Source organism: Callospermophilus lateralis, chromosome 2 (genome assembly GCF_048772815.1).
Source record: "Callospermophilus lateralis isolate mCalLat2 chromosome 2, mCalLat2.hap1, whole genome shotgun sequence".
Classification (NCBI taxonomy): Eukaryota; Metazoa; Chordata; class Mammalia; order Rodentia; family Sciuridae; genus Callospermophilus; species Callospermophilus lateralis.
In genome coordinates this window covers 2,046,542-2,166,316 of record NC_135306.1, presented here as the reverse complement: position 1 = coordinate 2,166,316, position 119,775 = coordinate 2,046,542, and the positions used below count along the sequence as shown (strand labels likewise).

The window sequence follows — 119,775 nt, the reverse complement described above, 5'->3', positions numbered from 1 at the left end:
TGGGTCCCACTGCCCTATGTGGCCATGTTCAGGCATTGCTGGAGGGACTGGGGTGCATCGGGTGGGGAGGAGTTCGTGTCTGGACCCTGGAGCGGGAGAGTCCTGCATAGCCCTGCTGGTGCTGAACAGTCGGCGTGATCTCGTGGCCTCCTGACTTCGGCATGGCTCTGAGGCACAGCCCTCATAAAGGGCAACCAGGGGGTGCTCTCTGCCATCTGCTATTCTGAGCTATCCCCAGGAGGGCAAAGAAAGAGGAGGGTCTTGGAGGCTGAGCCAGGGGTGTGCAGCCCCAAGGCTGTGGGGGCCCTTGCTGGCAGATCTGGCAGGTGGGGGTACCTACTGCCAGTAACTGAAAGACACCAGTTCCTATTTTTACACTGAGTTTTTCCAGCCATGGCGTTTGGGAACACTGTGACAGTGTGTCTCTATGGACCATTTTACATTTCAAAGCAAAGTCTTGTTTCTAAACACCCAACCTGAGAAGCACAATTAGCCCTGGGCTGCTGGCTGCTGTCAGGGTCTCCAGGGAATCCTCGAGCAGAGATCTGGGCAGCCCCCGCCCCTGCTGCTAGACCTCACTGCTTACATGGATGCACTCTGTAGGCAGCATGTCACCAGGTAGCCTGCCCCAGGCTCCAGGCTCTGGGTCTGGGTCTGGAGAACACCTGGGGCTAGTTACAAGGGTCAGAAATGTCTGCTGTGGTCCCCACCCCCAACTTTACAGGCAAGCCTGTCCCCCAGCCTGGCCAGCATGCCCTTACATAATGCTGGGTTGGGACAGATGGGAAGTTTGGCTGGTAGAAGCCCCAGTGTCCTGGAGGCTTCCTGGTGAGCTGTCCATCAGCCTCACCCCTATATCCCAAAATGCCTCTGGAGTGACCCTGAGCACCCCAGTCTTGTGGGGTGGACACAGCTCATCTGAGACCAATAGCTGTTGGGGACCCCGTCCACTGGGGGCCAGAGCTGAGCCCAGTGGGGCTGTGTGCACCTCACTGTGTCCATTTTGTGTAAAAATACTGCAGAGGTTGAGATAAAAGGGAAGGGCCTAGGCACAGCTCGCCCCCAGCATCAGGACAGATGGCTCCCCAGAGGTGGGCAGGCAGCTCAGGGACTACAGAAAACTGCGTGGGAGGCCTGGCTGGCAGGGTGCCACACACTTGGGGCTCAGCCTCCCCACCCTGCACACTGGCCCACCAGGGGCCTGCCTGCTCAGAAAGTGCCTGGGTGAGGTGCTGACAAGGACAGAGGGATGCAGGTGGGCAGGGAGGGACAGTGCAGACTCAGGAGCAGGGAAGTCTTGGGGCTTGATGGAGGGCAGGTGGTTGACGTTGGCTAGGTGGCCAGAGCTCAGCCCTGCTGTACTAGATTGTCAGCAGGTCCTGGGGTGCTGCAGTGGACAGCAAGGGATCTGAGCCCACCTCCATGTATACTCAGTGTCCCCAGCCCCTATCCTGCTGCCATGGCCCAGCTTCCTGCTGTCACCTATTTGGCTGCTGGGCCAAGGGGTGGGAGAGCCACCTTGGCTTCTACTACGTGGGGCTGCAGCTCCTTGTGCTGCAAAGAGAGGGTACCTGGGACTCATCCTGTGACAAACATCTCACAGCAGGAAGGAGGGCTGTCACTCTGGGTCTAGCTCCATTCAAGGAGATGGGCAATCCATGAACCTCTGCTAGCCACTGAGGACACTGGGCCCTTGACCAGGGCTGCTCCACCCTGCCCAGGTTGGTTCAGAGGCTGCTGTGGACCCAGCACTGGGGTCAGGAGGGTCTGTGTACCGTGAGATGCTCCTAGACCAATAAAAGCTGCCTGCACACCCAGAACTTCCTGCACTCTGTCTCGACCTCCATCTCTGTCTCCAGGCCTGGGGACATGTGGGTACGTCTCTGGTTGTCCTGGGTCCATTTGCCAACACCCCTGGCTTGTGTAGTCCTGGCACCAAGGAGGTCAGTCCTACTCCTCCGTCCTCACTGACCACCGGTACTCCAGGGTCCTAACCCTGATGAACCCCTCAGAAGACACCCATTCTGCTAAGTGGGGGATCCAGTCTGACCATCAGCAGCTGCCGCTGCCCAGAATAAGCTAGAATTTAAAGGCTTTGCAGCATAAAATTTGAAACAAAATTATGGAGAGGACCTTTATTTTCCTTATTTCTGGTTGACCTAGCAGGAAACTTGGCTCAGATGAGTGCTGCCACCTGGGGGTGGGTGACGGGAATGGCAGGGCCGAGGGGGGCAGGAGCGCTGCAGACCCAGGTGGGCCTGTTGAGGAAAGGATGCGCACCGTGGGAGGCTTGGCCGAGCTGGAGAGCAAAGGAGGGCAAGGCAGGGACCACAAACAAGGACAAGCAACAGAAAATGGGTGAATGGCCACTGGTCCGGTGACACCAATTAGCCAGTGAACGTGCACAGTGTCCCAGTGATAGACCACAGTGGACAGAAAGCAAACCCCAAAGCTAACGGGCTGGGGTACCCTTGCCCAGCCCCACTCAGTTTGTCCCAGCCTCTCACGCCAGGCAGGCATGACAAAGAGCAGTGGGCACAGGCCTCAAGAGCCTCCAGACCACCTCTGCCTGACGCTGTGCCCTCACCTTAGCCCTGCCCTGGCCCTTCCCATGACCTCAGGGGCTTTTCTCCTGTCTAAAAGCACCAAGTGCGGTCAGGGTTTTTAGACGTGCCCTTGGAGCAGCGGATGGTCATGTCTTCCAGGAAGAGTTTTAGCATCTTTTGAAAAACCTGACTAACTGATGCCTTCTGATGAACTGGCCAGGCCCCAGCTGGCCCGGGGCAACAGCTGGACGGAGGCTGCAGCCTGAGGCCCAGGGGGAGCCACTCACCTTGCTCTAAGGGGCCTGGAGCCCTGAGGGAAGGGAATGGGGCACCGGCCAGCTCCTATGGGTCCCAGGCCTCAGAGGCAGCCTGAACTTGAAACCTCAGATGGGTCGGTGCTGGGCACACCTACCCCCATGCCCTGCGACTCTATAGGAACCTTGGGGCTCTAGGGTCTTGGGGGCCCTGGCACACCCTGGGGCAGGGACTTCAACCTTCAGTCACCAGCTCTGCCTGCAGCAAAGCTCCCGAACATGCTGCCACTGCTCAGGAGCTGGGGCTTCCATGGCTGAGTCTGGAGCCACCCTGCCCAGCCCAGGCAGGCAACCACCCTCCTGCTGCCTCTCGGGTGGCAAGGTGCTTCCCGGGGTTTGAGCTGCACCCCCACCCTCCACACTTCAACATCTCTGACAGCAGAACTCCAGGACCCGCAGGGTGGCAGTGTGACTGGCAGCAGCTCCTCGGACTCAAGGCTGGAAGATGTGGGCTGGGGGCTGTGACACCCCCAGGCAAGCTTTGTGCTGTGAAGTGCCAGCTGAGCACTTGGCACAGGGACAGGCCAGGTGCAGCCTGAGGGAGGGAAGGGCGCAGGCTTTGGCTTCCAGAGTCATCTTCCTAAGTGAACACACAGATTCACCCTGAGCCCTCACTCATGTTTCCCAGGTGCTCGCACCAGATAGGCCCCTGGAGGTGCGCCTCGTCCTGGTGTGCCTCTCTAGGGCAGGACAGCAGATTACCAGTGTGCATTGCCTGGTCAGCAGCCAGGTCCACATCCCCAGACCTGCCGACGGGCGGCATCCACGATGGTCTCCCAGGGAGCCCGAGCATACACCTGCAGGGGCCCAGACAGCATGGTTACCACAGCTAAGGTGCTCAGGTCACATATCGTCTTGTCACCAGGCAAATACCTTCCTTAACCCTGAGAAACAGTCCTTTCTCCTCACTGTGGACCTGCCCCAGACTTGACGCCCAGCCAGCCAGCCAGCCACAGGGACAGTGGGACCAGGCTGTTGCTGTGAACCCAGGAGATCCAGTTCCCCAGAGGGGCCAAGTGTGGCCCTGACAGACTTGCACCTGCAGCACTCTGTCTGGTCCACTTCTGACCCCAATGGAATCGAGCCCATGTAGGACTAGAAGACAGAACTTGTCCCTGGGAGAGGCCCAGTCCCTGTCCTAGAAGTCACGAACCACCTACTACTGGACAGATCTGCCCCTCTGCCCCCTACTCTATGTTTCTGTTTGGTTTTTGTACTGAGGATTGAACCCAGAGGTGCTCTACCACCAAGTGACATCCCCAGCCCATTTTTTAAAATTTGAGACAAGGTCTGGCTAAGTTACCAGGCTGGCTTCACATTTGCAATCCTCCTGCCTTAGGCTCTGGAGCAGCTGGGATTATAGGCTGTGCTGCTGTGCCCAACCTGTGGCTTCTGAGAGAAGCAGCCAGCTCTAGCTCAGCCACCTTCACTAGGGAAAAGGCGGTCCCACGGGGAAGGGTGGGGTGAGTTCCACGCTCTCGGGCAGTGTGGCTTACTACTGCCTGTTCTGCTCCAGAGGCAATCCAGACTTTCACGGCAGAAACCCTCTACCTCCCCCTTTGCAGATTATGGCCTGCACCTGCGGCGGGGAGTTAAGACCCTCCACTGTGTGACATCTCTCTGCTATTACCCCAGCACACACGACTTTGGCAAAATACCCCCTTCTCAACTGAGGAGACACTTTGGAAAATTCAACCTGCTCTTTCTAAAGGACAGAAGAGCCTGAGATGTTCACAAAGGTCCCTGTTTACAGAGACTGTCCCTCTTCCAGGTGGCAGAGCAATTAGGACACTGTTTCTACAACCCAAACCTGCCTTCCCAGGTCATGATCCTGGGAGGCACAGGAGGGACCTACTGCTTATGCACTAAGGTCCTTCAGGGAGCCCGAGTCTTATCAGGGTGGCTTCTGCCCTCTGAAGTCCCCAATAATGCCACAGCACTGGGAGGCAGAGTGTGGAGACCCCTCAAACAGCTCTGCCTGATGCCAACACTCCACCTGTCCTGCAGCCATCTTCTCAGCCAGGGCAGGGCTCCTCCGAGTCCTGGAGAAGGCAGGCAAGGCCAGCGTAGAGTCACCCTGTGCTTCCCGGCCAGCGGCACGACCACATTATCTGTCTTCACAGGGTAGATAAAAGCCAGCCTGTGAAGGGCACCCAGCAGAATTGAACAGAAAGCTGTGTTTCAGTAAATACTTTCCCTCAATTCCCTCAAGCTAGCACTTCAGGGAATGAAAGTCGGATCTTGAAGGACTTTTTGTACTCTTCCCCTTCTCAAAGCCACCTGAGTGCAGAACTCAGGTTGGGCCTGAAATTTGTTGAGGCTGCATGGCAGCAACACACTCAGAAATGGCTCAGAGGACACAAGGAAGATGGTCTGTCTGTGGCACACACACATGCACACACATGTGCACATGTCCTCACACACACACACCCTCACATGCGCATACACCTCTGTATATACACCTATGCACACACCCCATGCCCACACACACACCCCTACATGTGCCTGCACACCCTCGCACCCTCGCCCAGGCATTTCCATGTGGTCTGTGGACAATGGGCCTCATCGAGCTCCTTCTGTCTAGACTCCAGCCTCTCTGTCCCCAGGCTTCTGTCACTACCAAGTGCCAGCACGCCATTAGGCTGCAGGCTGAAACACGGACACACTCTTGGTGACCTGCACGTGGAACTGAGGTACCGCAGGCACTCAGGAAGCACAGGCCTGACAGGAGCCCCGCTGGGGCTAACTCAAGGGGCGCATCACCTCCCTGCCAGAAAGGCCTGGCATCACCCACTGGGCATGCCTTGGGCCTGAAGCTCCCCCAACAACGCAGAGGCTGCGTACCAAGGACCCGTACCCCCCCACACCCCAAGCAACGAGGCCTGACCCCTGGCATCCAGAGACGTCAGACACGGCAGCGGGGCCGTCCTGCAGACAGGACGCTCCGTGCATGGTGGAGCACCTCCAGGAAGCCAGTTCACCCAGGAGCTCCGCAGGAGGCCAGGGGAAGCCAATGCCCACCCTGCACTGGGACGGGGTTGGGGCGGGGGTGCATACGGCTCACTCTTCATGACATTCCAGGGCTCTTTCCAATACAAAGAGCAACATGAACCAAGGGGACAGTGGGGAACAGAGCACACGTGCAGAAGCATGTTGACAGACGTCCAGACTTTAATCTCGGCACGGGCTGCAGTCACTCCACAGCAGTGCAGGGCCCGGCACGATATTTACACAGTCGGAGCAGGCCATGTTCTTCTTCAAAGGATGAGGAAACTGAAGGAGGCCTGGGCTTCCCTCTCTTGTCCCGTACCATGTCAACCTCCTTTCTCTGCACACGGCTCCGTCACCTTTCTACCTAACACTGTGTGACAGTTATACCTGTCTCTAACTTCTTCTATTATCGTCAATTTTTTTCTGCAGTTCAAGATAGATTCAAGTAACACTCCCAAGAAAATATGTGCAAAACTAACGTAAGTGGCTCCAGGATCTTCCGGCAGCTGGTCCGTCACACAGGTGTCTCTGCCGCGTGGCACAAGCCGTGGCTGGGGCTGGGATGCACCTGCTCCCCAGGAACGTCTGCTCTGGAAAAGCATCAGCCGCCACTGGGACCCATGTGGAAAGAACCCAAAGCCACTCCACTTTACTTGAGTTCTGGAATAACTGCAAATAACCACATAATTGCTTTTAAATAGGCAACAAGACAAAGTCACCACCCTCACCTGCCTGTACACCCTGCAGAGCATGCTACTCCTCAAGCCAGAGCGCGACGGCAGGTACAGACGTCACACCACCACAAAGAAAGTCTCGGCCCTGTGCAGCATCTCAGGAGAGACCCGCTCAGAGGGACAGATGCGCTAACTGTACCAAAATCTGCTTTTATTAAGTGAACAGACCACCAGCCCCTACCCAGCGTCACCGGCACAGCCCCTGCTGGCCCAGCACCACCTCACAGCAGGCCAACACCAGCCAGCAGTACCCGGCCATCCGCACGGCCGCCTGTCGCAGTCGCCATCTCCACGCCTGTAAAGGGTGCCGCAGAGACTGACTGCTGCTTTCAGTGCCTTTAGTGGACTGGGAACCTCGGTAAGCTTCTCTGAGCAGCAAGGAACAAGGACTTGTTCAGACATCTCAGGACTGGATGTAGAGGTTGGCAGTAGAACAATCAATAAATAGACAACTTCTCAAATAAAGACTCCACACGAGCTCCTCTCAGGAAGACATTCACACACCTAACTGCAGAGCACGCCTGCGCTGGCCAACTGGAGGGCAGCAGGCGGCATGTGGAGGGGCAAGCGAGGGGGACGCACACTGGAGACCTCGCCGCACGACGTCCCCATCTGAGGGCCGTGTTGGTCAGCAGGGACCATAGCAGCTGCCACTGAAAACAGGGCACGTACGCCCCCCTCTGGCCCTCCCAGCATACCCTGTGCGTGCAAGGAGGTGAGAGAGGGCTTCCTGTTGTAGTCTAAACACCTCTGAAAAAAGATCAGTGTCTCTGCACGCTTCGTACCCCAGTAGACGGAACAGTAACTACGGATCCCGTCGGCATGTCCTCAGACCCCGGGCTTCACTGGGGTCACTTACGAGTCTGGTTCTTCTTTGGCACTGCGGGCCGCTTGGGCTGCCACAAGTGGTTATGGATGGTGAGTGCGTCCACGCTGACGGACATGGTCTTGGCTGGGATCAGGTTGAACTGTTTGCGGTCCGAGCTATATTTGTATAGCTTGTCGATCATCTTCTTGGTGATGCTCCTGGGCCCCGTGCCGGTGAGCTTGCAGATCTCCTCAGTGTCGGGGTAGTAGCAGTACAGTGCCCTGAACTGGCAGCCAGCGTCACGGAACAGAATGATATAGTGGTTGGCGTCACACTTCTCCAGCTCCTGCCGTGAGAGGAAAGGAGAGGCACTGAGCACAGCTGGCTGCAGTGCCAGGCCCAGGCAGCCCTCAGCCCTGTGAGGGCAGCCCAGCCAGGCCACACCCGGGGCCAGGCTGCCTGTGTGGAGTCATGCTTGTCCACCCAGTGGAGACCCCACTGAGGAAGTCCAGATGAGCAAGGAGAAGGGCTCCCAGGACGGAGGGATGACCAGCCCAGATGACCTTGGCCAGAGGGAAACGCCCTCCAAACCCAGTGTGTCACCTTGCACGGATGATGGCTGGGTGAGAGGTAGGGGGCGTGCAGGGCACACTCGCTGCTGGGAGGAACAGCATGGCACAGCCACTGTGGAAGAGGCCACCCTTGGACAGTGCTCCACCCCGTCACACACAGAGGAACAAGAACAGGCCCACGTAGAAAGCCATGTGCAAACGTCCACACGCACTGTCCACCAGAGCAGAGGCAGAAGCCACATAAACGTGCAACGCCGACGGACAAACGTGGTCCCCCCACAGATGCAGTGTTTCTCAGTCATGGAAAGAAATACTGTTCTGAATAGCCCACAACACCGGCACACCTCAAACCCACACGCTGCTGGACACAGGGACTCGGGAGGCCAAGGCAGGAGGGCAGCAAGGTCAAGGCCAGCCTGGGCAACTTAGTGAGGCCTGGTCTCAAAATGAAAAACAAAAAGGGATGGGGATGTGGCTCAGTGGCAGAGCACTTGCCTGGCACGCTTGAGGCCCTGGGTTCGATTCTCAGTACTGTAAAAAATAACTAAATAAGAATGAACTACCACCTCAAAGTGTGCAAGGGGAAAGTAGCTAGACCCAAAGTTTTCCAGAACAGGCAAACTGTGAGATAGGGCACCAGTCGGCGGCTGTGCTGGCTTATGAGTAAAAACTACTGGATCATACTCCACTGCAATGGGCAAGAGCCTGGCCTTGAGCAAGCCTCTACCACCAGGCCACACCTGTGCCCTGTTTAAACATTCCTCATTTTGAGACAGAATCTCGCTACAATGCCAGGACTGACCTCAAACTTGCAATCCTCCTGCCTTGGCCTCCCGAGCTGCTGAGGTCACAGGTGTGGTCACTGCACCCAGTGGAGGACACACTTTAAAAGGTGGATTACACACCCTGTGCACACCAACTGCATCTCAGTGAAGCTGTGACTGAGGAAAAGATCCCAAGGCAAACGCAACAGACTGCAGGGGCCTGCTAGGTGCTTATTATGGCCTTCTGAGTTCAGACAAGCGGTCAGGGCTTGACAACCTTTGAAACAGGACCTCTTCCTGCTGAGCCACGAGCATGCCTACTGTTCAGCAGCTCCCAAGGCGTGGCCCAGGGCCCCTGAGCCCTCCTGGCAGCTCTCTGGCACACCTCTGCTCATTGGCTCCTGTGTGTTACAGTGGTGGCTGCCCAACGCCACATGACATGTGCGGGTGCAACAGCTCGAGAGAAAGGAGCTGAGATTCCTGCTCTGCATACACGTGAAGGTGTGAAGCAACGCTTCACTGACTTGTTATTATGTCTACCTATTTTGCTTTAGGAAAGGTATTTTCTAAATCTATGGGGTCTCAGCATATAACATGTTTACTAAATAAATTCACAAACGTTCTTAGAATGTTCTTGGAAAAAGCGAAATCTAAATCTATGTACAATAACTGATTTCAACTGCACAATCTCAGAGTTTCAACAGGAACAGAGTTGGATGCCAAAAGGCAGGCCGGGAGGGGGACTGTGGCCCTGTGCAGGGCAGCGAGACCCCGCAGCAGCCCTCAGCGGCTCCTGACACTGGCTGGAGGGGGCTTCCAACCTTAAGCTGCAGGTCTTCATGCTGGCCCTGCCTCCCTTCTGGAGTCTGAGGCTCTGTTGTGATCGAGGCAGAGGGGGCGCCTTATGTCCAGCCTGGACAGAAGCTCTCTGCCCTGCCGGACACACAACCCTCAGGCACTACACCTGTGCTTCAAGGAGGTGAGTGTCCCACATGCCCTGGGCAGGCAGGCCTGGCACACCAGCTGTACTTGGAGGTTGGGACCCTGTCCGTGTCTTCCGCCACCCCAGGCTGCGACGGGAGCTGAGGCACCAGTACCCTGCTGGAGCATCTCTGAATTTGGAGTGCCTCTTTTGCATGGAAACAGGCTCAGGGAGAAATGCCTCGGTCACAGGCCACTTGTCTCTACTCTCACGAGAAAGGCTTGAAGGGGCAGGGGGTGGCATGCACCAGCCCAGATGATCTGCTATTAAGGAAGGAGCCTCCCTCCTGGGCTCACCAACCCACACCCCCTTGCGCTACTGAAGCGCCCAGTTCTGAGGGTGGGCGGGCAGCTTGCAAAGGCTTCTTTCAGAAGCCCTTGTTCCACAAGGTCAGTGACCAACAACCGTCAAATGCGCCTGAGGTGCGGGGCAGGGGTTCTTGGTACCCGCATCTTCCTGGAATTCCACTCCCGCCATCTGAGGAGCCAGGCAGAGCTCACCCTGACTTCAGGAGTCTGTTCCCAAACACCTACTGGGCACACAGCTGGATGCAGGGAGGCCTTCCAGTCAGCCCAGTCAAGGCAGCACCCACCTTCCTGGGCCCCAGGCTCTCAGCCAAGACCTAGGGCCCCTCTCTCAACCACCAGGCACTGCGGCTGACCCGGGGACTCCCAGCACCCAACCCTGAGGCAGCCTGCTTCTTATTTTTCCCCAAGTCCTTATCAGTTTCTGACCTACAGCCCTCAAGCCACCTGGGGCTGCCCTGGCTTCGTCAATCAGCCTGGTGAGGACCAGGCACAGCCACTTGCTCACACATGGCCTGTGACAGTCTTTGTTGCAGAATAGGCAGTGTGGCCAGAGTCACCACAGGACCCCTCCTCAGGCAGCACCTCACTTGATGCACCTGTCTCACAGGCCACTGCTCAGGGTGCAGCCTGAGCCAAGAACACACTGGGCAGGGCCGGCCCATCCTAGCACACCTCCCTCTTCCTCCACCCCAACGGAAAGCTCCCCACTGCGAAGCACCAGCCACATCCTAACTAGACCTCTACTTCCACTTGGGAAGGCCACCATCATCTCCTATGAGATGATGGAAGCCATACTCAGGAGGCTGAGGCAGAAGGATCACAAATTTGAGGCCAGCCTCAGTAACTCAGTGAAACTCTCAGCAACTTAGACCCCGTCTCAAAATAAAAAAGGATGAGAGGAGTAGCACAAGTCAAGTGGTAGAGTATCCTTGGGCTCAATACCTAGAACCAAAAAAAAAAATAATAAAAGAACCAAAGCCAGACCCACTCTAGCTGCAGACTCTAGGAGGTGTGTCAACATGGCAACAGCGACCAGCACTTTACCGGAACCAACTCTCTAGTTCTCAGGGTCCCGACCACAACCTGGGCTCACAAAGCTACATGCCCGCCCTCCCTGGCTGCCCCATAACCCACAAATAGCTCACAGCCACCGTGCGGCTGGCGTTTACCTCCAATATGGAGTTTTTGTGAGGCTCGTTCACCTTCCCGGCCAGACAGCAGTGGGAGATGGCATTGTGGATGATGGGCTTGTTGGACTTGCTACTGGGCTCCTTGAAGAGCTTGGGACCTAAGAAACCAGACCAAGATTTGCAAAATTGAAGTTCTGAGACACAAACACATGGAAAAGAGCAGCAGCATCGTGGACATGCACGCATTCCAGAAAACGGGCAGTGAGTACTGCTTCAAATCGATTTGAGAAGTCCCATTTGTGAGTTTGAAATGGTAGATGAAAGGTTAAAATGATTAATACCTATCCACTTTCTAACTTTGGGTTCGTTACTATAAAAACGATAAGCTCAGGAGGTAATTTTGAAGGCCTAAGGCCCCAGGTGCCAGGCTGTGTGGTACCTGCCCTGAGCACCACTCTGAAGGCGGCTGGAGCCAGCACTATGCCACTGCAGGGCAGGCCACGGGAGCTGGGCCAGGGGCTTCCCTAGTCCACAGGGCACTTCAAAGACACCGAGAGCCACACAGCTGTTACTCAGTAACAGGAAAACACCCTCAGACACAGGAAGACTGGTATTCTATAGAATGCCAAGCCAAAGCATGTGGCTGCATGCACAGTGACCTCAAGTACTGTGACCATCACCTGTGTACTCGGCCACTGAGGCCAGGGAGGAAGCTGCCGACGCCGTCTCCCAGTCCCGGTCTGTGCTCCTGCTTGGGTTACGGCTCAGAATGGGCAAGGCTTCCAAGGACTCCACTCTGCAAACAGAAAAGCACACAGGGTGAGGCCAGCAGAGCTTCGGCCTCCCTCCTCCCACCCACACTCAGCACATGGCCACTGCACCTGTCAGCCTGGGGCCCATCAGAGGAACCCTCCACAAAGCCAGGAGACACAGCAGGCACACACATGAACACAGGAACACCACAGGTCACCCCTGTGGCTCACGGGACCCAGGCTGCCCTGCCAGGCATGGAGGGGGCGCCAGGAGAGGAGGGAGGGCCCTGGCTCTACAGGAAGCAGCACCACATGGGGGGGAGCGAGGGAGGCTCCAAGGCTGGGCAGACACGTTCAACGATGTCTAGGTGGGCCCCATGTTGCCTGGACAATCCCTCTAATCACAAACGGGAGATGTTAACAGCCAGTGGGAAAACAGCTGACACCACCTTAACGATCCAAGTAAACTGACGGGATCAGGACCCGCCCGGCCTGCTGCTGGAGGAAGGCCTCACACGAGCTGTTCCACCCCAGAGTGGGCGCTCGTGACCCATCTGCCACAGGAAGCAGATGGGAGCATAACTGCTCAGAGTCTCAGAACATCATGGCCAGAAAAGGTGAAGGAACTGTCCCAGGTTAAAGGACACTGAAGTGCGATGGCATCGGCACAGAGGCAGACTGGGCCCACTGATGACAACTGGATGCGGCCCGTGGGTCAGGTAAGTGCTGGCTTGACAACTACATGTGGCAGAAAGACACTCGGTCCTGGAAACCAGTCAAGCTTGCTGAGACACAGGGTGCCGCCCTGGCTCACTCCTGGAAGACTGGAGAACGTGGACACACACGTGGGCTGGGGACAAGGCAGGCCAACGCTGAGTCACAGAGCAGACAGCTGTGCCAGGCAGGCGTGGCTCCTCCACCACAGCCACCCTGCTGTAAACTTGGAATTCTACCAGATCAAAGCGACAAAGCCACTCTCACCCATTTTCCACCCAGAAGCTCCACTCTCCCAGCTCCTTACCGCTGGGAAGGTGTGCCTCCTGAGTGAATGCTCTCGGGCTCCGTGGTCGCTGCAGAGGCCAAGGATAGGCTGGAGCCAGAATGAGTCTGGCTCAGGTTATCCGCTGCAGAGACGAAGCACAGGGCAATGTGCAGGAGCGACCGACTGTGGGGAAGGCCCAGCCACCCGACAGGCTGGGGATGCCTGGCTGCCTCCACACTGCTGGAGGCTCCCAGCACCCTGCCTGGCTTAAGTGCTCCACGCCAAGCACAGCTGCAGGTGGCAGATGGCAGGGGCTACTTACGGGTGGAGGAGCACTTGGTCCCAGAGTCACTGCAAGACTCTTCCCGGTGCACAGACTTTGGGCGCGGCTTTTTCGGCTTCGACCTGGGTTTGCCGAGCCCTTGCTCCTCTAGGATCTGCTGCTGCTTCCTCCGCAAGTACTCCTGCTTAATGAGCTCTCGCCGTGCCTTCTCCTCCTCCTTCCGGATGCGGTCCTCCTCAGCTTTACGCCTGAGAGCCAAGGTAGTCCCCCACAGCACTGAGTGACAGGGGTCCCAAACCACGCCCCTCCTGGACCTGCCTCCCACACAGGGGACCCAGGCTTGTGGCTGGGCATCTCTAGGGCCCCTGGAGCTGAGAAAGCCAGTTTCCACGGGGGCACAGTGGTCAAAAGGTGAGCCCTGGACCAAGCCTCTGGTATGAAACCGCAGCCCCACCAGAGCGCTGGGCCACGGGCAACTTATTTGCTGCACCACATGCTAGCGGCCTCGACATTAAAATGGGATGAGCACACAGCTATGGGGCTGTGATATGACTGAAGACCCTCACAGACCTGCAGCAGGGCCAGTGCCTTGAGCAGGGACAGCATGGAGAGCAGCGAGGCAGCTGCAGGGCACTACTAAGACTGGGGCTTGCCAGCCTTGATCATCCCTGTGGCTCACGGGACCCAGGTTGCCCTGCCAGGCACAGAGGGGGCACCAGGAGAGGAGGTTACCGGGCTTCATCCCGCTTGAGCTCCACCTCTGCCTCCAGCTGCTGTTTCCGCACGCGAGCCTCCTCGGCCTTGCGCTGCTGTTTCAAGAGGAAGGCTGCCCGCTTCTTGGCAAGTTCATCTTCTGCTTTCTGTTCGTCCTGCACAGGCGTCGTCTGGTGGTCAGTGACAGTACAGGAAACACCCGGAACTGCCTGGCCCAGGCGCACCTCAACACATAGTTTTTTATTTTATACCGGAGATTTAACCTGGAGGTGCTCTACCATTGAGCCACATCCCAAGGCCCCCACATCCTGCAGCATTTGTTGTTTTTTTTTTTAAATTTTGAGACAGGTTTTCACTAACTTACTTAGGGTCTCAATGAATTGCCGAGACTGGCCTTGAACCTGCAATCCTCCTGTCTTAGCCTCCCGAGCCCCTGGGATTACAGGCGTGAGCCACACCTGGCAACCCAGCAGATTTTAATACACACTTAGAAAATTTTAACGCTACCCTAAAACTTTTACTTTTGAACTAAGAAATAAATGTCCTTTATAGATTCCTGACACAACTAAAAAAAAAAAAAAATGCTGTTCAACAGGGATTCACAATTGGCCACCTTTCCAAATGCCTTGCACAGCTAGCCTTGAACACTATTAGTAAATTTCCAAACTGAGCTAACACCCAAATTAACTGTGTTTTCATTTTAAAAGCACAAACACCAAATAAAGTGTGTGTCTGGTGCTGCCCGAGGACTGCACTGTCTGGTCTCAGGAAAAGTAGCCCCAGCGTGTCTCTCCTCGCCCCTGGGAAGATGCTGCAGAGCAGACGGAGGTAATGGGCATGCTGCAGAGCCTCTCTGCTGCCCAGGTGCTGCCCAGCCAGGGTGGGCAATCCCGCCTGCAGCTGCCAACCATTTCTCCAACTGTTAAAAACAGCTGAAAAAAACACACTTTGTGATACACGAGAGTCAAACCAGGTTCACAGAAAGTCTCTGCATGCAGCCCTGCTCATCTGCGTCTCCGTGGCTGTTTCCAGAGCCATGAGCCCACAGAGCCCACCACGCTCCCCCCAGGGCTCTTGATGCACCTGCCTGAAGCCTTTATTCTTGCAACACAGCACAAGGGCCACCAACTCACCTTAAAGAAGAAGCCAAGCCCAGGCTTCTGGTCACTGTCGCTGAGGAGGTCCACAGAGCCCGTGTGGCCAGCCCCCTCTCCATCCTCATCGGGGGCCTGTAGGTGGGACAGGTCCACCTCAATGAGGCTGGCCTTGCTCCTCAGTGGCTCTTCCCCAGTAACGTGGTCGCTCCCTGCGGGGTCGGAGGAGCGCAGCCCTGCCTCTTTCCCACTCGTGTCCACGGCTTCTGTGAAGTTCATCTGTTCTGACAGAACATTTGCCTCTTTGCAGGAGGACAGAGCCAATGTCCGCTGGTTGCTTTCATCATGAAGCCTATAACTGTCCAAGAGACACTTCTCAGGAGGGTTGCTGCCGGGGGCTGCAGCACTGTCCACGCCCGGGTCAGGAGGTGTCCGTGGGTGATCACCAGAGGGGAAAGGTCGCAGATGTGGGAGGGTCTCCACGCTGGGTGTTGGGGTCTTGCTCCGAGAAGAGCCCTGCTGCCTATCCTTTGGAACCTTCAGCTCAGCTGGTCTTCCTGAACGGGAGCTCCGGCTCTGGCCCAGACGGGGGGGTTTGCGGTGACCAGACACCCCAGTCGGAGAAAGCGGCTCAACGAAGTGGATTGAGGTCTTTACTTTTTGGTCCTGAGAGTTATTTTTAGGGCCTGGCGTTGGTACCGTGGGGGACTTCATGAGGAGCTGCTCCTGTTGCTGGGAGATCTTCAGAATGGCCTGCTGCAGCGTGCTGATGGTCTCGTTCAGCTTCTCAATGGAAAGGTCGCATTCGCTCAGATCTCCCACCTCGCCAATGCCATCCTCCAGGAGAGCAGCAGAAAGCGCTCTGCCCTTCTCCCCGTCATGCACAGCCGTCAGGTCTTTGGGCTTATGAAGCTGGACAAAAGCCAGGCTTTCTCTGTCTATGTCCTGAGACTCACTAAGATCTTCCCTCTGCTCTTCCTTGGCGAGGAAGTCTTCTGACTTAGAAATGCCACTGTCAAAGTCCTCGCCATTGTGCTGAGCGTACTCCTTTGCAAAATGCTCTGGCCTCAGTGGCTGAGGGGCACCATCAGCCTTCCCCTTCTTCACCACGTGCAGGAAGGCGGCCTTGCCCAGCTTCAGGCGCTGCCGTGCAGACAGGGCCTCCATCCTCTTCTTCTGGGTCTCTATGGCCCTGCGCTTCTCCTCCAGCTGCATGTGCAGCTGCACCAGCTCAGACGCCAGGAGGCTGGCAGGGTCCCGGCTATGCCTGCCTGGGCTCTGCTCTCTCTTCTGCCTCCACGTCGTCAGAGGGGCTGGGCAGCTTTCCGATGCGTCCGGTGTGGTCTTCTGGGAGCTGCTGGTACTGGACTTGGTTTCACAGCTGTTGAGTCTCTGGAGCTTCCTCTCAGCAAAGCTGGTCATCTTCACGCTTCCACTGGCCATGGACACGCTGCTGAGCTGAGAGGCAGTGCTCAGACATGGGCTCGAGCGGCCACTAGCATCATCTTTGTCCTCATGCTCCTTCACCTTCATGTCCTCCTGCAACTTGGCTGACTCCTCTTCTCCGGCGTACCTAGCAATCACCACGGCAGGGTCCTCACCAATGAAATCCTGTTCCACTTCCTCTAGGTCTCCCACGTCAGAGTCAGAATCTGGCCTCAGGACAGCCCAGGGCTCCTCATCGGGGGTGCCAGGGCTTCTTGGGCCAACACATAACCTCCCCTCTGTGTCTCCATCAGCCCTGCCTAGGTGAAGAAAAAAGCCATCGGCAGACTGTCCCTGAGACAACGGATCCAATCCGCCAATGGCCAGAGGGCCCCCATGCACTTCTGTAGCTTCTGCAGACCGCAGTCCCCGCTCTGCAGGGTCAGTGCTAGCAGCAAGCTCTGAGCACGGAATTGGGGTGAAAGTGCTATTCAAGTCACGACGGCCAGTCGCCTTCTTCCGGGCAGCAGGTTGAGGGCCCTCAATGGGCCTCCTGGGCACAATGCTCCGAGGTCTCCCTTCCCCTCGCTCATCCTCCTTGGTGGTGGTCTGCTTCTCTTTTGCCGGCCTCAGCACTGCTGGCAGCAGGGGCTCCAAGAAAAAGCTGTCAGGCTTATTCTCTAGGGCATCCACCTGCCTCTGGGGAGACCTGGCACCTGCTATTAGGCCTGGGGCCCGCGGCGAGGCCCTGGGGCCTTGCGGGTCCACACAGTGGGGAGACACATCTGTCCTGATGATGGCCACCAGCTCCTCATCCTCATCCTCAATACTAACATTGCTCAGGAGGCTCCTCCCATTGGTCTTCCCAGCTGTGGGGCAGGGCTGGTTCTGTGGGGTCAGATGAACAATGCTGGATGCCAAGCTGTCCTTGCTGATAGAGCGCGCCAAGCTGATGCTGTCACCAGAGCCAAGGTCCACATCACAGCTCGTAGCATGGTGTAGAGCAAAGGGTGTTGGCTGGGACACTGGCCTGAAACGCAGAGGAGAAGCCCATTGGACATGCCACCACATACCCCCGAGACCATGTGACAGTCTGGGGCAGAACTCTAGTTATGAAAAGAATATAAACCTCAAGTATAGGGCACCTAAGTAAACTCCTCCCTGGAGAAAAGAGAACCAGAAACAACTGTAGCTTAGTGATTCTGAAACCTTTTTGTCCCAGACCCCTTTAATAATCATTAAAAATTACTGAGGACTCCTAAGAGCTTTTATTATACTTGTCAATATCACTCTGTTCATCATAGTATAAATTAAAACTCCAGGATGCTCCAAATGCTGATGAGCAGTCACTACTGTGACTATGACAAGCCTATCACAAGCCTATGACATGCAAACTCCCTGTTATCAGTGACATGATTTGATCCTATGAGCCTTTATGCCGGCTGGCAGGACCCTCACACCTGACTGTCGTGGCACCACGTGTTACATGGCCACCGGGAACATCCATATGCACCCCATGAGAGAACAAGACAAAAAGGGCGGTCAGCACCTGGCACCACTATGGAGATGACTGGGTCTGTGAGCTCTCTGCAAGAGTCCTGGAGGCCCTTCAGGGGCCTGGAAGCATTTGGAGAACTGCAGCTTCAGTCCCATGAACACCCCAAATAGAAATGTATCATTTCAAAGTGATTCACCTGGCTTTTTTTTCTGGCCACGCTACTGCCGTACCTCGTGGCTGGCCATCGACTCGGGTTAAAGAGTTAGATCGATGTCGCTGGTCTGCAGTTCGGAGGAAACAAGCAAGTTCAGCATCAGTGACTAACTGTGCACCAGTGGAAGTTCTTTCAATCAGCTGCCACTTCTCCAGGAAATGACGCCTAACTCACAGGCCAGAGCTGCTCAAGCAAGCAGACCATCAGAACAGTGCCACTTTCAACAGTCCCAATGATGAGTCATGTATGACTGAGGAGCAACCAGCCCAAAGCACAGACAAAGACAACACTGGGTGACTGTCAACAGCTCCTACTTAGGCGCGGCACACCAATTCAGTGGGTGCCACATGGGATTTATTAGATTATTGGCACTGTAACTATAGGATAATAAATTCTAAGACATATCAATATAAATTAAAACTTGTTCTGCCAACATTGACTAAAATCACTACACCAGAATTAGATGATTCAGTTTCGAGGAACATTATTTTACTCAACAGTAGCAAGAAGAGGTGGCGAAGGGGCTGTGGAGGGGACTGTGCTCTCACCAGGGCTGTCCTCTGCCTGTACTGCTTTCTGCTGCTTCTGCCTCAGTGGCAATAAAGGATGGGAGGGGCTAAAGGCAGAAGTTCCTTTCCCACTAAATGGAAAAAGAATTTGAGAAAAAAAAAAAAAAAATCACTAGTTAATCAAACTTCAAGTTCCAAATCAAATGCACATAAAAGAACAAACCATTATGAATTCATGTTAAGGAGTGAACAACTTAAAAGTTCTCTGGCAAAAATTTAATTTCTATGAAATTGAACCAAGAAAGAATACCAAGAACTTCAAACTTGAGATAAAAATCCACAGCTGCAAACAGGGATGTGGTACTTCTGGTTACAGTGTGTAACACAGCCAGTTCCCAAGCCCCCAGCAACACTCAAGCACACGGCCAGGTAATCTTTTAAGACAAGGAAAAAAGAGAAAAAGCAATTGCCTGAAAAAGATGACTTTCAAAACTACACATTCTTGGTTCAGTGAAAGACCATGAAGATGACCGCACCATATCCAACTAACTCAGGTGGCTCTGAGTGACCTGAACGGGATCCCACACCCAGAGAAGCAGGGGTGCTGTACAGTCCTGGTGGCTGAGGACATGAGAGCCATGTCCACCAAGAGCTCCAGAGCTGCCCGCAGCACTTCCACTTCTGCCCTACAGTCCAGAAAGGCGAGGGGCAGCGAGAGGTGAGTGTACAGCTGTGCTGTGAGGTGTGCCTCTGAAGAGCCCCGTAGGTGCAGGGAGGGCACTGGTCAGTGGGCACGGCTCCCAGCAGTTGGAACAGGGCAGCTACTCTGGCTATTTCACTCTCAGGAGAACTTGGACAAGGGAGAAGTGACAAAGGTAAGAGCAAATTGAGTCCCCTGGCCACAGCTAAGAAGCCTACAGACACAAAGGCAGGGGTCATCCAGGGTCAGAATAGAGAAACACAAGAGAAACACAAAATGGGGGCGGGTGGTGGTAGAGAGGCAGGAGAGAGCAAGAGGGAGGGAGAGAAAGACAGCGGGAGGGGGTGGGAGAGAGTTAGGGAGCAGTGTGGCTGCCAGCAGAATGGCTGGGGGTGCAGGGGTCCCTGAGGAGCTGGGCAGGCAGGGGAACACCTGCCCAGGGCTGCTCACAGCTCCTATGGCTATTAGCCGCCAGCCCAGTTGCAAAGAGAAACAGTTATTAGAGTGTGCTGCAGGAGAGATCCCAATGAGCGAAAACCTCAGGGTGCACAGGGAGGTAGAAAGTAGGCCCACAGCGTGCACCCATGACACCCAGCACCCATGAAGTCTGTGTGCACACACACACACTGCTGATGTGGGACTGGAACGTGGAGAGGCGCATGGAGAAAGGACACCGGTGCCTCAGCACAGATGTCAGCCAGAGCGCTCCACCTCTGCTCCAGGAGTCCGTCCCAGGCCTCACAGCCCCACACAGAACACAGCAAACCCCGCCCTGAAGAGCACCAGGGAACTGCCTCGGCCTCCAAGGACTCCTTCCTTCTAACTCAACTCTGCAGCCCAAGACAACAGAGGTCTTCATGCCACACAGCCCCACAGAATCACTCAGCAACAAGCTCTGGTCAAAAATCACTCTAAGTACTGCTGTACTCTTAAAGCCTAGCTCAATCTCCACGTTTAAAAACTACCTTCTGGGCTGGGGTGTAGCTGAGTGGTAGAGCGGGTATAGCTGAGTGGTACAGCGCTTGCTCAGCCTGAGGGAGGCCCTGGATTCCATCCCAGCACCACAGAGTAATAGTAACAGCAATAACAGACAATGACAGGTGCGTCAACATGCTCACACGCCAGGCACAGACTCCCTCATCCTGCCCTGCAGCTGCCAATCTGCCCCAGATCCACTCAGTCCAGTCAGGTGCTGATGACCAAAAACACTTGAAACAGCTCTGTTTACTGTCTCACCAGAGCCAAGTTAATTGCTTGCTGAAATTAAAGAAGCAAACTGATATTCTTCCTGGGTAGGTCTATCTCTGAGAAAACAATTCACAGTACTTGAGATGCAAAGAGGATTTCATTCTTTATATATTCTACACACACACACACACACACACACACACACACACACATCCTATCAGACTCTGCAACAAATCAAATTTAAACTGTCATTTAATTCTTCTACTCTTCAGACCATACTAAACTATATGATTTACTGTGGACAGAGCTGGAGAAACACCTATGCTGTGGACAGCACCAGAACTGGAAGCACGGGCTTGAAAGAACTAGGCACCAGGGCCGGCAAGAGGCTGGCACCATTGCTGGCCTCTGGCCAGAGGATCAGGGCAGGAGCACAGGCTGCCACAGCTACTCTTCTGTGCTTTATGTACGACCTATTGAAAAGATAACTTTAATTAAAACTTCGGGCGACGATGAAAAGGGAAACAAGATAGTGAATTAATTCTGGAAAGCACAGAGTGACTTACAGACACTCAGCTTCTTCGGGATGGAGGTGGTACCTATGCCCGCCTTCGGCTGGTGGCTGAGTAGGTGGCGGCAGGTCAGCGGGGCTCAGTGCAGCAGGGCTGCCCAGGAAGCTGCGCTTGGTTGCATTGGAGATGGGGACAGGAGGCCGGCTACTTTTCTGCTGCAATGCCGTTTTAGCTGCAAAAATAGCCATTTTTCAGAAATATTCATATTATTCATGGTTACTTAGAACATAGCAAGAAGCACAGAAAACTACCTGCAGTTTTTTGTTGTTGTTCTTTTTAGATACACATGACAGTTGAGTATATTTTGACATATTATATGTTCAGGGAGAATAGCTTACTCTAAGTAGGAGCTGGCCAACCCGTCTGCCCTTCACAGGGTTCTGGGTAGGCTGCTCATGCCTGGGCATGATGGTGCAGGTGGTCACTCACCATCTTTCAGCTCCTGAACATCCCTGGGCTGGACGAAGTCTGGCTTGACATTCTCAAACCACCAGAAAAGCTCAGCAATGAAGACCATGAGGTTTGGCTGAAGGGAAGAGAGGCACACCGTGAGCCCTCATGAGCCCTGTGAGCACTGTGAGCACGGGCGCTCACGGCCTTGAGACGGAGAGGGGCCACCTCACCTTGAGCACCAGGGGCGCGTAGAGCATGTCTTCCAGGGTGAGGTAGAAGCACTTGCTCAGGTGCTGGTTGGAGAACTCCCTCAGCAGCCGGATGTTGTACAGGCTGTCGGCCAGCGACGGCACCTCCTTCAGACAAATGTCTAGCAGACACAGAGAGGCAGTGTTAGCGCTCTGCCCCGAGGGGGTGCGCACAGGTGTGACTCTGAACAAAACCACCTTGTGAGTAAGCTTTACACACGACAATAGACACAGGAGGAAAATGCTCAAGGAAAAGCGATGAGATGGCCAACCCTACGCATCCCACAGAAACCCCGAGATTCCAAGGGTGGTCTTCCACTGCGCTCTCCCCTTTGAGTTTTTGAGTTTGCAAAAGAGCCTTGCTGCATGTGGCTAGAGAATGGCAGTTTCCTTTGGCAATGGAAACCCTGTGCACACGCTCATGTCCAGGTGGCAAGGCGTGGGCAGGGAAAAGCAGAAAATCCAAACTATTAGAGAAGGTCAGAGTCCCCAGACCAGAAGATTGCACAGCATACGTCTCTTCCATGAAACAGAGATCTTTGCTGTCACACTCAGGGGAGGCCAATGCAGGATGTCATGCCCTCAATCAGTAAATGCAGTATAGGCAAGGATTCCCTAGGCCACTAAAAAGGAAACTCTGAGACAGTGTCCCTTGTCAAGACTGTCCCTTGTCCGCCTCTGCTTTGCTGTGAAAGTCATGTTAAAACAAAGGAAGTGCTGGGCTGGCTCTCAGAGGCAGGGCACGTGCCCAGAGTGCACCAGGGCCTGGGCTTCATCCACAGCACCACAACAAACAAAAAGCCCCAAGGGGATAAAAATTTACTCTAGGATGTAGGCTCTCTGTTCACCTCACAGATTGTTTCTTTTGCTGAGAAGAAACTTTTTAGTTTGAGTCCATCCCTTTATTGATTTTAATTGGTTTTAATTCTTGCGCTACAGGAGTCTTGTTAAGGAAGTTGGGGTCTAATCCCACATGATAAAGATTAGGGTCTACTTTTTCTTTATTAGGTGTAGGGTCTCTGGTTTAATTCCTAGGTCCTTGATCCACTTTGAGTTGAGTTTCGTGCATGGTGAGAGAAAGGAGTTTAATTTCATTTTGTTGCATATGGATTTCCAGTTTTCCCAGCACCATTTGTTGAAGAGGCTGTCTTTTCTCCAATGCATGTTTTTGGCGCCTTTGTCTAATATGAGATAACTGTAATCATGTGGGTTAGTCTCTGTGTCCTCTATTCTGTACCATTGGTCTACCAGTCTGTTTTGGTGCCAGTACCAGCAGTTTTTGTTACTATTGCTCTATAGTATAGTTTAAGGCCTGGTATAGTGATGCCACCTGCTTCACTCTTCCTGCTAAGGATTGCTTTGGCTATTCTGGATATTTTATTTTTCCAGATGAATTTCATGATTGATTTTTCTATTTCTATGAGGAATGCCATTGGGATTTTGATTGGAATTGCATTAAATATGTATAGTGCTTTTGGTAGTATGGTCATTTTGATAATATTAATTCTGCCTATCCAACAGCAAGGTAGATGTTTCCACCTCCTAAGGTCTTCTTTGATTTCTTTCTTTAGGGTTCTGTAGTTTTCATTCTATAGATCTTTTACCTCTTTCATTAAGTTCGTTCTCAAGTATTTTTTTTTTTTTTTTTAGGCTATTGTAAATGGGGTAGTTTTCCTCATTTTCTTCTCAGAGGATTTGTCACTGATATACAGAAATGCCTTTGATTTATGGGTGTTGATTTTATTTTTTTTTAATATTAATTTTTTAGGTGTAGATGGACACAACACAATGCCTTTATTTATTTATTTATTTTTAATGTGGTGCTGAGGATCGAACCCGGGTCCCGCCCGTGCTAGGTGAGTGCTCTACCGCTGAGCTACAACCCCAGCCCCAAGGGTGTTGATTTTATAACCTGCTACTTTGCTGAATTCTTTTACTAGTTCTAAAAATTTTCTGGTAGAGCTTTTTGGGTCTTCTAGGTATAGAATCATATCATCAGCAAATAGTGCTAATTTAAGTTCTTCTTTTCCTATACCCCTCATACATCAGATAGAGCACTAATCTCTAGGGTATATAAAGAAGTGAAAAAGCTAAACACCAAAAAACCAAGAACCCAATCAATAAATGGGCCAAGAGCATAAACAGACACTTCTCAGAAGAGAATATTCAATCAATCAATAAATATATGAAAAAAATGTTCATCATCTTTAGCAATTAGAGAAATGCAAATCAAAACTACTCTAAGACCATCCCACTCCAGTCAGAATGGCAGCTATTATGAAGACAAACAACAATAATTGTGGGCCAGGATGTGGGGAAAAAAGTACACCCACACATTGCAGGCGGGACTGCAAATTAGTGCAGCCAATATGGAAAACAGTATGGAGATTCCTTGGAAAACTTGGAATGGAACCCCCATTTGACCCAGCTATCCCTCTCCTCGGACTATATCAAAGGACTTAAAAACAGCATACTACAGGGACACAGCCACATCAATGTTTACAGCAGCACAGTTCACAATAGCTAAACTGTGTAGCCAACCTAGAGGCCTTTCAGTAGATGAAAGGATTAAAAAATGTGGCATATATACACAATGGAATATTACTCATCAATGAAAGAGAATAAAATCATGGCATTTGCAGAAATAAAATAAGAATAAAATCATGAATGCAGTCGGAGAAAATAATGCTAAGTGAAGTTAGCCAATCCCAAAAAAACAAATGTTGAATATTTTCTCTGATATAAGATGATTGACTCATAGTGGAGTAGCGAGGGGGAACATGGGAGGAATAGACGAACTCTAGATAGGGCAGAGGGGTGGGAGGGGAAGGGTGCGGGCAGGGGGTTAGCAATGATGTGGAATGTGATGGACATCATTATCCAAAGTACATGTATGAAGACATAAATTAGTGTGAACATACTTCATATACAGAGATATGAAAAACTGTGTTCTATATGTGTAATAAGAATTGTGATACATCCCACTGTCATGTATATAAAAAATAAAAGCAATTAAAAAGGGTGGGGCTGGGATTGTGGCTCAGCAGTAGAGAGCTCGTCTAGCACATGTGAGGCCCTGGTTCGATCCTCAGCACCACATAAAAATAAATACACAAAATAAAGGTATTGTGTCCAACTACTTCTGAAAAATAAATATTAAAAAAAAAAGCCCCAAAGAAGCTGGAGCACTCACCTTGGGGCTGGGTAGAGTACTGGGGATTTGATCCCGAGGTACTCTACCACTGAACCACAACCCCAGCCCTTTTATTTTTTATCTTGAGACAGGGACTTGCCAGGTTGCCTAGACTGATCTCAAACTTGAGATCTTCCTGCCTTAGCCTTCCACCCTGCTGGGATTATAGGCATACACCACAACACCTGGTGCTAACTCATTTGAAATTAACTTTATTTCTAAGTTTAAAAAAATGTTCAAAGGTTTACAAGTATGTACAAATTAGATTGTTTTTCAAGACCTTAACTGGTACTTCTGAGGTCTAGGTATTTAGTCTAAGGATGGGTGCTGTCTGTCACCACTGAGACTAATCAGTCTTCCCCTCTCCCTGCAGAGTGCAAGACCCTCCCTGCAACAGCAGCCTACAATCTCTCTTCTGGATTCTGTGTGCATGTCTTTTGTTACAGGTGACTATCCCTGAGCAGGGCCATGCCATCTTAGCTCACAGAAAGTTAAACAAAAGTTGGTGTTCACAGAACAAGTGCCCATGTTCTTGTTCTTTAAAGTTAACCTGGCTAGGGCCCAGGTGCAGCTCAATGGGACAGTGTGCCTAGCAATTGTGAGCTCTGGGTTTCACCTAGCACTGCAAAAAACAAACAAACAAACAAAACTTGGCTGAAATCTGGAACAATTTAAGCAATGAAATAAATGAATTAAAACCACTGAATTAAATAAAAATCTATAAGGGCATAAAGATGTATTCTGAAACGTGAATAAATAAGCCTACGGGCAAAGGGCGGGCTTCTAGGAGCAGGATGCTAGTGAACACCACACAGTGGCAAGTGGCGAGACTGGACCAGACCTCTGATGAGAACTGGGGTTAAGGCCCCCCCGCCTCACAAGCCAGTCACTATGAAGCCAAGTCACACGGTCAAGTGGGGAAATGCAGCCCACCAGGCCAGCACTGCCAAGGCCACGGGGGCAGCTGTGCTAGAGGGACCTGCCCCACAACAAGGTCACACAAGCTGAAGGCAGAAGCCTGCAGATTCAAGGGAGCCAAGGGAAACCAAGGACCCAGGGGGCCAGGAGTGGCCTGCAATGCCCCTGCTACCCAGTGACACAGCACAATGAGTGGGGAGGCTGGAGGCATAGTGCACAGAGACCATGAGCACTGCCTGAAGCAAGCTCACCAAAACAAAGCGCTCTGCCTGGGCCCCCCAGGGACTGCAGAAAGTCCCACTGCCTGCCAGTGTCTGTGAAAATACAGGTATTTATTGGATTGGCAATAAATCTGCAGAACACTCTGGAGAAATCACACTTCTCAGGCTTTGACTCGTCACCCAAGAAAGCGAAGTCTTCTTCCAAGCGCCACAGAAAAGCCTGTGGTTTTTTTCTTCCAGTTTTTAAAATACTTCACACTTTTCTTTCACATCCCTTTTGTTGGCTTCACTCCCGGTTCTGAACAGTTCTCCCTGCGTTTTAGACAGGACATTCGTACTGGGCAGATGCTGACGGGGTTCACTGCCACCCAGGGAAGGTGCCATGAAGGTTAAGCCACATCTCCAGCAGGCCAGAGCTGCTCCTTCTGGGAAGCCATGTGAACGCGCCTGGCTGCTGAATCCTTGCCGTCTAGCACCTTATGCAGGATTTCCCATCTGTCAGACAGGAAAGCAGCCCAAATGCCCCTCAGGGGCACAGGAGAGACCACTCTATCCCTAGTGTCAGGGTAAAAGCTCCTCTTAAAAAAAGCCAATGGGGGGGGGTGCTGGGATAGAGCTCTGTTGGTAAAGTGTTTGCCTTGCATGCACAAGGCCCTGGGTTCAATCCCCAGCACCACAAAAAAAGAAAAAAGAAATCCTTAGGGGATATGGCTTCATTGGTAGAGTGCTTGCCTTTCATGTACAGGGCCCAGGGTTCAATCCTTGCCACCAAATTAAAAAAAAAGGGGGGGGGGGCTGGGTGCAATGGCGCACGCCTGTAATCTCAGCAGCTTGGGAGGCTGAGGCAAGAGGATCATGAGTTCAAAGCCAGCCTCAGCAAAAGCAAGGCACTAAGCAACTCAGTGAGACCCTGTCTCTAAATAAAACACAAAGGGGTGTGGCTCAGTGGCCGAGTGCCCCTGAATTCAATCCCCAGTATCAAAATAAAGAACAAGCTTTTAGTTTACATATTTTTCTTTAGAACTTAAAATTTTTTATTTTAATAATTTATTATTTTGCTATTGAATTTGCTTTAATTTTTAAATTTTTCACTTTTAACATGTTACACAAAGTCTTAAAACACCACGGAGAATTTTTTTAAGCTTAAAAGCGACTCTGCCTCCCAACCTGGCATGGAGGGGCAGACTACACCCACTGTGCCAGGCCCAGGAGGAGGGGCATCTCTAAGGCCCCCTGCAAGGTGGTGGTCAGCTCCAGAGGGAGCTTCCCTTCCCGCAGGTTAGCTGCACAGCACCTGCTTGGGTCCTGCTGCAACTGCTCCGGGGTGATCTGCCTGCCCGGGTCTACACGCTCCCTGCGGGGTGCTCCAGCCTGAGTGCTGGTGCTCCTGCAGCCTCCCTCCTCCCCTCGACAACAGACCACCAGAGCCTCTGGCTCTGGGGCACTGTGGTGTCCCACTCCAGGACTGCCACTGCTGTCTTCCCACTCCGTCTCATGGGTGTCGGCCTGCGTGCTGTGGCCCTCATAACCACGAGGCCCTGTGTCCTTAAGCCCTGCCAGTGCACCCTGGGCTTTCCCCAGCTGGCTCCTCTGCATCCTCTCCTCCTCTCCCTATGCCCCCCTGTGAGCTTCCTCTCCCTGCCCTCATGATGTCTTTGGCTCTGCTTCTGGGAGAGTTCTTCAAGTGTGTCATGCAGCTTATTAGTGAACTCTGACATTTCAGCAGCCAAGCATGTCCCTTCCCAGAGTTCTTTAGAGTCTGCTTCTGGACATGCTCTGGTCTTAGTCTGTGACATTCAGACCCTCCTTCCAGCATCTGTTCCACTCCTGGGTCTCTGTCCCTCGCCACTGCATCTCCTCCTGTCCCAAACATCAGGGGACCTGTGGTAACCAGCCACAGGAGGATGGAGAGGAAGGCATCAGGAGCATCTGGGAGAAGGCTTGGCTGCAGGTGCCAGGTGGGAGCCAGCTGCCTGGCAGAGAACTGCAGGTCCTTAGTGGTAGTCACCCCCCGGGCCAGCTTCTACAGAGAAGACTTCTCCCCACTGCACACACCGGCCCCGTGGAGCCAGGCAAGGACACAGACTTGGCAGGGCAGGCGAGATGTGGGGAGCACGTCACAGAAACGCCTGATTCAGTGTCCCCCCTCACCTGTGCCTGCCCTGCACTGGGGTCGGAGGCCAGAGGCGCCAGAGTCACCTCTGCTGTGCAGCCCTGGTGCTCTCACCGGCCACCCCAGGGTTTTGGTGACCTCCCTTCTTCCCTGCTAGGGCTCCTTTGCCCTTCTGTTCTACTTCTTGGTCGGTGACTTGCTGTTAGGAGTCTGGATACCCCCTGGCTTCATCCAAGAGGGAAGGTGCGATTCAGTTCCTCATTCTCCTTGTTCTGAAGTCACTTTTGATGAGAAAAACTTCCATTTTTTCCCTACAACTTTCTCTGGGAAGTTTTGTGCACCACGGTGAACCCAGCTCATGAATTCCCAAGCTGCTTCCTTCTAACAATGCGAAGCAGAGGGCACAGCTCCTCCTGTCTGACAGGTCGTGGAATGCTGACGTACTCCAAGTGTCTGCCCCACGCCCATCTGCCCAGGCACCACATCGATGCTGGAGTCTGACCAAAGCAGCAGAGGAGGACACCTGCCCGTGGAGAGCCTACGCTGGCCACTCCACTGGGAGCAGGCCACACCTGTGCGGCTGGTTCCCATGTTCTGCTGGGGAGTAATGGTGTCACTAGGTCTGCAGCCATGTCTTCAGTGGGCTCCATCAAGGTCGTCTTCTAGAGGTGCCTGCACATGCACTTCAACCGCTTTGTTTTTTGGTTGTTGATGGATCTTCATTTTATTCATTTATTTTTATTTGTAAGTGGTGCCGAGAATCAAACCCAGCGCCTCACACAGGCTAGGCAAGTGCTCTACCACTGAGCCCCAGCCCCAGCCCTCAACTGCTTATTTTTAAAAAGCGCACTCCACGATGGCTGTTGACGGTGTCTCTTCAGCGTCTGCCAAGCCGCACGTGGCCCTGTGGGCTACTCCTTGTAATGCTGTTGCTTTCACCATCTTGACACTCTGCTTCCAGCTGCTCTGGGCTTCAGCACGGCTGAGCCACCCTGAGCTGTTCACCACCAACCACAACCCCATCCCCACTACGTCCTTCAGGAAGAACCGGGTCAGCGGACTGGAAGGCAGAGCTGAGAAGATTTTAAGGACCACAGCCGAGTCGGGATGACACATGGCATTTTTGCCAAAAGTAGTGGTTGAGAGGTGACGCCAGCGAGCCATTAAGATGATGACTTTTGAGTTCTCACGGAGTTCCTGTTGAGTTCCGGTTGAGCTCTTGCAGGGATTCCTGAAGAGTTCGCATTGGTTGGGGAAGTTCCGGTGGAGGGAGTTCTGGTTGGTGTGTGGTGTGTTCCTGAAGGAGCCACGTGGGTGGCGTTCGGGAGAGTTTCTGGGAGTGTGTGTGGAATGCTATTGGAGTTCAGGCAATAAAGTTTCCTGTTTGTAGATACAAGTGCTTATGGCGGCTCGGTGATTTGTGCCCAGCTAGACTGCGGCAAGAAGGCACTGCCTGGGCAGAAGAGTGAGGGCGAAAGTGCCCTGGTGAGGCACAGGAGGCCCAGCAAGGCTGCTGAGCATCCCGCGTCTTCCTTAGGCTCTCCACTCTGCCCTTTGTATCCGTCACCAATCCACACCTTCTGTCCTCTCCCACCTGTCTTGGTGCTGAGCCTGGGGACAACCATCTCCTTGTGTGGCTTCAGAGGGGAAGCTCTATGCTAGAATTCCCTCTGGTCCCGGCCACTTCTGACACCCACCTTTCCCCAGACACCCACACCACAGAGCAAACTGCCTTAGCCTTTCTCCCACCCACTTCCTCCTGACCCAGACGGCACTAGGGAGCCTCCTGGAATTTGAGGGTGATCCTAGGGTTGTTCTAGCCCTCTCCCTGAGGCACCCCCCTCGCCCCCCGGCCCACATGTGGGCTCTTCCTGGAGGCAGAGGGGCCTCCCAGCCCTTCAAGTGCAGCTCCATCTTGCCCAGAGCACAAACCTGTGGTCCAGCTATTCAGGAGGCTATGGCAATAGGAGTAGTTGAACTTACAAATCTGAGACCAGACCAGCCTGGACAGCACAGCAAGACCCCATCTCAAAAAAAAAAAAAAAAAAAAAAAGGCAGCTCTGTGTCTATGAAGTGATTCTGTGTGTAAAAAGAATATTATATGACCAGGTGCTGTGCCATATGCCCATACCTATGGCACAGTGATTTGAGAGGCTGAGGCAAGAGGATCCTAAGTTTGAGGTCAGCTTCAACAACTTAGAAAGGCTCCTAACAACTTAGCAAGACCTTTTCTCAGTGGCTAAGCACCCTGGGTTCAATCCCCAGTATCAAAAAAAAAAAAAAAGACTACTACATGGCACACCCATACTCCCACAGGGCACCACGCCACTCAGGGCTGACACTGAGATATTCCCTGTGGGCGCTGCTTGGGGCTCACCCCTGGCCTTCTGCTTGTCCGTTCCAGAAAGAAGGGCACTTGGCAAACCCCAATCGTTTAGGATCCATGTCCCCAGAGCACCCTGGCAGACAACCATCCCTGCCACTCATAGCCACCTGCTTCTCCCTCTACCCGCCGTAGGCCACCAGCTGACAGATAAACAGGCTGAACCTGGCAGGGAGCTCTGCGTCCCAAGACAAGTTGGAGCTGTCTGAGGTCAGCTAGAGGAAGGGTCTCCAGCCTGCATCGTAACTCAGGTGAGACCCAGGCCTGGAATGGTCCCCAGACACTGTCCATATGTGCTCTCTCCCCAGAACCCTGCCTGCAAGCGGCAGCTGGTGTCAAGGTGCACACCTCAGCCTATAGGAAGTGCTCCACTCACCATCCAGCTTCATCTGTTCTGGGCAGTAGTAGTGGACAACCGCCAAGAGAGCAGCCCCGTCGCTGCCATCTCGCATCAAGTCCTCCAGCAACGGGAAGCAGGGTGCCTGCCGAGCCGAGAGGTGCTCTCGCCGATAGCGGACCTGCAGTTGACAGAAGAAGAGGGTCTTCAGGGAGGCACACTGCTGCAGCAAGGACCCGCGGGGCACTGGAGACAGGACAGCAGCGGTACTCCCCGCAAGAGCCCAGTATCCGGACCCCACACGACCAGACACCTGTCCACGTCTCCACCCAGGACTGTGCATGGTGGCAACAATGACGGCTCGCGCTGCCAAGGCTAATCCAACTACACTGCCGCTGCACCAGGCACACCAGGACAGAGGCAGGAGGCACGTCTACACTACCAGGAGCCAACAGCGACAAACCAACGAGAAACAAGTTAAGTGGTGAATGTCCTGATGCTTGGAAGAGCGAGCTCGTCACTTTCCTAAGGTTAGCAGCGTGAACTGTGGTCATTACAAAAACCACAAAACATCATTATTATAGTGTCAGAGAAATTTCAGAAACCAGTTTAGACAAAATTTCTCATAATGCAATCATCAGCCACTCTGAGAAATACAATAAAGCATCAGGAAACTAAATCCGTGCAAGGTGTTCATAAAACAAACACTTGGTCAAGGCTCCCACACTTCTGCACTCAGAGGAACCACGTGCCAGGTATCCATAGCAGGCGGGTCCCTCGGCTCTATGCCCCCATCTGCTGAGCATGGCCGGTCAGTAAAAGGGCCTGCAATGCACTCACGTCTCCTGTGTCGGCAGCCCAGTGCAGCGTTAATGCACAGCATTTCCAGCTGGCCACATTTTCTCCAGAGGGAGAACTAGAGGAAGAAACCCAGCTGTCTACAATAAGGACTGTGGATTTCTGAGAGTTCTGCAGATGAGTCCAACTTGGAGAATTGTCTCGGCAATCTAGAAATTTCGAGTTGATATCTTGGTAAGTATATTGTGTAGAGTATCAATCAGTACTTGTCCCAAGCATAAAATGTCCTAAGCTCCTGAAGTTCTTCTAAATTTAGTGGTAAGGCTTGTTTTATGTCCATGGAATGGCCAGCACACACTCTAACTTGTTTCTCGGAGCCCCCAGCACTTGCTCCCACAGGCACCCGCCTCATACTGTACCACACGTGCAAAGTCCGCGGGTTCCAGCATGCAGTGTGCAATGGCATGCTCCAGGCCAGGCTTCCAAGGCAGCACACACGCAGTGGGCACAGCATGCAGCAAAGCAGATGGATTCTCGATTACAGATGGAGGCATGGGTGAAAGCGGGCGGCGCACTGTCTCCCGCTGCAGCCGTGCAGACCCGGCTCTGCAAACCTCAGGCTGCCCGTACTAAGGCAAACCTTCCTCCTGCCCATCCTCACCCAACCTCTCCTTGCTGCCACCCACCAACATCAGGGAGGATGGTCCTAAGCTCTCCACTAAGGAAAACCTCCAGGGTCACTGCTCTTGGTCACGTGTTCCTGTTTCCACAAAACTCATCGGAGGCGGCACTCCCCGTGGGACAGCTCCATGTGAGTCCACGCCTAAACCAATTCTGGATCAGGCTGAGAGAGATGCAGGCCTCTATAGGGTGATTTCCTCTCCCTCCTCTTTAACACCTCCAGAGAGCAGCAAGGTCCCCCACTTAGGGAGGCCCAAGATAATCTGGGCCAAATAATGAAGCTATAGCACACAGGCAGCCGAAGGGGCTCAGAGAGGCCAACTAAGAAAGCTGTGTGTCCAGAAGTTCAGGGGCAGGCTCCACCCAGTGCCACAGCACCGACAAGGGCAGGCAGCAGGTTGGCTCCTCTGCAGAGTAGGCCACCAGGCGGCCCTCAGCTGGATCACTGACTCCTACTCCACAAGGTGACTGGTTTCTTCCTCTCACGTGAAAAGTCACCCAACTCCAGGAGCCCGCATCTGTGCTGACCTAACTCAGATCGTTGCCTGGGAATACAGGCACACCTCTCTGCCCACTCCACAAAGGCCCAGGGAGAAGGGCACAAGGAGGACAACAGAGAAACAGAAATACTGGAAAAGCCCTCTCTGCCGTCCACCTGCACCCTGCAAGTGAGCCACCATCCCAAGCAGACAACCCAGCGCAGGCACACTTATTTCTCTCATTTTAAGATTTACCTAAAGCAGAAGAAGAATGTGTTAAGAAGGAGGCTTCTACATCCCTGGTACCTGAACCTCCATCTTCCCTCCCAGAGAGCCCCATGACACAGACACAGAGATGGAGGGGTTTCACGTGACCCAAGGCTGGCCATGGATAATAATGTCACATTTGAGCCCCATCAGACAAGGGAATATCGGAAGGATGTGTGACCTATGAAAAGCAACACGGCCAGTGGGCCATCATCCACCTCTGTGTCTATCAGGAAGGGACACATTGTATCAGTCACACTACACTGTCCACCTACAGAAGCCACTGAGACTGGGAGAAGCATAGCTGGGCTCCAAAGTGCCACACTGCCACCCTGCTCACTACAGAGTGGAACCACCCCCTGTGGACATTTAAATCAACAAACAAACAAAAACAGAACAGTTCTGGGTGCGAGCAGCTCTATGGAAGCGCGTGATGGCAACAGGATGCTCTCAGTGGCAGCTGAGGCTGGGGCACTTACGGGCACTAACTTCCAATACCACTTGGAGGGAGACTGCTCAGGAAGCAGGAAGGAAGGTGAGAGGAGCGTCAGCAGAGCAGGTCCACGGGCAGCAGGCGCGCTCACACGGCACCCACCCGGCAGAGGTGGGACAGCCTCAGTGAGTCAAAGCTTTCCGCTGGACAGGACCTCAGCACACCACATCGCCCAGGCGGTTCAAGGGGACGGTGACACACCCTTGCTACCTTTGCAAAGAATGCCTTGGCGCTTGGGAAGGGCTGGGCACCAAGGCAAAAAGTCCACTCCAAGTGGGGAGCACCTGGTCTGTGTCCACACATGCACACGTCTGAGGGCCAAGGAGGTACGGTGCCCACAAGCCAGACCAGGGAGGCGCCTGGCCGCAGCCCATGTGTAATGCTGGTCGTGGGGAGAGGAAGCCATGAGGGGAGGCAGGACCTGGCTCTCCATGGGGAGATGGCACAGGCTGGTGGCATCGTGCACACACCTAACTGAGGCAGACTCACCACACAGGTGCTTGGCAGAAGAGAAAATGACGCCAGGGTAAGAGACTAATGCCCAGATCGTGTGAAACGCCCATCTGCACCATTCTTCAACACACACATTGCCACCTGATACCTGGTACCAGGCTTCCCAGACAGCCACCAGTCCCACTGTACCCCAGGGGCCACCTCGGGGATCTACAGAGGCACCGCTGGCACTGGGCGGTCTCTCCTCCTTTGCTGATGTTCAGAAGTTAACTCCCAGGTAAGCCTACACTCCTGACTCAGAGCTCCCCCACCCGCACCCAGTGCACCTGCACCCTCCTGCAGGCAAAGCACCACGACCCCTTTCCAGGGATGGGTGGAAGGGAGACAAATCGCCCATGGTCAGCCCTCACCAAGGCACTGAGAACAAGGCTGCTGGGAGAATCCAAGAGGCTGGCTTCATTTTTGGTGAGTTACAAGAATAAGCAAGTAGTAGCTGCAGGTCAAATTCTTTAAAACTAGGATTAACAATAACAGTGCATTCCAGAGAAATTAAATTTGCTCTTTACCTTTTGATGAGCTGGACTTTCCAGTAATTGCTGTTTTAATTTAACTTCCTTCTCTGTTATTTCTCTCATTTTAAGATTTACCTAAAGTAGAAGAAGAATGTGTTAAGAAGGAGGCTTCTACATCCCTGGTACCTGAACCTCCATCTTCCCTCCCAAAGAGCCCCATGACACAGACACAGAGATGGAGGGGTTTCACGTGACCCAAGGCTGGCCATGGATAATAATGTCAGCCAGCCTTGGCAAGGAGACTCACATGCCTCCTGGCGCCAGCGCAAGGCTATCCTTCAGCACACACTGCCAACACCTTCGGCAGGTGTGCTCAGGACAGGCTGGCCTTACTGGGCATAGGTCCCACCTGCCCTAACCACCAGGAAACAACTCTCAGCAAATTTCACGCTAAAAGCTGAGCTATACACCATTAAAAACTAGAGACATGCGTACTCTCTCCTCCCCCAACTGCACAGATGAGATGAGAAGGGAAAAACGTGCACCCACGCTAGGGGTGTGGTCCAAGCTGTAAGCAGAAGGCGCAGGGCTATGTCATCCCCAGACCGGAGCACACGCTACTCCTGCAAACCACAGCAATGAGAAAGAAGCTGCTCTGAGAGCTAAGGGAAGGACACAGGGAGAGTCGATAACATGTAAAGAAAACATGGATTAGAAAGCAGAAAAAAGACAAATCTCAGTCTTATAAACAGGACTATATCTAATCAAGACAGACAAACCTGAGATAAATGCTCAATCTTTGAAAAAGAGAACCACTGTACAAAGTACCAGGCAGCCAGGCATGGGGCAGGAGCTCACAGGCTCCGGGCCAGCCTGGGTGGCTTAGCCAGGCCCTATCTCAAAGTGAAGTAAAAGGCAGGGGTGGCTGGGGACACAGCTCTTGGTAGAGACTTGCCTAGCACATGCGCAGCTCTGGGTTACATCCCCAGTACTGCAAAAAGGAAACAAATACAAAAGCATATCCTCCTACTTAAAGTGGAAATTAATTTCAAAATTCCGAAGAAATGGTCACGTAAAGGAAAATATAATTGTTATTTACAAAAAATCACCAAGGAGGAGACTAAATCTGGCAAATTAAACATCTGTCTGTATTTCTGAACCCTGTCAAACCACACAGACCAGGAAAATTTAAAAGCTGGAAACCCACAAGGCAAAGGAGATAGAAGAGAGTTCAGCAAGAAGGGTGATGGGCAAGCTGGGCCCTGGGAACTGAGCCAGAGGGGTGGAGGGTGGGAATGAGAGGCCAGCGCCTCCATCCTTGTCTGGGGCCTGGAGCTGTGAACAGAAAACTGCCTTCCAAAGGCAGAACTGGGCAAGGACGGTCACCCAGTTTCACCCACACCAAGGTATACTCCAGCAGCAGGAACCACCTCTCATCCTGGGGAAAGAATGCCGGCCTAGGATTCCATAGCCAACAGCAGTTCTCTCTGAACAGGAGAGAACCACCAGTAAGAGTGCCACAGGACCTATGCATAGGAGGAGAAAGCGACACAGAAACATGGACACTCAGGCAGCTGACGCGGGGCAAACACATCCAGGGTCTGCACAAGGTCAGAACTACACCCACCAAATGCCAGGATGAGTTGAACCTTCTCACAGCGCCAACATTGGCACTGATGGTGCAGAACCAAGGCGGAGAACTGCCAGCCCTCCATACAACTAGGGAAATGGCACTGGCTGTCACTGGACTCTACCCCACTAACTGCCCTATTTTACCTACAATCCTCTTGGGAGCAGTAAACACTGGTGGGTTTACTGAAGCTCAATGCGCTCTTCAGTGTAATGTCTTTACATCCTAGTGAACACATAGGGAACAGGCCCACGGCTCCTCTGCTATGTGGCAATCAAAGTGCCTGGTGACCCAGGCCCTGCAAGTCTGTCAGACACAGTGTCAAGCCACCAACTGCTAGATGTGGAATGGAGGATGTCTGTCATCAAAGCGTCTGCCAGAGTCTGTTGCTTGGATAAAATAACAAATCTCAAACAAAAACTAAAATTTTGGAACGTTTGTTTCTACAACCCAAAGCTAGATGGCGCCCACAAAAGGTGACATCTAGGAGATCTACTTTGGGTTAAACAGCACTCCACAGGACAGACACCGTGTTCCGAAACCATGGATGAGTTGGTTCCAAGACCAAGGAAGAGTGCAAGGAAGACAAAGACTGGGGCTGAACAGGGCAGAAAGCTCACCACTGGGCCAGGATCCGAAGGCCACAAAAGACCAGAAGACCAGAGGCCCACTCGAAGAGGCCCCATGACATTAATTACAAAGCTACAAGGAGCGACTGCCTCATGCCCTCTAGGAAAGCTATTTAAAAAACAAAAGGGGCTGTGGTTATGGCTCAGTGGTAGAGCACCCACCTTGCATGTGCAAAGCCCTGGGTTCGATCCTCAGCACCACATAAAAATAAATAAATAACTAAAATAAAATTATTGTGTACAACTACAAAAAAAATTTAAAAAAAAAAGAAAGAAAAGAAAATAACAAGTGCTAGCAAGGATGGGGAAACTGAACCTTCAGAGGTGGCCAGTGGGAAATGGCACATGCCACAGCACAGGTGAGCCTTGGAAACAGGAACGGGGCAGAAGGAAGACTCAAGAGACCACTCACTGCATGATTCCTTCTACACATGCCCAGGCAGAAGCAGCTAGGGGCTGCCAGGTCTGGGCAGTGAGGCTGACAGGCAGGGCTCCCTCCAGGCATGTGAGGTGCTCCGCTGCTGACTCAGTGGGCTGGCCCCACACCTCTAAACATGCCACACATTCGACTATACACCCTAAAATGGTGAGCTCAGTGCATGTGTGTCCTTTTGGCAGATGGGTTTCTAAGGCTCCATTACGATTCATCTTCGGGAAGCTGCTGCTGTCAAGCTTTGGTGTGATATTGAAGGCAGAGGTGCACACACGTCCAAGAAGATAACAGAAATACCCTCTTCTCTGTTGCAGCATCTATGTGAAGCCAGGTTCTCCTTATAAACTTCAATGAAATACAACATATTATAATCAATTAAATGCAAAAGAAAATAGGAGAATCCAGTTGTCTTTTAGCAAGCCACATACTGAAGATATAAGATATCGCTACTTTCAAATGTTTTCCTTAGGAAAATACAATTATTCTCACTTTAAAAAAGCATCATTTATGTTAACATAAAATGAATTATGTTTACCATTTTTAAATGTTTTAAATTTTCTGGGCTGAGGCTGGGGCTCAGCGGCAGAGCACTTGCCTCGCACATGCAAGACCCTAGGTTCAATTCTCAGCACCACATAAAAATAAATAAGTGAAATAAAGGTATTGTGTCCAACCACAATTAAAAAATAAATTTAAAAAAATTAAGGACTTAAAATTATTTAAAATTTTTTCTTTTTTTAATTCCTAATATGGAAAATACTAACAGATCGAACTTTTCTTAAAAAGCTCTTTAAGGCCCGAAATAATCTTAAAGGATTAAGAGCGTAAAGGGGCCATCCACCAGTTTGAAAATTTTGGTCAATACAAAAAAGAACAAAAACTGAAAAATACATAAGCAAACATTGAAGACTTTTATTCTCAATACTAACTGCTTTAAAAGGTAACTGAGAGCAGAACTGCATGACCAATCAGGGCTGCTGTGAAATGAAGGGTGACAGCAGCCCCAAAGCCCCAGGGACAGCGTCCTTCTCTGTCCTGGAGTAGATGGTGCTTGCAGCAGCCACGGCCATCTGAAAATGCAGAGTGCCACAAAGAAGCAATCTAAGAAACACAGGAGGTGTCACGGAGTGCTGAAAATACTCAGCCCAGCCAGGCCCTGTGGGCCACTGCCATCCCAGCTTCCCAGGAGGCTGAGGCAGGGGAGCACAAGGTGGAGGCAACCCGGCAAGCCCTGGGAAGCAGCTCGATGGTACAGCTCCTCAGCTCAAGGCGAGACAAAGAAGCCAGACAGGACAGTAAGCCTGCACTGATCAGGGTCAATGTGACTGGTCTGAACACTGCACGAAGAAGCACATCCTCAGGTGAGAGGGCAAAGCCAGCTATGGGCACACAAGGAACATCTAGGAAGAGACCAGCCAGGGAGAGGGAAAAGGCCACCTGACATGCCGAGAAGGAGACTGTTGGGACAAAGACATCACTGGTGATAAAAGGGACATTTCTTGAAGCTGTGGCACAAGGATTACATGTTCAAAGCCAGGCTCAGTAACTTAGTGAAGCCCTATCTCAAAATTTAAAAAAAGGGCTGGGGATGTGGCTCAGTGGTAAAACACCCTGGGTTCAATCCCTGGTACCAAAACAAATAAATAAATAAATAAAAATAAAAAGACTAAAATGTGTGAACCCAGTAACAGACTGAAAATACTAAAAAAAACAAAACCTGGCAGAACTGAAGCAGGAAGCAAATCAGGCTCCAGGGGAGGCTTCACACTCCTCTCCTCTCCAAGTGACCAGATGACAGGCCCAGGAGACAGACAGCCACCAAGACTGCAGCAGACACAACCCCCACACCAACCCAGGGGCTGACACCCATGCATCAGAACAGACTTCCCCATTCAGAGTGAGACACACAGTACACATTCTCAGGCCACAGGGTTAAACTAGAAATCAAAGACACAAAAAGATGTCTGGAACCCCTCCAAATATTCAAGATTAGGCAAAAGCCTTCCAGATAACCCACCAATAAAACAAGAATTCACCAGTGAAACTAAAAATAATATAATACATAAAAACACATAAGACACAGCAAAAGCGCTGCATGGAAGAGTCAATAGCTCTGAACGCTCACATGGGCATGGAGGAAGGGCTGGATGACTGGGTTCAGCTGACCACTCACATCAGGACTTCACTGCCCGTTTCCAAGTCCCTGTAGACAGGTGCACGCTCATCATAGAGGGCCTACGTGAGGAGGGGCACGCTCACCACCTGGGCCCAACGTGTTAGGTGCCGGCCACCTGGACTACAGCACCAGCCCACCCAACAAACACATACCGTTCCGATGTGCCAACCCAAAACTAAGACAAAAGGAATAGGGAAAATAAAGAAGAGCAAATTAAAGAAAAAAATGGAAAAAACAAAAACTAACGAAGAAAATGGACAAAATGATAGAGGAAACCCAATAAAAATGACAAGCAGATATTTTAGACTAATAATGCTGATAAACCAGAACAACTGAAGGAACAAATCACCAGGATCAGGAAACTAAGATGGGACAGCACCACAGACTGCAGAGACATTAAAAGGATAAAAAGTGAAATGTATGGGCCTGGAAGGAAGCTCAGGGGTAGGGTGTGTGCCCAGCATGCCCGCAGCCCTGGCTTTGGTTGCCAGCACTAGAGGAAAAAAAAGAACTTTATGCCGACAAATCCAACTACTTACTTAAAACTGACACATTTCTTACCAAAACTGACCTAAAATTTCTTAACAAAATCTAAACCTTTTCTATTCAAATTGAATAGAAAATCTAAATACCTTTAAGTATTTAATTTGCTCTTCTATTTAACTAGGGGATAAAATTAGGGAGATAAAATTGTGTGCCACTGCTTAGGACACAACCAAAGACATCAAAACTAAAGTCCAGGGACAAATTCAGAAACTCTATACAAGATGCCACCCTGAAAATCTACAGCCATGCTCAAATAGGGCATGCTGACAGACTGTGAGCCTCAGCACTGGCAACACTGATAACTGCTCTAGATTTAATACCTTCCCACTCCAAATCCCAGCAAATACCCTTTGTGGGAAATGCCAAGCTGATGTGAATGTGCAGACCTAGAACAGCTAGAACGATTATTGTTTAACAAAAGGGCATAGTTCAAAGACCTACATTATCTCACCACAGACTTACAAGTACTGCCACAGTCTGGATCAACCATAGACTGTCTGCCGCGGCCAGGAAATTAAGTCACACAGATTCGTGGAAAAGATATAAGCATCCAACACAGACTCGCTGGTTTTCCCACAGCCACCACCGTGAAGCAAAGGAGAATGGAAGATGCCCTCCAGAGAGGCCTCAGAACTGCCTCTGCACAGGAGCCAGAAACCTCACACCCTCATGCACAGTGAATGAACTCAGAAGGGGTCAGGGATGCCAGCACAAGAACTGAGACTATGGCACAGCCAGCGGGGATAGGCAGAGATTTCTAAGATAGAAGCACTGCAATGTGGGCTGCCAGGGCTCAGGAGCCTGTGCTTTTCAACAGACCAACTAAGAAAAAGGTGAGGAGGACTGGGGTATACTGCAATGCAGGACGAGGCTTGATCCCCAGTACCACACAGGAGGAGGGAGGGGGGAGGGAGGGAGGAGACCAGACTGGGAGTAGACCAGACTGAGAAGGCACTGGATTCCCAGTACATACAGTGTTCCAAATTATCACAACTTGATAATAAGACAAATAGTCAATTAAAACGAGTGAAAACGAGTGATGCACACCTGTGATCCTAGCAACTCAGGAGGCCAAGGCAGGAGGACCACAGTTCCAGCCTGGCCTGAGCAACACAGTGAGGCCCTGTCTCAAAATACAATAAAAAAGGGTAAGGGTGTGGCTCAGTGGTAGAGTGCCCTGGGTCCAATCCCCAGTACTGGAAAAAATAAAGTAAAGGTAAAGTAAATAAGGGTAGAATACCTGAAAAGGCACCTGATAAAAAAGCACAGACATCTCTCCCAGGTACACACACAGGAAAGCACAGGAGAACCCACCTCAGGAGAACCTCACTCCACAGCTGAAGTGAAGACTGCACCAAGCATGGGCTCAACAGCACGGCCACTGAAACTCTGTCTTGCCAGTGGAGTTTAAAGGACACAGCCACTCTGGAAAGCGTTCAGATAGCTGCTTCTAAACTATGGTTCAAATATACTGCTATATTTAAGTTACATACACGTATCATGTGATCTAAACATTTACTTGAACGCATGAAAACACATCAGCACACAGAGATGTGCGCCAAACAGACTCCTAGAACCTATATCAAAATAGACAACATCAGCTGGGCATGGTGGCGCAGGTCTGTAATCCCAGCAGCTCAGGAGGCTGAGACAGGAGGATTGCAAGTTCAAAGCCAGCCTCAGCAATGGTGAAGTGCTTAGCAGCTCAGTTGCTGAGTGCCCCTGAGTTCAATCCCCAGTACCAAAAAATAAATAAACATCAGCAACAATTCAAGTGCCCATCAGCAGGGGATGATAAATCATGGTGCATTTATATAACAGAATTCCAAGCACAAAAACAACAAACTGCTGATGGATGCTCAATCAAAGAGGCTAGACCCAGGATGATCACACAGCGCAAAACACTTTATCAAAACAAATCCCCATGAAGAAAGCAGATCGGCAGTGCCTGGGGGTCAGCTGCACAGGAGCACAAAGCAGGGTTCCACAGGTGGCAGAACACAGCCTCCATCCTAGTGGCTATTAAACGGTCAGCCAACATGATGGCCACACTGCAATGCCAGATGCTTGGGAGGCTGAGGCAAGAGGATCACAAGTTCAAGCCAGCCTGGGCAACTTGGCCTGACCCTGTCTCAAATAAAATTTTTTTAAAAGGGCTGGGGATTTAGTTCAGTGGTAGAGCTTGTCTAGCATGTGTGAGGCAGAGTTCTATCCCCAGCACCATCAAAAAAAAAAAAAAAAAAAAAAAAAAGGTTACTGTCACTTGTCAAAACGCAAAGAAACACATTCATTTGTTATATACAAGTTATACCTCAGTAAGGCATTTTTTCAAAACAGAAAAAGAAAGCAATGGCCTGGCCATCAAGAAAAACTAAAAAGAACCTCTGGAAGGCAGACCTTGGTGAAACCTTGGAAAACCCAGGAAAAAAGAGAACCCAAATACCTAACCACCACAGAGATGTTTCAGGAACCCACAAGGACGGCTTGGCTGCTGCAGTCCCAGATAAAGGACAGCTGGACAGCTACACAGCACCCCCAGGTGCCGGGCCGAAAGGTAGTGTCTCAGAGGTACACAGGGTATGCAAGGAACCAAGGTTCAGGCCAAGAGGAGGCAAAGGCAAGTCCAAGATGGCAGACATGCAGACAGCCTAGGCTGCCACCATCTCAGTGGGGGCAGGACGGGGTCCCAGAGGGATGCCACAAGAAAAGGATCTCGGCTCACTAGACAGGCCTTGAAGCTGCTAAAGACTGGGAGGCCTCGGAGGTGCGCTTGGGAGAGGACCCCAGAAGGGCAGTGCACATGCGGAAGGCTGAAGGATGCTCCAACTTACTGACCAGGGAGTCCCACCTGAAAACACTGGGAGGTGTGTGCAGTCTGCACACTGGTGGCAGCAGAGGACCCCGGTTGAGAGGAAGCCCAGGAACCGAGAGTGGGAGAACACACAAGGCCCCCAGCGCACCACAGCCACACCAGGCACAGCCTGGTAAGGTGAGCCTAAGCTCCTCTGGATATGCCAAGGAAGCAGCCAGCCACACCGGGTTGGGAAAGAAGAGGCCATGATAATAGACAAGAAACAGCACTTGGGGTAAGAAGGGAACACCCCGCCACTCAACCTCAAGTCTGATCCAGGAGAAGGGGCCGGGGACAGAGGCCACAGGAGCTGCGAGCATCGTAGCACAATCCAGGTCAGTAGCTGTGTCCACTGGGGACAAGCCAGGAGGAAGCCAGATGCAATGGTATGTACCTGTGATCCCAGCTGCTCAGGAGGCTGAGGCAGAAGGATTGCTTGAACCCAGGAGTTCAAGGCCAGCCTGAGCAGTATACCAAGATCTAGCTCAAAGAAAATAAGAAATGCATATGGTGTGACATCTGCAAATTTTTTTTTAAAAAAATACATCATCATAGTCAGGCATGGGGTGTAGACCAGTGGCCTCAGCAACTCAGGAAGCTGAGGCAGGAGGACTGCTTAAACCTAGCCTGAGCCATATGGCAAGATCCTGTATTAAGAACAAAAAAAAAAAAAAAAAAAAAAAACAAGCTGGGTGTAGTGGCACATGCCTGTAATCCCAGTGACTCAAGAGGCTGAGGTAGGAGGATGGCAAGTTCAAGACCAGCCTCAGCAACTTGGTGAGACCTTGTTGCAAAACACAAATAAAAAGGGCTGGGGATGTGGCTCAGTAGTTAAGCACCCCTGGTTCAACCCACAGAACCAAAATAAACAAAAAAAGGGATATAGAAGACAGAAAAACCCATAGGGACCATGTGGCCTCTGGAACACATGGATATGAACTTGTAAACATCTGCCATGTCCACGGGCAACAGGGGCAGGAACCTCAGAAAACCGTGTATAAACACATGGCAAACACTGGAGAAAGCTGACCAAACAGGGAGGGAGGAATGTGCTCCTCCCCAAAGGAACACAGGCTTTATCCTGTGGGGAGAGTCACCTTTCAAAGGGGCAAGTATTTATTAATGACATCCAATTTATGGAAGAATTGGGAGACAGGACACCCAGAAAGACTAATGGCATGATAAAAACACACAGCCTTCAAAGGTCGGATCTGGCAAGACAAGCAGAAGCCATTAAAAATGAACACTTGCACTACAACCATTCCCTTGCTGAAACATGGTCTGAGGAGATGCTGGAGACTGTCCAAGAGGCAGTGCAGAGAAGAGAGACAGCCTCCATCAGCGGGGGTCAGCCGGGTGGCAGGGAGATGCCTGCTGCCCTCACTGACCCAACCTTGACTTACCTGGGATGTGCTTAGATAAGGTCCAACTGTGTCTCCAAGTCTACATGTAACCCACATAAACAAAAACTGTAAGGACCATCAGAATGTCAACCATTTTCACATGGTAAGATCATGCATCAGTTACGTTTGTCCTTTCACCCATTCATAGTTTCTGAATTTTCTGTAAAAACCATATCATTTATTTTATAGTAAGTCAAAAACTGAATATTTGCCCACAGGAAGATCCTACTAGGGTTTCAGAAATGTCCTGAAGCTCAGTTTCTAATCCCATTTTTAACCAAGTTCCTACAGCACCTTCCCCTGGCACCGGCCTCACATGAGACATGGTGCTCACCTCCACAGGCGCCCTTACAGGCAGAGATGGCGCTAACCAGCATCCAGGTCCAAACTAGGCCCAGAGGCTCCAAAGTGAGACCCAGCAAAGACAGCAGCACTCACCTTCCCCTGCCACAAGATCACAGGTGTAAGGGAGCCGGACAACCCACCTGATCCCCCAAACTCTCATCTGGAACACAAATCAATTCAAGAACAAGGTGACTATCTGAGCAGAAGTCCCAGCACAAGCCTTTCCCAATTCCTGACACCAATCTGCTTGTCATAGTAGTTTGAGGGGAGCCGGCAAAGGGAGCCACTAGTCCAGCTTTTGCACACGCACACACCTTATAAGCAAAGAATTTAAAAGGTCTCACAGGGTCACATCTTCAAGCACGCTGAGGTAACTTCACATGGGGCTACACAACCTTGACTCCTTTGACTCCTGATGCCCTCTCAAACACCGTTTACAAATAAGGATGCTTACAAACCACAGACTTTGGGAAGGTAAACTCATGAATAAGTACACATACTAAAGATGAAAGCTCTTCATGTGTATTATATAAAAACTGCACTGTAAATTTCTAAATGTGAGGAAGCTGGGCACGGTGGCACACATCTGTAATCCCAGTGGCCTGGGAGGCTAAAGCAGAAGGATCACAAGTTCAAAGCCAGCCTCAGCAACTTAGGGAGACCCTGTCTCAAAAAAAAAAAACAAAAAAGGGCTGAGGATGTAGCTCAGTGGTTAAGTGCCCCTGGGTTCAATCCCTGGTACCAAAAAAAAAAAAAAAAAGCTTTTAAATGTAAAAGGGAAAAACAATATTTAACAAGACACCATGTGCCTCCTAAGAATCAATGTTTTCTAAAACTGAGCTACACACAGGTGCCAAAGATAAAATGAGGATCCATTCATTTGTTTCAACCATACCCATGTACTGCATTTTCAAAGACCACTCATCTTGCTCACTCTGGATGCCCAGGAGAAAGGCCTGTTCTGTTTTTAAACTATTGTAGACACCTTGCTGGTCACAGCATCCAGTAGTCCCAAATGATAAGACCCAGCAGCCAGGTCCCTGCTTGAGAGTCAGTATGTGCTCTCAGGGAAGGAGGGCCCAGCAGGCACTCACCTTGTTGATCCAGAACACCATGGCATCCTCGAGGTCATAGGGAAGTTCTTTCGAGGCGCTGAATGTAGAGAAGCGCTTGACGCTGGCCACCACCTTCTCGATGCTGATCATCTCCACGGTGTAGGCCATCATCAGGGCGTCCACCATGGCCATGTGGGCACTCTGGGGCAGAGGCCGCAGTCAGTACTCCCCTCCCACCAGGTTCCACATGGGAGCCCACCCAGATAGCCCTTTTCCATCCTCCCCGTGGGAAGAGACGCTCACTTCAGTGCACATGCCCCTCACTGCATCACACCTGGGCTCTGGCCCGCCAGCCTCAGGGTGGTCAGGAAGCAGAGCATCCCTTCTCAAGCAAGGCCAGCACCTGGGCTGGGTGGGTTCCAGCCCCTCATCTCCTTAGCCCCAGCAGCCCATGAGCTTCCCTGGCAGGTGGAGTACTGCCTAGTACAGCCCCATGTGGGAAAGCTGTGAGAAGAGGCTGCCCAGGCCCATGCCAACACATGCCTCCAGCTGCCACCCCAAGCCCATGCACACAGCATGCCTTCTCACAGGGCACCAAGAACCTTCTCTTCACCTACAATAGGCACCCTTCCAGTGAGAAAGACCACAGAATACAGAATGCCATGATGTGCCCGAAAGGGGAAATGCAGGGTACCAACAGGCGCTGGAACAGGACAGGCAACAGGGGGGCCGTGGACAGGGCCTGCTCAGAGGAGAGGGGCATGCCCACTGGCACTGGCACTAGAAGACCCACAGGACAGACACATAGCCACCTAACAGGAAGGCCTCCACAAGGACATGTGGGCCACTACAGTGGCCTAAGTGCCTCTGTTCACAAGCCCGCTCCTTCCCGCTGCCAGAGGGTCTACACATGTGAAAAGACACGAGCCACTAAGAGCTACCACTGCCCATGTGCCAGCCTCGCCTCTTGTATGCCTGTTCGCAGGGCACCATGCCTCGCCCAGCGGCCAACTGCAGAGGACAGGGTGTGCCCACTACAGACACTCACCATCTTTATGGGCGCGTGGCCCAGGTCTGCATCTGTCACAGGGGTGTCGTCACTCTCCATCACATAGATGCCCTTTCGGGACAGAGCCTGGATGACAGACTGGTGTCCTTGCAAGGTGGCTGCCTGGTCCCCCTTCAGGATGAGGCTGCAGACACGGCAGTACAGCTCACTGGACAGGAGCAGCTTGATAACAGGTGGCTTAATGTGCTCCTGCTCATACTGGTCAATGTAGAAGGGGTCTCTGAGGTCCTCAGGGATGTTGTCTAGGGCAAAGAAAGAGCACCGTGAGTGAGGTGCACACAGGGCACGCCTGCCAGCAGGGCGAGTGTGCACAGGGGGCAAGGTGCTGCCAAGCCAGCACTCTAGAAGGCTGCCGCCAGGCAAAGTCTTAGACTCAACAGTTTCCTCCTCTCCATGCCAACATGTACACAGCTCCACCCTGCGAGGAACGCAGCAGCGCATGCTCTACACAATGGCCCGCCACCATGGGGCTGCTCTGCATCCATGGCACACCACAGCGCATGCGTCTGGAGGTGTCTATGGGGCCAGGGGAAACCAGGATCAGCCGGTTGGGGCCCAGGGAGGGCTCTGGGAGGCAGTTCAGCAGGTCCTCTTTCTGACATCACAACCACAGGGGCACCTGAGCCACTGGAGCCACAAAGGGGCAGTGGCAGCCAGGCTCTTCTCAGCTGTGTAGATTAGCAGACCACACTACAGAATCACCACTGTGACTCCACCCAATATGACCCTGTTCCTGCATCCAGCTAAGAAAACCCAGGCACAGAGAGGAACAACATGCCCAAGGTCACCAGAGGCAAAACCAACTCTGAAGCAGGGAGCCAAACGCACATGTGCCAGGTAAGTGCATCACCATCACCACAGTTCTGCCCTATATACCTCCCAGCTTGCTCCTAGACTCACCTGCAAGAGGTCAGCAGCTGTCCCACAGAGGGAGGTCTCTACAGTCAATCTGAAAGCACCGAGTCCCACAAACTTAACCCACTAAGTCTGAGACGGTGCAGGCTGCAGCACTTCTGAACTGTCCACACCTCCACAAGTGTTTAGAAAAAGCCACCATTCCCAAGGAAGGCCAGTGTTGAAATCAGGAACGTACCAGGGAGGCTCATGCTTCCTGAGTCAGGCCCTGCCTGAGCAGAGCAGAGCAGAGCAGATCCTTTTTCAAAGGCCCCTCTCTCCCTCTGTTCCTGTCTCCTTTTGTTTCTCATGGGTGCTGTTTTCTGAGACCCAGGCCACTTAACATGGGTCTGTGGATCCTCATCGCAGCCCCAGTCTCAACTCCTGGCTCTCAGTTTCTTCTTTCTGAGTGTGGCCAGCCAGCATTCACATGGCACTCTAATTTTAAAGCACTGAGATACTTAGTGACCACAGCAGCCCTGAGGGTGGACAGGGCGTCAGCTCCAACTCTGGAAGGCTACAGTGGTTCTGCTAAGCTTGAGTGTCACCAGGGCCAACCTCACACTCGCGGACTACCCTGGAAAGCCACCTAGTTTGAAGTCACCTGGTCTGAACAAAACAGACCACATGAATGATAGAAGGACCAGGCTCCAGCATGCAGCACCGTAGAAGGGCCTTTGGCTTGCTGTGCTTCACTAAGCAGTCCAGGAAAGCCCTGCCCCAGAGATGGGAGCAGGGACAAAAGAAGGCAAGGGCACCCACACATGGGAGCAATATGTCCTGGGGGGAAAGTGTGGTGCCCAGGGACAGGTAGCCTGCAGAGCAGAAACTGGGAAGGGCACCAGGCAGGAGCCCCAGGTTCGACGACAGTTTCAGAAGTTCATGCTGCCAGGGAAGGCTATAGGTCACCTCACCTTCCCTCTGCTCTCCTTCTACCTCACTGCTGCCTCAGTCGCCCAAGACTGCAAGGCTATGTCCTACCTCATGTCTGAGAAGAGCGCATTTAGCCTCAAAGCTTCAAAGACCACAGCTGTGGGGTGACCTCAGTTGTACCTTCTGGCTGTGGCCACCACCTTGAGTGCCTATGTGATATTTCCACATGGGGCCTAGGGCGCCTTGAGCCCCATCAGCTGACCAACACCATCCTCCCTCTGACCTGAACTATGGGCTTCTCTCTAGAAGGGCAGGAGCCGCCACAACTCATGAGGACCCTACAGGGTCCTGGTCCTGTGCAAGCATGGGTGGGCAAGCAAAGACTGAACTAAAGCCCCAACCTGGTGAAGATGCCCACAGGAAGGCAGGGGCTGGCAAGGCAGGTCTGAGTAGCGGCTCTTCTGGCCCATCGGCCCCACAGCGATGCTTCGCTGGGCCAGTCAGCAAGGAGGGGTTCACACCAGCGGCTCTTCGAATCCCGTATGGATATGAACACTGTAAGACATCCCCGGATGCTTCAGGTTCACAAGGGGAGAGTCAGGGGACAGTGGTGCTCACGCTGGAATAATGGCTCCAGACCCATGGACTCCTCAGTGTGTGCCACAGGGCCACTACAGCCCCACTCAGTAAGGAGCCACACTCCCTGGTCCAGTGGGGCAGTGACTGCCTTCATGCTGAGCTGTTGGTCCCTTAAGAACTGATGTGCACAGACCTGATGTCCTTGACGTTTACCAGGGAGCAGCTATTTCAAACAGCTTCATAGATGCCTTCAATCTCTTTCTATTTTTCATTTGCTTTTCATTTCTTCTGTAATCCAGTAATGCAGATTGTCAGAACTATTTATTCACTCAACAATTAGCAAGCACCTCTATGAGCCAGGAAGGTACAAAAATGCTGGGAAGCCAGGAGGGGGCAAGAGACACTACAGTGGGCTGATGCTGAAGAAGATGCCAAAGTCAGCAGGCAACTTCCCAGGTGCAGAGGGAGCACACAGGGAGGGGTCAGCAGACAGCCCAGCACTGAGGGGGCAGGGGTGAGCTGTGCAGGTGGCCAAACTTCCAGGCGAAAGGAAAAATGTTCCTTGCCTGGTAAGTTTAGGGAACTCAAACTCAGTGCTTCATTAACTTGTTCATAGACTTTTTTTTTTTTTTTTTAGTTGTATGTGGATAGAATGCCTTTATTATGTTTATTTCTATGTGGTGCTAAGAATCAAGCCTAGGACCTCACAAGTGCTAGGCGAGTGCTGTCCCACCGAGCCAAGCCCCAGTCCTGTTCATAGACTCTTAACTGAGCACCTGCTACACGCCTGCCCTCTCTGTGGGCTGTCAGGGAACGGGCAGGCTGAGGCACTCAGGGCACACAGCAAGGGAATGGACTAGGTCAGGTTGGGTCAGGGGCTGGGGAAGCTGAAGGAAAAAGAGTTACTTAACACCTGCTTGTCTTCCTGGTGCAAAGTGAAGGATGGGCTGGACACCAGGAGGCAGCTGTGGTCCCGCCTTCTCCAGCAACACCCCCCGCCTGCCTACAGTTTCCACCCAGTTAATCCCTGCCAGGGTATTAATGCACTGACTGGGTTAAGGCTCTCATAACCCAATCATCTCACCTCACAATGTTCTTACGTTATCTCTCACATGAGCCCTGGGGAACTCCTCACATTCAGAGTGGGCATGCAAGAGCATTTGGATCTGTATATGAGGTCCTGGACACCCCAAGTGGCCGCATGTGAAATCCAATGCAGCCATACAGCAACTCCAAGAGCTACACCAACAGTCTGGGTTTCACACTGGCACTCCACGACCACCCAGCAGGACCACAGGGTACACAGTGAGCTGCAGCCAACAACCCGGTGGGCCAACTGCTAAAGCAGCAAGACCAGCCTCTCCCAGCTTTCTAATAAGCCCAGAGCTGCAAAGCAGAATCTCTCAGACATCCACACGTCACCCACAATAACGCAAGGAAGAAAGAACAAGCAGGGAAACCCAAAGCCCCCAAAAGAAACACTTATCAGTAGAAGCTGGACAGCGGAACTGCCCTACAAAGGCTTTAGAGAAAGCATCTGAATATGCTTCCCACAGTAAGGGCAACCCCTGAGATAAACAACACTAACACAAAACACAAAACTCTGGGGACAGAGAAGCCTGTAAGGGAAACCAAAAGCCAGGTGCCGGGGAACAGAAAGATGGGCAGGAACTCGCACAGCCTTCCACCTTCCCCAGCAAGGCCTGGCTTCCCCTTGGGGCCAGCTCAGCATCCCCAGACACCAGATCCTCCCGACACAGGGGACCAACCTGAGCAGAGGGCTCACCATGCACAACCACCTGCCACCCTCATCAGGCCTCATGGCCACAGTGCAGGGACAGCTCTTCCAGGAGGACAGGGCCATCCTACATGTATCACAGTCACCCCTGAGACTGAGACACAGCCAAGTAACCCGTCGGAACACAGGGAAGTAAGAGCTAGCCGTGGCACCCGAGCACAGGAGTCCCTTAGACCACGTGGGAGGTCCACTTCCAGGATTCTGGCCAGCAAGCAGAGAGCAGCGTGACCATAACCCCTGCTCGAGGCTGTGTCAACCCAGCCACATCCAGGGGAACCAGAGTCCTGAGAGCCAAGGCGGAGGCCATTTCACCTGAGACACTTGCGCTCTCTCCTGGTTTCCCTCTTCTTTCCTAGAAGAGGTGGCAGGAAAGTGCAGCCACACTTCCAGCACCTAGCTCACTTCTAGGGACAAAGTTGGGACCCATGGGCCTGCCTGGTGGAACCACCCACACACTTTGGGCTGGGAACGGAGCCAAGGACCCGGGCCAGCTCTGGAGCCTCCTGAGGTGGGAGGGCGTGACAGCTGCAAGCAGGTCTCAATGCCCCCTGCAGGAGGATGCCACCTTGGGCCTCAGATTATTTCCACACTTCCAAATACAATGTTTAGTGCCCAAAGAAAAATAAGTAGGTGGGCAAAATGACAAGACAGGGTGAGCAAAGGCAGCAGCAGCAAGGGGCAACAGAGGCGGTGCCCCACAGTGGACAGACTTGAGTAGTGCAGCCTCTCCCCATGGCCTACAACCAAAGCCTCTGAGGGCTCTGCAAAGCGGACAACAGCAGGCACCGTGGGGAGGGTAGCCACTGTGGACCTGAGGGTACCCAGCCACAGGACTGCGATGGGACCAGTGAATCCCAAGAGAAACCTGCCCTCTGGGCCTCCCCAGGAGAGGAACCCCTAAAGCTGGAGAGTGGGGTGTTTCCCTTTTCTCTCCCACCCTGTGTCTGTCAACCTCCTCACAGCAGCCAAAACTGCCTTTCTAGCCAGAGGGTAAGGTACAGGGGTCACCGGGAGCCACAGAGTGTGGTGGGTCCCAACCACGTGTAGGAGCTGGGCCATTATGGGCCGGCTCTTGAGCTGTATGCCTAGGATGGACCCAAAGGCACCACAAAGGCCTTGAGAGGGGACTGATCCTTGAATGTCTGCCCATGTGGCCAGGCAGATTCGGAGTCTGACCCTAGTAGGTTACTGCTACCCAGCTGCAAAGGAAGAAGATCCACATTCACCACAGGAGATGAACAGTACCCAGCAAAGAACCTCACCCCATGGTGATCAAAACATCCAGGACACAGCCCATAAACACCCAGCATACAAAGAACTGAGAAAACATGACCAGTCCTCAAGGAAAAAGGCAACTGACAGGCCCCAGCTTCAAGAGGGCCCAGATGGTGGGGCTATCTAAGACCATGGCCAGTTCTAGAAGGGACAAGCAAAACTCTTAAAGTCAGTGGGAAACTGAAGTTCTCAGCAGAGAAGGGCCCAGTGGGAGCAGATTGAAACAAAAAGAAGAGCAACAAATTAAAATTCCACAACTTTAAAAAAAATTGAAAAAACAACAACAACAACACAGAATTCACAAGGAAGAAACAGGACCTCAGGAGCCACAGTGTGAGCCATCAGCCACAACTCTAAAGTACTGTGTTTAAGACAGTGGAAGGGAAAAGACAGGAAGGAATTTTAGCAGAAAAGTGGAAAGGCTATTTTCAAAAAGAAGGAAAAAGACCCTGACAAGTTAGAGAAAGGACAAACTAGAAATTCTAGAGCAGGGGTTTGGTTTTATGCAATGGATTGTTGATAAGTTCAGAATGAGATAAAGGTAAGTGGAAAACAACGAGACAAAGAAGTAGAAAAGACGACCAAGAGATGGACGACAGACCTGTCGGTGCTGCAGAACTGCACCTGGAGGCCAGGAAAAGAAAGTCACGAGCAGAAGCAGCACTTTAACAGATACTGGATGAGAATGTCCTGGTACTTGAAAAATTCACAAAACCACATCTTCAAGAAGCACTACAAAATGCCAGCAGGACTAAAAAAAGAAACCCACACATGAAAGACAGCACAGAGATGCTGATGGACCCAAGAGAGATGCTTTTTAAAGCAGCTAGAAGGGGTTTCTGATCAGACCAGGAGAGCAGGCTGATCTCTGCCTCCTCCTCTGCACAGAGAACAGCTACAAACCCCAGAATAGTTCAAAGGCAAGAGGGGGATGCTGGTTGGGGCACAGGCCTAGAGAGGGACACCTCACCCCCAGCCAGCATGGGCCAGTCCTGGTGTCTCCTGACTCCCGGTAGAGCAAACCTGGCAGCGGGCAGCTCATCCCGGCCCAGACTCAAAGGGGCAGGGGATTAATAGAAGGCCCCTATAAAAATAAGCAGCCAAGGGACCCTAGCAAGAGATGGCACGATAGAAAACCAGCCAGACCTGCTCTTCCTCCCTATCAGGCCTAAAACACCCCTCCCCAAAGCCAGAGTCACCTGTGCCAGGGGAACCCAGCAAGTGGTGTCCCACCATAAGCACGTGGCCAAGAAGATATTCTCTTTCCCTGACAGTCATGAGGGGCCTCCCCCCATGCTCCCACAAAGGGAACCACAAAGGAAACCACCCCATAACCAATGCTTGGGAAACGTGCTCTATTACTAGAGGCAGGACCGAAAACCACAGTGAGTCCCACAAAGCTCCTCCTGCCCTCAGCCACACTAGAAGGGCCCAGTGGGAGCAGACTGAAATAGCACAAGGCTTGGAGACGGTGCCACGCTGGACCACAGCCCACAAAAGGAGGCCACGGCTGCAAGCAAACCTCAACAGGGCACTGCTGCTAAAATAAAAGAAGCCTAAGAACCCAAAATCTTCTAACACAACAGCCAAAGTCTCCAGGAAATAACTGAAAACCAAATTAGTAAGAGAAGATGATCAACTGACCCAAACCCCAAGATGATTCAAATGCAGTAATTATCTGATGAGAATTTTAAAGCAACTATAATGATTCTACAAGATATAACAAATTCTGAAACAAAATTAGAAAATTTCAACACAGAAAGAAATTTTTTAAAAGCATCAAACATAGAAATAAAAAATATAGTAACAGACATTTAAAAACTCACTGGAAGGATTCAACTGCAGGACGGTGATGACAGAAGACACAATCACTGAACCTGAGGTCAGCAGCATCCACCCACCTGAACAGCAGACAGAAAACCTGGCAGCAGGATGGCTGAGCCCCACCCACGCATAGCTGATGGTATAAACCCACCAATTTTAAGATAAAGTAAACTCCAAGTAGGAAGAACCCAGAGCGACTCGTGCCAAGACACATTGTACTCACACTTCTAAACTACAAATATTTTGAAGCAGCCATACAGAGGGACACCCCCTCCAAAGACTCCAATGGCAGGGGGTCTCATCTGCAGCCATGGCAGCCACGGGCAACTGGCACACATTTTTTTCAAATGCTGGAGGAAAAGAACTGTCAACCGAAAACTCCACATCCAGCAAAGCTATTCTTAAGGAAAAGCTGGGAAATAGACATATTCTCATATGAAGGAAAATAAAAGAATGTGTCTCCAATAAGCTTAAAAAATAAGCCAGGCATGATGGCCACACCTGTAATTCCAGCTACTCAGAAGGCCGAGGCAGGAGAATCCCAAGTTCAAGGCCAAGCTGGGCAACTTGGTAAGAACATCTGAGAAATAAATAAATGAGCTGGGGATGTAGCTCAGGGGCACAGCACTTGCCTGGCATGCAGGAGGCCTTGAGTTTGATCCCCAGCAGTGGGGGAGTGAAAAAGAAACCACACCTGTAATCCCAGCAACTCAGGAAGCTAAGGCAGGAGGACTGCAAGTACAAAGCTAGCCTCTGCAACTCAGTAAGGCCCTAAGCAACTTAGTAAGACCCAGTCTCAAAATCACAAATAAAAAGGCGTGGGGATGTGACTCAGTGGTTAAGAACCATGGATGGTTTAATCCTGGGTACAAAAAAAAGTGGGTAAGGTAAAGGGACCTAAACGGAAAAAAAAGTTTCCATGTTTCACTGATAATAGTGAAACACCACCACCATTAACTGTCTTAAGACACATACCCCGCCCCATAACACCCAGAGCAACCACAAAGAAACTAAACAGAAATGTATAACCCAGATCAAAGAGAAACAGGAACAGTAAATGGAACGAATAATAAATTATAAAACATCTCTCAAGTCCTAACATAACAACAATCACATTAAATCCAAACACAACAATTAAAAGACAGAAACTGGCAGGCTGGATTTTAAAAAGAGCTCACAACTATAAGCTATTCACAAGAAACTCACTTCAAATTCTATGACGTGAGTTGTGAGTTAAAGTAAAAGAGTAGGAAAAGATACACCATGCAAAAATTATTTTTAAAAAAGCAGAAAGGGGGTGGGGATATAGCTCAATTGGTAGAGTGCTTGCCTTGCATGCACAATGAAGGCCCTGTGTTCAATCCCCAGCACCAAAAAAAAAGAAAGAGTTACAGTGCCCCCCCCCCCCCCGGCCCCATCCTCAGGGACATAGTCCCAGAACCCCAGGGGAGATATGATATGGTGGTAGTACCAAACCCTATATATACTGTTTTTTCCTATAAAAATAGACCTACGATAAAGGTTTTTTTGTTGTTGTTGTTTTATTTTGGCACTGGGAATTGAACTCAGGGGCACTTGACCACTGAGCCACATCCCCACCCCTATTTTGTATTTTATTTAGAGGCAGGGTCTCACCAAGTTGCTTAGTGCCTCACCATTGCTAAGGCTGGTTTTGAACTTTCGATCCTCCTGTCTCAGCCTCCCAAGCCACTGGGATTACAGGTGTGCATCACTGCACCCGGCTGATACCAAGTTTATAAATTAAGCACCATAAGAAGTTAACAACAGTAGCTAATAATAAAATAAAACAATTATGCTGGGTATGGTAGCACATGCCTGTAATCCCAGTGGCTCAGGAGACTGAGGCAGGAGGATCACAAGTTCAAGGGCAGCCTCAGCAACTTAGTGAGGCCCTAAACAATTTAGCAAAACTCTGTCTCAAAAATTAAAAAAGGGTTGGGGATGTGGTTCAATGGGTAAGCACCTCTGGGTTCAATCTCTGGCACAAATAATAATAATAATAATAAATAAATAAATAAATAAATAAATAAATAAATAAATAAACAAAAATCATAACTACCATAACGAAACTGCCATCATTGTTATTCTTGCTCTTGGAAGCCATTATCATGTACAATGAGGGTCAAATATAAGCACTGCAACACCATGATCTAATGACCTAGACAACTACTAAGTGACTAAGGGGAGGGTAGTGTATACAGTGTGGACACACTGAACAAAGGATGACTCATGTTCCAGGCAGGACATGAAAGATTTCATCATGTTACTCAAAATGGCAATTTTAAACTTAGGAATTATTTATTTCGAAATTTTTCATTTAATATCAGAGCACAGTTTACCATGGGTAACTGAAACTGTGCAAAGCAAATGCACAGATAAGTAGGGACCACTGAACACGGCTATGAGATAAAGTAGAAAGAAAACTACTAAAGACATAGAGGTCATTACACAATGGTAAGAAAGATCAACCCACAAGTAAGAACAAGAATACCCTCTGCCAGCAACTGACAGAAATACTAGACATAAAATCTGCAAGGTTATAAATATGAACACAACCAACATGGCATCCCATTAAAGAGCTCTCCACCCAACAACCACAGAATACTCATTTTTTCCCCAAATGCCAATGGATCGTTTGCCAAAACAGAACACATTCTGGAACAAACACTAACAAGTTTAAAATAATGGAAATCAGTTTGTTATCTTACTGTAAAAGTGAAATCACACTAGAAATAAAAGCAAGAAGACAGGAAAATCTCTATGATCCCGTGGAAATTATACTAACAAATGATTCCTAAGTGTTACGGTCTGAATGTCTGTGCCCTGGTGGTTATGATGGTAGGAAGAGGTGGGGCCCTCCGGAGGTGATTAGGTGATGAGCCCTGCCTCATGAATGGGGTGCACATCCTGCAGAGAGAAGAAGGAACCTGTCTTCCCTCTGCCAGGTGAAGACACAGAGAAGGCACCATCTATGAACAGGAAATGGGCCAGGCACAGAGTCTGCTGATGCCTGATCTTGGATTTCCCAGCCCCCAGAAATGTGAACAATAAATTTCTGTCATGTACAAATTACCCTGAGGTATTTTGTAACAGCAGCCCAAAATGGACTAAGACAATGGGCCAAAGAGGAAGCATCAAAGGAAAAAAAATTTAAAGACAGATAGTATCAAATGAAATTGAAAATATAACCTATCAATATATGTGGGATACAGTGAAGGTGGTAATGCTGACAGTAACTGCTTACATCAGAAAAAGGTCCTGCTCTCAAATCAATATCTAACTCCTAGCAGGGTGTGGTGGCACATGCTATAATTACAGCAACTTGGGAGACAGAGACAGGAGGACTGCAAGTTCAAGTCCAGCCTCAGCAAATTAGCAATGCCCTGTCTCAAAATAAAAATTAATAAAATTTAAAAAGGGCAGAGTAGAGCATCCCTGGCTAAATCCCTCATACAAAAACCCACACTAAGCCCTAAGCCTGAAGAAACCAAGTGAAATAGACCAAGGAAGCAGAAGAGAGGCAGGTATGGCATAAAAGGGCCAGAGAAGAGGCCAGAGGGAGGGAAGCCTCCACACCTGGGTCATTCTAAGATCAGCATGCTGGTTATAATAGTTCACAAGTTTTGCAAGAAGTTACCCCTAGGGAATCAGGTAAGGGCACCCAGGATCTCTGCAGTGTTTCTTACAACCATCAATATACAATAATAACCAATCAATATACAATAATCTCAAAATAAAACTGGCCATGATTTTAAAAGGTATTTCATAGAAAAGATATTCGAAAGGCCTAAAATCCACATTTTAAAATGCCAGTCTTGGGGAAAATGCACAGCAAAGGCACAGACAGCACAATCCACCCACCTGGACAACGACAGGGAAGGACTGACAAGCGCCAATGGGAAGGGAGCTCACTGAGCCCCAGCACCCTGCTAATGGGAAGCACCAACGCCACCACTCTATAAACAGCAGGCCCTTTCCTATGACTTCACACACACACTCATCTCCTGAGCGAGAATGCCATGTCTACCTGTGCAAGACAAATGAAGACACCTGTCCACAAAAATGAAGGTTCACATCCACTTTACTCATCAGAGCCCTAAACTGGAAACCATCCATGTAACCATTATAGGTGAATGGAGAGGTCAATGTGGGCAGGACACAGATGGAAGCCTACTAGGGCTCGCTTGCTCAAATCTCAAATATCCTGCACCCAGCGAAGGAATAGCAGGTCCTCACTGTGTGCGTGGATGGCAGGAAACTCCAGAAAGACAGGTCTGATGTACTGCAAAAGGAAGCAGGTCAGGGAAGCCCTGGGGGACTCTTGGGGAACCTCAGGCAGAGAAAGAAATGCTTTCTCTCAATTGTGGCAGGGGTCAGAGCAGTGTGCCTTCCTTTAAACCCATCTAACTGTATTCTCAAAAATGTGCATCTTAAGGCTGGATGTAGCTCAGTGGTAGAGCACTCACCTAGCATGTGTGAGGCACTGGGTTAGATCCTTAGCACCCATATAAAAATAGATAGATAAAGGTACAAAAATGTGTATCTTAGTGCATGTAAATTACAACTCTATAAAAGTGGTCTTCTCAAAGGTACAAAATAAATCTGCATCTTATACCTACAGTGGGCAGTAGCCACGGTACCCTAGCAAAGACTAAACAGTGAGACATCTGTTCCCTCCTCAGAAACTTCCACGGCTCCACTTCACACACAGGAAGGCCCAGCCGCAGACTCATCAATTGATCAATCAGCCACTGGAGCCATTCCAAAGTCTGGCCCAGATCTTATCCAGTCTAATTGTGCGCTCCAACTGCCACTAGCCTTTCCCTTAGTAAAACACCACAGCCACCGCCATTCCCCTTCCCTGCCTCTGCCCTGGTTCTTACCCACCGGGCCACTCACTGGGTTCCACTTTCTTTAAGGAACACTGCAGATGCCCTCCAGGGAGGTCTTCTCACTCTTCATATACACTCCCAGTGGATCTGCCCCTCACTAGACAGAGAACCACCAGAACTTTCCTTATAAGTCTTTGCATACATGGCTAGCCCAGCATTACCTGAGGCCTGAGAAGCACAGCGGGACCCAAGGTCACAGCACACGCTCCTCATTTGAACAGACCCAAGTCTAATTTTGACTGGTCAAGTCTGCAGTACCCAGGGAATAATCAAGCACACTAGCTTAATGGTCTGACTGGTGATGGTTCAAGGTTAACCACTGTTTTCAACCTCCTGATGGTACAAATCAGCATGCATTCAGAAGAAATTGCACTTTGAACTCTGAATTCTGATCTCTTTGGGGGCTTAGCAAAATGTCAAATCATTTTCCCTCATGATTCGGGACCACAAGGACCAGAAATCACTACTCCAGTGTGCTGTGCTGCAGACTATGACAATCAGGAGGTTAGGTGTATTAAATGTGTTTCTGACATGGTGATATTTTTGATTTATGATGGGCTTCATGTGGACCAAAACCACCATAGGTAAGAAGCACATGAAAAAGAGGCCTAGCATGCTCTAGGCCTTACATTCCATCCCCAGCATCATTTAAAAAAGAGGGCCAGACGGGCTGGGGATGTGGATCAAGCAGTAGCGCGCTCGCCTGGCATGTGTGCAGCCCGGGTTCGATCCTCAGCACCACATACAAACAAAGATGTTGTGTCCGCCAAATACTAAAAAAAATAAAATAAATATTAAAATTCTCTCTCTCTCTCACTCTTTCTTTAAAAAAAAAAAAAAAAAAAAAAAAGAGGGCCAGGGCTCGGGTTGTGCAGCAGTAGCAGAGCACTTGCCTGGCATGGTGAGGCAGTGGGTTTGATCCTCAGCACCAAATACAAATTAAAATAAAGGTTAAGCTCTTAAAAAAAAAAAAAAAAAAAAAGGCCAGGTGGGAGCTCAGAAATAAAAACTCAAACATCATCTTTCTGTATAGGTCAAGAGAAGCCATAAGAGTAGAAAACTCCATGACACAAAGACTCTAACTAGTACTGGGGGTATACCTAGGTGGTATAGTGCTTGCTAACATGCAAGGAAGGCCCTGGGTTCCACCTCCAGCACCAAAAATAAATAAAATGAAATGGAAGGGAAGGGAAGTGGGAAGGAAGGAAGGAACGAATGAATGAATGAACCAAGAGCAAGCCTGTAACCATTCCCGCCAAGGGTATGATGGTCCCCATGTTCAGCCAACACTGCCGACCCAGCGGCCCTAACTCAACCTCCTGCAAAACCGTCACAATCCAGTCTCCTGGACTCTGCTTTCATAGTGTCTCCTGGCTCAATCCACCCCCCTAATTCACTGTGGCTTTTTCAGCCTCAGAGACTCAGTTCCCAGATGGTCCACCTGTCCATGGCCTCCTCCCACTCTGACCTGCTAAAAACAACTTCCCAGGCACACATCAAACAATCCCCAGGCAGCCTGAATGTCATAAACAACCTGGCCCCAGACTGTTTCCAACCAATCGCCTACTCTTTCAATCCACCAGTTTTGTGGACTTGTCTGCCTCAACAAGATTAATCCACTCAGTGCCCCCAAAACACTCTGCCACTGCAAGGGTACAACCAGATACCCTCCCCTGTATCCCTGGGGGCTACCCAAGTCTTCTCCATTCTTCAAAGCCTGTTGTCCCGGCACCCTCCCACCCCATGCACCTGGAGGCTCCTCTTTTGCAGCCCCCAGTCTCATCATGCAGTCATCTTCTAACCCCTGCATTATTCCTGTTTCCCCTGTGTCTGTCCATATTTTGTGGGGACTTTAATCAACAAAGCAGGAAATAAAAATCCCCCTCTGTATTTCCTATAATAAAAAACAATGCACAGGGTGGCCATTCATTTGTCATTGGTTATGACTTGATACTGGCTCCATTCTGGCCACCCTAACAGTGAAAATGATAGCAATCCATGCTTTTCCACAGTGCAGCTAGGTGATGGGGAAGGGCCCTGGCACACAGCACTACCAGGCCACAAGAACAGTCTATGGCAGAAGGCCATGAGCAATAAGAACTAAGGGCCAGCCCTTCAGAGACATCTGCCCAAAGCTTATACCCTGAAGCACCATGAGGCCAGCCCTCTGGAGAGTCACTTGAGCTTAAAGAGTTAGAACTGACCAAACTCAAAGATGGATTTACATTCTCGGGCTAATATTTCACTTAGGCATCAGGCTAGGAAAGAGACCATGTACAAACTGACTTATCTTTGAAAATATGAATCCACCCGCTTCTGGCCACCAAGACAGAACTACAAAACACATCTTCCCCTTCCCCCATTCAAGAAGCACCTGAGCACCCAGCAAGGTGGACACAGAGCTCCAGGCAAGACCAGGACTCCAGCCATGCACAGCTGCACACATAACCAGACAGGCAGTTCTCAGATGCCACTCAGAGGACCAGCCGCTGGCCCTGCAGCCTCAGTTCCACCTAACAGCGCTCATTTAAACCCAGCCCAGAAGTACTCAACTCCTTTCCAAGAACAACAAAGGCTATTTAAAAACACAATCTAAAGTAATAAACCCATAACCTAAACAAATAATCACCTGGAAGAATTTGGCAATATGCTTCTGAAACTGTCAGGAGAAGGCTGCTCCCAGGAAGACGCGCCCCAGTCCAGGGACGAAGCGAGAGAGATTCCACACCAGCTCTGGAGCTAGAAAGGGGCTCCCGGCACTGAGCTCCTTTTGACCAATATCACTACAGCAAAACAGCAAGCAACCCCCTGGAATTAATAACGAAGGGGTTCTGCCCCTAATTGCAACTATACAAACTAGGGTCAAAGTTACTCTTAATGCCTACAAGATGAAGCAGCCCGCAGCGGCTCCAGCACTCTCCACATACTTACGAGCTGGGCCCAGTTTCACAAGCCACAATCTCTCACTCCACACGTGCCTGTCAAATCAGCTGTTTAAATGACTCTAGCCAGAGTGGGAGAGCAAGAGGGAGGGAGCGGGGTGCAGCATTCCCCACCACAGGGACCCTGGGCAGGTAGCAGCCACTATCTAGCCCAGTGGGTGTTGGTAGGACAGAAGGCTGAGCTGCCGCCCAGTGCCAGGTGTCAGCAGCTCAGCTCCAGGGCAAAAGCACGTGGGTTTCCAAGGAGCTACACAGAAACCTTGCAATGACCGAGAGCCAGATCAGACACAGAACTGTCCTTGGGATAACAAGATCTGATGTCCCCCACTGTCCCTGAGAGTAGGGCACATGTGAAATGCACAGTGGACTGGAATTCCACAACCCCAGTCCAGCACTTGATTCTGTAAAGTAAATAGCATTTCGAGTCACTCTTTAAACTTGTTACTAACTTATTACGATTTTCACCCTAAATGTTACCAGACTTCTCTTCTCTTAGACTTTTTAAAGTGAAGAATTTTCAACATATCCAATAAGTTACTTCTAAAAAATATTAAAAGACTGTCAATGAAACATGAGAGTTACCAAAAAAAGAGGGAGGTGGATCTACAAATAAAAGCACAGGACAGGACAGCCCACGAGTCTTGGCTGTGGCACCAGAGCCAGATTAAGCTGGAGGAAATATTTCGGCATAATCCAATGCCTGAGGCCTGGCAGGGTGAGTACCAGGAGCCTGCCACTGACTATACAGATGGCAGCCGGGTGCCCAGGGACACAGAACCCCAGAGGCAAATCAAGAAGGTGGCCTTCACAACCAGCCCTAGAGTTTGGCATGCTTTCAATTCCTACACAAAAGGAAAGCTGGTTTGACTTCACAGCCTAAGAAACAACTGTATTACCTATAAAACACCTAAGCCACTTCTCCCTACAAGCCTGCCCACACTGACTAACCACTGAAGCGCCCAGACTGGAAGTGTCGCTTTCAGTGAAAAGCATGTAAGCTGCAGAGGTAGTGGAGGATAACAAAGATTCACCCCTGTATTAGGATCAAAGTTTGAGGGGAAACAATTTACACATCCTGTTAAAATCACCTCCCCAACCAGTTGATGGAAGACACAACCCCACACCAGCTATAGCAAAATGACACCCCAGCTGGGACCCCCTTGACTATAGCATACATAAAACCCCTTCAACTGAGCCACAGCGAGTTTCCTTGGTCATCTGAATTGGGACCTTTCAAATTTGTAAATTTAAAGAGAGTTCCCATTTTTTTTTTTTTTTAAGTATGTCTACTCCCCTTCAGAACAGAAAATTTCTCATTGAGCAAAAATGGATGGACTACGGATCTCCTAAAGCCAGAGTGATATGCACTGTTAGCTAAAGTCCTGTCTCCAACTGGCACAGCCATCCCAGCTCGATCCCAGGACAGAAAGTACCTGATCTTCAGTTACTACCAGTGTCTCTAGTCTACACATGCCCACCTCCCAATAATTCCAACTTACAGCCCAGTGTCAGGTTTTGATTCTCTCTCCAATGAGGTAGAATACCCAAGAGCAACCGGTACTGACAAGCTAAACCAACCAGATACAACCTTCAGAGACAACACTTACCTCTGGATAGCTAACAAGATCCAAGATGAATGCCAAGGCTGAACACAATAAAACAGACACTGGTCTTACCAACAAATTGAGAGCGCAAATGACGGAAGCCCCTTTTGTTAAATATTTGTGTCTAACAATTCATCAGCAGAGCCTAAGCAGGCACAACCTCAAAACCATAGAGGTGAACCTTGCACACAGGCCTGTAAGTCATGCCCAAGAACTGACCAGGTTTAACAACAAAACCTGGAACTGAGCAGCACCCATAATCGTCAGAGTGGCACATGGTGGACAAGCCTTGGTGAAATATTACACAACGTGGAAAAAAATTCAGTGAACTTGGATGAAGGAGGAACCTAAGCACACATCGTGGAATACAGATGCCTCAGAAGACATCACTGTGGAAGGCAGAGGAGGGGCCAGCCAGCAGGGGTGCCTGCAGCCACTGTGTGGATGGTGCCCAACACCCAGCGTCACTCCAGTGTCATTTTCTAAGGTGTTTCATGTACATTTTATCAATTTCACTTAAAGTCAGGTATGTGGCAGCATTTTTTCACCACCATACAGAACCTGAGAGAAATTCAACATAACCAGGGAATAATGATCGTAAAACTGAAAATTCTAAAAGAAAGGAAAGAATTATTTTCCAACTGCTACTTACACAGCACAAAAAGGAGTTTAAAATAAAGCTGTGGGCTGGCTCAGTGGGACAGTGCTTGCCTAACGTGTGAGGCACTGGGTTATAAGCACCGCATATAAATAAACAAAAAAAGGTTCATTGACACTAAACAATATTTTTAAAAAATAATAAAGCTGTATTTAATCTGAGACTCACAAAACGTGTTTGTGCTTATGACTAACCGCAGGCGGGCAGAGGCACAGGCCACTGTCACACCGAACGCCTGCTCAGCAAGTTCTCAAAACTGGTCAACTAACCCTTTTCTCCAAGGGCTACCTCTGCCCTTCAGTCTTGCTCTAGAATCAGTCATTTATCACCAGAATAAAAGCAATTAATTCGTGCTTCAAATCAAGAGGCTTACACCAGTGTTAACCCCTAACTTTGGATTGAAACAAAGCACCTAAGGTTAACAGAGGAAGCCAGGAATCAAGGCACTGCCGCACCACCTGGTCTGCAAAGTTCCCGGAGCAGGAACCAGACCGCCTTAATCCACTAAGCACCTTAGGCCACATCAAGAACTCCGTCGCAGGGTCACCCAGCTCCGCGACCAGAATTACCGGAGGGATCGCTAAAATCCACGCAATCCGTGCAAGGCCCAGCTGCGGGCCTAGGAGTCAGCGGCCCATGATCTGCAACCACCAAAACCGGTGGCGAACCGGTCGCCTGGGCGTCCAGGGAGTCCCTCTGCGGCGAGCCTCGCCGTAGGCGCTCTTGCCACCGCTCGGGACCGCGGCCAGCGGGCGGCCGGCGCCCCCAGCGCCAGGCACCCTCCGCCCGCGCCCCCCGCCGCCCGCCGCGCACCTAGCCCGTAGGCCTTGGCGCAGATCCACTGCAGGTTGGCGGCGATCTTGGCCCGCGCCGCGTCGTAGCGGTCCAGCGGCACCAGGTCAGCGCCGTCCGGCGGGGCCTCCATCCTCCGCCAGCCCTCGGCGGCGGGGCGGCCTCCCGCGTCCACCATCTGCAGACAAAGGCCGCGGCGGCCCGGCCGCAACAAAGGCGCCGCCGCCCTCCCGCGCCGGCCCGCCGGGCGCACGGCCCTCGCCTCACGGCCACCGCCGCCGCCGCCGCCCGAGCTGTTGTTGCATGATGCGGGCGCCGAGCCCAGGCCGAAGAGGCGCGGAGCGGGCCGGCGAGGATGCGGCGGGCGGGTGCGGGCCGGGGGCGGGCGCGGGCCGGGGGCGGCGGCGGCGCGTGCGCGGCCCCGGGAGGCGGCGGCTGAGGCGGCGGCCAACGAGCGGGAGCGAGCGCACCGCCGCTGTCTTGCGCAGGCGCACTGAAAGCCGCAGCAGCCCCGCCCCTTTCCGCAGGCGCAGAGCGCGCCGCCCGCGGCCCCGCTCCCGGCCTAACCCTGACACCCCCGGCGTCCGCAGGCGCAGTAGACAGCCCGAAAGCCTGCCCCCGTCCGCAAGGGGACAGGACGCGCCTGAGGCCCCGCCCCCGTCGTCAAGCACAAGGGAAATACCTGAAGCCCCGCCTCCAGCCCCGCCCCCAGCCGCTGTGGGAGCGCGTAAGCCCTCGCCCCCGTCCGCCAGCGCGTGGCTCGCGCCTGAAGCCCCGCCCTTCCACCCCCCCCAGGTACATTGCGTACGCCCGAGGCCCCGCCTACAGTCCCGCCCCCAGGCGCAATGGGAAGGCCCTAAGCCGGGTCATTCGTCCCCGCCCCCAGGTACAGTAGGATGGCCAGAGGCTCGGTCCCCTCCACCACCGCCGGCTCGGCTTCTCGCCGGACACCAACTCTCTTGGACAGCGCCTTCCACTGCCCATTCTCCGACGTAGCTGGGTGGGGACCCCAACAGTGCTTGAAGCTTGGGGAGACTTCGAGCCCCCCAACTGGACAATCCGGATGAGCCCACCCCCAGGTGGGCATCCCACGTAATCTCCAGGTCCAGAGGCGAAGACCGCGTGCTTCTCCCTCCCGAGCGGGCGGGGCTTCATTCTCAGCCAGGCAGGGTCTGGACGATCCGGGAGTCAGTATCCCTGTGAAATGAGTGCTGACCTCGAAGAAGAGCTAGCCCACGGGCACCAGCCCCAGGAGATCAGAAGACACGCAACGCCTTGGAGTGGCCACTTGGCCCCCTGCCTCCCTGGATCTGAGGTTCTTAACTTCTGTGGACTTGGTAGATCCCTCCTGTTATCAGAAAGAAGGTTGTACTGAAGTGGACCCCGTCTTTTAGATGCTGTCCAGACGACGTAGGGCTCAAGAGCTGAGAGTCCAGGCAGAAGAGGAGTGACCCGCAGTACACTGGGCGGTGATGGGCACTATGTCACATCAAGAGGTACATAGAACCCGTCCACCGAGGAAAGCCCTAGGAGGGGACATTTACTCCCAGTCAGCGGAGGAGGTGAGAAGTAGGGGGGACAGCAGATCCTACAGGGTCAGAACCTTGTCCTCCTCTAGGTGAGGTGGAGTGCCATTAAGGGATTTTGAGCAGAGGGAGGAAGGATTCTGAAGGGTGAAGCAGGCGTCACTGACAGTGGGACAAGAGGTGAGAAGGAAAGAGGTCAAGGAGGACCTGCGGTGCTTGCTCAAGTGTTAGTCTCCTATCATGAAGGAACTGGGAACCAATTGATTAGTTCATATTGTTTCTCAGTGGATTTCCCAGCATTTTCTGAACACAGAGCTTGTCTTCTGTGAAGGGAGCTTACCTCTTTTTCCCAACCGAGGGAGGAGGGTGCTTTATTTCTTCTTGCCTAAGAGCTGGCTTGAAAGAAGCTCCAGCTCAGGGTCAAGTGGGAGCATCAGAGCATATGTCCTTATCCCGTTCCTGATCTGGAGGAGGCATCCCACTTATCACTATGATGCTGGCTGTAGGTTTTTCATGGATGCCCTTTATCAGACAAAAGTTCCTCTCTATTCCCAGGTTTTTTTTTTTTTTTTTTTTTGAGTGTGTGTATGTGTGTGTGTGTTGCTGGGGATCAAACCCAGGGCCTTGTGCGAAGCAAGCACTCTACCAACTGAGCTATATCCCCAGCACCTCCAGGTTATGCTTTTATCATGAAACATGGTTGGATTTTCTCCAGAAAATCCAAAATGCTTTTTTTGCATCTATCTCCCCCCCACCATCCTGTTACTGTAGTGTATTTTATTGCTTGATTTTCAGTTATTGACCCTCCCTTGCATTCCTGGACAAACTCCCCTTGGTCACGACATAGATGCCTCTTGATATGTTCCTAGGTTTGGTTTAGTACTATTTTGTTGGGTTTTTTTTTTTTTTTTTTGCATCCATGTTCAAAATAATACTGGTTTATAAGTTCTTGTGAAGTCTTCATCTGGTCTTGGTATATCAGTTACTACTGACCTCATAAATCAGATTGAGAGTGTTCCTCATATATTTCTGGAAGAGTTCTTGAAGAACTGGCATTAATTCTTTGGTAGAATTCAACATCACAGCCATATGGAAATGGGGGTTAATGGGTAACTGATTATTATTCACTATAGGTCTGTTCAGATTGTTTCACCTTGAGTTAGTTTCAGTGGTTAAGTCTTTCTAGGAATGTGTCCATTTTATCTAGTTCCCAGGTTTTGGGCCTAAACAATTCTGATACCTGAGTAATCCTTAACTAAAATAGGAAAGGCCAGAGCAGGGAAGTGGGGCAGAATCAAGAGTTTTTAGCATGACTTTGGATTTGGGGATGCCCTAGCATCCCTGGAAAGCAATTCTGTGGGAGGGTGGGGACAGAGGAGGATAGAATCCCCAAAATGAATGTGCAACTTCCTTCTAGGAGTTTCACTGTGGAGGAGAGCAGAGAAGCTGAGCTGAACCAAGGGGAGGACAGGGTGCAGAGAGAGGGGTGTGTGTGCAAACTGGACATTCCAGATGCCCGTGGAAACCTGATGACAGAGGCGGAGAGTTGCTGGCACCATAAGACTAGACACGAAACTGGGAGGAGGCCCCTCTTTTTCATCCGGTAGCAGCGTGAGAGAAGGTACTGGGACAGGAGGATGGGCTGGGGCGGGAAGCCTGGCTGATTCTGCCCTAGTGGCCCCAAGACTGGCTTAAGGGCACAGCAGGGTACCATGGGTGGCAGGGGACAGGAGAAGGCCTGGGACAGTTAGTTGTCTGAGCTGCATAGATAGACTATGATGCCGTCATCATTCTTTGTCTTCCCAGGAGACATCTCATAGGTGGACATACCTGGAAGGGAGGCTGATGTGGCATGTGCCCTGAGACCACCAGAGAAGGACTGAATCACAGGGCTTGGCCAGGGCAGAACCCTCGAGGGATGTGGAGGGATATGCAGGGGTCAGTCATGACACTGGGCCACATGGGGCAGGGAGCAGATGGAGAACCTGGCAGCCCAGAGATCCCGTGGGCTTAAGGAACTGTAAAGAGTGGGAACAGAGGGCTCTGGGTCAGAGGAATCATCTGGGCTGCTAGAATTGCATGTTTCTACCTGTTCTGGTACTGGAAAGACAAGCGTTTTTTCTAGATGCCAGTTCTGGCTCATGTGTGCTTTAGGAGTTACCCTTTAGGAAGCTGTCAGCCAGGCCTCTGCACCTTGCTCAAGTTTGAATATAAGAGCAGCATTTATCTCTATCAATATCCAAAACAAACTTGCTGCTAGAACCCAGGACTGGTTTTGTTTATCTGCAGCAAAGGGGCAGTTTGCCAAAGGTGCCATGAGGACTCTGAGAGGATGCAAGGAAATGCCCCTGCCTGTAATCCCAAACATTTTCAGGATGGAACCAAAAGCATCAGCCCAGCAAGAGAGTGACGTCCCAGGCCACCAGTCTGCAACTCCAAGCAGGAGGAGCCCCTGCACCACGTCTCTCAAATATCCCAGCAGAGAGCATTCTCTCCAGCATAGGTGAGCTTGGCTGGCTCCCCTGACCTTCCCTTTCCTATAAAGTTCTGGTTCTAGGCTCCACCTTCCATCACATCAAATTTCAAGAGACCCAAATCCTGTTCCAGCCCCTCAGAAAAGAGAAGCACCTGGAGGAGGTCCAGCTTCCAAGCCTCTGCCAATATTCACACCCCTTGCCTCATGCTCTGGCCAGCTGCAGGCTGCCCTGGAGTTTCCTTATTTATAGGATCCTCTGGACACCCACTTGACCCAGGATCCCAAGCAAGCTCAGGGGAATTCTAGCCCAGGGCCAGGGCACAGGCCAGCACCTGCAGTGGAGATGCACCCTGTCCCCAGAGACACAGCTTTCAGGAGACGCTAATGTACCTCTGCATCAGCCTGGCAGCTGTCTTTCATTTGCAAAAGTAGAAGTGTCATCTTTGTATTTTTGGTTCTGATTTGAGAGGTATGTATTTTGGTCTTAACTGAAATCCAGCATCATGTGAGAGCGCCCTTCTGTGTACTTCACCTTCCTTATAACCAGGGCAGTCTGTTCCTCGAGGTAGACAGGGCTGCCTCCAAGGCCTGGTGTGGCCAGTGTTAGAGCCATCTGCCCAACTGGAAATGCCAGTTGGTTCCTTGTGGGTACAGAAAGGTCATGTAGGATGGTGATATGGGATGATTTTCACCCAAAAAACCCTTACCTGAAAGGCATGGGGGGTGGGGGACCTGGAGGAACAGGCACAACTTTGAATTCCTTTGGGCTTTTCATTAGTCAGTGATTCAGGAGAGGAGAGGAAAGGCCTTGACTCTCATTGGCATGTGGAGAGGCAGAGGGCTGGGACAGGATGCTGCTGCTCATGGGAGTGACCTGGAAAGGTTCCTCACACCCAGATGCTCCTGCGTGCAGAGAACTGGCCTGCAGACTGGCACTGTGACGGGAGTCACACCCTAGGTGGGCTGTGAAACGTGGGGACACATGCACCTGTGTGCTCATGCACATGTCAGTACTGGCTTCCTTTGCTTGGCTGTGGCCCTGAAGAGATCTCGGGCCACTCTTGGCATGTTTATGTGAGAAGTTGAATAAGGGAATCAAGAGAGGATGTGGGGAGGACCTACCACCTGGTACCAGCTGTGAGAGCTGACATGGCTGGTTCCCTCAGCTATAAGGGAGCCAGTTCCCCCACCAGAATGGAGACTCTCTCCACGTGGGGCTGGCAAACAGCAGCCTCCAGCAAGAGAGACTGGGCCACACCCTCCTTATTGCCCTCATTCTCCGTGAACCAGGAGTTGAAGCAGCTCCTACCAGACCTGCACCAGCTCACAGGAGGTTCAAGATGGCAAGGACCCCACAGCTTCTGTTAAAGAGCTGTCATCCCTCAGGCCGGGAATACAGCTCAGCTGGTAGAGCACTTGCCTCACATGCACAAGGCCTTGGGTTCAATCCCCAGCACCACAGAAAATAGAAAAAAGAGCTGTCATCCCACAACGAGCATGACACCATCCCCTATCCTTTCTGAAAAATAAATGACATGTGAGCCTGTGGGGGTGCCATCAGAGCAGAGGCTGTGCTGTGGGATGTGCAGGCCTAGCGATATGGCAGCCACCTCCCAGCCACCTCCGGAGGAATTGGGCAGCAGGAGCGCTAAACCCCTGAGCCTGTGGCAGGGCATAGGTGTGACTGGTGTCCCTACAGTGGACACTTAGCCATCAAACCCAGTGTGCCCCTCCAGATGGCCTGAGGCCAGGGCTCCTCTCAGTTCTGTGGCTGAGAAGGGTCAGCCCAGCTGCAGAATGTGGAAACAGGACAGGCGCTCCTGCAGCACTGAGGCCCCTCATGGGTGCAGTGTCAGCTGGGCATGCTTGCACCCTGCCCCCACGTAGCTGGGTGTTCTCTGGAGTCCTCTCCGCTCTCTCAGGATTCTGGCAGCACCCATGCTTTGGATCGAGACGGGAGCTTCCCCTGGGGGAGGCCCCATGGTCCCCTGAAGGTGGCTAATTAGGGCTCAGTTCCACCCAAACCGGCCAGAGTTGAGCAGCAGGGAGAAAAGGGTTCCCCTAGACTCACACACAGACCCCAAAACATGATCTCTCCCTAAACAATGCACACCAGAACCAGGAGGACCAGTAGGGAGGCAGCGCCCCCGTCTTGTTCCTGTGCTCTGTGCTAGGTGGAAGGTGTATGTTGGGCCCCGAGGACGCCCCCAGGATGGCACCCCAGAGGTACACCAGGCAGCACCATGTGCACGGCACTGTGTACAGTGCATGGCCATGGCAGTTTAAAGAGCATATACTTCCCAAATGCTCTGCATGGGTCCCAGGCCTCCCAGGCAGAGCTGAGGGGGCCAGGGAAGCTAAGACAGGCCAGTTGATGCCCCTGCCTTGGTCCCAGCTGCAAAAGGGCCTCACAGAGCCTTCAAGTGGATCCTGGAGGCCAGGTACACTGGCTCTGGTGCATAAGCTGAGCCCACAGGAGTGGGCAGCCACAGTTCGTGAAGACAGAGTCAGATGAAGTTCCTGTGGACAGAAGGACGGTGGTGACGCCTGCATGCCCATGTGAACACACTTCAGGATGAGGATGAGCCAAGCAGTGCTGCTCACCTGTGGTCCCAGCACTCAGCAGGCTGAGGCAGGAGGCTCAGAAATTTTATGACAGTTTTACCACAACTTTAAAAATGTATATGCTGAACTGAAAATTCAGGAAGAACTAAGGTGTTCTTGGCTTAGATGTGCAGAACCAGTTTTTAAATTTTCAAACTTTAACAAGTGACTCATCAGATCTCAGTTTGCCTAGGTGGACCTCAACTTAGTCCTCTTCCCAGAGCCTGTTTCCTGGTCCCAGGAGGGCATGTGGCATGCACCAGAGTGGACACGAAGCCCTCACAGCTACCTGGGGCACAGTCCTTGCTCAGTACATGGTGATCACTACAAAAGGTGGGCAACATGAGGCCACAGAGCCCAATTCATGCAGTCCAGCAGCCCCTCCCTGAGAAGAGCAGTTGGCAAGACCCCTGGGAGACCTGACTCCACCATGAAACACACCCTCAGCTCTTCACCTGAGGCTTCCTGTGCCCCAGGAGGAAACTGGCATCTTTGGTCTCTAGTGCTTACCATGGGGGTCATCGCATCCACCTACCCATATCCTACTGGGAAAAATCACCCTGGGACAGAGAGCAGCAGGTGGTTGTCAGCCTGCAGGCCTAGGATACTGTTTGGGACATGCTAGACAGAGCTGCACCTCGGGGACTGGGCCAGGGCAAGCCAGGCTCTGCAGAGCCACTGAAGCTGAGGCACCACATGCACGCAGCCACTTGGTAGAGCTCAGCCATAAAGAGGTACTCATCACAGAACCCAGAAAGAGCGGAGACACTGGTCCCAGCCAGGACGCTGCTCATGACTGGCCTCCAGAAGGCACACCTTCCCTAGCCTTGGCTTCCCTGGCCTTGGCCTCTCTGGCCTGCATCTCAGGATCTGGTCAGAGACTAGCCACCAGGGACAAGGAACGTGAATACTCCTGGCAAGCCAAGAGGAAAGTCAGTACCAGGGGTGGGGGCCTCTCAGCCAGAAGGGGCCTCTGGGGTCCAAACTAATCCTTCTAGGTGGCTGGGACCAGAGGCCCATGGGGGCTGAAGGGGCTCCTTCCCCGGCCCCAGAGAAGCTTCCACTCACCTCTGTCCTGAGCTGCACTTGCTCAGCCCCCCACACAGAGGTGGAACTTCCCTGTGGGTACCTCTCTCCAAGGTGGGCACCCCTCTCCCCTGCTGCATGCTGTGCCCAGATGTCTCACACTGGTCAACTCATCCAGCCCCACCTAAGCCTCTACCACCTGTGCCACCTGGGAGCACTGCCAGCCTGAAAACTGCTGGGTCACCCAGCCTGGCCATAAGGAAGCTGGCAAGAGGAACAGGCCAGTGGCCAGTGGCACTCTCCCTTGCAGCCAGCCCAGAACCCACAGCCCCAGACCGGCCTCCCTAGTCCACCTGCTGCAGGCCAGGCCTCCACAGCTCCTCTGCCAAGTGTCACCGAAGGACACACAGGGAGATGCCTCCTGCGCCCAGCTTTAGAGAGCTTTAGGATGGAGGAGACAGCAGTGCTGCCTCTTACTGAGACTGAATATACATGACACAAAATGTATGATGGTGACTTTTTTTTTTTTTTTTTTGGCACTGGGGATTGAACCCAGGGGCCCTCAACTACTGAGCCATATCTCCAGCCATTTTTATTTTTTTGAGACAAAGTTTCACTAAGTTGCTTAGGGCCTTGCTAAATTGCTGAGGCTGGACTTGAACTTGCAGTCCTTCTCTCAAGTCGCTGGGATTACAGGTGTGCACAATCACTCCCAGCTAGTATTGACTTTTCAAGTGTCCATTCACATTGACATACAGTCATCTCCACCATGCTCGTCAACTTCCATCCTCCCAAACAGAAACTCTGTTCCCCTCAACTGGCTGCCCAGCCCCTCCCCAGCCCCTGGTACCCCTCCCCTTCCATTTCCTGTGGCTTGATGACTCTGGGGACCTCACATAAGTGGATCCCATGGTAATGTGATGATGTCCTCGAGGCTCAGCCATCCTGCAGTAGGTGCTTGAGGCTGAGGGATCCATGTGGCTGGCCACACACTGCTTACCCATCATCCTCCCTGGTTATGTGGGCTGTGCCATAGAACTCTGAGCTACCGAACACTCCTGCTGTGACCACTGTATACAAATGTCCCTTTGCAACTCCACTTCCACATCTGGCTCTGGATCCTAGGCAAGCCCACAGTTAGTGCTCACATGCACTGCTACACTGACAACTGTGCCCAGAAAGTGTGCAGAGTAGGGACGGCCTACACTGCTCCCAAGGCCATCCCTTGCTCAGGAGTCCCAGCCAGAGAATGGTTTTACCCCATCTCTGGCCCACGTCTGCTGTTGGAGGCCCTCAGGGCCCCCCATCTCAGGCACAAACTCTTGGTGCTCCCCCTGCCCTTCCAACCCTCCTGCCCTCCACCTCCCACTTCGCTCTCCACCTCAGCTTTGCCCCTCACGTCTCTGCAGGAGTCTCTTGAGCCACCTCCTTCCCTCTGGGTGGCTCTGCAGCTGTTGGGGCACCACCTGTCTATACATCCAGCCCATGGTGAGGTATGTAAGGACTCTAGGCACCAAGGATCCTCAGGCCCTTTCTGCAAAAGTCACACCAAGCCTCAGTACTAGTCCCACCATCCAACCTTCCACCGGACCCTCCTAATCAGGCCCTGCACCCTTTAAGAGTGCTGAGCACTGAATCTGCCCAAGACTTCTCCCCATCCGGACCATTCCCATGCAGGACACCCAGGGCTGTGCTGGGTCCTCAAGTCTGCAGATGAATAACAGGTCCTTTGGGAAAGATAAGTGAGGCTCAGCCACTCCATGGAAAAAAGCAATCTTAAGACATTGTGCTCCTTAATCAACTGAAGCAGGACATCAGAATGATACCATGTAGCAGGGGACCCTTCCCAGGGATCTGGGCTCCTTTAGACTTTTCTTTTAGGGGTGACGGGGATTAAACTAGAGGTGTTCTACCAGAGCTACACTCCTAACTCTTCTCTTTCTTTCTTATTTTGAAGTAGGATCTTGCTAAGTTGCCCAGGCTGGCAACTTGTGATCCCCTAGCCTCAGCCTCCTGAGCCACTGGGATTAGAGGCCTGTGCCACCACACCCAGCACTTCAGAATTCTCTAGGAATCCCTGCTTCGTAAGGGTCTTGTGGCCTAGGGGCAGAAGTCTGATGTGGAGGACATGGTGGCCAGCTGCCCACTCCTGCAGGAGCACACTGCATAACTGATTTTCGACAGACCCCTTGGAGCCAGTGTGGGATCCTGCAACCCTAGCCCCTCTTATTCTGCCCCATGATAAACATCTCTCAGCCTCTAACTTCTTCTAAGTCTAAATATACAGAACCCAAACCAGATGTGCCTGTCTCATGTTCTAAGAATACCACCATCAGAAATGTGTCTTTGTAGACGTAAGTACTTCGTAATGAAACACACAGTTTCTTAAATGAGCCACCACACTGTAACCGCACTATGGGAAAGTGAACTATGGGAGAAAAACCCATAACCAGGCTCGGGGGGCCAAATGGGGCCACAGTGGCAACAGGCCAGGTCCCTGCAGTCTGTGGCACCCAGGTGTCCTGGCCCTTCCTGCCTCCATCCACCGGCTCTATGAGCGTTTCCACTGCCACCATGGCTGCCAGTCCCAGAACTGAGGAGTCCTCCCTGGAGCTCCTACATGCCCCCAGCAGCTGAGACAGCCCCGGGCCTGCACAGACAAGAACCGCCCACTTCACAAGCCCCAAGGGACAAAGGCAGAGGAGGAGCTCCAAATGACACAGGTGGATATTATTTAATGGTAAGTGTGTGCCAGATCATCTGTGCAGGCACAGGCATCTGGGTCCCCAGGCCCACGCCCACACTCACCATCAACGGCCACACCTCAAGAGCCAGTCATCCTGTCCCAACTGGTTGAGAGGTCACCTGGCTACGTGTTCTTCCTCTCTGCATCACCATTACCCCAATAAGCAGGATCAAACAGCATCAACACTGGTCACTGAACTCAACTCCCGGTTCAAGTCGAAGTGCAAAATGCTGCCCTGCAGTCTGCCCACCCCCACATTAGCCTCCTGAAATGCACCCTGGCCCTCAACAAGGCCTGCAGGACACAGATGTCCACACCAGGCTAGGCAGAGGCTGTACCATGTGCAGGCACCAGGATGACACCCTGCATACCCCTAGCAACTAAGGCAGGCAGGTAAACCTCACACATGAGGACAGCAGGATTATATCCCTAAGCCCAAGCCACTGGTAGCCACTAGCTGCCACAGGCGACTCTTCCCAGAACTCCACAGTGTATTAAAGCCCCACCCAGATTAAAACACAGATCCACAATCCACAGAGGTTGGGATAAGGGAAAAAATACATGTCCCATGGTCCCAGGCCTCTTGGGGGCGGGGGGGCCTGAAGAGTAGGCTGGGAATACACCAACCAAGTAAGAAGCCACACAAGACAGGTAAGGACCAGCACCCCGGAGGATGCCATGACAACTTCTCAGGGCAGGTCACCACATGGGTGGGCATCAGCTCAGCCACATGTCTATCTCATGGCGTTATGTCCTTGTAGGAAAATGGCCCCAACACAGATCCTGGGGAAAACACACAGCCCACAGCCCCCACACTGGGTCCCACAGACTTCTCAGTCACGACTAACCCACAGGAGAACATTCTCTTCCAGCCCCAACATCCACTAAAGGGTGTGACTGGCATGGGAGGACTTGAGGTGGGCCAAACCCCACTGGCACGGGGCTGGTGGCAGGGCAAGGAAGAGACGATTTCAGATCAGCGGATAGGAACAGGTTCTTAAAGCATCCTGACTCAGCTGCATTGGAGCAGGAGCTCAGGTGAGGCTCCTACCCGGTGCCTACCCAGGCCTTGGCAGAGCAATTGTGGAGGGAAGTTTGAAACCCAGCTGAAAATGAGCAGCTGTGAGCAGCAATGAGCCAAGTTTAGAGAAAGGGAAACTTGGGTCCTTGTTTTAAAACACAGATGGTATTTAAGAAAAAGAAAAAGAAGGAACGACAGACAGTTGGCAACACAGGTGGCCATGGTCCCTGGATCCACCAACTAGCCCACCATGTCATAATCCCCAGATCTGCCAACAAAATGTGTCTACAAGGGCCCCAGGGAACCCAAGGCACAGACAACTGCCTCAGGTGCAGGCAGTACCCACACTGAAAGTGAGAAGGTGGACATCCAGACAATATGCAGCACCGCTGGGGGCACTACAGGAGCCAGGGCAGAAAATAGGAAAGAGCTTTATTTATTAAAGGAGCCATCTGAGAGTCACTCTGGAGGGTCAGCCCACGCAAAAGCACTGGACTGCAGCATGCCTTCTTTCAGATGACCTGCGGACCCCACAGCACTCGCCAGGGGGCGCCTTTCAGAGCCACTGCAGCACTCTGGAGAGAAGGCGATCGCTCCGCTTCCACCCGACAGCCACTTCCCTCGAACACCTGTCAGGAGCTAAAAACGCAGCTTACCGTCCAGGAGTCCATAGGCAGTAAGGTCAGGGAGGAAAAGCAGCTGTGGCCTGAGCAATCCAGGCCTGGTGCTGAAGGCGGCTTCTGGGCGAGGGCCCCTGCCCTCCTGCTCCATGCCTGGGGAGGCTGCTATAGCCAGACAGCCAAGAGGTGCAACGCCACCTACGTGCGGTTCAGCGTCTGGAAGATTCTAGAAATCTGCAGCATGACTGGGCCGGTTTCTGGGTCATTCATCCACTGGGTGCTGTTCAGTGGGTTCTCCAGCATGTCTTCAAATGCTGTGGACATACAGTGAGGCTGAGTACCAGCACCCAGAAACCAACAAACACAGGGGCAACTCTCCTCTCAATGCATAAAAGAGGAAAAGGTCACTCAAAACTTCTGCCAAAAGCCAGGAGAGGTGATGCACACCTGTAATCCCAGTGGCTCCGGAGGCTGAGGCAGGAGGATCCCAAGTTCAAGGCCACCCTGAGCAACTTAGCAACGCCCTAAACAACTTAGTGAGACCCTGTCTCAAAAAAATTTAAAAAGGCTGGGGATGTACTTCAGTGGTTAAGGGCCCCCGAGTTCAATCCCCAGAACCAAAAAAAAAAAAAAACACTTCACTGCTGATGCTAAGTCTCAGCCTAAAATCCCCTGGACAATACCCAACAGTGACCCAAACAGCAGATCTGAGAACAGAGGCTGCTATTCTATCTGGCAGGGCGCAGCTTGCCTCTGTGCTCAAGCACCTGACTCTGGACGGCCACCTGGCAGCAACTACCAGGACCCCAAAACTCACCTCAACCTGCAATCCCACACTTGAGAAAATAACGCAGGCACAACTAACGCACAAAGGGCCTGCTGCAAATTTAATATCACTGAGTTGAAAAGTCTAACTTTCAATCTTAGGAAAAAATAGCACATCAGGGCTGGGGCTGCAGCTTACGGGTAGAGTGCTTGCCTAGTAGTGTGAGGCACTGGGTTCTATCCTTGGCATCACATAAAAATAAACAGATAAAACACACACACACACACAAAAAAAACAGCACATCAAAAGGTAATGGAAGAGCTGGGCTGCGGGGGGTGGTGAGCACTCACACAGCATGTGGAAGACCTCGAGTGCAGCCCAAACAGATAAGGACAAAATGTAATGCAGCACTTCTTCAAAATCAAAACTCTTTTGACTTTCTCAACAGTTTTATAAAATCGTTCCCCAAACCAGGTCCGCTTTATGGCAAAAAGCTCAATGACCCAGCCATACTGCAGGACAGCAATCCCAACTCCGCCAGCATCAGACGGCCTATGCCAGGCCTGGCCACCTCAGCAAGGATGACCCATGCCCATGTCCAAGGCTCCAGCAAAAGCACCAAGTAGGAGCAGTCCTCATCTGGAACACTCGGACCAGAAGTGGTTCAGACTCGAGGTTGTCAGCTTTATCTATTTATATACACATTTTTTAGGTGAGGGGGATAGTACAGATTGAACCCAGGGGAGCTTTGCCACTAAGCCATACCCCTAGTCCTAAACTGGCCTTGAACTTGAGATCCCCCTGCCTCAGTCTCCTTTGCTGGGATTACATGCACGGATACCACCATACCTGGCTTGGGTTTGGAGCATCTGCAGAGGTTTCACCAGACAATCATCCTTAATGCTCCAAAATCTGAAGCTTTTTTTTTCCCCTTTCTTGTTCTTTTTTTTCCCCCCATTAGGGATGCTCAGCCTGTGCCTCAGCAGCCCGCAGCCACTCAGCGTCAAGTAGGACCCTGGCCAGGCCCAGAGCACAGAGTGGATCTGACTGTCTTAAGAATGACACAACCACCTCCCAGCCCCAGCCACCTGCTGATGTGCCTAACACCTCTGCAAACCAGGGAAAATCTCAGGCTGCAGAAAGGCACGTGAGGCTGTGAGAACACAGGGCGAGGCGAGCGTGGCATCTGACAAAGGAAGCAAGGACAGGGAACCCCACTTCCCAGCCCCCTGCTTCAGAAAAATAGGGAACCCCACTACCCCCTGCCTCCCCGCTACAGAATAAGGAACCCCACTTCTCCCTGCCTTCCCACTACAGAATAAGGAACCCCACTTCCCCCTGCCTCCCCACTACAGAAAAACAAGCTCCAGAAGAACCAAGGTACTAAGCAGAAGCGTAGTCACACAGGAGAAGCCACACTGATGGGGTTCACCCGAGGACTCCTGAAGGCCCTGCGAGCCTCACCCACTCCAGGTGAGGGAAGGAAGGGTGCACTTGCACTCCGAGATGAGCGCCCAACTGAAAGGACACTGGATGTGATGGAGAAAAAGGAAAGGCCTCTGGGCAGTCCCCCAGTTTCCTAAGGGTCACAAACAGCAGGAGAGGTGGGAAGCCAGGTTCAGTGTGAAAGGGCACTGAGGGTGAAACACACTCACTAAAGACAGCCGCACACTTCGGAACTGGCGTGAAGTGTCGTCCCGCACATCACTCACAGGACTGGCCCAGAGAGGGGGAGCCAGAGCTCTGGGATAGAGCAGGGGCTGGAGAGTGCCTTTCTCAACTTTTCTCTCAAAGGGTTTTGACAGAAACGAAACAGGTTCTGGTTTGTCACAACATGAGCCCTGCACTCGCCAGCTGGTGGGAAAAAGCCAAAAATCAACACAGGGAAACTGGGCCAGGCACAGTGGCCAGGCCTCTAATTCCAGTGACTTGGGAGGCTGAGGCAAGAAGATCGCAGGTTCAAACCAACCTCAGCAACTCAGGCCCTGAACTGCCTAAAAAAAAAAGGAATGGGATGGGATGTGGCTCAGTGGTTAAAATGCCTCTGGACTCAATACCTGGTACCAAAAAAAAAAAAAAAAAAAACAAGAAGCAAGTAACTGGTACAGGGCCAGCATGGGGACCTGGGCTTTCTACGCCCGTGTGGGGCGAAAACAATCCCACAGGAAAAGGGGCCAGACAAGCCGAGACCCTGCAGCCAGACCCTGCTAGAGGAGCTCCACCTCAGGCCAGGGAGCAGCAGCCGAGGCTCTACCACACCCTCCTGCCAGGCAGCGGCCTCCAGGGAGCCCCAGGGCCCTCAGGCACAGGGACAAGAGGGCTCAGAGCAGCATGGTGTACAGAAAGCAACCCAGTACATCTCTGTTTTTCACAGTGGCAGAGATGGTAAAAGAGAGAACCGCCACAGGGGGACACACCTGGCCATAAGAGGATGCAGGAGCAGGTCACCCAGGCACCTCAACAAGCTCACCACAGAAAGCAGGAAGAGCTGCTGGACTGCTAGAGACATGCCTGGCAAGACTCTGCAGCACAGGACAGTGAGGCATGGCGTCCAGCGGCTCAGGGGGACTGCAATGGCTAGGCCTCCAATCCGGGGGTCCAGCATCCGTGGATCAACCAGATGAGGGTCAAAAATACTTGAGGAAAAAGAACTGTGTATTAAAATGCCCAGGCTTTCTTCCTCGTCTTTATTTCCTAAACACAACCGTTTACGTAGCTTGGCATCTCACAAGGGTCTGCATGTAAGCCAGAGACCAAACTGCATGGGAAGACACCCATAGGTCACGTGCCATTGTGTGTAAGGAATTTGAGCACCTGTGAACTTTGCAGTCTGTGAGGGTCCTGGGACTAATCCCCAGGGAGGCCTGCACTGTTTTTAAGCTGAAGGGCAGATATGTGGCTATCAGACTTATTTTTATTTGGCACTGGGGATTGAAGCCGGGCACTTAACCACTGAGCTACATTCCCAGTCCTTTTTATTTTTTGAGACTGGGTCTTGCTAAGTTGCTGAGGCTGGCCTCAAACTTGCAATCCTCCTATCTCAGCCTCCTGAGTCCCTAGGATTACAGGTGTATGACACTGTGCCCAGCTGGATTTATTATTCTTTAAAATTATAAACACACTGCTGGGTATGGTGGTGCATACCTAAAATCCCAGCAGCTCAGGAGGCTGAGGCAGGAAGATCCCAAGTTCAAAGTCAGCCTCAGCAAAAGCAAGGCACTAAACAACTCAGTTAGACCTTGTCTCTAAATAAAATGCAAAATAAGGCTGGGGATGTGGCTCAGTAGTGAGTGCCCCTGAGTTCAATCCCCGGTACCACCCCCCAAAAAAAATTATAAACACATACACTTTCGAACATATCTACATATCAAAATAGAAACAAATTAACGAAGTTGTCCCTTGTAAATAAAAAGCAAAAGTCAAAACCATACTTTCTCCTCATGTCTGTCCCTACTGAAGCCACTGATCACCCAGGCTCACCCTTGCAGGAGCCGGTCCCATCCCCAAGAGCCTGACTCCCAGCTCTCCAGTGACTAGGCAGCAGTGCTTGCAGGATGCAGGACTGGGCAGCGGGCGCAGAGGCACCGAGTGTGGGAGACACACGTACCAAGCAACGTTTTGGGGTTGGTAAGCCCCAACTGCACCACCGGGTTGTCCAGAATAGCCTGAAAGAGAGGGCTGTTGGGGTCGATGCCCTGGTCCAGCTCTTCAGGGGATGGCTTGCGGTCCCCCAACAGCCACTCGCACTGCAAACCCAAAACAGCAAAGTAGCCGTTAGCTCCTCGAATACCTTCAACATGGAGTGAAGCGGCTGGCGGCCCTGCCCTTCTGTGTGTGCCTGCTGACTCCCACAGCTGTTCTGGCCATAAGGAGCCCTAGAGCCAATGAACCCAACACACATGCAGGGTCCGCACGCCAAGCAGCTCAGAGAGAGAAGGACGGACCCAGCCTGGCTTTCTTAGTGGTCTGACCACCCACCCACAGGGCCCCAGCCACTGAACATGGGTGCCAACAGAGCCCCCAACAACCTACTTTGTTCTAGGGAAGGACCAGCCTGACTGCACTTCTCCATAGCCAACAAGCCTGTGAGTGTGGACACACAGACTCTTCACCTCTGTCTTGGAGGTCTTTGCCTCAACTCTGTCCCCAAGTCACCACTGAGCCTACCTGGGACAGAGCTCCCCTCAGCAGTCCACGGGGGGAACTCAATGTTAAGAGTCTGTTTAACAGATAAACTAACAAGCTGCACGCTCCTCCGCAGAGCACGCTCACAAGAGCACCATTCTCAGCAAGCCAAGGCCCAGAATGTTCTCAGTATTTTAAAAACGTGTAACACCTGAACGGTCCCCGCTAACCTTTCACATAAAAAGCTTCGTAACTGACCATTCGTGGGAGCCACAGTGCGCAGCACAGGGCCAACGGGCTAGGGGCACCGCGGTGCAGGCACGGCACAGGCGCCTGCCGGTACTCACGGCGGCATTCTGCTGGTTGTTGCTCACTCTGAGGGCGTCCACCACCTCCTTCTCATCAAAGCCCATCTCCATCAGGGAAACGACGGCCTGCAGGGAATCACACAGCCGGTCACGCCCCACCCAGGCCGAGCAGCCTGTGAGGGAGCCAACCCCTCAGCAGGGCCTACTGAACACACCAGGACCTTCTGCCCAGTGCTCCTACGCATAGCTTCACTGGAGAACACGTGGGCTCTGGGCAGCTTCGCCCAAGAGCTGCCAGACGTGATGCAGTGAGCAGGACCCAGGAGGTGTTGAAGGAAGCCAGCTGGGGTGAGGAGAAGTGGCCAGGCCTCCAGATGACACTCACATGGACCCAAGGCAGGCCAGCCGGCATCAAATGTTTTAGGTTTGTCCCAGTGAGTGTGTGGCTCAGGCCATTCTCAGCAACCTTCAGGGAGCTCACGCCAGAGGCTTTGCTATCCCACAAGCAGCCTCAGAGAAAGGTCAAGTTCATAAATCCAACTTAAATGGAGACAGAAGGGTCGTAGTATTTTGTTACAAAGGGGGCCTTAGCCAGGTACGGTGGTGCACACCTGTGATTTCAGGTACTCAGGAGGCTGAGTCATGAGGTTCACAAATTCAAAGCCAGCCTCAGCAACTTGGCAAGAGCCTGTCTCAAAATAAAAAATAAAAAGGGCTGGGGATATGGCTCTGTGGTTGAGCACTCCTGAGTTCAATCCTCACTACCAAAACCAAAAAGCGAGGGAGGGCTCTATTCAGATTATCTAAGGGAAAAAAGAAACTAAAAATTAATCTTACATCTAATACAAACTCAGGCTCTTAAGTGTAAACATTCTTGGTGTGAACAAGGACTTTATCTTCAGTGTTTGGGGAGGGTGATTTTCCACACGATATCCATGTGACAAGATAATAAACATGTCCTTTATACTCAACTATGAAACGCAGTGTTTAAAGGGTCAATTTTGCAAAAGACAAAAAGGTTGCATTGAGTTTTCAAGGGTCTCTCTTGATCCTCTGAAGGTCAAATCCCAGGTCTCACAGCCCTGGGCCCCTCTTGCTCAGGTTCTCAGTGTTAAGCAGCCCCCACAGCATTCCCAATGCCATGACACGCTGCCCCAGGAAGTGCTGTCCACTCACAGTCCAGTTTGCACAGAGTTTCAAGGGGACCAACAGAAGAGGACTTCAGAGGAGAGGAGAAGCAGGAAGGATGCTGGCTGGAGCCAGGTGGTGTGTGGTTGGTTCAGAAGCTCCCCCGTTCTGTTCATGGTCTACCTCATGTGCTTTCCTGGACCCTTCCTGACTCCAAGGTCTAAAAGCAAATGCTGGGAGAAGCACTCACTGAACAGCATTTGGATGTCAAAGTCACAAGACATGGGACTGAGGTGGCTCAGGGGCCAAGCACATGCCACACATCTCCAGCAGATGGCCTGCAATCTAGAGCTGAATTCAAGCACAGGATGGCCTTTTCTTTTAGTGTCAATAAAATCCATTTTCCCTCTTCACATCCACCTTAGCCCATGAAATGATGCCCCAGTACTTCCAAATGACACTTGGTAGCTTTCTGGCCCTTCAGCCCAGTCCAAAGAGAAGGACTTTCCCATGGCAGCAGCAGGACAGAGTCCTCATGCTCGCGCCTCTGGGGACCCTGCACCTCCTGCAGTGGTTGTCTCAGCCCCAGCTGGGAGAGAAGCAAGCAGCACAGGCCACTGTGTGTGACCAACACCTGAGCCCTGTTGGACTCCTGGGGCAGGAACCAGAGGGCAGGAGACAGGCTGGCAAGCTGCACTGGAGCTACAGCCTTCACAGTGCCACACCAGAAGGCCTTCTGAGAAGGGTTTCAGCACAAGAGGTGAAGGGCAGGAATGGCAGGAGAAGAGCATCTGAGCAAATGAGCACCCTCAACTACGGAGACCTTCGTCTTAGAAAAGGCTGAGACAAGAAGGAACGTGCACTGACCAGCAGTAACCACACAAGGACCAGGCAGGACCCAGACGAGGGGAAGCACACACCCACTGCCCACAGAGGCCAAGGACCAGCCCAAGAGCTACACTGTGTCCCCACAGGGTCCCAGCACGGGAAATGGACCTAACTCCCTGGAGGCCTACAATCAGGAGACAAATGCTCTGCTAATCTGAGGAATGCCATCAAGAAACAAAAGAGTTAAATGCACAAACTCTCAAGACAGGGAATCCCCAAGAGACAGAGACAGAACAGAAAGCCTAACAGTGAGAGGGCATGTGAGGCAGGGCTGCCCTGGGGGGCAAGACGCACCATCAGGCAGAAAGCAGACAGACCTGGGCCCACCGCAGGTGGAGTGGGCACTGAGACCCTGGCTCAGCCAGGAAGGAGAGGCGGACATCCTGGTCTCTGCAGGACTACATTGAGAAGTCAGTATGTGGCCATGGTCCCACCAGGACTGAAGAGCTAAGGGTTGGCTCCTAGTTGGGGTCCTGCTCAGAATCATCCTGCCTGGACATCTGAGACCTGGCCACATGTGGTTCCAATGGAACAAACAACCCCCACTGGTGAGATCCTGAAGGAACAATCTATACACCACATGCAAAAATCTGGAGCCAGGTGCGGTGGTTTTGCCTGTGAGCCCAACAGCTTGGGAGGCAGGAGGGTTGCAAACTTGAGGCCAGCCTCAACAATTTACAAGACCCTACCCAAAATAAAAAATAGGAGATAAAAACTACGGGAAACACAGCACAGTGTTAGAGCATCTCTGGGTTCTATTCCCAGTACTATTAATGATAACAACCTCAAAAACAGAATGAGAACGCAGATACACAAGTCTACGATCTGACAGGAAGCACAGGTCCAAGGAAGAATCAAGACCCTAATCAAAGAGGAGGGCAGGGGGCACAGAATAGGGAGGCATCAAGCACAAGGCAGCAGGGGGCCAGTCCACACACTGTACCCATGGCCATGCAGGGCCGGGTGTCCCAGACCCTCAGTCCCTGCTCAGAGGTCTGCCAGCCCACACGATGCCCCAGTTCTCTGGGCACTACCACCCAGCCCTGTCCTGTGGCCACAGCAGCAGGTGAGGCTGGCTGACACCTATGACTGGACAGGAACTTCCACACCACCTTCTCAGGAGAGGCCCCATGTCAACTGGCCACTGAAAGGAAAGAGGTCACCTGGACCCCAAGAAGACAACATAGAGTGGCCTTCAGGAGGCCCTCCAGATTTCCACAGCCTCCTCACAGCTGTAGCAAGAGGCCAAATCACCCGGCGCTCACAAAACGTACCCGAGCATCGGCCCGGAATTCCCTTTTCCTGCGAATCTTCTTGAAGATATCCGTGAGCTCGTCCCGGACCTCCTCGTCTCCCTCGCTAGTCCCAGCAGCAGCTTCTGGAGTGGCGGCCGCGGCACCTGCTGCTGCTGGTGAGGCCTGGCCTGGAAGAGGCGCATCGATGGCCGGGTCCTCGGCGTGCTCTATCAGCCACTCCATGGCTTGAGGCACCGACATGCTGAGAGGGGACAAGACACTCTATTCAACTCTCCCAGGCCAGTAACAGGGCTCCCATCCCACGTGCACCAAAGAAGGGACACTACTGTTCAGGCAACTTCACCAGCAGCAGCAGGTGGCCCCTTGGGACAGGAACCCTTCACACAGCCCTTGCCTCAATCACCAAGGCTCTTGCCGTGCAGATCCCGTTTTCTAAGCCAAGAGCACCAAACACCCAGGGTGTATGAGCCCAGGTGCACAATACAGGACATGGCCTCTGCCCACCCCCCATGAAGACTTTGTGTCAAGCAACTAAAAGCACAAATCTCAAGAAGTACTAATAGAGCCCCGGTCCCTGCTGGGAGGAGGTTCGACGCTGAGCTCTCATAACAAGGGCACGGTGAGCACCAACAGGTCCACCAGTTGGCTTACATTTCCCCTAAAGGAGGAGAGAATTTAAAACTCATGATAGCCACATGCGGTGGTGCACAGACCTGCAGTCCCAGCTACTCAGGAGGCTGAGGAAGGAAGACACTGGAGCCCAGGAGTTCAAGGACAGCCTGGGCAATGCAGCAAGACCTGGTGCACACCTGTAACCCCAAGTATTTATGAGGTGACGCAGGAGGACTGCTAGTCAAGGCCAGCCTGGGCAATGTAGGAACCTGACTCATGAAGGGATAAAAAGGAGCTGGGGCTGGGGCCCAGTGGTGTGGCGCTTGCCTAGCACATGTGAGGCCTTGGGTTCCATCCTCAGCACCACACAGAAAAATAAATAAAAAATAAAGTTATTATGTCCAACTACAACTAAAAATATTTTTTTTTAAAAAGGGCTGGGGATGGAGCTCAGTATAGAGTACTCCTGAGTTCAATCCCCACTACTTAAAAAAACAAAACAAAACACACTTCAAGGTGATGAATTAAGCTACCTGTAGGGCACACATATAGGGTCCCCTTTGAAAACACACATGTATTGGGAATGACCCAATGAGAGAAGCATGTGCGTGACTGGAAGAGAGGATGGGACCCCAGCAGGCCCACGAGACCATGCCCCAGCATCTCAGGAAGGAGAGGGCCTGACGTACTGGTTCAGCCGAAGGGCCTTTGCAGCCCTGCTCTCAGGAAAGCCCATCTCTGTGAGCTGCCGCAGGGCGGCCTCATCCACTCGCTCGTCCTCATCCTCGTCCAACATGGCTGTGGGAAGAGAGGAGACCAGCCACGTCAGGGGGCATTCTCAGGGCCCCCAAGTTTGTCAGGCACATCTGCAACACCAAGCGCTTCTAGCACGTTCTGAAACCTCAGGGAACCCAAGCTCTAGCACCAGCTCTCGCCCTATGTGCAAGGAATGGGGTATCAGCAGGCTGCCGGCCCACACCAGCGAAGGCAGGCACAGCTGCTGACCTCTCCAGCTTCATGCCAAGGGCTGCGGCATGTTCTCTGAGGCAGAGGGTAGACGGGTGGGAACGAGAGTCATGCAATCAGTCTGGGTTCTGCTCATACCATTTGCCTTCTTAAACAATTCAACTGCATCAGGGTTCAGTGCTAACAACTTCTGTGCCACCTCGATGAGAGACACCAAGATTTTCCGGAGCTCTGTCTGGAACTGCAGTGGGGGAAAAAAAATCACTTCTCTGACATCAACAAGCCTATGTCACCTACAGTCCCACCTGCTCTAATACGCCAATTCTGAGTCCAAACCAGACTGCCTGAAAGAGGAGGGTTGGGCTTGGAGCTGCACCTCCTCAGGAGGCCCCCTCAGGAAGGAAGGGCTTTGTGCACATGGACAGGGCAGGGCTCAAGGCCAGCACACATACATCTGGTGCCAAACCCCGAGAGCGAAGTGTGCCGCTCAGCCTATGGCCAATGAGGAAAGCACTTGTTGGTCAGGGTTAGCAGCTTTGCTGAGGAGAGAATATTCTGATGGCTCCACCTGTCCGACTGGCTGGCCACAGCCTAACAACAAGGAGGCTGGCTCGGTGCCCTCAGAGACTCTGCACACCAGCTCTAGCCAGGGCAGGCCTGGGGGTCAGATCAACAGCTCCTCCTACACAAGCCCAGGCCTTTGAGAGTCCCAGGCTGGATACACAGAGGCAGGGGTAGGACACCCACCCGCTGCTGTGGAAGGGTTCTGGGCAACACAGAACTCTCTAGAAGAGACCCCAAGAGAAGTGTTCCTAAAACAAAGCAGACAAGTTCTCAAAGTACCCAGGTCAGAGCTGATGGCATGAGGTCAAAGGCTGGCCACCGTCCCCCCTGCTGACATGTAAGCATGCCCTCAGCCTGCACCATCCACTCTAGCATGGCAAACACATTCTTTTAGCTTAGAACTTTCCAGTCCAAAGTAACTTAAGCACTCGGGCTCCATCCTAACAGTTCACCGCTCTCAGAAAAGACGTGACACTCCCCAGGGTTTAAATCTTTTCAGCCCCGCCCCCAGGTGTCTTTAAACTTCTGGTTTTGAAATAATCTGAGATGATGGGAAAGCTACAAAAGTAATAAAGATTTCCCAAATTCCCTTCCTGGCTTCCCCAAACATTTGTTTTTTTCTCTATTGAGACAGAGCTTTCCTAAATTGCTCAAGCTGACCCAGACCTTGCAATCCTACTGCCTCAGTCTCCAGAAATACTGGGACTGCACACAGCGCCAGCCCTAGGCACTTCTGGGGAACCTCTCATAGACCCCAGGTGCTCAGTACAGACCCCCACCCACAGTGGGACAGCACTCACATCCCTCATGGTGGTCTGGACTGCAGCCCGGTCCGTGCTACAGGCGGGCAGGTTGGCTGTGGCCCGAAGTATGGCATCTCTGTCTGGAGCCTTCTGTTCTTGTTTCTTCTGTATAGAAAGTGAGGCGAGTCTCAGATGGGCACAGGAGCATAAAGGCATCAAGCTCAACAGCAGGCCTGTCTGCCCAAGCTACAGCCATACACCCTGGCAAGCTGAGGTTCTGGAGTCCTGTGCGCAACCCAAGGACGGAGTGCAGGTGGGACTCAGAAACACCAGGCCTCTATGGCGCGGCAGTGCCACAGAGTAGCCACCCCCAGCTGCAGCGGGCAGGGCACAAGAACTTCAGAGGAGCCTGAAGGACACAGCAGCCTCCCAGAGCCTCCCTGGTAAGCGTGAAGAACATGGAGGCAGAAACAGAACACTGGGTGAAGCCAACAAGCCTGGGAGAGACAGCAGCGAAGAGACCCAAGGCAGAACCCTGGGAGCAAGGCCACGCCACCCTCCCCCAATCCCCCAGGCAGGTGCCAGAGGGCACCAGCTCTGGAGCCACAGGGGGCGCTCCTCCAGCACTCAGCTCAGCAAGCTGCTCCCTGAAGAAAGCTACCCTGAGAGCTGCGACAGGACTCAAGAACAGCAACCCAGAGGGAGGGAGCAGCACCCACCTGCGCCCCGTCAGGAGACCCAGCCCTGGCACTACTCACATCAGTGACCCAGCAGGACAGGCAGAGCTGTGGGCTGAAGCAGGCAAGATGGCTGGGCTCGCACCCCACAGTCAGCCTCATGGGCACAGACACCAACAGGCTTCCAGGGCCTCTCAGAGGCAAGAGATGGGCAAAAATAGCTGGGCAGGTGCAGGGAGAACATCCAAGATAAATCACAAAAGCCAAAATAAGAACAGGAAAGGTACAAGAGCAGCAAAGAGGGGATGTGGGCACCAGCAGCCAGTAGTCACGCTCCTCTGTGGGTACCAGGGCACCCCAACAGGAGCTGCACAGCCAGACAGAAGGCTCTGCGGGGTGGAAGACAAGGGAAGGGGATCATGCAGGAAGGAGGCCCACCAGCCAACAAGCCAGAGCAGCAGACAAAGCGAGGACAAAAATCAGCAAAAGGGACCCAGCACTTGATGCCTGGAACTCAAACATCAGTCTCCAGAGTCGAGTGCCAGGCACAGTGAAGGACAGAGCTACCTCAGAGCACCTGTGACGCCCCAACACCAGCAGCACCCAGAGGGCCCAAGAGGTGCCACATGGAGCAGGGAGAAGCCAGATCACACAGGGTGGAATGCGCCCTGCTGGTGCTAAATCTATGCCAGGACACGGGAACACAAGGCCTAAAGAATGACCTCCCTTCCCAGACACCAGAGGAAGCCAGGCTCCAGCAGACCAGGGAAGCAAGTGACACACTCCACTCCACTCCACTCCACAGCAGGCAGAAGTGCACCGGCCCCAAGCTCCTTCCCGGGTCACCTCTGCATGGCTGCAGGGCACTGGTATGGAAGATCCCACTGTGGGTTTGGGTTTCAGCCCGAGAATAGCCAACTTCAGGAAAAGCACATGATCTAAGGTGACCCTAGTCTAAACAGAAGGGCCCTTATGAAGCACAGGGTTCCTCTGGTAAGAGGGATTCAACCCCTAAAAAACTCTGTTGTAGGTTGTGAAGATGGAGGGCCACCACCCAAGGAATGCAGTCTGCCTCCAGGAGCTGAAGGCTGCCCCTCCCATGCCAGTGAGAAAATGGGGCCTCAGCCCTATGACTGCAGGGACCATAAGAGCCTGAGAGCAATGCACTCCCCAGAGCCCCTAGAAAGGAACCAGCACTCTGACACCTTGATTCCAACTCCAAAGACTCTGGGTACAGAAATCAGCAGAGCCTTCTGACCAACGAACCACGAGCAAGAAATGAGTGTTGTTTTAAGAAGGTAAGTCTGTGGCCATTTGTTAGGTGGCAATAGGAAACCTGCATACAATTCTAAAATGAGAGAAAGAAGCACAGGAGGCAGGAGTGGACGATTCAGACAGATGAAGGCCACAGGCGCTTAAAGAGAAATTTCTAAGAAAAGGCAATTGGCTGATGACCTAATTAATATACACAAGCACGTTTTCAGAGGGTTTACCAATTCTGTTGAAGAAAATGAAGTGATGATAAAAAGCTAAGCAAGAAAGCAAAATGACAAGGCGATTATTACCTCCAGGACAAGCAACTGTGTAAAAAGATAATCTCGTGGGGTGAGTACAGGGGATACACCCAGGGCCTTGCACATGCTAGGCTAACGCCCTACCCCCAGACAGATAATCTTCATGTGCCTTGCATGTGGCAGAGAACTTCACATCAGTAACAACAGTAATGGAGCCACGGACACCCTCTCCCATCAACACTCCGCTCTGACACCTGTGGGGAGAGTGGCGAAGCCTGGGGGCTCCATTCTGCTGTTAAGGAGCCAGCAGCCTAAACTGGCAATTCAAGAAACAGCAACACATGTATGCTACTCAGAAATAAGAAAGAGAACTACTAAAGACAACAGCTGAAAGCACCATGAGTGGTCACCTTGGGGGACTTTGACTCTGGTGTGACAGCCCACCAGAGTTCTACTGGTTTTCATTAAAAGACCAGTAGAACTACATGACTTTTTAGCTACATGTGTTATTTTGTCTTAGAAAAATTAATCCATGGGCTGGGGTTGTGGCTCAGTGGTAGAGTGCTTGTCTCATACATGTGAGGCACTGGGTTCGATTCTCAGCACTGCATATAAATAAATGAATAAAATAAAGATCTATTAACAACTAAAATAATTTTTTTAAAATTAATCCACAAACTATAAGTTGGCATCTTACAGCGTGTCATTCTGCCAAAACATGGAGGAGGAGGAGCAGGTCCAGAAGCTCCACTGCATCCTGCAAGCCAGCTGCCCAGAAGATTGTGGGGCAGGTCAGAACCCCACCACCATTTATAAACACCAACAGTCAAACCTGTAATCTGAGAACAACAGGCCTGGAGCAGTTCTTGGAAGCTGGCCTAGTTCAGGACAAGCTGGGGCAGGCCCAGGTCTATCCACTGGAGAAGGGTGCCCGCCTGTGCCCACACCCTGGCCAGGAGCAGCTAAAGATAAGGAGAGCCCAAGGCCTGGTACACTCCTCTTACCTCCCTGGTCCCAGAGGAGACCCCAAAATAGCTCATCTGCTATCAGATCACGGGCCCAACCCCAGGAGTTTGGCCTGCTCATCCTCTGGGCCAAACACTGTTTCTGGGTGTCCCAGGAAGAAGTAAGAAGCTCTACCCCCATGAGATAAGAGCTGTTAAACAAAGGTGGTGCCCTTTAAGATAGGACTGCTTTGCACTAGCACATGGATGAAAAGTCTGGGTTAAGAGCAGAAAAAGACCCATCTTCAGAACAGCTCTCATCAGGAGCTTCCCAATGGTCACACTCTGGGACAGCCACTAGCCCATAATAACCTACAGCTTTCCTAAGGCACCTATGTTAAAGGGAAGAAGCAGATCATAAATCCACTCTATGAACATGAATCGGCAAGACAGACAAAATGCAGCTTCTTAGAACAGCAGTACCCCCTCTCTGTTCCTGTGCTGTCTCTTGGGGGGGTCTGTTAACAACTGTGCTACACTGTTCTATTGAGACCAATCTGGCTGCTTGAGAAAAAGTAAAGGACAGAGGTTAAGCTGAACAGCAGCACAGGCTTGGGCTGTAACTGAAGAACTTGCCCTCACTCCCCTCTGCATCTCAAAAACTACATAGCCAACTTTTCTGGGGCTTGTCACCCATGAGGGACAGACCAAGATCAGCTAAACAGGCTCAGCCATGACTGAGAATCCCTAGTAGCCACATGGTCCGTGACTGGGGATTATGCCCAACTGGTGAATAATCAGTACAGAGAATGTTTCCTAACAATCTCAAGCACAGGAGACTCCCACCAAGAGCACTCTGGCTGCACACCATGGCACGTACCTTTTCTTCTGCGGAGACATCAGCCATCTTGGGAAGTGGCTCTGGAGCACGCTTTTTTATCAATAATAGGACATCTAGAGAGAAAGAACGTTTCGCAGCATAAGTGGAAGAAAGGACAGAACAGCCGTGGTTCCTCCTGGGTCCATCCTAAACCCAGGAAGCCCATCCTCCCTCGGTGTCCATGATGTGTGTACAACCCTGGCTGACATACAGTTCCTGGGCCTGAAGAGCAGTATGGTCACAGGTGACTATTGGCCCAGGAGACAGGCATAGTGCAGCACTGACAACCACACAAAGAACTCATGGGAATCTTTCAAATGTTCTCGTCTTCATGGGCTCAGTTTCAAAAACTCTGTGAGGCTGCAAAGTTTACTCTTGCAGCTCGGAGCTGATAACCCAGTATTTCCAGAATTAAAGTCACTATTCGAAGTGACCCACAGAAAGCTGGGGTTTCCTCCCCACATGCCCCAGGCACAGCCAAGTGATGCAGAGAATCTGTGCATGAGCACAGGCCCTGGTGCCTGAAGCCCCATGAAGGTGGCTTCCAGCCCATCAGTAAAACCTGAAGACACTCCAGAGTCAATTTTGCTTTGAAACAGAATTAAAAATAAAGTCCATGTTAGGTTCTCAGGTATCTGTTGCTTGCTCAACTCTGGGTTCTGCTTTTTTTCTTTTTTTTGGTACTCTGGATTGAACCCAAGGTTGCTTAACCTCAAAGGTGAACCTCAGGGGTGCATAATCTCTGAGCCACATCCCCAGCCCTTTTTTATATTTTCTTTAGAAACAGGGTCTTGCTGAGTTACTTAAGGCCTTGCTGAGGCTAGCTTTGAACTCGAGATCCTCCTGCCTCAGCCTCCCGAGCCACTGGGATTACAGGCGTGCACCACCGTGCCCAGCAGTTTCTGCTATTTTTCACAAATACGCCATCATAATAACACATGCTTTTTTTTTTTTTTTTTTTTAGTAAAAAGAAAATAAAACCAGAGCAGGCCCAGTTTCCCCACTCATATCCAGCTCAGAACTGGACATCATGCTGGCAAGGGCTTATTGCTCCCAGGTCCCATGCCCCGCAGCCTCTGGGCACCACCTCACTGGAGGCCACTTACCTTTGTCTTGGACATTCTCCTCTAAGATTGTCCTGGTGTCACTCAGCACCCTCTCTGAAGCAGCATGGATTAACTTATGATGGGTCACACTTTTGGGATCCTCTAAGCTCCCATGAGCACACTGCAGGGGAGAAGCAAATGACACATATCTAAACAGAAAAACAATGCCAATAACACAGGACCTGATGTCCGAGGTCACACAGAAATCAACTGGCTTCTTACTAGCTAAGCCATTAAAGCTGAGAAGAAATCAAAGAATCCCATCACCAACAGAAGCCAGATGCAATGCCAGGACCCATGATCCCAGCCTCTGACCTCAGCACCCACCTACCACAGACTCCTGAGCTTGGACACGCAGCACCCTCCTGATAAGTGGTGCAACCCAGACCGACTCCTTAGTCTGGAAAGATCTGGAAAGTAATTTTTTATTTATTTATTTTTTGTAGTGCTCAGGATTGAACCCAGTGCCTCATACGTGCTAAGCAAGCACTCTACCACTGAGCCACAACCCCAGCCTTGGAAAGTAAATTTTGAGTGAAAATAGGTTTGTTGTTTCCTGATAACCTAGAGATCCAGGAACACTCTGTGCACTTGTTTTTCTTTCTTCCACGGTACCATCCTTTGTGAAAGGGAGTGGAGGACCGCAAAGAAAAAGAACTGTTTCCAGAGGCAAGGACCAGGACCTGCCCAGGGAGCCCACAAAGTCCCCAGGACAGCACTGAGCACAATGGCCTCAGACTGGCCTCCAGCCCACTAGTGACAGCCACACTGTGCATGCAGCTTCCGGCCCTCCTGGGGCAGCTCACAGGGGATCAACAAGCACACAGTCATGTCTACGACACCTAGAAACCCAGTTACATGCATGGGGCAGCAGAAGAAAGGGCCTGATATCTTCACCCACCCAGGGAAGGCGGCCACATGCACAAGAGCATGGTCCTCATGCACACCACACAGCTACCCCACCCACACTCCAGGGTGCCTCCAGATACCACCTCCATGGTCAGACTCCACAAGCCAGGAGGGAGCCCAAGCAGATTCTCCTAATCCTGAAATATCATCTAAATATCTCACAGCAAATGGCTGGCAGGGGCCAGGCAGACATTTTCTTTATTCAACGAGGCTTCTCTCTGTGCACAGCCGTGGGCCACCCTCCAGACCCACACACCTACTGGATCACAGAAGTCCCGCCCACCTGGCCACCACGCACAGTAGGTCCTGCAATGGGACAGCACCACGCAGGAAGACCATGTGAGCTCTTGGTGCCTGTTGGTGGGCCACGCATGCTCACCAGGATCTGTACCCAACATCCCAACCCCTTCCCTGTTCACAGCATCACGCATCACACAGTGCCCACCTCTCAGTTGTGCCCCACCCATGAGCCAGAGCTTTGGGCTGGGGAAGTGGGGTGGCACTTATACTTTGGAAAAAACACACAAATGCTTCCAGAGCCCAGTTTGGAGGCCCCCGAAATTCAGAATGGAGCCAGGGGCCCCAACTATATTCCTACTGCTATGGATCACCTGGGCTTAGATGACAGAATTATCTAAAGAACAGGAAAGGAAGAAGCCAGGTGAGACAGCTCAATGGCTGCCTCTGAACACCCAGCATCGAGCTGCATGCGTGGCCTGCCCTCCAAGGGGGCTGTGTGCCATTCCAAGACATGCCCACCCCAGAACGCTCAGGGCACCAGGGTCCTCCAGGCCTTCCAGGGCGCGTCAGGAAGCCATGGGCAGACTCCACTGGAGGCCTGCTTGCCACCTCCCTAGCCATCAGACATTCAAAATACCCGGCACAGACAACTGTTAACCAGAAAAGAAGAAACAGAAGCACATTCTTCACTCAACATCAGCATTGTAAGAGTAGCCAAAATGTCTGTTAGTCTCCAAGACTGAAAACAGCTTTAAAAAAAGCATCATGAAGGCTTAAGAGGTCGACGCAGATTCAGAGTGGAGGAGGAGAAGCCCAGCCACAGCAGTCTGCATTCTCTCCTCTAATGACGTAGGTCAGAAGCCACAACTCCCTTGAACTTGGCAAGGGTTCTGTTCCCAGAATATTGCATGTGCCTCTTGGTAGTACTAAAATTCACAACTAATTCTAGTTGATTGGTCAAGTTCAGTTTATGAAACAGAGTTTAAAAAAAAAAAAAATCCTCATCCTGGTTCCACAAAAACTGTACTCTGCAGTTGTCAACAGCACACTGGGGTCAAAACGTAAGCATGGATCACCCCTGCCTCGGATGACAATCTCCTTCCATCTCTGCTGCACATGCCAGGATGCAGCAGCGAAGCCCCAATGGAGGCCACCACTGGGGCAGGGAGGCCTGTATCCCCTCTGCATCCCACGGCCTCCCCAGAGGAGCCACCTCTCAGCTTCTCTCATACCTGATGCTGCCACATGAAAATGACAGGACCTAGGAAGTTTCAGCAGCTAGCAAGAATGGTGCTCTTTTCTGACACCTTATCACAGAAAAACTCCACCATGCCACATATATAACATTTTTTTAACACTTTTAACCCCCTATTAGACAAGAGCTTACTGTCCCCCTTCTCCCAGTAATGCACAATGGAAACCAGAGATTGCCAGGGTGAACTCACTTTGGATAAAAAAAAAAAAAAAAGGTAACAATAGCTATCCATCTCCTTAACAGCTGACAAACTGGGCACAATGGCACATGCCTGTAATTCCAACAACACAGGAGACTGATACAGGAGGACTGCAAGTTTCAGAACAGCTTCAGCAACTTAGCAAGACTGTTACAAAATAAAAAGGGTTGGGGGATGTAGCCCCTGGGTTCATTCCCCAGTACCTCCCCTCCAAAAAAAGTTATGACAATCCCTCTCTAACACAGTAGAAATCTGGCAAAAGTACTAGGCGAGAGCTATGCCCACATCATCCCTCTTAAGGCAAAGGGGGAAAGAGGAAGGAAAATCTCCACCAGCATAAGCGTGTACAGGCAAAGTAGGCGCAGGAAGGCAAAGCCAAGTCATCCAGATCCCATTGCCTCCAGCAAAACAACAGCTGCAGCTATTTTCTGGGTGATGTTCAAGTGCAAAACTTGGGAATTCTCTTTTCTGACTACCGCATTGACTCTGCCTGCAGGATGGTGGGATGAAGGGAGGACACTTTCTGAGAACACAGCCCACCAGTCCTGTGGCCAATGTGGCTCCTCATGGTGTGGAAGTCCCTGATGCTTAGATCCTCCACTCCCAGGGAATGAAATCTCAACTGAAAGGAGGTTAAGAATGGAAAAAAAAAAAATCCCAAATGATATAATCACAATACCAACTAGAACAAGAAATATCATGAATAATCAGCATATTGAGAATACTTGCCTAATTAACCCCAAGTGCTCCTGCATCTAGGGATCATTTGCCATTTCCCTTCATAAAATACTACTATGATGGTTATGCAAATCCATACCACTATTGAGTTAGACTAAATGCCACACCTATGTCTAAGCAGTTGAGAATAAGTTTACATTTGTTTCATGAATCCTAACCTTTGTTTTGTGGCCACTCTAAGCCTGGCCCTGGGCTTGTGGATACAAACTTAGTCCTTGAGGAGCCCACCCTCGGTGGGAGGACACAGCACCAAGGGGGGCTAGGTAGTAAAGACACAAGCCTAGACAAGCAACAAACCTGACACTAACACCCTAGAGGCCTTTGGGATCCCCAGCCTTTGATTTCGAAATCCCTCCAGGCAAACCTGCACAACCACTGTGCTCCAGAGGGGGCTGAGGGCTGGGTTTCACCATTCCTACCTCTGCAGTTACAGATCAGCTCCACAAAATCATACTCACTGGAGGGGTGAAAAAGTACTACTTGCAAGCAGTTTATACAATAATAACTGAAAGTTTACCTTAACAGACAATGCCAAACCATATTTTAATGCAAGCAACCTGAGGACTAAGTATGTAACTTTTCACCTAGAGTCCCCATTAAAAAGCTGTGGCTAAATTCTGCCAGGCAAAACTACATCACAAAGTACAGGCCACCAGGGCCTGAGAGGTGAATAGATGTCTCACCTGAACTTAGTGAGAGGCAAAGGCCTCAAGAACTAGTTCCAGAAATTAGCAACCCAGAGGGTCTAACAATTTAAGAAGTATTTCCTGTGAATAAACTTCAGCAAGTGGTACTCCCAGTGAGGAAACCCTTTGTCCTGGACCTTTCCACTAAATCAATTTTACCCGGCAGAAAACCAAGAACCCGGAGACTTGTCCCACTGTGGCACTATTTTAAGTGACTCCAGCTACGAGCCAACCCCAGGCAGGCTGGCGGGCCACAGGAAATCGCTCCAAGCAGCTGGCTCTGCAGGGACAGGAAAGGGTCCTCTTAATTAAGGAACGCACACTAACTCCCAGCTCTTGCGGGAGCCACTGAAAAACAAAAGCCATACCCAACAGCAAGGAAGCAAGCACGGACGCCAGAAAACCACGAGCTCTGCTCGGGTCAGGCTGTCCTCGCCGGCCTCCGTTTTCCCATCTGCCCTACCTCCCCAAGTAGCTGTGGAAATTAAATGCACGAGGCACGTAAAGTGCTAGGCCTGGAAGCTGGGCTCAGAAATAGCGCCCAGAGGTTTCCGAGTCGGGAAGGAGGGTACCGAGCTAAGGAGCTGGAGGCGCTGCCCCCGCCGCGGGCGGATACGGCCGGAGCGCAGGCGCCGAGGTCGGGGTCCGGGCCGGGGCGGGGGTCCGCGGAGCCGGGCCTTACGTGCTTGAGGCAGCGCTCCTTGAGCTTCTCCACCGAGGTGTCCTCGGTCGCCTCCTCCAGCCACTCAGCGCCGTCCGCGGCACAGATGTGCAGCCGCAGCACCTTGCCCGCGAAGATCTTCTCCTCCTGCACGAACATCGCGCCGCCGCCGGGCCTGCACCCGCCGCCCGAGCCCGTGAAGGTCACCGGGGCGCACGGGCGGGGCGGGGGCGGGGCGAGCCGCCGGGCTCTCCTCCGCTGGGCCGCGCCGCCGCCCCGCCCCGGCTCCCGTCGGCCCGGCCGCCCGTCACTCGCCGCCGCCTGAGCGGTCGCCTGGTTGCCGCCGCCGCAGCCGCCGGGGGCGCGCCGTCGCCGCCGCGCCGGAAGTGCGTTCGGGCGCGCAGGGGCATGCCGGGAGATGTGGTTCTCCGCGGGCGCTCCCTCCCGCAGGCGCTCCGGAAATGCGTGTCTGGCGCGCCACGTGCATGCCGAGAGTCGTGGTCCTCGGGGGCGGAGCCTCGGGGCGGCAGCCCGCTAGGGCGCTAGGGGGTGAGCTCCGGCGGATCCGACACCGGGTCTCCAGCAGTTAGAAGGGACACAAAGCTCCTCGGTCATGTTTGTAGATTGCGCGTCGAAGTGATATGTGGATCCATGGGCTAAGTAAAATATATTATTGAAATCACCTGTTTCTCCTTGTCTTGGAGTTATTGTGTCCAGCTGGGGTCCAGGTCCTTGGTGTCCGGAACAGGGAACTGAGCAAGACACACAAGTAATAGGCAAGGTGCAGATTTCCTGAAGCGGCCGCGCGAGTGGCCCTCTGTCAGGCAGAGCAGAGAGGGCCGAGGGAGGCGCCGGCCGTCTGCACAGTGGTCCTGCATGCCCAGCTGCCAGCCGGGTCTTTTCTAGCCTGATCTGACTGACGACCTTACCCCAGGTGTCCCCATTGGCCACCTTATGATACTTGACTGACTTCTGTCCCCTTTGGTTACTTTAGAAAACCTAATTAGAATACTGCCCACTTTACCCCCATTGGTCTTTTTTTTTTTTTTTAAGCATCAGAAATTTATTGGTTGCTCAAAACTTTACATTGATCTTGACATATCATATACCATACATTTGTTTCAAATGGGGTATGAATTCTTATTATTCCCCGTGTACAGATTGCAGAATCACGTTGATTATACAGCCACGTTTATACATACTGCCAAACAAGTGTCTGTCGTATTCTGCTGCCCTTCCTATCCCCCTCCTATCCCCCCTCCCTCCCCTCTCCTCCCCTCCCTCTACCCCATGTACCATAACTCATTTCTTTCACTCTAATTTTTTTATTTTTTTCCTCCCCTTGGAATATTACTCAGCAATAAAAAACAACAAAATCATGGCATTTGCAGGGAAATGGATGGCATTAGAGCAGATTATGATAAGTGAAGTCAGCCAATCCCTTAAAAACAAATGCCGAATGTCTTCTTTGATATAAGGGAGGCGACTCAAAACAGAGCAGGGAGGAAGAGCATAAGAAGAAAATTATCATCAAACAGGGACGATAGGTGGGAGGGAATGGGAGAGAGAGGGGGAATTGCACAGAAGAGGGAAGGAGACCCATTGGTCATTTTAAAATACTGAACCTATGCTGGAGTTGTCTTGGTGATGGGACTTATGCTAAACAGGGACATGACTGCCCCCCCCCCCCCCCCCCCCCCCCCCCCCCCCCGCCTCCCTCCACATCCTCTTCTATACCCTGCCCCACCTTCTGGGCGCCCCTGAGCTCCTACCTTACACTATGGCGACTAGGAAGTTGAACCTGTATACGCTGCTGTGATGTTTCTTTGGGACAGCAAGGCCCTAGAGCAGAGTTCTCAGCGTGGGGCCCCCAGACCAGCAGCCTGAGGACTCTTCTGTGGGGTGTGACAAGATTCTGTGCTTGGCCTCCTGAACCTTCTCTTAGGCCCATCCAGATTAAAGGGCCCAGATTAAAGGAGTCAATTTAGCAGGGACCCACCTCCCTTTCTGTTTGGGCTCCTCATCCTCCACACCCCTCCCCCAGGCGCCCTCTGATTGTTAGAGGATAGACAGGTGCCAATGGTGAGAACAGGATGTTGAGAATGATTCTATAAACTGCACCAATGTTCTGATCCCCACATGCTTTCTTTTCCCAGGAGCGACTGACCTGCAGCCCTGCCTGGCCTAAGTGGACAGGACATGTCACATTTCTCCGCAAACTATCTGTTATCTGCAGGAAAAGTGCAGGCCTGGAATAACGTGGCTATGAGCACCCAAGTCACACTGAAGGGAGACACTTTTGTGACCTTTTTCACAAACCAGATTCTGAAACTCAAGTAGATAAGGATAATTCTTCCTAACCATAAAATCTAAGAATTTATGGTTAAGAATCCAATTAGAGGGGCTGGAACTTGCCTAGCAGGTGTGAGGCCCTGGGTTTGATCCTCAGCACCACTAAAAATAAATAAATAAAATAAAGATATTGTAAAAAAAATAATAATAATCCAATTAGAGGGGCTGGAGTTATAGCTCAGAAGTAGAACACTTGCCCCACCCTTGTGATGTACCGGGTTTGATCCTCAGCACCACATAAAAAATAAATAAATAAATAAATAAAGATATTGTGTCTATCTAAAAAAAAAAAAAAAGAATCCAATTAGAACTGGTCAACATGGGCCAAGGTGACCTAGATTTGTCATGGCCATGTGGACTTGAAAATCTGATGTCACCCTGCTGTCAGTCAAAAGTCAAGAAGTGGGCCTAGGTTGGGCTCTCTGGAAACTTCTCTGGGATCTGCAATAAAGCTGGAGTACAGGAAGCACACAGTCCCTCTCCTCTCTGAGAGGACCCCTCTCTCTCTTGAGAGTGTCCCTTTTCCCTTTCCCTATCCCTTCAATAAACGCACCCCATTGCTCTGAGTGATAAGTCTGAAATCTTTCTGACTTGATGGCAAGAATTGGGGTTGAAGAGAGGGTCTGCATGCTGTCTCAGTTTCCCAAAAGGCCTCAGCTCTGTAGCATGGTCACCCTGGCCTATTAGGACAGTTTAGCCAGAACCCTAGAACCTCTCTTACCACAGATGTTTTCTCTTTTTCTTTCTCCCCTGGGTACGGGGTGTCCAACCCAGGCCTCATACATGTTAGGCAAGTGCTGAGCTACATTCCCAGCTGAGCTACATCCCCAGCCCTTTTTAAATTTTGAAACAGAGTCTCCAAGTTGCCAGTCTGGCTTTGAACTTGTGATCCTCCTGCCTCAGCCTCCCAAGTCTGGAATTACAGGTGGGGGCCACTGCACCCAGGCAGAAGTATCCTCTTAATGTTCCATCAGCTGCCCCTGCTTTGCTCCTTGGCTATAAATTCCATGCTGTGCTGTGCTGTGTTTGGAGGTGAGCCCGATCTCTCTCCTCCTCTACTAAACCCTGTTGTCCTGGTCCTTGTGCCTGTCAGTTCTCATGCTTAATGGGTGTCTCTGAGTAATATTTGTTTAATGGGTGGCCACTACCAGAGGCGCAGTCTGGGCTAGACCTAGGCCCTTGACTGACACCCACACACTCATGGGATTCACTCAGAAGCCTGGGTGGACACAGGAGGATGAGCTGTGGTTCCAAGGTGGGTGCTCTTTGTGGGGAGAGGCCCAGGTCTCCCCGCTCAGGCCATTCCTCTCTGAACCACTTTGCACACATGTCCTCATCTTTCCCTGGGAACCGGTTCCAGGCATGTCCAAATCCCTGTGGTGTAGTCTAGCTTACCCCCTGCCCTCCAGGACCTGGAGCCTGTTAGTCCCTGAAATTCAGCCAGGATGAAGACCAGAACCGGGTTCTCTCCTGACCATAGGAGACCCTGGGGTCAGGGGAGGCGAGGGCAGGAGGAGGAAGCTGCCAATGGAGGGAGGAGACAGAGGCTGGAACAGAGGGATGAGCAAAGGCAGGCATGGAGGAGTTAGGGGGTGGGAAGAAAGTGACAAATCGCTCCGCACTTCTGGCATTTAAAGATGGTAAGCAGGGCGGGGGGGGGGGCACGTGGAGTCAGCTTGGGGGAGCTTCTCCAGGGCACATGATGTCATCGTGAGAGCCACTGAGGGGATGACCCAGCTGCAGTTGGGAGCCTGAGAAGGTTCTACTCGCCCGGCCGGCGACACGCAAAGGGGGAGGAGAGAACAGAACCCACAGGAGAACCCCAAATGTCACCTGCCACCTGGATGTCTTCAGGGGCTTGGCAAGGCACAATCCTGCCTGGCCACAGACGTCACCCACAACCCAGTGATGCTGCACGACAAAACCATCTTCAAGCTCAGGGCTCAGAACAAGTCCCTGACCCTCACGAGCCCGGGGCTGACCAGCGGTTCTGCCAACCTGGGCAGCTGCTCTAATTCCAGCAGGGCTCCTTGGTCACCTGCCTTCAGGCTGGCGGATGGGCGGCCCTGGGGCTCTCAGATGGATCGCCACGTGGTCTCCCGTCCCCAGCTTCCTGAGGCCTGTTCCCCGAAGTGTCTGCTTGTGCTCCTCCTATTGGCATCCTTTTGATCACGTCACACAGCTGGGTGTGAAGTCACCGTGAAGGGGCTGAGGGCAGGGACATGGGGAAGCCACTGATGGGGCCAGGAGAGCACCTCTTTGTCCAGCTCAGAGGTTGGTGAGGAAGTTGGGCCTCTCTGGGAAGTGGCTAAGGAGAGCGCCAGGGCCCTGCCGGAGGCTCATGGGCAAGAGGTGCTGTAACATAGCACTTGTCTGCCCACACGACAGGACATGGGGATAGAAGCTCACAAGCTGCACCCCTTCCAGCAGCTGCAACTCCCCAAGGACGCCTAGGTCACTTGGTAGCCGTGAGCTGGACCATCACGGGTTCTTTATTCCGATCTTAATTTCTGATATCTGTCCCACTCAAGTCAGATGTCCAACTTGACACGATTATATGTCTAGTGTATGGAAAGGCTAAGAAAAGGAGAAGGCGGCCTGTTCCCCACAAAGACTCGGGGTTGGTTTCAAGGGAGAATGGACACTTTGCTGGGCTGATCACACAGGGAGAAGGGGGCTCCGGGGCAGAGGGTGCAGCTGGAGAGTGCCCAGCCTGGTCCTCAATGGCACCCATTTCCAACAGGAGAAATCTGGATCCCATCTTGAGGTCAAACCCTCCCAATTGCCCACCGAGCTGTGGGCTATACGTAGCAGGGGCCATCCCATCTGGGGACTGCCCCGTGTCCGCACAGCCATGCAGGCAAAGGCTCGGGCCATGGATTTGAATTGGCAGACCCTCTGGGAACATGAGCAGGTGGGAGACGTGTGAGGTGCTGAGGCCACTCGCTCTGGCCTCTCTGTCTTCCTGGAGGCATCAGGAGGCAGGTTCTCACTGCCTCCTGGGCTCTAACGAGGTAGGGGCCGCATTCCTACCCATAAGCAAGTACCACAAACTCACGAGTGGCTTAAAGCAGCAGAAATATATCTGCTCACGGTCCTGGAAGCCCCAAGTCTGAAATCCAGGTGTGGCCAGGGTGGTCCCTCTAGGGGCCCTGGGGTGGGGGCCTTCCTGCCTCCTCCAGCTGCTGGGGGCTCCAGGTGTCCCTGGCCTGAGGCAGCACCACTCCAGCCTTTGCCTCCCTCTTCCCATGGCCTCTCCCTCCTCCCAGTGTGTCTCTTACGAGGACACCTGTCACTGGATTTAGGGCTCACCCTTGTCTATAATGATCTTAGCTCAATAAGATTTTTACTTAAATCTGCAAAGAACTTTTTCCCAGTGAGGCTCATCTGCATTCCAGGGTTAGGGCAGGGCTGCATCTCTGGGAAGCCCCCACTGAGACAGCACAGGGCTACCCTTCTGGAAGGCTCTGCAGCCACAGTGCCCCACTTATGTGGGACCCTCATCCTCCTGTGCTCTGATGTGCTCCGGTAGCTGTGTGATGAGGCTGCGGAGCCACACCCCACGCTCCCCTCCGTGGTCTGTGTCACTGATAAACTGAGCCTAGGGCAGCTTGTGTCATCAGAAAATCCGCAGGTCTGCCCTTATCTCCTGTGGCCTTGTGGTCTGTCATGAGCCTCAGCAGAGTCTCTCCCTGCCCCGCCTGGGCTGCTCAGCACTGCCCGTTGCTCCTGGGGTTCCCACGTGACTCCTGCTTCCTTGCTCCAAGCCTGTCAACCCAACCCCTTCTCAGACCTTGGGCCTCCTCCTCCACCCTGCCCGCCTGCCCGGCCACCACTCGGCATACTGAGCTTGCTGGCAGATTTGCTCTGAGGACCTCAGAAGTCAATGTGAGTGGACACCTGGGGGTGGCAGGTCCTCCCTAGGCAGAAGTCAGTCTGTGGCCACCCTGCACCCTCAGGAATGATGGAGAAGAACAGGAAATGCCCAGAGGGGTGTGGACAAGGCCTTTCTATATGCCCATGTGCTGCTCCCAAGGCCCTCACCAATCCAGGCTCTTTGGGGTCCTTGGGATGAGACAGCAGCATGCAAGGGGGCCTCTGGACTCCAGTCGACCAGTTTGGTGTCCACGTCTATCCCTTCTCACTGAGAGACAGCAGGTCACTTCCTTTCCGAGCTCCCTCCTGGATGAGGGTCAGGCTAACATCTGGACACAGAGGTCTCCCCAGAGTGCCTCCAGGGAGGACCTGCCGCAGGCTGCCCCGCCCTCAGCCCTCAGCACCAGCCCAGCTGTGGAGGCACTTGTGGGGGTCACGCCCCTTCTGGGTGGCTGAACTCAGTGGGTTCAGGCCATTTCATGGGGCACACGGTTAGGGGCATGTACCCTGAGCTGCCCCACCTGCCGCTGCTCGGTTTCTCCCTCCACCTGAGATGGTCTACTGCTGGGAGCCATCAGCCAAGTAGGTATGACAATTTCCTTGCCAGCTACTCCCATGCTGTCTAGTGGAAGGACTCTTGAAAGGTGACCTTGCTCAAGGACCAGGGCGGATCCGTGTTTAGGGTGTCCCCGGTTTAGCATAATAGGAGATTAGGGTGTTCCCCCTTTAGAATAGGGCGGTTTAGCATAATAGGAGATTAGGGTGTTCCCCCTTTAGAATAGGGCGTATCCTGCTGCTGAGTTCCTCTTGAGTTCTTAGGGTCAGACAGTATATTTGGGAGACAGAAGCCCAGGAGTAGTGGATTTGGGCAGAGAACGTGGATTTCCCCAGAACGTGTTTGTAGACGGCCGGTGTGAGTTCGGGAATAAAGAATTGCTGTTTGAATCTACAAACTGTGTGGAGACTCGTGATTTGTGCCCAGCCAGCAGTCTCCCTTACCACCAACCATCCAAATGCTGGTCCCAGTGCCCTTCATGTGCCCTGAGACTGTTTCTTGGCCTCTACTCTGGAGAACACACTGGCACAGCCGCTGTGGTTCACAGGTTCCCATGGTTTATTTAGTACCTACTCTGTTCCAGGTGCCACCTTAGATTTGGGGTGCAGCTGGGAGAAGGTCACATGGGACTTCCAGTCTTGGAGAGAGTGGGCCTCTGTTCCCAGCTAGGGTCAGGGCCCTTCAAAGGCTCAGGCAGGCCCGAGGGGGCTTTTAACTACAGATTCCAGCTTTGGCCACTTCAGGCAGAAGAGGAATGCACAGAGGAGGGGCTGGAATGTTCCAAAAACTCCCTTGGCCAGGAGAACCAGGCTGGGGCTCAAGGTCGCTGCAGGAGTGTCACCAGGTGAGTCCACTGCCAGCAGCATGCTGGACACCCTACCAAACTCCATCCCTCCAAGCTTGTTGAGTAGGGGCTGGTCCACACAAGCCCTCACTGATAGCCTCTGAATTGTGCCAGAGATACACTGCTCCAACAGGGTCCCCAGAGGGGTCTGGGGGCCAAAGAGTCTTGGTCCCCCCACTTCTTCCCTCTTACTGCCTGGAGAACTTGGTCACTCCTGGGGCCCATCGCCCACCTCCTGAGGGGTGCTGGCTCTCACCAGCTCTCCCTCGGGTCTCTGCACCCAGACTGAGGGCTGCAGCTCTGGGCCCTGCAGTGTTTGTGGCAATGCCAGCCCCCAAGGTCCCTTTCATTGAGAGACAGCAGGTTACTTCCTGCTATAAAGAAGTACCTGCTGTTCTCAGGAAGAGGCAGGGAGGTGGATCCTCTTCCCTACCTGCCAGTGCCCCTGCCTTGGATGGGCTGAGCATGGCAGCCCTGGGCCCAGCAGGGAGTCATCCAGAGCGGGGAAGAGCTAGCCCCGGCCAGGGGCTTGAAGTGAGCTGGACACCCCAGCCCAGCCCTGGCTCCTACCCCAGCACTGAGGGTTCCCTGGAGGCCCTGAGCTGCCCTGGGTGGTGGCTGCTGAGGACATGGCCATCCTTCTCCTGTCCTACCTCGACAAGCTCCCTGGGTAGACTTGGCCCCAGCCCTGCACAGGGTCAATGTGGGAGCCTGGGAAGTCACTGGCAGAACTGGACAGGCTGGAGAGAGTCTTCCCGCAAAGGGGTCACCAAGTCTGACCTAGATGGGGCTCTACCACTGTGTCCAGACCTGGCTGTAAAATGAAATTATAAAAATGTCATGGTAAGAAACCAAAGCCTGGGGAAGGGGCTGCCCCCTCCCCTCTCTCAGCCTTTCTCCAGGAAGCCTGACTGACGGGGTCCCTTCTTTTGTGGAGGCTCTGACTCAAGGCCTTGCAAGAGGAGCCAGTTCTTCCCCTTATCACACTCTGCTCCTGTAAACATGCTTCCCTCTGGACACGGGTGCACAACACTGTCGGGCAGACTAGAAAATCCACGCCCCTAGATAGCCTGTAAATGTGAGAAACTGGATGGGTGCTCAGGATTTGGAGTTTTGTCTTCCTCTGGGCCCACTTGGGTAAGATAAAGCTTGGAGTTCTGCTCCTCTCTAGTGCTGCTGACCACGCCTCTACAGCCGTTTCCCAGGCACCACCACCTCCACAGACCCAGGAGGCCTCAACCAACTGGAAACCCTTGGAGAGAGCCAGCTGCGATGCCAAGATTCAGCCGCTAGAGGGGGCAGGCGAGCCATCGTCCTACAGATAGGGGTGCATGCAGTGTGCATGTGCGCGTAGTGTAAGAAGGTGCAGGTGTGCATGTTTGTGTGTCTGTGTAGGTGTGGGGTGCATGTGAGTGCTGCATGTTGTGTGTGTGTGTGTGCACACACAGACCTTGAGGGCTGGCATTGCCATGAACACTGCAGGGCCCAGAGCTGCAGCCCTCAGGCTGGGTGCAGAGACCCGAGGGAGAGCTGGTGCGAGCCAGCACCCCTCAGGAGGTGGGCGATGGGCCCCAGGAGTGACAAGTTCTCCAGGTGGCAAGAGGGAAGAAAGTGGGGGGACCAAGACTCTTTGGCCCCCAGATTCCTCTGGGGTCCCTGTTTGAGCAGCGTATCTCTAGTCCAACCCACTGCAGTCCTGGGAGGGACCCCATTCTGTCCCCAGGGCCTTCCCCAGCCGGCCTCAGCACCTCCTGCAAAGGCCATCCTCTAAGGGGTTTGGCGAGTGACTCTGTTGCTTACACAATGTAATGTCCTTCCTGAGGTCCAGGAGGGCAGCTTCCACCCTCAGGGTCCTGCAGGCAGGCCCCTGCGAGGCTGAGGGAACCCACCCAGGCTGCTCCCAGATCTCAGGATTTGGAGTTTTTCTCAGTCTCCAGCCTCTGCCTCCATCTCTGTGGGTCTCCTCCCCCATTTCTGTGTCCTCTCCACACAGGACATCAGTCATGGATTCAGGGCCCTCCCTGAATCCTGGAGGATCTCATTTCAAGATCGTTAACCAATCACATCTGCAAAGACCCTGTCTCCAAACAAAGCTACATTCTGAGACTGAGTGAACATGAGTTTGGGGGGACCCTCCTCTCCGCATCACACCAACCTAGGTGTCACGGGCGGTTCTTAGTGCCAGCGTGTCCCTGCTGTGTCCAGAGCTGGCCCTCCGCATCCTCCCCAGACAAGCCTCCCCTGAGGTGGGGGCTCAGCCCCACAGTCCTCTCAGCTGGTGGGGGAGGTCAGAGGCCTGCAGTGGGGAGTGGGAGGCAGAGGGCCCTGCCCCACCCCCACACTGCTGCCAAGGCACCAGGAGCTGTGAACTGCGAGCGCTCCCAAGGTTAATTAATTATTACATTAAAATGCACCCGTTGAGGGGCCCCGCAAACAGGAAAGTATTAATCACTCGTTTCCTCAGACTGACAAGCACATTTCCCTAAATTCCTCCGCTGCTGACTTAACCGAATGATAATCCCCTGGCTGCTGCCATGTCCCATGAAGTCACAGCTCATGAATATTCTGGCATCGCAATTTGCTTTTTAAAAGGACAGACTTATTATTTCATTTTAAATTTGCTGTTGTGCATAGTAATTTCCCAGCTCCTAAAATGATGAAGTGGCAATGGCCGTTCTGGCCAGCCAGGAGCCAGGCCCTCGAGCACACAGCAGGACCCGTCCTTGCCATGTGGGGACAGGGATGCCAGGTTGTCCTGCACCCCAGTCTGACAACCAGTCCACTATGGAACAGCCACTGGCGGAGCCGAGAGCAGGCTGCCCTCCCCCTGGCACTGAGCTGTCCACCTCCGGTCCACTCCCATCCACCTCCTGTCCATTTCTGGTCCCTGCTTCTTTGGAGCTTTCTGTGTGGTGGCTGCAGCAACAGCCTTGCTGTCTGTGATTGGGGCAAGGAGCCGGGAAGTGTGGCCGTGGAGCCTGACAGACACGGAGCTTAAACCTGACAAGGCTTTTGGCAAAATGCTGAGCCTCCATGGGCCCCCCGTTCCTGGAAGTGTGAACCGGGCTGCACCCAGGCCCACCCAGGGCCAGGCTAGGGCTCTGTGCTCCCCTCTGCTGCCTCTGATCTGGAAAGGGAGGGGCCCGCCCTGGCCTGATGTTGAGGCCATCTACTTTGATGTGGCAGAAATCACCGCACCCCAGGACTGGACAGAGGAACAGACCCTCCAACGGCTGCCCGGGACATCTTCCCAGGGCCATTTCCACCAGCTGTCATAGGTTGGTCCTCGGACCCATTAGAGCAACTCACCCAATACATATGCAAGTGGAAAATAAGGTTTTGTGACCCTGTCACGGGCGAGCATTCCCAAGGAAGGAGCTCTTCCTCAGACCCAGGGGGAGGGCTGTCCTCAGACCCTGTCCCTCCTCTCCAGACCTGGCACTGTCTCCTCCTGCAGGCCCTGCAGGCTCTGGGCGGGTCTGCCTCCTGGAACACTGGCTGCTCCCTCTCCCTTGGCACCCCAGAACTTCTCGCCTCGCTCTGCCTCCTCAGTGAGGCCCGTGGGCGTCCCTCTCTGTCCTCAGACTCAGGTCCTCTGGACTCACCTGGACCCCCTGGGTCCTGTTTGCTCCTGCCCCTGTCCAGGTCTTGTGTCCAGGCCCCAGCCCCACAGTGGGCTCCTGTGCAGGGGGTGGCCAGCTGCGTTAGTACTTGGTTGTTTGGAAGAATGGCAGGCGCTCATGGGAGGTGGTGACACAGGCACCACGTGTCACAGGGCTTTGTGGGTGGAGAATTGCTCACGGTGAACTGTTCTCGTGTTTGAAGGTGCCATCGCACCTCATCTTCATAATAGTAAAGAGATGTGATTTGGACCCCAGGGACCCACAGCACCCCTGTTGGCAGCCAGAGAGTCCCTGGGCGTCTGGGATGTGGTCAACCTCAGCAGGATGGTGGATAGGCTGTGCACGAGGCATCAGTCCCCTGAATGAGAACTGCTGAAGCCGACCCGAGTCTGACTGCCCACCCCTGGGAATGTGGCAGAGTCTGAGTGGCCAGGCCTCCCGAGGCTGGGCTCCTGGACGGCTGTCTTCTCTGAAATGGCATTTGCGGAACTTGGCACCACGTGTCACAGGGCTTTGTGGGTGGAGGTCCCGAGGGGCAGGGCTGTCCCGCACGTGCATCAACTCCAGCACCCTGGCTCCCAGCACTGGGTGTGATGGCACCCCCTGCCCTGTGACAAGAGCAACACGCTCTCCCAGGTGAGGGTGCCCAGCCGGGAGGGCTCGGGCCAGGTGCACACAGGAGGAGGGGGCAGCGCTCCCTCCTCCCTGGGCCAGCTGGGCAAGCCGGGATCCAGGAAGCCCTTCAGAACATGGATGGGACAAGAGGCTCAGAGAGGGGCAGGAGTCCTCTCAAGGTCCTGCAGGTACAGAGCAGGGTCCCGGCCTCCAGCAGCTCCTGTAGGTTCTACCTGCCCTGCCAGGGCTTTCCAGAACCCTCCCGCCTCTGTGTACAGCTCAGGAACATGCCCCTTCAGCAGGGTGACCTGCAAGTCCAGGGAGGAACAAAATCATAAGAAGTCTCACCAAACATCTTCCCTGCTTCAGCTGAGGGGCAGGAGCAGGTGGGGCCTGAAAGACCCAGGACCTCGAGCTCCTCACCTGAGTCCAGAGGTCCCTCCCCAGCACCCAGGCTGTCCGTGTCTCTCTCCAAGGTGCTGAAAGCCCCCTGGCCCAGCCACCTCCTGGCAGAGCTGTCCTGACCACAGGCTGTGGTGGGCTCCTGCCTCACCAACGCCCCCAAACACGCACAGACCCCTCACCAACACTCCACCATCCTCCTCTTGTCCTTTTTAAATCGTAACATAATATGAACTACACTAAAGTTACCATTTCAACCTTTTCTGAGTGTGGAGCTCGGAGGTGGCAGCACCTTCCCGCCGTCCAGCAGCGTTCACCACTGTCCACCCACGGCTCTCACACCTTCCCAGCCTGATACTCCGTCCCCCAGACGCTGCCCTTCCCAGCCATCCAGTCCTCTGTGTCTGGCTGAAACAAGCCGAGCGTGACGTCCTCCAGTTCCCCGGGGCCGTAGCAGGTGCAGAATTTCCCCTTTCCTAAGGTCCACTGGTGTCCCCTGTAGGGGTGGCCACTGCAGGTGTATCTGCTGGCGGACGTGCAGGTTGCTTCTTCCTCCTCTTGGCAATGAAGTCGTGCTGCTGGGAACCTGGGTTGGCAGGCACCTCTTCACATCACTGCTGTCACTGCTTCTGGGTGTGTCCCAGAGGTGGGACTGCTGGGCCACGTGTGGGTCACGTGGTGGTTCTGCCTGGAGTGTCTCCACTCCCGTTGCACCTGCTCACACAACACCTGCGCCGGGAGCGTTGCCCCGTCTCACCTGCCCCTGTGGTTTTCTGGGTGTTGACTGCATGTGACAGGTGCGTCCCCACCTCTCTGCACTGTTTGTCTTTCTCCACTTGGTGCTTTTGCAGTGGGGAGTTATTTACGGCAGAGGACAGTGGCTCATAATGGGATTCTGGAACCAGACCTGGACCCAAATCCTGGCCTCATGGCTCACTGGCCACATGACCCCAGACTGTGGTCAGGGAATGGGAAGGCAGGACCTCCACCTCAGGACCAAGGCAGGGACTTGCTGGCACAGGGACTGACCCTCCTGGGTGTGTGTGAGAGAGCAGGTGGTGGCTGCGACCCAGCAGTGCTCTCTCCCCTCGGCCAGCAAGGCCACAGCAGGGCCGTGTCTGTGGCAGGGAGCTGAGGCTTCCTTCCTGAGCGCTAAGGGCCCAGAGGGCGCAGCTCACCCGATGAGTGCTGGCGTTTGGCGCCCTGATGCAGGAAGCGCCCAGCACCACTGCTGGGAACAGACATCTAAGTGACTTCCTTGCTGAATATTTCATGATTTACATTAATGGCTTTCTGGTGTTTTTCATAACAAAACTGTCCACCTTATGGTGGGTTAAAATGTGGTTATTCCGGTCACTCTCGCCATGATACTCCTCTCCCGGGTGCCTGTCCCCCTTGTCCCTCTGCTGGGATCTTCCCGAGGCTCCCTCCCCAGGGATGGCGTCGTGTCTGTGCTGTGGGGGTCTGTTCACAGAGGCAGTGCGGGGGGCTAGGGCCAAGGAGCTGCCTCATCAGCCAGCACATGAGGTGGCCTGGGGCCCAGGGCTGGAGGGACCCTTCTGGGACCTAGCCCAGGCACCCAGGCTGTGACTGATCTGTGCAGGTCACACCTCACCTGAGAATCGCCTGATACCCCCCAGGAGTGTGGGTTTTAATTAGCGGAAGTTCATGCCTCGCTCCCATCTCCCCACTTGGGCCTCATGTCCCTTTGCCATCCCAGGGCACCACACTGTGTGTCACCGTGTCCCTTGGGCTCCTTGGGGCTGTGAAGCTCCCGAGACTCTACAAGTCTGTGGCCTTGAGCTGGGCAGGCAGGTCAGGTGTTTTCAGAGGACCCCCTGGGCGGTGTGTGCTAGCTCCTCACAGCTAGCCTGGGCGGTGGCCACAGTGGGAAGCCCCAGGTCCGGTCCTGTCAGGTACAGCCCGTGGGGACCCTGCCCATGCCGGGGCGTGGGGGCTCTGAGCTACTCCCAGCCCATCCTCCCTGGAGGAGGCCACCACACGGCCCTCAGTGAGGAGAGGGGCGTGCTCAGTTACACGGAAGTCCCTCCTGCGAGCGAACCTGGCCCACTGTCTCCCCCTTCTCAATCACTCCTTCGTGGCGGTGTGGACCAGGTGGCTGCTGCCCCTTGGGGTGTGACCCACATGCCTCTTCTGTGGATCAGCTGGCTCCAGCCCTGGCTGCTGCCAGCCCTTCTGGTGGCTCCATGGGCCTTCGACATATCTATCCCTCTCTGTTTCCTCCAGGAATTTTCCAGATACATATTTAAATTTAAAACTGTGGCAAAGACGACGTGAACTAAACTTCCTATCTTGCGTTTTCTATGCGTGCAGGGGCATGCACCGTCCCCACTGCTGTGCAGCGTCTGAGCCTTCTGTGCACAGAGCGCTCACCTCCCACTCTGACTCTGACCCCACGCCTGGCGTCCCTTTCTGCTGTGTCTCTGACCCGAGGACTCTGGGCCTCTGTTGCAGGGCACCGCCTCCTGTGCCAGGCCCCTTGGCTCCACAGGGCTTCCTCAAGACCCCTCCTGTGACAGCCTGAGGTTGCATAACCCCAGGGATTTTTAAATACTGGGAGAGCGAGGAGTGTCTAGTTCCTGGTTCCTGGCAGAGTCCTAAAGCCTTTAAGTGCTTCAGTGACAGGCGTGCCCTTGGGAGGCTGATGAGGGGAGCCGCCACTGAGCCTCCACAACTTCAGGGAGAGTCCCAGAAAGGCCAGCCACGGGTTCAAGGGGCTGCTTCAACCTTGACTCTGCCGCCCAGACTTCAGAGGGGGACAGGGCTGCAGACAGAGGCAATGGCCAGTGGCCAGCAAGCTGACAAACTGGACCTCTGTAGGAAACCTGCAGGATGAGGTCTGGTAGGCTTCGCCAGCGGCTGGGAGGTGGAGCGTGGAGCAGAGGCAGGAGCCCCACACTGTGTGCCGTCTGCTGAGCTGGGACTTGTACCTTCTAGAGCTCTTCGAGTCCCAGGGTGGAGGCGGGGGCTCCCCTGGTGCAGGGCCGGCCGGCCAGGAGTGTAGGAGGCCCCCGCTGTGACCATGTGTGCAGTGGGGTGTCTGTAGACTGAGCCTCCACCTGTGGCCGCGTCAGTCCTGCCAGTCAGTGTCAGGGCGAAATCAAACTGCTGAGCACCAGCTGGCGTCCACGGAGGACGGGAAATGCACACTGCAGGCAGGAGTGTGGCCCTGGGAGAACACCCCACATCCCTGCCAATCGCCCCAGCACCGGCCGGTTCCCAGGAAGGTGTCATTAGAGGGGCTCCAGCAGAGGGCTGTCCTGGCCACCATCCTCAGCTCTGCTCAGGCACCAGTAAGGCCAAGTGAGTGAGGTCCCCTGTGGCTGGGTGTTCTTCACACACGGCTGACATGGGTTCAGTGCAGGTTCCTGAGCTGAGACCAGGGCCTGGGGAAGGGAACGGGCCCAGGGGAAAATCCTGCAGCCTCGCCCTGGCCAGGTGGGCTGGCCAGCAGAGCTCAGGCAGTGTGGCCCTAGTCCACAGGCTTGGGGCTCCACCCAGCCTTGGGACCCTCCCTCTGCCAGGTTGGCTCCCAGCCCCCACGGTGCCTTGGAACACCTGGGATATTCCATAACGTGGATTGTAAAGTCAGAGACCAGAACGGCCTAGGGCTGCTTAGAGGCATCGAGCAAAAGTGCCTTTGGAGAGATTTGAACTACAGCAGGCAAATCTCCTGTGCAGAAGGAAGGGCACCTTCCAGTGGGAGTTCCCTGGCTGGCCCTTCTCTGGTGACACCCTGGCCAAGGCCCACCCTCAGCAGCTGAGACCCAGAGGGCCTGCCTGACCTCTGCAGGCCTGTCTCTGCTGATGCTGGGAAGAAATCCCAGTCTTCGAGTCAGGTCTAAGCACATACCTAGGGTGGCACAGACAGAGGAGGACCCAAGATTCAGGGACCCCAGGGCTTAGTGCAGAACATTGCTTCTGAGGGCCAAGGACCCAGCATACCTGGAACTCACCCACAGCCTGGCAGGGTGCTGAGACCCCTGTGGCCGTCACCCTTGTGTGTCTGACTTAGTTGTCCCAAGCATCCAGTTGCCCCTAAGCATGTGCCCGGTCACACCTGATAAGACACCTTTAGCCCATATCACCTGTGACCCTTTGTCCTGGGGTCTGGTGCAGACTCTGACCCTCCCATCCCAGACACCCCTGTGCAGATGCACACACAGTTCTCAGCACTGTTAGGAGCCCACCTCCTCTGCCTCCCAGGAACTCTGGGACCCAAGTGAGGGCCTGGGAGCTAGTCTCCATGCTGCATCTCCAGGTGCCCAGCATGCACTTGGAGTGGTGCAGACAGTGGCCCGTCTGCAGGATAGAGCAAGAGCCACGGGCCTGAGCCTGGCCAGGAGTCAGCTCTCCCTCCTATCACTGAGCTCCTGGGGCCAGTCTGCTCCTCTGACTCTTCCTTTCTTAAACTTGGAATGACGGCTTTGCCCTGCCTCCCAGGGGCGTGGATGGGTCTCCTGGGGAGGAAGAGGCCCATCCATTTCTTTAGGAGTAGAACATGGGGTGGGTGATGTAAGAGCAAATTTGCTCCCTGCTTGGTGCCACCCCCCACTTGTCCTGGGTCCAGACTTGTCCTGGCCAGCAAGCCCAGGGGCATGATGAGGTGCTCTCCCTAAATGTGAGGGGCCCCTCAGCAACTCGGCAGGTGTGAGAGGACAAGGCCAGTCTACATATGGCAGGGGCCCCTGAAACCCTCCCAACTCGGGGCCTGGGGTGGCAAGCCCAATGGTCCCACAGGAAGCCAGCTTGGCCTCTGGAGGGCCAGGACGTACACACCCCGTGTGAGGCAGGGTCCACAGGCAGCGTGAAACGTGAGGACCATCCCAGGCTGGGGCATCAGAGCAGGCAGGTCGAGGGTGCAGATCCAGCCACCATTTACCAGTGGGAACATGGGGCCAGGGGGTGCCTGTGAGCTGAGCCCTGGACACAGGATGGTGGGGTAGCCCCAAGCAGGGAGCAGGGACCCTCCCAGTGCCCCTCACCAAGTCCACCCCTGCAGGGGTGGTTCCTGAAAATTAATCATTCCCACTCTCCAGCAGAACTGTCCAGGAGGGGCAGGGTCTGGAGACTCTGTTGTGGTCAGTTCACTGCCCTGAAGGGCCCTCTCAGATTTGGGTTGGGCTGGTGTAGCCCTGTGGTCATGTGGGTGTGGCTGGCCTCCAGGGGGGGCAGGCAGGCTGGGCATGTGAGTGCATCCAGAGGGCCCCTGGTGGTGGGGAGATGGAACACAGCACTCTCTTGGTGCCAGGCCAGAGACGTCCCCTCCCCGCCTCCACTAAGCCCTGTCAGCAGCCCAGGCATGGCCCACCCCAAGGACACCCCCCACAGGGCCAACAATGCAGGGAATGGACTTGAAGAGGGAAGGGTTAGGAGCCCCATTGTGGAGCAGAGCCACCTCTGACCCCTGGCCCTGGCAGTGGAAAATCAGGACATGATCCCCCAGGGTGTCATGGGGATGCCCAACCCTGAGTACCCAGCACAGAGCCTGGGCACGTGGCCCTGCCCAGGAGTCTCTGGAGGTGTTTCTGGCCACTCCTCCCATCACAGGGCCAGCAGGCAGGCCCCTTCCTTCGTGGGGCTGCCAGGCTGCCCTTCCTATCCTCCTCTCTCTGCATAGGCCTCCCCACCCACCCTGGCCCATCCCTCCCTGGCCTATCCTTCATAGGTCCCTGGTGGACACACCCTTCTCCAGGGCACCAGCCCTCAACCCCAGCACCACCTGGGGAGGTGCACCTGGTTGGTTTTCAGGGCAGGGTCAACACCAGGCAGTGCCCAGCCTGAGGGCACGAGGCCAGCAAGGTGGGCATGGAGCCCCTGCTCTTTGGAGGAGGACACTGGGCATTGGACATGGCCAGGGCTTGTCCAGGGTCCACAGACCCAGAATGGTAGAGCCAGAGCATCTTGACAGTGCCTGACCATGGGGTCAGTGTCCTGCCCTCTGCAGGGAGGATTCAGGAAGCAGAGGGGAGAGATCCTGAAAGCGGGAGGAAGAGCCGGGCCACTGAGGCAGGCCAGGTGGTTGGCACTGGAGCTGCCCGGCCCTGGACAAAGGGGAGCTGCTCTTCCCCGGCGTCTTCAACTGCCTCGGCCCCCCGCCCGAGCCCTTCCCCCTTAGGCACCGGATCGGCAGTCTTGCAATGCCTCCAGAGCCTCCGACCAATTGGAGCCCAGGCCATGCCTGGGGCCCCCTCAGCCCCGGGCCCAGCCATGTGCCTGGGTTCTGGGCAGCCTCCCACCCATGGTGCACTCCCTCTGGGGCTTGTGCACCTTGCCCAAGAGCAGACGCCCGGGCCCTCGGGCTGGGGTCAGCTCACAGTGCTCTCATCTCAGAGTGAATCAGCTCCCATCAGCTCCCTAAGGCCTAGGGAAGGAGCAAGTCGGCGGGCTGGAGGGGAGGACCCTGGGGACACCGCTACTGAAGAAGCAGACCACCCTACAGCCTGGGCAGGGGCTGGGGAGTGGCAGTTCTGATGTGCGTCCACAGCATGGGCTGGAGAGACCTTTCCCCTAGAAGCTGTGCCCATTGAGGTGCCCACCATGTGTCCCTAGGAGAAGGAGGAAGGCAGGCCACCAAGGGACAAGGAACTAGCCAGAACTGACACCCTGTCACCATCCCCCCTACTTTGGCTAGGACCAGGGCCCCTGCTGCAGGCTGACGCTCATCAGGGCATTGCTTGGGCTGCTGCCTCTCCAGGGACTCCGAGGGACCCCTCCCTGCCCAGCCCAGTGACAGGGCTCACGTTTCCCAGCTGGCACCAAGAGTGACACCCGAGTAGTAATTCCTAATTAAATAGAGCAGGGGATTGTGGAGCGATTATCCACACGGATTGGATCTTGAAGAACAAATACCCTGTTAGCACCCTTCTGCCGAGTACACATGGCCATGAAGCCGGACAGAAGGGAGCCTGGAGATGAATCTGGAAGCCGCCTTTCCTGGAGTCGCACAATCATAAATGAAGCCGTTTCGTGGAGCGCTAACAGAGGGAAAATGACTGGCCCCGTCTGATTTATCTGCTCAGATGCTTTGTAGTACTTCAGATTAATAAAAATATTTAATAAAGAATCAAGATAGTTTATCTGTAATGCAAAGAGAATCACATTGCCTATATTTTTATTACTGAAAAATTGGAAGCAGGAAGAAATAATGATATAAGCTACTGTATAAATGACAAAAATACCCATTCTGGTTATGTGCTTCGCTCCGCCATCTCTCTCTGCCCTATAAACATAATCTATCTGCCTGCCTCTCGGCTGACTCCAGAGCTGCTCTGCGTTGTGGAGTTAATATCCCCCTGCTCTCTGCAGCGCGGGGAGGTGATTAAATAAGAAATAAATTCGGCTGTCATTGCATTTAAAATCAAATCAAGGATCATTTGTTACCCCCAAATGAAGCCGCTCTCCTTCCCTGCCTGTACGCAGGCTGCCGTTTGCTGAACCATTTAGAAATGTACATACAGTAAACTCCGCGCGTAATGGCTTGCGCTACGACATGATCTTTATGGGGCTGCTGTGCGAGCTGCCGGGAGAGACCATAAGCAGCACATGGCTTTTTTAATTTAAAGTTATAGGCATGAGAACGTGCAGGCTTGTCTCAGATCCATCTGAGTCTCGTTGGCAGAGGCCCCTGGCAGACCACCCCCACCTACAGCCCTGGGCAGGGGCTGGGGAGTGGGGCGGCTGTCCCATGACCCCTACCCCCTGCATGGCTGCAGCCTGCCCACCTGCCTGAGAGAGGATGTGGTGGGGACAGAGCCAAATCAGGTATTCTCTGTGCTGAATCCCCCAGTCACAGCCAGACCCCCAGGGCGGGGGGCTGGACACCACCTGGGGAGAGGGTGGAAGACAGGCTCCCTGCTATGGCAGGGGGGCCCCAGCTCCCTGCAGGGGAAATGCCTGACGACAGGGCAGGCAGAGTGGGCTCCAGGCTCCAGCGCCCACCCCACCCCACCCAAACCTGGTGTGGCTAAGAGGCAAGGGGTCTGCAGGGAACAGCAGATGCCGCCATGTGTTTGGCCTCCAGGCCTCTGAAAGTGAGAGAACAGCCCAGTGTGTGGTGCTCGGGGGCAGCAGCACCAGGCAAAATGCAGGGTCACAGGAAGGGCCCTTTATGGGACCATGAGCCCCTCCTTGCTGGACACCTCACCTCTGGGCATGGAGTCCATTGAAAGCTGCGGTTGTCGAGTGAGTGGCTGAGTGAATACATGGATGGGTGAATGAGTGTGTGGGTGAGAGAGTGAGTGGGTGAGTGTGTGTGAGTGTGTGAGTGTGTGGGTGAGAGAGTGAGTGAGTGGGTGTGTGAGAGTGTGTGAGTGAGTGTGGGGGTGAGTGACTGAGTGTGGGGGTGAGTGTGTATGAGTGAGTGAGTGTGTGTGTGAGTGTGTGTGAGTGTGTGGGTGAGAGAGTGAGTGGGTGAGTGTGTGAGTGAGTGTGTGGGTGAGAGAGTAAGTGTGTGTGAGTGTGTGAGTGAGTGTGTGGGTGAGTGACTGAGTGTGTGGGTGAGTGTGTGTGAGTGTGTGAGTGAGTGTGTGGGTGAGTGAGTATGTGGGTGAGTGTTGTGGGTGACTGAGTGGGTGTGAGTGTGTGATTGAGTGTGTGGGTGAGTGACTGAGTGTGTGGGTGAGTGTGTGTGAGTGTGTGAGTGAGTGTGTGGGTGAGTGTGTGGGTGAGAGTGAGTGGGTGTGTGTGTGAATAGGTTAGTGAGTGGATGAGTGGTGGATGAGGAGTGAGTGAATGAGTGGTAAGTGTGTGAGTGGATGTGTGTGTGTGTGAGTGGATGTGTGAGTGGGTGAGTGTGTGAGTGGTAAGTGTGTGTGTGTGTGTGTGTGTGAGTGACTGAGTGGATGTGTGAGTGTGGGAGGGCTCCTTCCTCCTATCCCCTACTCCAGGGTCCCCAGGAGCCCGGCCCCGCCCAGCCCACAGGTGGCTGAGCAGGGAGTGAGTTCTGCCCTCAGGTCTGGGGAGCTGCTCCAGGTGGGGTCCTGTGCTGTGGCCCTGCTGCTGTCTCTAGAGTTGCAGGAGGTCCCTATACTGTCACTAGGCCTTCCCAGACCCAGGTGAGTCCCAGCCCTGACCTCTGGACAGGACCAGCCCTCACCTGTGGGTGTACCATAAGTGGCACCTCCTGCTTCCTCTGTCCACAGGGCCTGGGCGGCCTTGGGATGGCCAGGTAGGGAGCTTACTGGGGGTGGCATTCAGTCCCTCTCCCAGCTGCTGGTCACTGGCCCATGGTGTCCAGCCTGCCCAGTCCCTCTGGTCCACACTCCACCAGACCTCAAGTCTTCAATCTGCGGAGTCTCAGGTCTCCCAAGCTTTGCTACCACTGTCCCCTCCCAGGCTGCTGGACACAGGTGGGGTTGTCCAAGCTTCCCGATCCCTGGGGGGCTTGGCACATCTTCACTGGGACCTGGGCGAGAGGGCACTCACAGGGTGGTAACCACCTCC

General features: G+C 52.8%; 2 protein-coding genes across 5 annotated transcripts; both read right to left on the bottom strand.

Moving 5' to 3' along the window:
• Positions 1 to 6,013: 6,013 nt before the first annotated feature.
• Positions 6,014 to 65,248, bottom strand: Camsap1 (calmodulin regulated spectrin associated protein 1). Of its 3 annotated transcripts, none has more exons than XM_076845108.2 (18): positions 64,880 to 65,248; positions 46,686 to 46,948; positions 45,677 to 45,838; positions 34,624 to 34,704; positions 33,591 to 33,623; positions 30,926 to 31,067; positions 21,704 to 21,843; positions 21,510 to 21,606; positions 21,075 to 21,252; positions 18,660 to 18,751; positions 18,094 to 18,178; positions 15,014 to 17,429; positions 13,899 to 14,035; positions 13,206 to 13,414; positions 12,923 to 13,025; positions 11,830 to 11,945; positions 11,189 to 11,307; positions 6,014 to 7,739 (listed from the first exon to the last, which is right to left on the bottom strand). In XM_076845108.2, the coding sequence occupies exons 1-18, from the start codon at positions 65,034 to 65,036 to the stop codon at positions 7,437 to 7,439; spliced, it is 4,833 nt and encodes a 1,610-aa protein (XP_076701223.2). In that variant the 5' UTR covers positions 65,037 to 65,248; the 3' UTR covers positions 6,014 to 7,436. The 3 variants fall into 3 exon arrangements, with proteins under 3 accessions (XP_076701223.2, XP_076701221.2, XP_076701222.2); XM_076845106.2 differs by lacking the exon at positions 33,591 to 33,623 and having other exon boundaries at positions 6,014 to 6,520; positions 7,445 to 7,739; XM_076845107.2 differs by lacking the exons at positions 33,591 to 33,623; positions 45,677 to 45,838; positions 46,686 to 46,948; positions 64,880 to 65,248 and adding an exon at positions 44,676 to 44,727 and having other exon boundaries at positions 6,014 to 6,520; positions 7,445 to 7,739.
• An 11,424-nt stretch (positions 65,249 to 76,672) lies between these two features.
• Ubac1 (UBA domain containing 1) lies at positions 76,673 to 98,396 on the bottom strand. Of its 2 annotated transcripts, none has more exons than XM_076845116.2 (11): positions 98,064 to 98,396; positions 93,355 to 93,475; positions 92,249 to 92,322; positions 88,291 to 88,398; positions 87,065 to 87,167; positions 86,650 to 86,758; positions 85,367 to 85,589; positions 82,116 to 82,202; positions 81,251 to 81,389; positions 77,080 to 77,191; positions 76,673 to 76,886 (listed from the first exon to the last, which is right to left on the bottom strand). In XM_076845116.2, exons 1-11 carry the CDS (start codon positions 98,199 to 98,201, stop codon positions 76,814 to 76,816), a joined length of 1,287 nt encoding a protein of 428 aa, XP_076701231.1. In that variant the 5' UTR covers positions 98,202 to 98,396; the 3' UTR covers positions 76,673 to 76,813. The 2 variants fall into 2 exon arrangements, with proteins under 2 accessions (XP_076701231.1, XP_076701232.1); XM_076845117.2 differs by having other exon boundaries at positions 76,795 to 76,896; positions 98,064 to 98,395.
• Between the last annotated feature and the right edge of the window lie 21,379 nt (positions 98,397 to 119,775).

Excerpts from the sequence above, each read along its gene's own strand:
- Ubac1 (XM_076845116.2), bottom strand. The coding sequence starts at position 98,201 with ATGTTCGTGCAGGAGGAGAAGATCTTCGCGGGCAAGGTGCTGCGGCTG. Across the intron at positions 93,476-98,063 it reads AGGAGCGCTGCCTCAAGCAC|TGTGCTCATGGGAGCTTAGA; the intron begins GTAAGGCCCGGC and ends TCTCCCCTGCAG. Across the intron at positions 92,323-93,354 it reads GGAGAATGTCCAAGACAAAG|ATGTCCTATTATTGATAAAA; the intron begins GTAAGTGGCCTC and ends CTTTCTCTCTAG.
- Camsap1 (XM_076845108.2), bottom strand. The coding sequence starts at position 65,036 with ATGGTGGACGCGGGAGGCCGCCCCGCCGCCGAGGGCTGGCGGAGGATG. Across the intron at positions 45,839-46,685 it reads GCCACGCGCCCATAAAGATG|AGTGCCCACATGGCCATGGT; the intron begins GTGAGTGTCTGT and ends CCTCTGCCCCAG. Across the intron at positions 21,253-21,509 it reads TGTTCAGGAGCTGAAAGATG|CTAAAACGGCATTGCAGCAG; the intron begins GTGAGTGACCAC and ends CTATTTTTGCAG.